Source organism: Vidua macroura, chromosome 14 (genome assembly GCF_024509145.1).
Source record: "Vidua macroura isolate BioBank_ID:100142 chromosome 14, ASM2450914v1, whole genome shotgun sequence".
NCBI classification, from domain to species: domain Eukaryota; kingdom Metazoa; phylum Chordata; class Aves; order Passeriformes; family Viduidae; genus Vidua; species Vidua macroura.
Genome location: NC_071584.1, coordinates 15,144,772 through 15,263,829, shown reverse-complemented (window position 1 = coordinate 15,263,829; position 119,058 = coordinate 15,144,772). Strand labels below are relative to the sequence as shown.

The 119,058-nt window shown below is 52.3% G+C and overlaps 3 protein-coding genes across 4 annotated transcripts; 1 reads left to right on the top strand and 2 right to left on the bottom strand.

Moving 5' to 3' along the window:
• Positions 1 to 4,304: 4,304 nt before the first annotated feature.
• Positions 4,305 to 10,694, bottom strand: YIPF6 (Yip1 domain family member 6). The gene is made up of 7 exons (XM_053990397.1): positions 10,609 to 10,694; positions 9,692 to 9,820; positions 9,075 to 9,153; positions 8,684 to 8,726; positions 7,872 to 7,997; positions 7,613 to 7,770; positions 4,305 to 6,964 (listed from the first exon to the last, which is right to left on the bottom strand). Exons 1-7 carry the CDS (start codon positions 10,645 to 10,647, stop codon positions 6,846 to 6,848), a joined length of 693 nt encoding a protein of 230 aa, XP_053846372.1. The 5' UTR covers positions 10,648 to 10,694; the 3' UTR covers positions 4,305 to 6,845.
• A 403-nt stretch (positions 10,695 to 11,097) lies between these two features.
• On the top strand, positions 11,098 to 62,598 carry OPHN1 (oligophrenin 1). Of its 2 annotated transcripts, none has more exons than XM_053990451.1 (24): positions 11,098 to 11,309; positions 25,897 to 25,992; positions 29,676 to 29,737; positions 31,182 to 31,253; positions 37,958 to 38,059; positions 38,979 to 39,089; positions 39,728 to 39,832; positions 40,790 to 40,919; positions 42,233 to 42,333; positions 43,899 to 43,990; positions 44,112 to 44,190; positions 44,823 to 44,856; positions 46,173 to 46,235; positions 47,176 to 47,250; positions 48,902 to 48,986; positions 49,314 to 49,372; positions 50,746 to 50,851; positions 51,531 to 51,690; positions 55,613 to 55,760; positions 57,119 to 57,412; positions 58,101 to 58,266; positions 59,340 to 59,390; positions 60,102 to 60,152; positions 60,305 to 62,598. In XM_053990451.1, the coding sequence occupies exons 1-23, from the start codon at positions 11,156 to 11,158 to the stop codon at positions 60,142 to 60,144; spliced, it is 2,388 nt and encodes a 795-aa protein (XP_053846426.1). In that variant the 5' UTR covers positions 11,098 to 11,155; the 3' UTR covers positions 60,145 to 60,152; positions 60,305 to 62,598. The 2 variants fall into 2 exon arrangements, with proteins under 2 accessions (XP_053846426.1, XP_053846425.1); XM_053990450.1 differs by having other exon boundaries at positions 57,116 to 57,412.
• A 6,461-nt stretch (positions 62,599 to 69,059) lies between these two features.
• Positions 69,060 to 107,575, bottom strand: AR (androgen receptor). The gene is made up of 8 exons (XM_053990452.1): positions 106,595 to 107,575; positions 89,185 to 89,336; positions 82,138 to 82,254; positions 76,561 to 76,848; positions 74,328 to 74,472; positions 73,429 to 73,559; positions 73,072 to 73,229; positions 69,060 to 72,804 (listed from the first exon to the last, which is right to left on the bottom strand). The coding sequence occupies exons 1-8, from the start codon at positions 107,500 to 107,502 to the stop codon at positions 72,649 to 72,651; spliced, it is 2,055 nt and encodes a 684-aa protein (XP_053846427.1). The 5' UTR covers positions 107,503 to 107,575; the 3' UTR covers positions 69,060 to 72,648.
• Between the last annotated feature and the right edge of the window lie 11,483 nt (positions 107,576 to 119,058).

Here is a 119,058-nt window from a genome sequence, read left to right as displayed (position 1 = left end):
GGACAAGAGCCATGTGCCACTGCCAGCCTTCTTTGGGGACACCAGGAAAGGCTCTGAGGCAGCTTCAGAAAACCCTTTATGCCAACCCCCCCCACAAACAAAGCCTCATTATGTGACGGTGAATTCCTTTCACCCCCCGTGGCCACAGGGGCTGCCAGGCTGGTCCTGGAGAGGGATCCTGCTCCCAGCCCCGTGCTTCCCCACCCCAAAGGGAGCCAAGAGGTAGAAGAGGTTTTTTGGGGACAGGTCCTGGCTGCAGGCAGGGTGCAGAGCAGGTTGTCCTCACACCCTGTGCTGGGCTGTCTCGGGCTTCTGTTCCTGCTGCTGGGAAGAATTCCAAAGCTCTGAGAAAGAAGAGGCAGCAGCCCCAGCCCAGACCTCAGCCCCGTGGGTTTTGCTAAGGGAGGGCTGAGTTATGGGGAGAGGAAGGATTTAAATCAGTGCCCAGGATAAATAATTGCATGTTCTGTTTATGATCCTGAGACAGTGACACAAAACACCAGAAAAAGATTTGAAAAGAACCAGAAAACACAATCCTGGTGAATTCCAGCAGTTCTTGCTGAGCTCTGAAATTCGCCCTTTGCCTTTCTCCTGTAGATATCAATGAGCTTATCAGGCTCCTGCCTTGCAGCAGCAGCTCTGGGAATCACGAGAACAGAGATAGGGATGAGGAAGGAGAACAGTCATGGGGACAAGGCTGCTCCAATGGCTCCACTGGCCCCCACAGCTACTCTGCTCCAGGGCTCTGGAGCCTGGAGTTCTCTGCAACCCAAATAACCAGGACCAGATGTCTTGAGGGCCACTAGGCTCAGAGAAGTGAGCTTCTTGTAAGCACAGGGACTCAAAGGGATACAGAGATGTCACTGGAACCTGAGAGAAAAACAGGAGCACAAGGAGCACAGACACTGCAGTGAGGGAGCCCAGCCAGGAGCCTGTAGGCCCATAGGCACAGGAGGAGCTGAGAGAAAAGCCCACAGTGCCCAGACCAAACGTAGAGGAAAACAGCCAGTGCCAATTCCCCTGGCCAGGGAGGCTTCTCCTCCTGGCAGGGCCTTGGGGGAACACATTCTGCCCTCAAGCCCTGACACACTCCCTGCTCTGCTTGACCACCACCCCAGGAGGAACAGAAACCCAGTTCCTGTTTGGGTAGAAACCCTTCAGGGTACGAAGACCAACTGTTAAAGGATACAAAGGCAGCTTAACACACTGGATTTGAACTGCACATCACCAGCCTAAAGCAGGAGTTCAGAGGAAAAGAGAAGACAAAGCATCCGTGTCTGCCAGAGCATCCCAACCTCAGGATCAGCTGGACACCTCTAGGGAGCAGGGAATGGAGCACAGGGAACAGGCACCCACAGCCACCATGTGGAACACTTACCAGCTATCCTGGACATCTTCACTTCCCCAGGAGACACAGAGAAGGCATTAACCTCATCTTCCTTGCAATCCAGGGCATTGTGGGCTCTCCCTGTGTCTGCCCTGAGCAGCCCCACCTGCTCTGTTTTGTTGTGCCTGAGCATGTGCCCAGGCTTTGTCTGGGAATGTTCATCAAAGGCCAACACTTCACTGCTGCTGAAAAATTTATTGTGGCCTGTAGCATCCCCGCTGTGCCCTGCAGGTCCCTGCAGGGGGCTGATAAATCTTGATTGGTGCCTCCTGGTTCTCCTGGGAAAAGATCCCCAGAGGGACAGCAAGGATTTGTCATGGATCAGCTCATAAACAGGCTCATGCTCAGGACTGCACTTGCTGCTCCTTGGACAGAGGAAGCCATAGACACCTTCCTCGTCTTCGGCTGATGAGGGAGAGCGTGGGCTCGGGGGCTCATCCTGCTGGCCTGGAGACGCCTGTGGCTTTGCTTGGTGCTCAGCACTCCTTGGCTCCATCGTCCCTGGATGGAGCCCTCACTGCCACTGGCAAAGCTGGCAATGCAAAACCAAAATTCATTAGCAAGAACCACACAGGAGACTGTGTTTATTTTGCTTTTCCTCATTTTGCTTTCCATTCTATTTGATTATGGAGGGTGTTATGCCCTCGCTCTAGGAACCTCCATGCTCTCCTCACCAGAACATGCAGACCCACAGCTAGAACTCGAAACAAACAGCTGGGTTTGTATTCTTCATTTCTCTCTTAAAATACCAAACTCCTCCTATGCTTTCAGAGGAGGGTGTGCTTCCCATCATGCCCTTTTCACTGTTGGCGAGGCAGCACTGGGGGAAGAACGGGGGGGGGTTTAGAGGGGGCTCGTTGGGATGGATTTCAGGCTATCTGAGGTGTGTTTCAGGATCCTGGGAGGAGCTGGGGCCACGATTTCTGCACAGGCAGGGGAAGTTTGGCTGAGGCAGGGAATCACTCCATCTTTTCCCACCTGGGCATAGCTGGGAAGAACAGAGTTCCCAGGTGGGAGGACCCTGCCTGCCCACGTGCCCACTGTCCCCAGGGCTCTGATGATGCTCCCTTGTTTTCATCAGCAGCACGAGCAGCAGCTGCTCAGACACAGAGGGCTCAGAGCACAGCTGTGATGAGGTGCCAGGCATGAGGAAGCCATGGCACTCCAGAAACCTTGCCCTGCTCCCTTCCCTGAAACGGCAGAGAGGACAAGGTTCAGGTAACTGGGTAGAAACTGGGTAACTGGGGCAGAAACACCAAACCCGTCCTTCCCACATCAGGAAGTGCATTATTGGTTTTTATTCCAACTAGGATTCTGAATAAATAGAGCAAACCTTCACTCTCATCTCCCAGAGACCCTGAGCCCCCCAGCACAGGCATTGCCCCCTGACAAGGGGACAGCAGAGCAATGCAGTGACCCTTGTGTCTGTCCCAGCAGCTGCCCCCGTGCTGGGCTGTCACATCTGCCCTCAGTGATGCTCCCCTCAACACCTCCACTGAGGAACCCTCCATGCTGGACACAGCCTGTCCCATCCCACTGTCACTGCCTCGCATTCAGTACCTGCAATGTGGAGATTCAGCAGCCTCGGGCCTGACTTCCAGCTCCTGCAGCCATGTCACCTGGCTTCCCTGCCAGAAAAGCCAAAGGTCAGGAATCAGGTTCACAGTCCCAGCTGTCAACAGCTGCACTCTATGGGTTACTTCCTGATTTTACTGGGAAAGTCCGTCCTTCCACTAGCCCCTGCCCCATTCAGTGTGCAGAGTATTTGCCTTAAAAGATTTACGTAGGGCAGAAAGATGCTAAATTCGAGCTTTATCCAAACAAGGTGTAACTACAAAGCCCAGAGCTGAACTTGGGAACACCTCTTTTGAGCAGAACAGGTACATTTCCAGGACTGGGAAATAGTCTTAAAAAAAACCCAACCAAACAAACAAACAAAAAAACCACAAAACAAAACAAAAAAAAAAAAAAAAACAACCCACTCCTTGCTGAATGAAAGTGTCTTCTTGCCCATCACTGAGCAGGCAGAAACCCTGCAGCAGGGCCAGGTGAGGCACCATCGAGCTGAGGCTGGCTGCTCACAAGTCACCTCCCGGGGCTGCCTGCGGGACCGAGCACCGCGGCTCTGCTCCCCGGAGCTCCCGGGGGCGACGGAAACCACGCGGAGGTGACAGCTAAGCTGCAAAAGGCTGCCGGAGACAGCGCGGTCCTGCCGCCCTCTGGTGACCACTGGCCCACGGTGGCCGTCCCCACCCCCGCAGCCCGCGCTCGGCACAGGGGCAGCGTGTCCCTGCTGCCACCAGCTCCGGGCCAAGGCTCCCTGGCCAGGGTCGTGTCATGGATGTCCTCCTTGTCAGCGAGAGCATGGACAAAGCCCTGGGCACTGCCTCAAATCCCGGCGTGGCTCAGGGATGGGTTTAATTGCCATTGGTTCATCAGCCAGTCAGGGATGGGCTTTAATGCCATTCACCCTTCCTAGTTTCTGCTCCCCCATCGCCCCTCGTTCAGCCCCCGGTGGTCCCTGGCCAGCACCGCTGAGGCACACGCAGGTTCCTTGGGTGGCTCCTGAGACCTCCTGGCCCTGAAGCCACTGGAACCCCGATTTTGGGGTACACCAGCACCACTGCTCCTTCCCTGAGCAGTCTGTGAGCACCAGCAGGATCCCAGGCTGGCCAGGGCAATGTCCCGGCTCAGCCTCAGGGGCTCTGGCACGTGTGGCACTCGTGTCCTGCTCTCCCTGTGTGGCCAGGGGACACGAGGAAAGGGACTGGGGAGCTTTCCCCCTCCTGCCCCAGCCAGGCCAGGGGAGCTCCTGGTACTGCTGGTGCCACAGGTACAGAGAGCACAGAGCTTCCATCCGCACCTCACATTGCCCACGTGACTTTCAGCCTGTTTGAATTTTTCAAGTTAAAACAAATAAATTCTTTTCCTTTTTATTGGTATTAAATAGATCAAAATTAAACATATATAACAACTTCTACTGATAAACAGTATTTAAAAAATCCTAGTAGGAAAGAAAGCCTGGTTTGTGCATTGGAAGTCAGCCATTTCTCTGCAGAGCAGTTCAAACACTCCATTATAGGCAACACAGCTGCTTCTCCTTGTCGCCCATCCCCAGCAGCTTTAAACAAGAAGGAAAAGCCTTTCCCCTTGGAAAGCACAACAGTTCTTATCACAGCCATTTCCAGCACAAATTAAACCTCTCTGCTGTGGGGACAGGGATCACTCCCCTGCAGGGCCCTTGGGAGGGATGTGCTGCACACCTGGCTGGATAGGATGAGGGACATTCAGGGAGCACTCAGCACTCAAAGGTGACACCAGCATTTTAAAGGACTATCAATTAAAGTTGCATTAATTCCAGCATCTGCAAATATCAAACAAGCTCGTGGCATTTTTTTCCCTGAACCAAAATGGTTTGGTTGTGTTTAATGTGCCCAGGTGGCTCTGTCACAGCAGAGGCTCTGCAGGACCTGCAGGGGTGGCTGAGGAGCAAACCCCAGTTTGGGCTTTTTGACTTTCTGAAGTCATGTAAATAACATTTCAAAATATTACTGGATCAATTAAATGTCACTCCAATTATCCTTTAGACAGAAGAGCAGCTCAAGTCACAAGACCCAGACAGAATCCAAGGATTTCTTTCAAAGTGTGGTTAAATTCTCGTTGGACAGAAAGATTTGGCTCAAGGAATCCCACCATAACCATCAACAGCATGACCATCCATTTCCCCTGAATACTTCTTTTCAGCTTCAAAAAGCTGAACTAACATTTAATTGAATGAAAAACTGCACACTTAAAAGAAAAACCACATTCCATACCAGCAATAATTTAATGGAAGCTTAAAAATTCCCCTTTCCATGGTTCCCATGTCTGTGAACCACCACAGCTCCCCTCCAGCCCCCTGGTGCCATAGCCAGGCCCTGCCACACACAGCAGCTCATTATCCACAAATGCAAAAATGCACTTTTAATCTGAAATTCAGCAATTTCCATCCCAACTCCCACCCAGCACCAGTGTTTACAGCACAGACTACTCTTGCACATGTAACTAGAAATTAGGCACATTCACGTCTCAGCAGAACCCACAGACCTCAGTTTCAGTCTGTCTGCACAAATGTAGGAAAAAAGACATTTTACAGCAGCTTTTTCACCCCAGATATTTCATGGATTGCTGACTGAGAACAACAGACAACAGGAATAATTTCTGTGGTTTCCAAAAGTAAGTCCCAGCTCCCAATGTCTGTGCCAAAATACACCTGACTCTTGCACACCTGTACCCAGGAGAGGTACACAATGAACCTGCAGTGACTGGTGGAGCCCCCTCCCTTTTATTAAAGTATTAAGCAAAATTAAAACCCTACAAAACAACCCACAGAACAAGTGTCTGACATCTCGTGGGAAGTACAAGAGAACAAAATGCACATTTGCACACATTTCTTTGCTGTCCCCATGAACAACCAAAGGAACAGTCACACAGAGGCAGGTGAGAGCAGAATTCACATCCTGCTTCAGAGCAACCAACACTTCTAGTACCATTCACTTCCCTTCCTTCAAGCTGTTGTAACACTTCGGGGCCCAAGCCCTGGTATGGTTTTTCAGACCCAAATAGCCTGTGCAGCAAAACCTCAACTTTTCTGCACAGAACCCATTGTTTTGATCAGACATACACATTCATGGTACTTTCCAAGGAATTTTCACTTCCCAAATGCAGAGTGAGAGCCCAGTCTCTGCTACAGAGCAGTCTCAGCATTTCTGCAGGACTCTGAGCTGTGCTCCCTCTGGTCACACGTCTGCAACTTGCAGTGAGTCCGCAGTCCCCTCACGGAGGCAGTGCTGAAGGCACCAAGCTGGAACCCTCTTTCCTGCCACATGAAGGGATGGACACACACAACACCAGGATATGGGCAAAAGCAACTCCCTGCCACCAGCTCCAATTCCCTGCAAAGGGACCCAACTGAGTTTGGGAAAGCCCCAGTCCCACGATGCCCTGGGTGCACATCCCACCACTCTAGAAGGGAATGAAAAGGAGTCAGACACATCTCTTTCCTCTCCAGACATCACTGCAGTGAAGTTCTATGGTTTGATAAGGCATTTTTATCTTCAGTGAGAATCCAAGCACGGGCAGGAAATCTGCCAAGTCGTGCAAAAACTTCATCTCCCAGCAGCTTGAAAATCCAGGATTTCCCATTCTCTCCTCAGATGGAACAATCCCTGTCCCAGTGGGCATTGTTTATTTAACACCAGTACAGACCAGGGCTAAATAAACCCCTCAGCAGCTGGACCTCAGCATCTTTCACAAAGAGGGACACACAAATGAGCACTTTTTGCAGCTCTCTGGCTTTATCCCACAACCTGCCTTTTTACAATATCCCTATATATAAATTAGAAAGAGATAAAGCCAAGGGTTCACTGCAGCGTCCATGACAAAGTCCAGTGTGTGTAGCAGTCCCTCGGGATGGTGCTCACTGGGGGGTGAAGGTCAGGATCATCCAGCTGATGACGAAGTAGAAGAGGAAGATGGGGTACACGACGAGGGCCTTGCGGTTGGGGGGCTGGCTGTCTGCCAGGAACGCCGTGGATGCTGCAGAGACACAAAACCTGTGAAGCAGGAGCAGCACAACCCTCACAGCCCCCTCTGCACTGCAGCTGTGTTGAAAATAAAACCACTGCTCAAACCAACGGGCTGTAACCACCAAGTGCAACTTCCTCTGTCATGCACAATGACAAGTCATAGAATCATGGAATCACAGCATGGTTTGGCTTGGAAGGGATATCCAGTTCCACCCCCTGCCACAGGCAGGGACACCTTCCACTAGCCCAGGTTGCTCCAAGCCCCGACCAGCCTGGCCATAAATTCTGATTAGCACTGTACAGTGAAGGAGCCAGACTTACAGATAAAGAACAGAAGAAATTGTGCAAATGTATCTCTATAAAATTGGCATTTTTTAATAGTATTTATAACTTAAGCATAGAATAAACCACCAAAAAATCTCACAGAGTTTAATACTAAATCATCATCCTGCTGCCCAAGGCAATTTGTGTAAGACCACGGAAATCACCAGGAGCAGAGACAGAGGCTGAACCTCTGCAAGCTCAAGGATTGGAAGAACTATTTCTACAGCCCTTCAGCAGCCCAGGGCCACCTTAGACTAGAGCACCCCTTGTTTCTGCCTCAGGGAATGCACACGGATCCAGCTCCCCAAGCACAGGGCACACGTGAGGGACTCACCCAAGGTGGACCAGCCGAACATGGCCCCCACCACGATGAGGCGGATGACGAAGCTGACGGTGCCCGCGCCCGCCAGCAGCACCAGCCTGCACACCAGCATGGCCACGGTCAGCGGCATCACGCAGTACCCCAGCACACACAGGCTCTGGAAGAAGGAGCTGCACAGGGAGACAGCAACAGGGAAAGAGCAGTCAGGCCAGGCAGGGCAGAACTCGGTGCGCAGGAGTGAGCGAACCTCCACGGAACCAACCGCACTCACATGGTGCCTCCCAGGAGCTTCGAGTTGAGCGTGATGACAACGGCCCCAAACCAGATGATGACAAAGACCTCGGCAAACTGGGGCCCTCCGTCATCCTTGCTGTCTGCAGAGCCACCCTGCAGCATCCTGGAGTGGGGAACAGGGAGAAACAGCTGCAGTGGGGAACAGACAGATGGAGGCATCAGCATTGATGGAGTTTTCCCAGACTGGAGCAGGTGCCAGAGCAGGAGCCCCAACACTGATCCCCAGTTATGCTGCAGGCCCATAGTTTTTCATCCATGTAATGTTTTCATTATATCCACAGTTTTGCACAGGAAAGGAAAATGGTTGTGGCTCAACTGAGGTGATTTCAGTCAGTTTCCCTGTTTTGAGGGCTGTGAAAGCACTCAGAAGGGAATCAAGCCATGGACAACAGGCTGAGATGGAAATTAAAGTACCAAAGTTTTGGTACCTCTCAAAGCAGCAGAGTAGTGTGTGATTGAACAAACCAGCCTCAGAGATTCCCTGGAATAACTACGGGATGCAGGCACCACAGCTGAACCAGGACACCTCAAAACACCTTCAGTAAAACCATTCCTAGGCCAAGGGACCAGGAAGAATTCATCCTTAAATCCTAAATTTAGGGACAGGAGGTGCTAATGGGCTTGAAGTGTCACAAACACATTTTATCAGAGAACTCAACCAAGCAGTGCTTGCACAAGACAGAGAGGGATCAGATGAAATTGATCTTAACACATTAATTAGTAATTTTTAACGTCTCATTTCTCTCATGCACCGGGCTACAAAACCCCAAATTCCCCTGGAATACTCACAGAGCCAGGGAGACACACAGCACCAATGGGCCCCAGAGATCCCCTGCAGGGAGAGGGAAAACACATCACAAAAGTCACAGAACCATCTCAGTTCCCCTCTCCTGGGAGTGACAGAGCCCCTTGCCCAACTCCCAGGGTGCCATTTGCCACATCTCACTGCTTTACAATTTTCTTATTCAGCACCTTACACCATGATCTATGATAAAATTCATTCACAACCCAGCAGCTGCTACAGCTCCCAGTTCCACCCATCCTGGCCCACACCACCCTGCACAGAGCCCGGGTGAGAGCCCAGCTGCCAGCTCTGCTGCTCAGGATGTTCAGCCCTCCTGAATCCCCATGCCCTGGATTCTGCCTCTCCCCTGGAGGTCAGGAAGGCCCCAGCACTTACAGTCCCTGAGGAGGGCACTGCTCTTCCTGGGATACATGACATGGACAAACTTCTTCCCAACAGCTTTCAGGTCCCTCATCTGAAACAAACACAAAACACTTTCATTTATTCCCTCACTAGACTTACAGCTCCCAGCTAAAGCAAAGAGGCAGAAGTAAAGGAACATGGATGGCAAATCAGGAGAGGATCCAACCCAACAAGCTCTGTAGCACCCTCTGCAACAAACAATGCTTTTCCTACACTCCTTAACAACCACAGCACCACATCCTTTTCTTTAACAACCACAATATTGTATCTTTTAGGAACACCAGAATACAACCAACAACTTGTCTGCTCCTCTAGGAAAAGAGAATAAATGAAAAATACCTTCAGTCAGCAGAGTTTCTCACAAGCTCCCACTGAGGCCTCTGCCCTCACATTGACTTCAGGATCACAGAGAAACTTTGGGCCACAATTCAGACACTTTTTGACCCATTTTGTTTAATGTGATGAGTTCTAAAACAATCCCCACTGAAGCACAGGTTGAGCAGAGCTGTGCAAAAACACAGGTTTTGCACAACAGCTGCCAAAACCACCAGAAAACCTGAGTTTTACCCCAGCCACGGGCTCAGACTCACAATTGTGTCCTTGACTGGCTCATCCAGTGTGGAGTAATCCTCATCAGGAGAGTGAGATCCCACAGGGACAGTGATCTCCCCTTCCACTGGAATATCCTGGGATATCGACACGTCTGCCAGACCTGGGAACTGCATGGGCACAAAGCTTTAGGAACAAACACAAACATGCTCGTGTGCACTTCAGAAGGGCTGGGGCTGGACAGAGCTGCTCAGAATTCAGGGATACGACGGATAAATGTTCCGCAGCAGGGCCAGGCTGTGGCTGCCCAATGTGAGCAGGAGATGGCCTGTCCCCTGCCACCCCCAGAACCCGCCCTCTGTGCTCTGCTCCGCCAGCAGCAACTGAAATAAGTAAAAAGCCGTGCTTTAAGGGAGGTGATGCCCGAGGGCTGCACAGCCGCACCACCCCCGAGTACCCGCATTTAAAATTCACATTAACATTTAACACCAACAGCCCCGGGGAGCTGCACGGACAGCCCCGGCACACACCGAGGCTGCTCAGGGACCAGGCTTAACCGGGCGGATGCCCTCCCCGGCTGCGGGCGAGGAAAGCTCTCGGGTGCCCGGAGGCGAAGGCAAACAGGGCACAGCCCGACCGGTTCTACGGCAAACGCCGGGCAGGCGGGGCACGGCGGGAGGCCAGCGCCCCCCCGGCCCTTTCCCCTTTCCTGTCGCCTTCCTCGCCCCTCTCCTCGGCCCCCTTCCCCTTCCCCGTCCGCGCCCTTCGGACGAGCCGCCGCCCGCCCAGGCCTCCAGACCCCGCTGCGCCTTTGCCCGGCACCTGACCGACTGCCTGGCCCTGCTCAGGGAAAGCGGAGGCCCGCCCGCCCCCGGCCCACAGTCCGGCCTCCCCGGGGCTCGGGGCTCTGGCCTTCCCGGGGCTCCGGCTCCCCCCGGGCCCCCCCGGCCGCACTCACCAGGGTCCCCCCGGCCCCGCTGCCCTCCGCCGCCGCCATCTTGGCCGCCCCGGCGACGTGGAGGCCGCTTTGACGTCACCACCGCGCGCCGCCGTCGCGTCAGGCGCCGCCGCCGGGGCGTCCATGGCAACGCGCGCGGGCGGCACCGCCCCCGCCCCGCCGGCAGGGGGCGCGCTGGGAGCGGCCGGCGGGGCGGCGGCAGCGCCCGGCGCGGATCGGCCGGAGCGGAGCGGAGCGCGCGCCCCGCACCGCGCGGAGCGGCCGGGCCGGGCCGGGCCGGGCCGGGCCGGGCTGGGCTGGGCCGGGCCGCGCGGGAGGTCCATCCCGGACTACACCTCCCGGCGGCAGCGGCGCGGCCGGAAGCGCGGCGGGAGGGCGGGGGTCGCTCGGCCGAGGCGCGGCAGCGGGAGCGGGCGGGGAGCGGCGGGCGGGGCCCGGCGGGCGGGGCGGGCCCGCGGGATGCCGGCGGCGCGGGGCGCCCGGGGCGGCGGTGGCGGTGGCAGCGCTCCGTAGGCGCAGCGCGGCGGAGCCGGGCCGAGCCGCGGCCATGGGGCACCCGCCGCTGGAGTTCAGCGACTGCTACCTGGACAGCCCCGACTTCCGAGAGCGCCTCAAGTGCTACGAGCAGGAGCTGGAGCGGACCAACAAGTTCATCAAGGAGGTGATCAAGGACGGCAACGCGCTCATCGCCGCCATCCGCGGTGAGCGGGCCGGGGCGGGGGTCCGGGCAGGGCTCGGCCGGTCACCGGGGCGTGTCCCGTTCCCGGGGGCATCGCCCGCAGCCCCGCGCTGGAGCCGCTTTGGGCCCGCGCCCTGCAGCGCTCCGGGGAAGGGCCGGCGTTCCCCGGGCGGCGGCCGCCACCCCCGGCGTGTCGCGGTCCCTGTCCCTGCGCTGCCACCCCCGGGGCCACCCGCAGCTGTCCCCACGCAGGGACGGGCCGGATCCCCCGTCCCGCTGGGTTGGCACCGGCGGCGGGACCGGCCGAGCCTTGCCAGCATCAATCCGCTCGCCTGGGGACAGTGCCCCCCGCTCGGGGAAGGTGCTCCGTTATTCCGCATCTCCCGGGGCGGGTTCGTCCTTGGCCGTCCCGTCACCCCGGGGGAGCACCGTGAGCGGGGCCGTGCAGCGCCCTGCTGGAAGTCCTCCTTTTGTTGTCGGTGTTCTGTCATTCTTCAAGTCACGGTGAGCATTTTTCACAGTGAAATGTGGATTTCAGTGTTGACTTTGCGGGAGTCGCCTGTTGAGAAGTGCTGACAGATCACCAGAGCACCTGGGCCAGGTTGTGTCACCTGAAACCACCAAGTCCCACGTGTTTGACACTGACCTTCTGACTGCTTAGATTTGTTTTCCCTCCCCACAGCTGTGGATACACCTCCATCCACACCTTCCCCGTGTCATCTCCCATGCCTTCCTGGACTCCATGGTCTTAAAGGTCTTTTCCAATCCAGATGATTCCATGATTCTCTGCTGTTACTGATGCAGTAGAGTCCAGGCCCAGGCCAACAGAGGGCCATGAGGGCAGTGGAGGGACGCAGACAATCCACGCTGGTCACACACGATTTTCCTGCCAGCTGGTTGTTTTCAGTTGGTGTTAATAGGTTTAGCTGCTGCCCTTTTGTTCAGAATAATTCAGAGCTTCCTTGTTATCGAGGCCGTGGCTGGAATAGCCCGTGTTTGCCCATCTGGAAGCAGCAGAGACAAAAGCTGGTGTGACTGAAACTGCCAGCGTCACAGGGCTGTGAGACCTAACGTGGGTACAAAAACCCACATCTCTGCACAGTCCAGGGCAAAAAAAGAAAAAACAAACAAAAAAAACAAAATGGAAATCAGAGGGATTAAAACAAACCTGCTGGCTAATGGAAATGCTTTTCTTCATCACTTTGTTCAAAACCATTTCCCTTTTCAGTGTTTGTAGTGCACAGGGATGTGAGGGATTTTGCTTGGTCAGCAGACCCGGCCCAGGGAGACTGGCCAGGGAGGAAGGGCAGAAGCAGAAGAAAGCCGAGCACACCCAGACAACACTGAGAACCCCCAGGGCTGAGGATTTCTTGTCTGAAATGCTGTGGGGTGTTTTTGTAGCTGATCCAGCAGGCTGCCAGGGAGGTGCTGGGGCTAATCCTGCCTGGGCTTCCATCAGCTCCCTGTGTTTAGTTAACAGATAACTTAAAAACATAGATACACCTTTGAATCCTGTCCATGTGGAGCTGTGGGTGGGAATGTGGGGCACTCACTGGCCATGGCCTCACCATGGCCAGCTGGCAGATCCCAGTGTCCACTCGGACAGCCATGGCTGACAGTCCCTCTGTGCCCCTTGACAGGGTGGGGTGGAGGTGCCCTCAGCTGCTGGGAGGCAAAAGTGGTGGTGGTCCCATCAGGAGAGTCAGATCCAATGAGGATAGAGGGTGAAGTACCTGAAGGGGCTCGCAAGAAAGGTGGAGAGAGACTTTGGATAAGGGATGGAGTGACAGGACAATGGGGAATGGCTTCAAACTGAAAGAGAGCAGAGTTAGGTGGGATAATGGGGAGGAATTTGTCCCTGTGAGGGTGGTGAGGCCTTGGCAGAGAGTGCCCAGAGAAGCTGTGGCTGCCCCATCCATGGAAGTGTTCAAGGCCAGGTTACCTGAATGAGGGGGGTGCTTTAGGGGGCTTTAAACTCCTTTGGCCTTTCATGGATTAAGGGAAACCGTTCCATTCCCTCCACCCAACTGATGTTTCACCAGCTGGAACAAATAAAATTCCAGGGGTGAAGCTCTTCCAGGGGCCTGCAGCCCACCATATCCCGGGGAGGATCCTCCTGCAGCCACAGCCCTACCAGTGCAGCCTTTGAGTGTGGTACTTTCTCTTGTCAACTGACACCCCCCAACAGCTGAGTAGCCACAACTACATGGGACACCACAAGGGGACAAAGTATTCGGTCCTGCCAAGTGGGGAATTAAACTGACTAAAGCAGAGAATGATATTGTTCATTTGTAACAGTCTTGGGTGTGAAAGCCAATAATAGAAAATAATACTTTGAGTCGGAAATGGAAATTATTTTTGCTGTAAGGTTGGCTGTGTCCCTTGTTTCTCGTGCCAGCAGCATGGAGAGTCACTGGCAGTGCCAAGTGACAATGCTGGTCCCACACGTTGTACTGGCAGTGCTGAGACCACCATGGCCTGTCCCTGGTCAGGCAGGGAGAAGGACTGGGAGGTGTCTGTCCCTTCATGCCCATCCCCTTGGGCTGGCCAGGATCAGGACCTGATGTAGGCACTGATGTGGGCAGCTTGTCCATGCCCAGAGCTCGCCATGGCCAGCACTGGTGTGACAGAGGAGCTCACTCAGGGCACATGCTGTAGTCCACTGGGGTGTCACAAGTTGTGACTCCATGGCATCACTGTGGCTCTAAGAATGGCTGCTTTACTGCAGTTTTCTTTCTGTGCTTCAGCGTGGGTTTCTTTCATCTCTCCTGCTCACTATGCTATGCTGTGTGTATAATAATGCAAAACCACCTATTTCCCCTGGTCTTTGATCTTCTCTCTCAATTAAATATCAAATGGAGTTGGAGAAATGTCAGAGGAAGGCTTTTCTCATTAGTACCTCTGAGTGCTGTGATGGTGAAAATTGTCCTTTGAAGCTCAAAGAGCTGTGAGTTCTCATGCAAATGTTGTGTATGTGGTTTTGCACTTGATTTCTGTCCAGCGTGGAGCTCTGCAGAGTGCCTGGGACTGTGCTGGCAGTTCCCAGCCTCCCCAGGTACTGTGAGCACTTCATCCTGAAGGATGACGTGACAAAGGAATGTGTAGGGACTGTGTGAGCTTTTCCTCACAAAAGGGGTTCCTTGGACACCCAGGAAAGGTCCCACCATCGTCATCATCATCCCTGCAGGTCCTGCAGCACTGTGTGTGGGAACTGGCGTGTCCCCTCGGGGAACTCTTGTGTCCCCCAGCATGGCAGACCTGTTCTGGACAGGTTTCTGTGCTGTCGTTGGATGTGGTGCCTGGGTTTAATGCTGTGGTGTGTGGGAAGCAGCGTGGCATTGGAACAGGTTATTTTAATGGGATTGAAGCCACCCAGAGCGGCCTGTCTGCCCAGTTCCCCAGAACCCCATGTCCTGGTTCATGGGAAGGCTGTGGGGACAATGGAATCTGTTCCTGCAGTATGTTACAGCCAGATCCTGGGGACTGTGTCCAAAGAACCCTAAAGCTCCTCGAGAAACTGGGGAAGAAGGATTCTATCCCAAACCAGGAGAAGCTGCAGCTCTCTAGGCCAGCATCAGTTTTGCTGGGAGGCAAAGCTCCCACAAAGACAGCTTAGCCAAGAGACAATATGGAGCAGGGGGGAATGACCTGCTGGAAAATACATCACTCTCCTCCAGCAATAATGTGATCTCTTGTACTTGTTGGCTCCTTGCTGGTCTTCCCCATCCTTGCTGTGGATGTCAGTCAGTAAGGGCACCAGTTAGTGCTGGTAAGTTGTAGAATTGTCTCCTGACTGCCCAGCTCTGTCTCAAAAGACATCACAGCCATAGCCAGAGCCCAGCTCTCCCTGGGAGCATCTGTGCCCTGCAGGCATCCTCAGCACAGCTGGGCACAGGGGCTCTCTGCAGCAACAGCTGCTGCTGAAGCAGCTCCCGCTCCTGGGCTCCGAGCTCTGAGCACAGGACTAGGGCCCCAGTTGGTGCAAATCTAAACCAGACATGCTTTAACCAGACACTAAAACACAATAGCAGAAAAAACCCCCAAAACCCTCCCAAAAGCCAGCTCACTCCCAGCGCCAGAGCCGTATCCTCAGAGAGACGAGGGGCCGGCACAGGATCTACCAGATCCAGCTGCAAGGCAGATCCCAGCCCATGTTCTGGGGCTCTGGGGTGTGTTTGCTGGGTTCTGCTGCCCCTGGAGCAGCTCTCTGGCTGGGCAAGTTGTCGCTGTTGGGTTTGCTTTGCCGGTGGCTGAGGTGCCAGGCTGGGCACAGGATGGTTTGGCCGTGCCGTGATGTCCCCAGGCCTGGCTCCTTGTCCCTCACTCCCTCCCTGCTGAGGTCCTGAGCTCCCCAGCCTCCCCCCTGGGAACCACTGGCTCCTGCTGGTTACAGCTGCTCCATCCATGCCCAGGAGTGCCCAGGCCTTGGATTGTTTTAGGAAGCCCAGGGCAGGAATGTGGGCAGGGGTGGCTGGCTACAGCAGCAAGCAGCCCTGTCCCTGCCAGCTCGGGGGCTGGTGGGAGGGCTCTGGACCAGCCCTGGACCAGCTTAAACAAACCAATGAGCAATATTCTGTGATGGTTTTTCCAGCGAGATATGCTTCCCCAGGACTCGCCTGCATACAGCAGCACAAGGGGCCAGGAGAAGAGGCAAAATCGTTTTCATGTGTTTAAGGATATTTTTTTCTTGTGCTGCACATGAGGCATTCAGGGAGCTTTTCATCCATCTTCTACTGCGTTTTCTGGCTCCTTCCCTGGGAGGATGTGGGTGTTATCCATGTTCTGTGTGCCTCACAGCCCACGGCTCACAGCAGCACTACTGCTGACCTAAGAGTTTCCTCTTGAGTCACTGTATGAAGACTCAGCTTTTCTGGCTTTTTACTTGAGGTATTGTTGGAATATTTTATTCCCAATGCTGTTGGTGGCACACTGGTAACTACAGATGTGGCATCCCATGCTTGCCCCCAGGCTTTTCTGTCCTGCTGGGTGCCAGCCTGGCTCTGTGGAGTGACAGACACCTGTGGCACATCCTGGCCACACTGCATCCTCCAGCCCACACAACGTGGCTCTGGCACTGATCCCTGGCTGCCCAGCCATGGATCTGGGCTGCAGGGAGGGCCTGCAGTGCCAGGTTGGGCCATTCTCCAGGGCCAAAGGGGCAGGTGCTGCTGTGGGGACTGCACTGCACTGCCTGGCAGGAACACAGAGGTTTGGAGAACTGTGGGTTCATAGGAAAAAACTCTGGTGAACAATCAGCACTATTTACAGGTACTGAGCGCCAAAATGCAGCAGCTTTGGAACTGCTGGAGAAGTTCAGGAGGCAGCAGTTATTTTTCCTTACTCAGCATTAAATTAATCTTCCAAACACATAAAGCTTCTGTCTGAGGACCTGACACGTGTGAATGAGAAACCCTGTTGTTTCTGTTCTGGGGATGGTGCATTGTCCACACTGGCCTGTGTTGTGTCTCGCAGCCTCTTCAGTGCCGCTGGCTGAGCTGCTGCCCTGGGAGCAGTGATTCCAGGCCGTGCTGGCTGTTTTCTTCTGGGACACATTCAAACATGGGCTCTCTGCCCTGTGTCCTTTCTTGTCACTGAATTCTCCATGCAGGTGAACGTGGGGACATGAGTTGTTCAAGTGATGATAAGAGCAGCAGAATAGCCTGAGATAAAGTCTATAAATATAAGTACAGCCCAGAAGTCAGTTGCTCTCTCAGTCTGATCTCGCTCCTTTTTAGCCTTTTGCCCCAGCCAAGCCTGATTTTGAAGAGCCTGGGGATGTTTAAAACAGGAATAGATTTATTTATGTTACTAAACCTTGTAGCTGTGAGAATGGAGAACAAGGGACACAATCTGTTCCTGTTCCATCACAGGATGAACTGGAGACTTGCAGAGCATCGGGGACCCTTTGATGTGGAAGCACAAAGCCAGACCCCAGGTCCTTGCAGAGGTGCCCAGAGTGGGGGTAGCTCTTGGCAAAGCCCCCTGAGTGTGCTCCACAGGTCAGGCTGCCCCAGTGCCCGTCAGGTTGACGGTGCCAAGGAGTCTCCCTGGAGATGCCAGCTGCTGCGGGGCAGGCCGTGTCCACATCATCTCCCAGCCTGGATCCGGAGGGATGCGCATTCCTGGCCGCACCGAAGCACTTGGGATCGCTGCTAAGCCGCCGGCGATCCCTCCCTGGCGTGCTGTGTGACTCAGCTGGCCCCTGCCCAGCCCCGCTGCGCCCTTATCGAAGGAAACTCTGAAATCATCGGTGCTTGGAGCGAGCGCGGCTCCCTCGCCCGTCGGAACCTGCCCTGCCTGCGAAGGGGGGCTGCAGGGAGATGCATGTGAGGGCTCTGCAGATCATGAGACGTCTCCGTGGGGATTGCTCGTGCTCTGCCCCGGATAAAAGTCCGTTGTTTTCATGTTTGTTTTCCCTGTGTCCGTCCTGCCTGTGCAGCGGGGAGCCGCGGATCTTGGAGCACACCCTCTCCTGCCGCTCACGCCAGAGCAGCGTGCCAGGAGCCTGCTCGGCTGCTCTCAGAGCCCTGCTCTCGGGGGCTCTGGGTGGCCTGGAGCACTGCAGGGATTTCTGCAGCTCTGCCCTCGCCCTCCTGATGCCCCTGGGAAAGCAGCTGTTGCCCCTCCCTGACAGCTCACTCCTCCCAAGGGAGGGCAAAATCCATTTGTTTTCCATGGCTCCGCTTTGTGTATTTTTGTTTTTCAAAGAGCCTGTCCTTTGTTCCCCAGCCCGAGGACCTGTCTCCAGGCTGGTATTCTGAAGGTGGTGACTGCCTTCTGTGGGACAGTGATGGAAACAGGTGTATAAATAGGTGCAGCAGCCAGAGCAACTTGCCAGCCTCACCCTGCTTCCAGCTGGCTGCCTGCTTGGCTTCCAGCCCCAAAGTGTCACCCGGCTGCCACAGCTCACCCGGCGCTGCCATCCCCAGGGCTCACCTGGCAGCACCATCACCACGACTCACCTGGCCATCCCTGCTGCAGGGGAGGCATCCAGCAGCCTCTGTGTTGGGAGTTCTCAGGAAAGCAGCTGAGTGCTGCCGCCCTTGGAGCCTCCCGTGCAGGGTTTGGGAGCCACTGACTGCCCAGCACAGGAGCTGCCCAGCACTTCCAGCAGCAGCACCAGTGCCCACGGAGCCAGGCACTGAGCCCCAGCTGTGGCTGTCCCTCCTATGCCCGGGTTCATTGCGCTCCAGAGCAGTGCTGAGCAATTCCCTGCTGTGCTGATGGTCAGATTGGGGCACCAGCTGCTCTGGAATTCCTGCAGGTGTGGCAGCACCAGCCCCGTGGTTGGACTTGGTCTGTGGTGAACCAAAGAACTGTGATGGTGTTTCATCCTTTGTGATTCTTCTCTGCCTCTGCGACCCCAGGAGCATTTGTTTAAAAACCAGTTGCATTATTTCTAACTGCGCATTTCACCACTTTTGCTGATTTCTGAGGCAGCTCATCTTTTCTTAACTTCCATCTCAGTTGGCCATGTGTTCTGGGCTGGCTGCCCTGTGTCTCTTTCCAGTTTTGCTGAAGCAACTCCTCCAGCTTTGCAGGGCTGCAAGGTTGATTTGAAAGGCCAGAAAAATGGCAAAGGGGAAAAAACTAATCTCTGAGCAGTTCAGGCTTCCAAAGTGCAGTTTTACCCATGGCTCATCCTGAGGAGCACTAAGGGAAGTGCTGATGCCAGCAGGAGTTTTGCTGCTGTGGGAAGAGCAGGGGTGCCTTGGCTGAGCTGGGCCAGGCAGGAGGCTGTGCTGCAGCATCCTGTGCTGCCCTTGTCTTGCAGAAGCAAAAATCATTAAAATAATTAATCCAACACACCGTCCCTTATAAAAATATTAGACATGCAGCCTGAAGTGTTGCTCTCTAGGAAACCAGTACAAGCCAGTGAGTGTCACTGGGAGAATGGTGTGCTCCATGTCCTTGCTTTGAAGTGTGGCTGTGCTGCACAATTCTCTTCCTGACCAATGGATCTGTCACTGTGGAGGTCTTGGGAAGAAGATGCTGGATAACTTAATCCAGGGGAGGGTGAGAATGCATCCTTCTCCCAGAAGCTGTATCCCACATCACTCACTCTCAGTTTTCTCCAAAACAGACCAATACACCCCAAAACTTTGTTGTCCTTCCAGTCTTGCTTGGTTGCTTTGTGTTTTGGTTGGGGTTTAGGGCTGATATGTTGCCAAACTTCCAAGCTGTTGATGAGGAGACCCATGATCTCCTTGTGCTCCAGGCATCCAGGAAAGAGCCCCTCTGTGTGTTTAACTGCCTTGAGCTTCAAAGTGCAGCCTCGTAACCTTTGCCAGCTCATCTGGAGCACGGCAGGTTCGGCAGAGCCGGTTTCCTTCAGGCAATGAGGGAGATAAAGCAGGCGTGAGAATTTTATGATGAGTGTGAACCCTTGCTGTCTGGGTCCTTGGGTATTTAATTTAATAGTAAATAAGAAAATAAGCCTGTCAAGCTCGTTTGGGCACTCCCCACAAGGCTGGCTGGGCAAGGAGAAGAATTCATGAGAATAAAAATTGAAGTTTAGGACAGGAAACAAACTGTGGAGGGTGGGGGGAGAGTGGGAGGGGGATGTGTGAGTGGAGGTGATGGTCCAGAGGGCAGGTAACCAGCTTGCAGAGTAAAAAGTCACTGGTTAGGGAGAGGTACTGAGAAATGTCTTTTTACTGGGAGCACAGCCCTCCTCTTCTGCCTGGAGCCTGGGCTGGACTGGCTGTGAAAGAGAAGCAGCAGCTTATGAACAACTCAGTCAATGAAGGGCTGATTAGGAGAGGTAAACGTGTGACAGAGTGTGAGACATCCAGTAAATTCCTTCACAAGAGATTTGTAAAGCACAGCTAAATATAGCAAGTTATTTTTAGCAGTTCATGCTAGCCACTTACTCCTGGCAAGTGGAAAACCCGTGTCAGTGTGGGAAAAATGGCCTTTGTCCAATGTGTCAGGATTTCTGAGTCCCCACAGAGCCTTCAGGGGCACTTGTGAACGGCTTGCCCTGGGGCAATGCCAGGCACTGCCTGTCCTGGGCTCTGTAATTCCCTAGTGGTGAGCATCTCTCCTCTGTGCAGCACTGAGAGGGCTCCATTCCTTGCAGGATCCTGTGTGGATTTGGGACTACCTAGAAGGCTAACTGGAAGGTTATATTTTTATCCTCATCTCAGAAAATAAACATGTTTCTGTGTTTGAGCAGCTGTAGAGTATTTGGGAGTGTTCCATGAGTCAGGGCTCATTACTCCTGATCCTGATGGCACATCTGGGCTCATCAGAGGGAGCTCATGGCTTTCCAGGGTGAGATATTTTTGTGGGATGGAGACTGAGGACTTCATGCAGGTAGTACACACAGTGTAAATCCAACACCTTGGAGCAGAGTCTGGCCCCTTGGCCACTTACTTTGTGTGCTGGCTCCTAAAACTCTGCTGCAAGGAGAGAGAATTCCCGGGAAGCAGTGGGTCAGGTACTGTGTCCAGAACCTCCTCCTCAGGGTGGTGATGGTGATCAGCTCCATCTCCTTAGTGATGCAACTCCCTGGGGAATTCTTTGGCGGGAGTTGGTAACAATGGGGACATTATTTTCCCCTTAGGAATCACAGCCCTCTCTCTGCATGCTGGGAAAAGTTGAATTTCTCATGCTGAATGTATGTTGTGCACAGCTCTCCACCAGGGAGGAGAAAATCATCCATAGGGACCATTGGTAGGAAATGTAGGTGTGTCCTCAGCTGCTGTGTGTCAGGGTCTTGCAACACTTCCCTGACAAAAACGGATTTCCAGGGTTGAGATCCCAACCCGACAATCTCCATGTCTTAAAATCCCTTGTTTAAGGGCAGAGTGAACTTTTATTGTCTTTTGTTTGCTTATTTGAAAGAAAAGCATGTGGCCGGCTTTGATAGTTCTGTTTTCAAGCTGGAGAAGAAGAAAGCAAAATGCAAAGATGGAGCTCCTGCTTAGCTTTGCTCTGGTTATTTGCACTGCCACGATCAAACCCGGGCTGTGTTTTCCCTGTTGATTCCTTATGGGTTTTATTCATGGGTTGCTGAAGCCGTGACTGAGTTGCTCTGGCACTGCAATCTGTGGGTCGGGTGGATTCAGAACCTCAGGAATTGCTTTTTCCCCCATGGAAATCTCTGCTGGCTGCTCTTCCCCGAGCTGCCCATGCGTAGATGCAGGCAGGGAGACCAGTGAAAGTCACTTCCCACCTTCCATGGTGGGCTGGGACATCCTGTCCCTTCCCAGGAACAGGGCAGGGATGCAGCAGCCCCATCACTGCTCAGCTATTCATGCTTTCAGCTGGATCAGATTAAACTCAGGACTGCCTTTGCACTGAAAGTGTCACTGGCCAATGATTGCAAAGATGATGAGGTTGAGGGGCGGTATTTTTATTTTGTTTTTTCCTCTTTAATTTGTTCCCTGGGAGCAGTGTGTGATGGGGATTAGCCAAAGGGCTGCTGAACCCACTGCTTGCTCTGCCCCTTAGCTTCTGGAGGAGCAGCAATTCCCACCTTGCTGTTTCCTAGGAAAAAGCAGCACGGTGCTGTGTATACCAGCTGCTGCAGAGCCAAGGAGTGTCATGTAAACGAGGGCAATTTGGGTGTGGATAACGGGGGTGAGGCAGCCTGGCCCTGACCAATGTGATGTGTACCCTCCACACCTACTCTCCTGCACAGCTGGGGATGTTCTGTTGGTTTTCAAAGTGTTTATTTCTAAAAATCAGGCTGTTTTTTCCACCTGTGTAACACCTAATGTCCCATTGTGTCCCTGTGGTGTTAAATGAGGCAGCCCAGGCAGGGCCCTCCTGTCCTGGCTCAGAGATCCTGCTGGTCCCCATAGCTGTCACTGCTTGGTTGTCACAGCCACTTCTACTTCCGTGTGCTCAGGGGCATGGTTTCCTCTCCTGGGAACAGAGGACCATTGCAGTCACACAGACTGTGACCTCTGGGTTGCAATTAGTAAAGCTAATTAAGGACGTGCACCTGTGACACCTCGAGTGTTGCAGACCCTCAAGCAGCACCTCTGTGCCCCATTCTCTGTCTGCGTCTGCTCGCCCTGTTCCCCCATGGTTCTCTTCTGTGGTGATGGTTTCCTTCTGGTTTAAATTCTAAGCACTGGAGGAAAAAGCAGCAACACAGCCTGGTTTGAGGCTCTGTGTTTGTGTTTTGTCAGAGACCTGTGGCTTTTGCAGCGGTAGCAGCACTTTTTTGTTTGTGGTTTTTGGTTACCTGTGGTTGCTTTCAAAGGTTGAAGTGAGAATCATAGGTCCTCACTGAGCAAGCTGTGAGGCACATCCTTCCAGAGCTGCTGGTTCTGGAGCTGTGTTTATCTACACATAAATTCAGCCCAGAGTTCTCTGTGTGCCTCCTGAGGCTGGCACAGCTGGCATTGGTGCTCCCTGCTCCTGCCCTGCAGCCTGCCTGGGACCACTCTGCGCAGGGATGGAACTTCATTTTGACTACTAAATTATTGTAACCACAAATGGTGAAATTTGGCATTGCTTCCTGATGCTGGAAGGGAGAGGAGTCCTTCAGGACTCCTGATCAAGTTCATTTTGGTGTGTTTCCATGGAAACAGGCTGAGCAGGCAGGGTCCTTGGGTTAGTGCTGAGCCTTGGTGTGCTGTTCGCAGGGATATTCCAGCTTGGAGCACGGCAAAATTCCTTGATCCTTGGGTCCTGGTGCTGGGGGAGCAGGACAGCCCTGCAGCTGCCTCTCCCTCCTGCCAGGCTCTGGGGGTGCAGAGCAGCAGCCTTTGCCACCGAGTGTTTGTATCGGGGGGGAAAACATTTCCGACGGTTAAAACAAGGGAGAATACAGACTTATCTCTCCCAGCGTGGGATGGAGCCTCGTTTTTCCACAGCAAATCTTTTCCTGCTGGCTCCTTCCTGTGGTCAAGCTTCTTTCCTGTGGCCATGGCTTATCCCTTTCTCCCCAGCCCCCCTGCCCTGCCTGATGGGGTGTCACCACTGTCACCACTGCCATTTGGGTGCCACCGAGGGAAGGGGCAACATTCCACTGAGTGTCTCTGAGCACTGACACCAACTCTCTGCCTCAGGGCCTGGAGCTGGGCCCTGCAGGGACACAGCCCCCGAGTGGGGACATCGTCTGTTCCCATGGTGCCAGCAGTCAGTGATCCCTGTGCTGTGTCCCAGTAACACTCCAGAGCTGTCCCACAGTGCCAGCAGTCAGTGAGCCCCGTGCTGTGTCCCTGTCACACCCCAGAGCTGTCCCGCAGTGCCAGCAGTCAGTGAGCCCCGTGCTGTGTCTCTGTCACACCCCAGAGCTGTTCCACAGTGCCAGCAGTCAGTGACCCCCGTGCTGTGTCCCTGTCACACCCCAGGGCTGTGGTAGTGCTGCAGCAGCAGCGATGCTGTCCTGTGCATGCACACAGGAGCTCTGTCAGGAGCCGATGTTCAGCCAAGGCTGGCTACGTGTGGGAGTCGAGTTGTGTTGGTCTGGAGAAGCCTGGTTTCCATTAAGAGCTCCTCCAGAGCCTGCCAAGCACGTGTGGTACGGGCTCACACCCCCCTCCCTCTCTCCTCCTTCTCCCCTGGGCTGACAGGGACACAAAACACATGGAGACCCTCTATCCCTGGCAGGTACCACCCATGGGACCTGCGTGTGCTGCTGTGCTCCCAGCTCATGGGTGCACTGGAGCCGTGGTGCCTTGTCACCTGCCCCCAGCCAGCACCCATGGAGGGGACAGATGGACAGATGGAGAGATGGATGCTGGTTGGGGGTGCTGCTGCTTTCAGACAGGCTCAAGGTCTGGGCTGGGAGGGGTGTTTGGAGGGAGGGATTGAAAATCACCTGCAACCAGCGGCAGGGGAGGGGCTGGATGGGGCCACAGCAGCGTCAGGGACGGTGATGGTGACACAGTGACGGGGATTTGCAGGGGATGAACAAAGATTCCCCTGAGCGAGGGCTGAATGAGCCTCCGGCCTGGCCTGAGCGAGCACTGGGGGACTGAGGGGGAATTATTTGCTGAGGTTTTCCATCAAGTCAATGACATCGTTCTGTGCGAGAGTTCACCCATTTACGTGCTCCAGCCCCTGGCAGCTGGGGCTAAATAGCGACATTCAGGCCTGAATCTGCCCATTCAGGAGCAAAGGTTTGACCCATGGGAGGGAGCTGCTGAACGAGGCTTTTGAGGGAGAAGCAGGGACTGCACTTTAAAGCCTGCACAGGGAACCCAGCAGTCCTCCCACCCCTGCCTGCCCAGGGACCTTGGGGAGGGTCAGGAGCTCCTGACCTGGGGACAGGAAAAGCAGGGCAGTCTGAGGACCTGCCAGTACCGCACACTTGATTTATTTTCCCCAGCATTCAATTTGTCTCTCCCCTTCACAGCAGCGTTTCAGAACATCCCATGATTGCCACCACAGTAGTAAGTTTTATTTTCAAATCAAAAAACCCCATCCATGTACACCAAGTTCCTGTATACAACAATCATGATGCTGGTTTGGCTAAGCAGTGGTGGGAGTTGGTTGTCCATAAGGTCTGTGCCATCCCATCTTTCCCATTTGTAATTTTATTAATTTCTAAAAGTGCCATCTCTGTGCACCACCACAAAGGAGTCCAGCCTGGTACTGTGCCCATAGCTGGAGTCCCAAATTAGGCAAAGTAGCAATGTAAATCAGAGTCTAACATTATTCCTTTGCTTTTCTTTTTGTCACCTACATCCTACTCTCTGAGGTCAGGCAAGTGCAGCCTCCTTCTGTTTGTATCTCAAGAACTGTTGTAGTTTTGTGCAGGGTAATGTGGTCAATCCAGTGAGTGTGCTGGCCCTGCTGGCCCTGGGTTGGGCTCTGTAGTGGTGTCACTGTCACGTCCCAGGGCCCCTCTGCCAATGCCAGCAGACGCCATCCAGACACGTCCTGCAGCCACACAGGGTGCAAACACACAAAGCATCCTTTGGGCCAGAAACGTCTCTGGAAGGTCCAAAAATAATTTGGACTGAGCCACAGGAAACATCAGGCAATTTCTTTGCTTCCAGCCCAGACTGTTCCTCACCAGCGGGAGCAGCAGGTCCCAGGGCCATCTGTGGGTGCCCAGGCAAGCCCAGCTGAGCCCCTGGCTCAGCTGTGTGCTCTGTGGCACTGTCCTTCCCTCAGGGCCTGTCTGTGCCCATGACCCCACAGAGGGACAGTTATTTTTAGTCCTGCCTTTCCCCTCACATTTATTTTCTGACTCTACAGATTTTTCTCCCATATTATGAAACAATTCCTGTGAACAGTGGCCAGCCTGTCTGACAGCCCCTGAGCTCCAAGGAGCTGTGCTGGTGCACACAGAGCCCTGGAGTATCTCCTGAATGTTTTCCTGCAGGGAAGTGTGTCAGTGTCCCTTCCTGTCTGTGGCTGGACACAAGGCCATCGATCAGTTGTTGTACCGTGTGGTGCATCCATTAGTGCTGCAGAAGCTTTTTCAGAGAGAGGAAAAGCCCAAATCCAATGCTCTCTGCAGCCTCTGAGGGTTATTAATGTTGCAGCATTTTTTGCAATCCTGAATTTCCCAATGCCTATGGATTTTAATAACTACCTTATTATGGTCTTTTTCCATTCAGGATAAATTCGTAGGACATGCAGCTTCTGTAGAACAATTGCAGAAACCCACAGCTGATTGCTCTGTCCTTTTCCAGGATACTCCTCAGCAGTGCAGAAGTTCTCCCAGACTCTGCAGTCCTTCCAGTTTGACTTCATTGGTGACACACTAACAGATGATGAGATCAATATTGGTGAGTTCTCTGCTTTTTGAAGCTGACTTCACTTCCAGTAATTGGAACAGTCTCCCTCTCTAGGAATTAGCCTGCCTGATGGTTTTTAAGCAGCCTCAGGAGCCGGGTTCCAGGCAGCTCTTCCACAGCTTATTTTATGAAGTTGAACAGTCACGGGTCAAGTTTCACATTCCCAATTCAGCGGATAATTTGCAGAGGTTTTCCATGGCTCCAGGCCTGCTCCGTGCTGCCAGGTGCTGGGGAGGAGGCGGCGTGGTGCTGACCTCCCAGCCAGCCCCTCTTCCCAGAGCTGCAGTGGAGCCCAGCTCTGGCTGCTGCTCCCAGAGCTGCCTTTGCTGCACTGGAAAAGCCTCGCAGGAACAAACTGCCCCACGCTGCCCTGCAAAGGCACCAGGCTGCAAACTGCTGGGAAAAAGGGTTCCTGGATGTGTCTCAAATGGAAAACAATGGCCATCTGTGCCCTGGGCAGCCTTGCAGGGCTGCTCCCTGCACATCTGCTTGGGGATTAGCGATCCTGGAGCTGTGTTACATCCCTGCCCTCCCCCAGCACAGCTCTGGGAGTCACTCAGCATCCACGGCCCAGCCTTAATGCCCCAAACCCTGCACTTTTCACATGAATCTGCTCTTGGCTTAGCGAGGTGAGTGGACCCTGCAGGGGTGAAAGGGGGCTGCAGGAGGGACAACAGGGCATCCTCAGCCCCCGAGGTTCTGACCCTGCCCCATCAGACAAAACCCTTGGGCCACCTGCCTGGGCTGAGGAGCTGGGGCTGCCCATAGGCTCACAGGGCATTCTCCAGGCAGGAGCACAGGGCATTCATGGGGTGGGGCACAAGGCACGGGGTCTTTTCCAGGCTGCTCCTGAGGGCTGCACATGGAGGAAAAAAATAAAACCAGCTCTTGTCAGGCAGCGGTTGGAGAGTGGCAGCAGTGTGACATTGCTGGTGTCAGGTCTCTCAGCCACTGTCAGAAGGGGAAGGAAGTAGAGCCTGCTCCTTGGGCTGTTGTATTTAAAGCCACGTGAAGCAGACTGCAGCCTGTCCCTCCAAAGCTTGTTTCCTTTATGGAAAGTCTCTGGGTGAAACCCGCTGGAAATGAGTCAGCCTCCAAATCTAATGGCAGCAGAGGTGCTGAGCTTCCAAACACATATGGGTCAGGGAGGGGAGAGCTCTGCCATCTAAATGCCCCTCCTGGGAGCTGAGGGGTCTGAGGCAAACAGCCATGCAAGGAAAGGAATGTCCCTCCTCTTGGCTGGAAGGGACAAAGCTCCAATGACCAAGCAAGGCTGCTGGGAGTGACAGAGGTTGAATAAAGGGAGTGTGGGATGAGGGGAGAGCAAGAGAGCAGATGTAAAACCCGCCATGGTGAAAGGAGCGTGTTTCCCTTCAGTTTTGCTAGGGAGTATTTGTTTTGCTTTTTCAAGAAGAGGTCCCCAGCTTCCCTGTGAAGAAGCCTGGGCTGTGTTCCTCCTCCCACCCAGGCCCTGGTGTGCCTGCAGGGGTTGAGGCTTCCTTATTCCTGACACAGCAGTGGGGCGTTGACGTCTCCGTAGCAGCTTCCATCAGCCAGGGTGCCAGGGATCTGCGTGGGAGTGCAGAGTTCATTTGATGTGCAGGATATGGGAGTGAAGCAGAACACTTACAGGCACTTCTTATGTGCTGCAAGAGAACGTGTTTGGGTTGTAAATAGAGCTTAAGTCACACTGCTCTCTCGTTGTGTGGGCACAGAACAGCCTGGCACCCAAGCGGGTGGCAGCGGGGACACTGCAGGTGCCACTCAGGACACCGGGTTGATGTTGTCTGTCGTGAGCAGCACTTTCCCCTGGGGACGTGAAAGGTCATGCATGCACCCGTGTTACCCCACAGCTGCAGCCCCTCCTGTGCTCCCTCCTGCAGCTCCTCCACTGTCACCTCATGGGACCCAAATCAGCAGCTCCTCCAGAGATGAAGGGGGCAGTGAAATGGGGTGGCATGTTCTTCCCTCCCAGGCACGGGAACCTGGAATCCTCTGGCTGTAAGGACCTTCCTGGAATGTTTCTGCCTGCCCAGCAGAGTCACTGTGGCGTTTCCAGGTGTCAGTTCCCAGGTGTGGCTGCTGCTGCTGGTGGCCTCCTGCTCCACACTGCCCTGCATGGGCTGGCAAACTCTGACCCAGGCCAGTAGCATAGATCCAAGATCCCCAGGCACTGCTGGGCTGGCAGCAGGATCTGAGCCTTGTGCGTGTTGCAGGGTCAAACTCAGTGGACTGTTCTGTGACTGGAGCCAGGAAACATGTTCCTGGGCTCTTCCTGTAGAGAGAAGGGAAAAAACGGCTAGGGAACATTTTATGCACTGACATATTCCCTGTAAGTTTGGGACTGGATTGTTTCTCCCAGTGATAATTCTTTTCCTGGCTCAGGCCCCTGGTGTCCATGCACTCCATCATCCTGAGGAGCCACAGTGATGGCCACGTGTGGCCCTGGGTGTGAGCACCATGAGCTGTAGGGCCATTGCATTGCTGGGTGCTGGAGCCCTCACTGGAGGAGAGCTCAGAAGCTCCTGACTCATCAGGAAGCCACTCTGGGATGTTCCCACCAGGGCAAGAGGGAGTCTGGGACCCACCAAACCTGTCCCATGCTGTGCTGAGCAGGCTGGAGCTGTGGGAAACTTTCCCAGGTAACTCCCAGGTAGTTCCCAGGTACACTGGGGTGATCAGGTTGTTCCCCCGAGCATCCAGCATACAGCCACTCTACTTGCACAGGCGGGTGTTTGCCCAGCCTTGCCTTGCAGCCCAGAGAGATGGGAGTTTGGTTTGGCACTGTCAATGCTCTGCTGCTGAGAGGTTTTCTCCCCTAGGACAAATTCAGCCCCTTCCCAAGTTCTCCTTCGATGGGCAGGGAGAGGGACTGCATGTTCCCCCTTGGTGTGGGGTCAGCTGCTCCCACCTAGTCTTTTATTTCCCCAGGCTAAATTATTCTTAGTTCAGTTTGTTAAATGAAAGGTTTCGTGCTATTTTTATTGTAGCTGGACTCCAGCTGCTTATCAATGAGATCTTTTTGTTTCACTTCTAACATATTGGGGAGTGGTGTCAGTGTCTGTGACCATGTCTACACCTGCTGCCTTTCCTTTCCTTCTGCACAAGGACTTTGTGCCTCCTGGTGCTGCATGTGATCTTTGTCATTCCAGGCCATTTTCATTTGACACACTTGTCCTGGTCCTGGCAAGCACCTGCAGCTCTTCCTGGGACAGAGGTGCCAGGCCCATCCTGGTGCTGCTGGCAGCTGTCCAGGCAGGCCAGGCACCTCTGTCCTGCCCAAAGTGGCAGGGCCTGGGGATGACAGCTCCCCTTCCCCCTCTTTGGCCTTTTTCTGCATTTGCCTCTCCTCTGCCACCCATATTGCCATCTCTGTAACACAATTCCTGATAAAAGCCAATTAACATCCTCTTACTTTCCCAGGGCCTTCACTCCTTCATTGCCTGGGTAGGAGACCCTCCTCTCTGTTGCATAAATAAATACCCCTCAAGGCCAGCCTGCACCTGGCATTGCCTCATGCAGTTCCTGCCAAAAGGAGCCACCTCTTCTTGTTTTCTTTGCCAGCCTTTAGACAGCCATGCTGGGGGTGCAGCCTCACTGGGGTGTCCTGACACGTGTCACACACTCCAGTGCCACGTCCCAGCTCCACTGACCAGCCTCTTCTTTTCTTACAGCCGAGTCCTTTAAGGAGTTTGCAGAGCTGCTGCACGAAGTGGAGCTGGAGAGGTCCATGATGGTAAGGAGATGGGAACTGGGCTCTGTCATTCCTGACATGGCTAAATGCCAAATCACAGCCACAGCACCACGTGCCTCGGTGTGAGGCTTCTTGGCAGAGGGAAGCTGGGAGCACCAGGAATGTGTTCTGTACTCATCTGGTCCATGGTCCATGGCCGTGGGCCCTGAGCATGGGGCAGGCACAGCAGTAGGTGTGGGGGGCTGTGGCTCTCCCAGGCAGCACAGGCAGGCACAGAGCCCCAGGCCCTGCAGCTGGAGGAGCTCACCAGCTGCTTCTGTGGTGAAACCAAGGGTTAAAGAATAAGAAGTGTTTTCACTCAGTTTTCGCTGGGGGCAGGAAGGCAGGTGTCCCTGAGCCCATCTGTGCTGGTCCAGCTCCTGCAGTACAATGCACTGCCATCAGCTTCCTGCTGCCATGTGCCCTCAGCTCTCCAGGACTCCTCCAGAGCCAGTGCTGGCTTCCCATCTCACTCCTCATTCCAGGAAAAACATGAAAGTTAGGCTCGGTGAAGAGCTTACAGCATGCCAGGAATGTTCTGCTTGGCTCTGCCTTCCCCTGCCTCGTGCAGCAGCAGGAGCTCCTGCCAGGCTGGGCCAGAGGGTCCATGGGCAGGCAAGGAACAGCAGGAAACCAGGAAAGCACTGGGATACTTCTTTATTATGAATTACATCCCAGGTATAGTAGCTCCTTTGGCAGTGGGGGAGCAGTGGAAGGTATTGTTTCAGGAGTTATGGGCACTGTCCAATTTTCAAAGTTGGGTTTTTTTGCCCTCTACTTGTAGGACCAGTTCTGTTTTACAGCAGCTCCCTCAGGAGGTTTCACTCACCATGTTCATCAGCCTTAAATTACCTGAGGGGCTGTGCTGTGTGGTGTCCTGTCCCCTTCTCTTCCCCTCTCCCTTCTCTGGAGCGTGGGACAGAGCCTGTCAGGGAAGTGGGGATGGGAGGAGACAGCAGGTTGGTCCCAGAGCCAGGCTGGAGCTGGAGCCACTGATACAAACTGGGATGAGCTTTCCTGTGGATTCATGGTAAAGGTGTGCAGAGCACCATCCAGAAAAGCATCTTGCAGACATGAGACAGGAGTGGAAGAGACACAGGCAGGCTTTCCCTTTTCCCTAGCTGTTCCTGTCACAGATAACCTTCTGGCTGAATCTCAAGACAAGAGAAGTCCATCCTTTATTTGAGAGCAGCCTTGTTAGATGGGGATGGGGGACACCCACAGGATGCCCCCAAAGCCTCCTGGGATTGGTTGGGGTTTGTTGTTTGTCACCCATGGGGAAGAGCAGGTACAGACTGTTTAAGTGAATTCACCTACAGACAGAGAAGTTGCTTCCAGTCAAAAACATTAAAATAGCAAGTTCTTGGCTTCTAGCCCTGTTCAGCCTCTGCTTAGAAGAAAATTTATCAGCATCCTGCAATTAAAATGCTTTTTCTTTGCACTGTAGGTGCAGAATGCGAGTGATTTGCTGATCAAACCTTTGGAAAACTTCCGGAAGGAGCAGATAGGGTTCACCAAGGTAAGGCTTGTTTGTTTGTTCTCAGTGTATACAGATTTGTTTTCTGTTAGTGTGTTTTTTTCCTCCTGTTGTTTTTAACAAGCAGACAGTTGCTCTACTGCATTCTGACTTCAGGCACTCAGAAACTCCCTGTTCAATGCTGGCTTTCAGCTGCTGGCATGAGGGTTTGTGCTGTGACTTTTAGTCTGATTTTTCAATCTTAAGAGTCTCCAAAATCTTTTTGTGAATTCTTTGGGTTCTCTCCTGGCCTGATTCCAGCACTGCCACTGCCCTGAGCAAGGAGTGTTTGTTTCAACCAGGAGATCCTCCTTGCTGCTTTATCTCCTCTCCCCTTTGTTCAGAGAATAAAATACTTTCTGCAGAGAAGTGTGTGGTGGAGTGGGAGGGAGGAAGGGAAGGAGGGAAAAAGGGAAGGAGGGAAAGCAGGAGAGGCCAGCAGGCAGAACCTGATTATAGTCATAGGGCTTTTGTTATGAAATATTTACATAAAGCGTCTAATGAGTCTTTCAGATGGACCAAACTTTTAAAGAAACAAGCTATAAAAAGCAAATTCTGCACATGTGGAGCACAAAAGATCATTTTTCCCTTGTCTGCTATCAAGTCCAGGTTCCATGTTACTCAGCAGCAGCTTAAAATGGGGCTGGCTCTGACCCAGCTCTGAAATGGAGATGTTTTGGAGAACACTTGAGGCTTGGATTCAGCCCAGCCCATCTGGAGGCTTTGACGTTTAATAAATACAGGGTTTGAGAAGAGATACTCAATGGCCCTCCTGCCCTTTGCCATGCCCTGAGGGCTGGTGTGTGGAACCCTCTGAAGAGCTGCAGCTATGAGCATGGCATGGGTGCTGCCCACAGCACCTTCAGGCTGTTTTAGTCCCAGAGAGCCCTTAAGGTGTGTAAGGGCCACTTTGCCCACATCCCAGAGCATGCTGTGCCCCGAGAGCTGAGCTGGCTGCACCCCCAGGCTGTGTGCCCGTGTCCTGCTCCCTTCCCTGACGGGCAGGCACAGGTCTCAGCAGGGCTGGTGCCACAGCCCCAGCACTGGCATGGATTCACCTGGCAGCCTGCAGCCCTTCCTCGGTCCCTGTGGATGGGCAGGGCGCTCCAGGGTGGTGACAGTGGCAGGACACTGCTCAGAGCAGCTGGAGAGGTGGCAGAGGGCAGGGGGTTGTTGCAGGTGGCTCAGCCATTGTAGTTTGGTTTGGGATTTTGTTTTTTGTGAGGAACATGAGCTGCAGAGGTGCCAGGGCACTGCGTTGGGAAGAGAGCTGTGCTGTGGCTCAGCACAAGTGCTCCGTGCAGGAGCTCACAGGGCAGCACCTTGCACCGTGCCAGGATCCAGGTGTGCCCATGGTGACAGGGCAGCACAGGGAGGTACCACTGTCCCCAGTGCCACTCCACACTGACAGGGCAGCACAGGGAGGTACCACTGTCCCCAGTGCCACCCCGTGCTGACAGGGCAGCACAGGGAGGTACCACTGTCCCCAGTGCCACTCCACACTGACAGGGCAGCACAGGGAGGTACCACTGTCCCCAGTGCCACCCCGTGCTGACAGGGCAGCACAGGGAGGTACCACTGTCCCCAGTGCCACTCCATGCTGACAGGGCAGCACAGGGAGGTACCACTGTCCCCAGTGCCACTCCACGCTGACAGGGCAGCACAGGGAGGTACCACTGTCCCCAGTGCCACTCCAAAGCCTTGAGAGGGTGCGAGTTTGGGAGCAAGCCCCAGCCACTCCAGCCCCTTGTCCTCAGCTCAGACACTTCCCTGACAGGAGCCTATGCCACACTGCTGGTGGGCTGCACCCTCAGGTGTCACCTCGGGCACAGAGCCCTCCTTCACCTGCCAGCCTCCAAAGCATCTCCGGGTCATCCCCAGCCGGCAGCAGGAGGTGTGAAGTACAAATGAGGCTCCTCACAGCGGTGCTCTGTCAGTGTGGGTTCCTCCCATCGCTGCTGGGCCTGGCATCGCCCCGTGGACCCTTCCTGGTCTGCACCAGGGGCAGAGGCCGGGCTGGGGAACAGCCTGGAGACATGACACAGGGAATTTGTGCCCTCTGCTTGGTTTCCGTATTTTGGCAGCATCGCCTTCTGTGAGATGTTTTCTGTTCCCTTTGCGAGCTGCTGGAGCCAAATAGGAAGAGCCCTTGAATCGGGGCTTTGTGATGCCTCTGGCTGGAGCGCAGCCAGTCTGACCAACACATCTGAGTCTGCATTCAGCCATTCTCCCCGGAGGAATGGAGTCTCCTCGGGAGGGTGTGCTCCCACACGGGGCAGCCCTGGCTGTCACCGGGGCCCCCTCCCGCCACAGCCCCGTGGGGTCCCTGCTCTTCCTGTGACTTGCTCAGGGTGAGTCACTTGCCACATCAGAGATAAATGGGAGGATCTGGGACCCCCTGAGCTGACCCATTTCCCAGCTCTGGCACTCATGGCAGGGGGCGAGTGTGGGAAGGAGCTGGCGCAAATGGAGACCCCATCCCTCCCTCTCCATAGCCCCCCACGCTGTGGGGCTGGGACCCTTTGGGAAGAACCTGGCCACACTTACTGAGCCGAGCAAGATTTGAATAGAAAAGTTTAATTCCAGTTTCACTTGGAAGGAGACAGCTTTTTTTTAAAAAAACACAAAGCCAACCAAAAAAAATCAGAGGGAAAAGCTTGTTGGGGTGTACTGTAAGGGCAAGAGGAATGCTGAATAGCTGCAGTGTTTGTCAACATTTTTTCCATAGGAGATAACATATTCCTAAATGGTCTTAGTTAATTCTGTTATTAAGTTCATTAATTATAATTTTAAAAGAAAGGGAGGTTCATACCTTCTACTTGCTTTCATCTCTGGGGGAGCAGGGCCTAAGGATCTTTTGAGAGAAAGCAGTGGGTGAGGGAAAAACACCAGGATGAACTGAATGTGCTTTAATAGAACTGCTTTTTCTACACCCCTTGACATTTTAGAAATCTGTTTTTGAATTAACTGCTGATGCCTGATAAAAATGAGCTACGATGATCCTGCTTCCTCTGCTCTTGCACCCAGATCCCTCAGGTGTGCACGGAGGTGGGGGCTCCCAGCAGGAAAAGTGTGTTTAATTCCTTATGGAGAGGAGAAGTGGCCCATGAGCTGGGCTTCTCACTTGCCACTCACTCCACCTCCCCAAAAATGGGAATTTCAGAGGATCCTAGCTAGCAGCTAATGCTTAAGGGGGAGTTTTGGCAAGTCTGTTTGCCCTTTTCCCCCCGATGAGCTGGACCCAAAGCTGCCGAGGGGCTCCAGTGTCACCCCAGTGCTGGTGGCAGTTGGGGAATGGGCAGGACCTGGCACACACAGAGCAGCCAGAGCTGCTGCTGCATCACCTGCCACAGCAGGCAGTGCTGTCCACAGGCTCCTGCCACTCCTGGGCACAGCAATGCCTGTCAGAGCTCCCAGCACAGGGTGTTTGCAGAGCACCCTCCTGCCTGCACTCTCTGGGATCTGCTCGGTTGCTCCCAGTGAGCAATAAATGGAAGGTGGGTGGTGGCTCTTGGACTTGGCAAACCTTAATGGAAATGTGGTGCTGCCCTTTGCTGAATATTCATGAGGAATTAATTTGTGCTCATGTTTCCAGATTGTGCTTCAGTCTGGGTGATTTTTTTGTGTTGTCTTTTTTTTTTTTTTTGCCTTGGCTTGCTCTGGTCAGCAGCCAACTCAGAAGGATTTGTAGGTCATCCTTCTGCTGTTCAGTTATATGCTAATAAGCCAGAGTGGGAATGATTGGCAAGCTCCCTCTTAGTGGCCCAAAATGCCACACTGCACTGCGGTCCTGTCGCACATGGGTCCATCTTGGACATCATTCCCAGTCCCTTCAATCCCCAGAAGGAGCTCAGTGCTCCCTGCCCCCAGTGCAGCCGTGTGTCCCTGCCTGCCTGGGGTGCTGGCAGAGGAGGAGACACTCCCCAAAGGAGTTACTGTCTGGCTTCCCAGCTCCTGCTGCAGAAGGAGCTCCACTGCTCTCCCAGGCTCTTCCTTTCTCTTCACCAGTCTTTCCTTGAGCAGAGGTGACCCCTCTGCCTCAGAACCCACCATGTCTTCCCACAGGGAGCTGCCCACAAGCTGGTGACAAAGCTGCTGCCTGGTGGTTTGTGGTCTCCCTGTGGCTGCAGGCTGTGGCCTCCTGTGGCCATCTGTGTGGCCACCACAGCCACACACAGCTCATGGCCTCCTCCATGGGTTCTTGTTCTTGTGGCCATGTGTACGGGCACCACAGCCTCCCACAGCAATGTCCCCTCTCCTGGGGACAAGCCAGGAGCCATGTGCTCCCAGGCTGCTGCATCCAGAGGCACATCCCCCTGCCCATCCTATCCTGCTCCCTGCCCATGGGCTCTGCCGTGCCTGGCCAAGGTAGCACCAGGCTCTGCTGGGCAGCTGTTCCTTGCCCTGTGCTTTCCCACAGCTCCTGGCGCAGGTGAGCAGCCTCCCAGCTGGAGAGCAGGAGAGGCTGGTCCCAGCTCTGGCCTGCAGTGTGGCTGTCTTCCCTGGTGGCCTCTCCACAGGGTGGGGACAGCTGAGTCACCCTACGAGTGCTGCTTGCTGGTGGTGAGAGGCGAGGGAGAACTCCTGGAGTGGGCTTCAGCCCCATTCCTGCTGCTCACCCACAGCTCTGCTGAGGAACAGGGATGGCACCCTCCCTGTGCTGCCACCACCACCTCTGCACGCCACCTTGGTGGAGACAGTGGAGCTCTTGGTTGGGTTTGGAGCTAGCTTTCCATGGCAGCACCTGCTTTTCTGTCTCAGGACCTGCTGCAGGCACAGCCATCTCCTCTGAGATGTGAGGAGGTTGCCACAGGAGCTCTGTGCCTGCAGCCCCACTGCTCTGCTTCCCTGCACTTCTGTGGCCTTGGGGCTTGGAGGCTCCTCATTAAGGAAATGGAAATTAGGCAAGTTCCTGGCTGCGTTAGACAGGGCATTAATGGCACAGACAGCCCAGGATTTGACCTTACAGACACAGGAACTGCTGCTCCACAAACGCTTTCGCTGCACTGGGTTTGGGTTTGCTGATCAGGGCCTTAGTCACGAGGGTGGTGGTTTGTTTTGATCGTCCTTCCTGGCCTCAGCCCCGCAGTTGCTGCGCTGCTTAAATTAGGATTCACCCTTGGAGGACTCTCTCTTCCTCCGGATTTGATGTAGATCTCTCTGTTCTGATGTGTGAGGCTGCTAACACGGAGTCACAGTACCTGATATTGCAGGGGGTGCTTCCAGAGGATGCACTTCCCTTTGGGTGTCCTGTAATTCCAGGGTCTGCACAGCAGGATATGCAATTGCTGAGATGAAAAGGTTTGCTGGGCTAAGCCTGCCCTGCTCCAGACACTTACACATAAGCAGGGGTAGTCAGGTTGGTGCCACTTCCTCATGGTAATTGTGCTTTCACTACAGCCATGTCAGGACTCTTGTGGGGAGAGAATCCTCTTCCCTGGAAGGCAGCTGGTAGGAAGGCTTGTTACTATTATTGGGAGCCACCTGTGCTGAGCCCAGGGGTCTGGGGAGCCCCCAGGCATCCTGCTGCAGGGCATCCTGACAGACAGATGGAATAGTCTGTGCAACTGGAACGGGGAAGCAAAACTTCAGCCAGGGGAAGCTGCGGTCACTACTGAATTCATGAGGAAAGTTCCTGATACCCAGCAGTCTGGCAGAGTCCATCTGCTCTGGCTTGTGGTGGCACTGGTGTATGCTTGTTTATCCATGCATTTCTGAGTGGGAGCAAGAGAACAGGATTTCAGGGCTTTCAGATAGATGTTGAAAGATGCCAGTAATTCCCCAGGACGCTGGAACTGCTTTCCACTTTCTTGAGCTTTCAAAAGCCAGACAGAAGACCTGAGCATCCAACACATACCTGCTCTGTGTGTACACCAGCTCTCAATTGCTTGGACCTGGCACTGAGGCTGCTGCCAGGCTGGAATTTCCTGATTTCAGTAATTTAGTTGCCTCCCAGGAATCCCTGATATGTCAGATACCATGTGAAGTGGTTATTTGTCAACCTGGCCCCTACTCTGGTTGTTTTGTGATTGCCAATGTCACAGTCAGTGCAAGGCAGGAGCCAACAGCCTGGTGCTCACTTCTGCTGCTCCCTGCCTGCTCTTGGGAGTTCCTTCTTGAGTGTCTCTCTTTGCTGCTCTTGTTCATTTGTGCTCTCTTTGCACCACTGCTGATGGGCAGATGAGGATTTCCTGCCTGCCTGTTGACCTGCCAGGCTTCTGCTTTCTTTCTGGTACTCTTCAGAAAGAAATTATAAACTCTTCAGAACAGAAAGTTGCCAAAATCTAATGAACCTTGATGTGTCTCTGACATTGCAGTGTTTGCCCAGTTGTTTCTGGGCTGTGTGAACAGCATGTCAGGAGATGGTGAACAGGTTTTTGATGTATGAGCACATCTTCAGTTTACTGGATATTGAAGAGATTGAGAGAGGGAACAGCACCGCATCAGTGGGGCTTTTGCCATGATGGTGGCATGAAACAAATACTTCTTGTGCCACAGAGTATTGCTAGACTGGGTCTTGAGGTGTAATTGGTAGGCAAGGGGCTGTGAAAGCAGAGCAAATGAGAAGTGGCCTTCTGTTCTCTGGCTGGGTTAAGCAAAATTTATCCATGGGAATACAGAATTGCACAAAGAATCTTGGTGTTTATGCGTTTTCTTGTCTGGAAAATGCCAATAATTGGTTCTGCTTCAACCTCTTGCATCTACAGGAAAGAAAGAAAAAGTTTGAGAAGGATGGTGAGAAGTTTTACTCCATGCTGGATCGTCACTTGCATTTGTCTTCCAAAAAGAAGGAATCTCAGTTACAGGAGGTGTGTATGGAATTGTTCTCAGAGTTAGGTCCAGAAGCAACAGCACCTGCTGCTCTAGGTCTTAAAAAAAGGGAGAGGAATCATCCCTTCCAGTAACTAGTTGAAACTGATAATCAATTAAATCTACCCAAAGCCTGGATTCTCTGTGAGACCAGGGAGATCAAGCTCATAGTTCTGTGTCTGTTGGATGCTGGTAGTGGCTTCAGACATTGTCATTGCTTGTTGTCACCTTGATGGTGAAGGGCAGTGACCAGTGGCACTGGCACAGCTGGGGACTGGCCACCCTTTCACCTGGGGAAGTGCTCTGGCTGAAAAGTAACCAGTTATTATTCCTTTGGCTGGCCTGGTGTCCTGCCTTGCTGCTGGTGCTTTTGGGTGGGGGCAGGCAGAGGAGGGGGGTTCCTTCCAGCTGGTGCTGCTGCAGGCATGTTGCAGCAAACCCAGATGTTCCAGCCCACACCAGAGCAGCTGGATCTGCTCAGATCTGTCAGACCAGTTGTCAGATCAGCCTGCGAGCATCTCTGCAAGGCAGACTGTGTGTGAGCTCTGGGAGCATTGTGTGCTCCTGCCACTGCTGCAGCTCCAGAATTGCTGGTTCTGGGACACAGATGGAGCCAGGCAAGAGGGTGCTGAGGGTGGCCTTGTCAGGAGAAGAGGTTTGTGCTAAAGTAATAAATGAGCTTTGGGAAAGCCTGTTCCTTGCAGAGTGAGAAGAGGTTTTGGATCCTTGAATGAAAGGGAGCCAGAAATGGGGGGACTTAAAAGAATATCCAATGTTCCAGCTCACAGATGGGCTGGACACCAGGCAGGTTTTCAGTGAGGACAGAACTATGTGTGGGCTGACAGACAAAAGTGAGTCAAATATTTTCAAACTACATGTGATGTATTTTCTTTTTCCACTTTTCCCTCTTTCTTCTAGGCTGACCTTCAGGTGGACAAAGAGAGACACAATTTCTTTGAGTCCTCCCTAGAGTATGTGTACCAGATCCAGGAAGTACAAGAAAGCAAGAAATTCAGTATTGTGGAGCCGGTAGGAGCTTCCTTTTCTCTCAGTCTCATTGGTTGATGCTCAGATGTGCTGGCAATGGCAGGAAGGGATGAGTTGCCAGGTTGGATTAGGTCCTGTGGGGCAGGAGCACTGTGAAGCCCCAGCCCTGTTTCTTCTGGATGTCTGTGGATTCTGAGGAACAGGTTGGACACTGTACAGAGCTACAGGTCTTGTTATGGCTTATCTTGGCCCCCTGGGTTTGGTGAGTGCTGTCTGTCTGCAGAGGGACAGAGGTGTTACCTGCCCTGCTCACCTGTCCCAGCCTGGCCTGCAGGGTCCCAGACTTTGGCTGAGTGCAGAGACCCTGCCCTGGGTGGTGGCTCTGCCCCAGTGCCAGCTGCAGTGGAGTGTGGGATCCTGTGGATCTTGTGGATGGTCTCTGCAGATCTGCTCTGGGTCTCCCTGCAGGGCCTTTCATTCTGGGTGTTCTACTCAGACAGATGTGTGGGTGGTAGCTTGGGCTTTAGGGACACTGTTGTGGATAAGCCATAGCAAGGCTGGCATTCCAAAGTTGTGAGGAAAAAATAATTGCATATGTAATTTCTGAAACCCCACACTCTGTCCATCTTTCCTTCCATTCTAAACACAGAAGTTCAGTGTGTCCCTTCCCTCCATTGCAGGTGCTGGCATTTCTCCACAGCCTCTTCACTTACAATAACCTGACAGTGGAGCTGACACAGGATTTCCTCCCATACAAGCAGCAGCTCCAGCTCAGCCTGCAGAACGTGAGTCCCTGCCCAGCTGAAGGACTTTTCTGTGTGATTTCTGTTCTCATTTGTATTTACACACCTCTGATGGCAAGGTCTTTCCACCCAAGCAGTCTGGCCATGTTTGCATTGTTGCAGATACAGTTATTTCCTTCTCAGTTCGCATGGGTTTTCCCCTCTCTCGCATGGGACAGTTTACAGGTCTATGAAATTGTTTTCTCTGGAAGGGGCTACTGCAGTTGCATAATTTAACCTGGTGCATAAACAAGCCTGAGATTTTCTTTCAGTTTCACGAGATTGAAAGTGTACTCTAAGGCCTCTAACCTTGATCTTGATGGCTTCCTGCAGGCTTGCTACATGCTTTAGTAAGCTCCTCTGTTGGCCAAGTGTGCTCATGGGGTAGAATATCTGAGTCCTGTTTTCTTTATCCTCAGTCTTTCCTGACTGGCCTTCATTTCTGTGAAACAACAGCCATAAATCCGAGCCAAGATGGTTTTGCTGCTGGCTCATTAATTGGTCCAAGTATTATTCCATCAAAATGCCTGGATTTTGTACCCCCTGTTGATGTGACTCTTTCATGCTAAGCACTGTAGCATGATCCTTTGGGAATCAACACCTTTGGGAGGAGAATACACCTGTTACCCAAGCAATGGTGTGAACGGGAGCTCAGGTGCTGCCTCTGCTCCAGCCAGCCTTGAAATGTGCTGAAGTTCCTTAATTAAGGGAACAAGTGGCCTCCCAGCTGTGGCACTCCAGCACCATCTCTGCACATGATGTGTGTCTTCAGTCATCCCTTAGAGCTCAGTGGCTCTTATAGCCAGTTTCCATGTGGATTTGTAGAGTGGTTTCCATGTTTTGTACCTTGGGAGCCGATTCCTTTCTGCTACAGCACCTCAGATTTATCTAGGAATAAATAACCTGCAGCTCACTTCTTGCTCATGTTCAAATGTGCTTCTGTTTGTTTTCTGTTACCAGACGAGGAATCACTTTTCCAGCACGCGGGAGGAGCTGGAAGATCTGAAGAAGAGGATGAAGGAAGCACCCCTAACCTGCAAGCTGCCTGGGCAGCCAACCATCGAGGGCTACCTGTACACTCAGGAGAAATGTAATGGCTTTGGGATGCAGCTGGATGCAATAGGGAACAGGCCTGCCCTGACATAGCCCAGCTGTGGGCTGTACTCAGCTGCTGTGCCCAGGCCAGCCCTGCTGCACTGGGTGTCACCTTCTGCCAGTGCCTGAGGTGCCCGGGGTGGCATGGCCTGCAGTGCCTGGGGAAGCACCAGCAGCCTCAGCTGGCAGCACTGTCAGCAGTGGCACAGAGCTCTGCCCAAGTGACATATCTGTGACAGCACAGGGCTAATTGCCCTGCGCTCCGATGAGATGGGATTTACGACTGCAGAGCCTGGAGCTCTGGCAGGCTCTGCCTTGGCTGTATTTTACCAGGATGAATCTGGTGTCCTGCCCAGCTTCCCTCTGGCAGCCTCTGCGAGCAGCTGAGCACAGCCAAGGTGGAACCAGTGCTGAGTTAAGCTGCTGAGAGCAAAATTTGTAATTCTGAGCAGAATCAAATCAGACCAAATGCAGCCTTTTCCAAACCCTGGCTGCAGCTCTCCATGGCTGTGCTGCAGGAATGCTCAGAGGACGTAAGTCTTTGCAAAACTGTGACCTCTGAGTCTGTTTATATTGCTTTTAAAAGAAAGCACACTCAGTAATTTTAGACCCTAAATGTGGCATGTTCCTGCAGGCCAGTGGCTATTTTCTGCCTCTGTTTATGCTTCCCTGTAAATCAAGTATGAAAAGTTGTTCTTCCTGAAAACTGCAACTTAAAAACAAATTACAGAAATGATACCAGTTGAACTATTGCCTATAAAGGGGTTCAGTTAAGAAAACAGAGAAAAGTTACAATGAATCCAGAAATAGGAACTTCAGAGTATTTTAAAGCTGCTGAATATCTCAAATTATTGAGTTTTCACCCACAGGAGAAAGTAGTGGGGTTTGTGAAACAGACATTCAGGACATGTAGGATCCTGCCAGTGCAGGTCTTGGCTGGGCTTGGCCAAACCAGCCTGGCTTGTGGTCAGAGTCCCACAAACGCCCTTTCACCAGCTGTGAGTTGGGAGGGTGCTGGAGGCAGCTGCTGCCCTGTGCTCCTCTCCTCTCCCTCTCTCCTCATCCCCTCCTCCTGTTTCTCCTCTCCTTCTGGCTCTCTCTTCATCTCCTCCCCTTTCTCTCTTCCTCCTCCTGACTCTTCTCCTCCTGACTCTTGCCCATGGAGACACCTACAAGGTTGACATCCCCCAGGGCTGTCAGTGTCCATCCCCAGGGAAGGGAGGACATTTGGGCAGCACTGGCCATGCCTTGCTGGCTGCATCCAGCTACAGCCCTGTCCCTGATTCCAGCCTCTCCTGTGTTCTGCAGGGGCGCTGGGCATCTCCTGGGTGAAGTATTACTGCCAGTATGAAAAAGAGGCAAAAACCTTGCGGATGACACCCATAGACCAGAAGCCTGGAGCTAAGCAGGTGAGTTGGATGTCTGCAAACATTGGCCCAACCACTGGGCCCACCTTCCACCCATGTATGGCCTCCCTTCCCGTGACAGCTGACCCTGCAGGTGCCACAGAGCAGAGGGGTGGGCTCTGTCCCCTCCCTGCCCCACAGGGCAGTTTGGTGTCACCTGGAAGAGGCACCCTTGTGAGGAGAGGTCTCACTCCACTGTGTCCCTGGGAGCCCAGGTCCTGCAAGGTTTGGCAGCAAACGTGGGTGGTGTGACATGAGAGATACCAGACAGTGCTGGCCCATGAGTTCAGTCTGGGGTGAAACTTGTGCTTCTCTGGGCCAGCTGATGTTGATCCTTCCCCGTGCACAGGGGCTGGAAGCCACAAGAACTGTGGCAGCCACTGAAGTGACTGAATGACTCAAGTTGTTACAGGAATTACTGCTTCCAAATGCAGCATTTCCTCACAGCACTGCGTGCTCACAGCACTGGTTTGTGGTTTGATTTCTGCTCTCAGCACTGGTTCTGTGGGACTGGGACAGTGTGGGGAGAGGAGAGGGCAACAGTGCAGCTCCAAACTGCACTAAGGCAGCAATTTGGGTAACCACTTCTTTCACCAAAGTGCTTTGGTTTACCAAAGTCTGGGAGTTCCCTCAGTCTCTCCGTGTGACAGGGGAGGGGTGGGAGGATGGAGCACAGCCAGTGCCTCCAGCTGAGGCCCCCGCCCTCCTCTGCCATGGAGCGGGTCCCCAGGGCCTTCCCAGCCAGGCATGTGTGCTCCAGTGTGTGAGCTCATGGTCTGCTTTTGGCAGGGCTCTGCACACTGCAGCAGGAAAATAAAATAGATGTTTTGCAACCCCTTGGCAGAGAGCTGGGCAAAGAAATATCCAAACTATTGTATGGAGAGATTTGTTGTCATCTATGCCATAAGCATGTCTAGTAAGGCCCATCACTGCAGGTAGGGGCTCAGAAAACTTAATGCCTTTCCCAAACACTGGCAGTCTGGTATCCTGCACCATCAGGTCACAGCTGGCCACAAACCCACAATCAAATTATGAATTAACTCTGCTGCGGAGCACAGGGGCACAAACACCCAGGGCCAGAGCTGAACCTCTCCAGAGCATGTCTGCTCTGTCTGGGGTGAGGAAATGTACATCCCTTTGCCACACACTGTTTGTGTAAAGCCATTTGGTTCATTGGTGGTGTGGGTAATTGGTACTGGTGACCAGCCCTGGTAAAAATTAGAGCCCAGCTATGTCTGAGCACGGGTGAGCGTGATCCTGGCCTCAGAGACAGGGAGTGCCTCTCAGGGTTGGTTGGAGCAGTGTTCCAGCACTGTAGGGGCAGAGTGCTGCTGTGTGGGGTACTGCTGTTGAGTCCAGAACATTCTCTGGCTGAGAGCAAGCCTGGAACTCAGAGCCTCTGATGTCTGCCTGTGATGGTGGTGGGAGGAGCACCTGTGCTCCTGGTACCGATGCCATCGGAATGTCAGGGCAGGCACCGTGGGCAGTGCTGGGCTGGGCTGCAGCTGAGGGGCCCAAAATCTCCCATGTTTCTCTCCTCTCACCTTGGCTTTCATGTTCTCTCCTAGGGCACCTTGGACCTGACCCTGAAATCCTGTGTAAGGAGAAAGACTGACTCCATAGACAAAAGGTTTTGTTTTGACATTGAAACTAATGAAAGGTGAGAGGCTTCGTGTCTGGTGGCCCCAAACCCCATGGGCCTGCAGCAAATCCCTCTTTGCTGTCTATTAAAAACAACTTTTCTTCCTTTCCCTGCCTCTCCCTGGGGGAATTCCGCACAGGTCTGGGACCATCACGCTGCAGGCACTCTCAGAAGCCAACCGAAGGCTGTGGATGGAGGCCATGGACGGGAAGGAGCCGGTGAGTGTTCCTGGAGCTGTTCCCAGCTGGAATGTGCTGCCCAGCAGTGTCCTCTGCCGGCGGGTGCTGCTCGGGATCAGTGCTGCACGATCACCACGGGCTCCCTGCCGTTCCCTCAGCTCCCACTGGGGATTTTGGGTTTCCCCCCTAAATCTCAGGATGTTTCCTGCTGTGCCAGACCCCAGCCTTTCTGGGGCTGGCTCGCTCCTGCTCCTCACTGCCTGCTGGAGATGATGTTTTGTCTGTCTGTGCTCTTAGCCACCTTTTGAAAGGTGTCACTGCCCACCCTGCACCTGTGTTCTCCCACCTTTCTGTGCCTACTGGTGTTCCCTTCCTTCAGTGTGAGCAGAGCTCAGAGCCCTGTGGTTTGCCTACAGAACAGAGAATTCCCCTAGCAATAGGTGCCCCACTGAAATACAGGGAGGCAGCAGAAACTCCTTGATTGTGCAGATAATGGGTTCTTGCCTAATTATAAAATGAGAGTTCTATGGGACACTGTCTTTTTGGCTGTGTTTGCCTCTGGATAATCTGGGGGTGATTTATGGGATGCTGCATTTTCTTTTAGAAATAAATACCAAATCATGCTGATGATATTTTTGCTTCTCCCTCCCCCATTCCTGCCCTTTTTTCAGATTTATCACAGTCCCATCACGAAGCAGGAAGAAAGTGAGTCACTTCTGTTGCTGCTCTTTGGGCTCTCACAGCCTCGAGGCCAGGCAGGATTTTCCTTGCAGATACACTCATCCTCAATTCCTGCTGACTAGCACTGTCCCTGCTCCGTGACAGCAGTGTCACTTCTGTTCTTACACCACAGTGTCTGGCACCGAGCCCAGATAAGAATGAGTTGCACAGAACTGCAGTGAGCAGTTTTTATTTAGCCAGGAGTAGTGGGATGTGAGGTTCAGTTTGCACCTCCAAACCCCAGTGAGAGATTCTGAGATTCTGAGGACGTGTCCCTTAACAAAGGTTGTAAGAGGGCAATAAAGGTGGCATTGAGTTCCCTGGATCTCTCACCCACCACCATGTCCCGTGTCCCCTGGCTCAGCAGTGGAGTGTACCCTGCAGAGCCCTGGGACACAGACACACTGCAGAGCCCTGGAACCCCTCTGGGGCTCTGTTAGCTGAGTGGAACCTGCATTCTGTCTCAGAGCTCACTTTATCAGCACTGTAACTAGCTGGTTCTAATGAGCATGGGGGGAGCATTCCCAGAAGCATGAGCACAAACCTGCTGTGTAGCTGTGTTCACATCACATGCTGGGAGGAATGTGAATTAGAGTTTCGTTGAATAAACATTCTCTATTTGTCATAGATTAAAGCTGGTAAGAATTCCAGTGGTATTATAGCCCTCAGTATCAAGCACCAGGTGGGTCTGTGCTTATTCCTGGGACAGGGCTAAGAGAAGTCTGAGCTTGATGTTATTGCTGAGAGCAGACAGGATCAGTATAAACAACCTGCTGAAAATGCAGGGATCCCATAGGATTGCCCAGCTCAGTGGAGCAAGCCCTGTGCTCAGCTTTCCTCATCACATCAAGCTGGATTGGTTTTGCTTTTTAATCCTAGTGATGTAGATAAGCAGAAATTACATAGTCCCATGATGAGGAATAGCTTCAACTGCAGATTTTGCTCTGGAAATTATTATTTAAGTCTTTATCAGACACAATCCAAATCATTTACACTATTATTATTATTAAATACCTTATTATTAAAGACAGAGAGGGGGTAGGGAGCAGTGCTGCAACTCAAAATAAATTTAAGGGAAAATGGGAGAACATGTGGAACTAATAACTCCTTGTCAGGATGTCCAGAACAGCAGTGTTTCCTGAGGGGGTGGGGGATGTGGGTGCAGGTGTGAACACTGTGCTGGGGCACTGTGGCTCTGGGTGCCAAGAAAGGCTGGGGCTGGGGTTGGAGGTGGGGCTGGGGGGTCCCAGGGGTCTCCAGGAGTGCTCAGGCAGCTAACACAGCTTCCTTGTCCAAAACAGTGGAGCTGAACGAGGTGGGCTTCAAGTTTGTTCGGAAGTGCATCAATGCAGTGGAGACCAAAGGTGAGGAGCTCAGCCGGCCTGGCCGTGCTGCCCATGGCCTCGAGTTACACTCTGCTAAGCTGCAGGGTTAGCCACTGACACAGGACTTCAGCTTTTAGCTGAGGAATGTGTGTCCTTCAGTTAAATGCATGCTCTTCAGGAGCAGAAATCCCATGTGGTTTGGAATGTTGTGCCAAGGCGGTTGGGGTTGAACTTCCACCTTTATGCTGTTTTCACTCGGGGTTTTCTCAGTTTTGGCCCTGAGCACACCCAGTGTTGGGCAGGAGAACAGCTCTGGCAGCAGGGGTGGCTACAGGCTGCTTCAGCCCCAGTCTGTGAAGCAGCAAAAGCAGGTGGAAGGGTGGCAGCTCATCCTCTGGGCTGTCACATATCATCCAGCCTGCACCAGTGAACATCACCAGTGTGGGACAGGGGTCTGGATTCATCTCCAGGTGTGGGGTTGGGGCTGCTGGGGCTGTGGCAGCCAAAGCCCACTGGAGTGGGGAGCAGCAGGGGCACAAAGACCTTGCTGGCAGAGCTTGGAGAGACAGTGATTCTGCCTGTCCCAGCACCAGCCAGTGTTTTCAGATTCTACTTCAATGTGTTTGTCTTCTGTGGGGGTTTGAGCAAATGTGTGATAAAGCAGCACCCCACAGAAATGGGGTGTGAGGGTTGGTGTGTCCCACACCCTGGCCATGCTCACCTGGCCATGACATGGTGACCACAGTGGTGCTGGTGGCCTCAGCTGCTGGGGTGAGTGGAGCCCCTACCTGCAGAGCCTGGAGAGTGGGACAGGGTTTGGGACATGGGACAGAACCCGGGTAGTGGAACAAGACCCAGATATGGGACAGAGCCCGGGGCGTGGGACGGAGCCCAGCAGCAGGAGAACATTTCCACTAGATGGGGCTTGTGGACCACCAGCGGGAAACCTCGGCTAACGCTCTTGGCTTTGTTCTCTTAGGAATCACTACGGAGGGCGTGTACCGGACTGTTGGCAGCAATATCCAGGTGCAGAAGTTACTGAATGCCTTTTTTGGTAAGAATTGATTATTCTGTGCAATTCTGTTCTTGAATTGTTTGTGAGGGACAGAGAGGATTGGGTTCCACAGTGAGAAATGTCCAGCATGGGTTGTGGTCCCTGTGACCCCTCTGAGGCTCATCTTGCCCTTCTTTCCTGGGATAACACGGTGAGCTGGACTGGGAAGGTGGCCTTTGCAGGGAGCTCTCCACCCTAGTATAAGGTTTTTCTCTGGAAGGATGGGGACACCTCGCTGTGTGCAGTGTGTACCACAAGAAGCCAATGTACATGTTAAGAATGCAGTGGATGCATTCCTGCTGTGAGCCTTCCTGTGGCTGGATCTGTCTGTCATACAAGCTTGGCCACTGAGGAAGTGTTTACAGTCTTGGCAGGTTGAGGGGTTCAGCAGTGCTTTGTGCCAGGACAGGCCCTTCTGGGCTGGGCCCTGGCTGAGGCCATCGTAGCCTCACCTCATGCTCACCTGTGAGCCTCTCGGGGAACTCTGGGGTTGATCCCCACCTACCAAGTCCAAGCCTTTCTCCCCAGCCCTGCCTGGGGCCGGAGCACAGGGCAGAGATTGCGTTCACCTCTCCGCCTGCGTGCCTCGGGCTCATGCCAGCTCAGACATCTGAGATTAATGCAGCTTTCAAAGGCTTTGGCTGTTTCCTATTGCTCCTACTCTGGATGTTGTTTATTAAAGCCCTGGTTTGTACTGATGTCTGGCTATGCCCAGTTCTCACAGAGCCATGACTTTGGGCATCTGCCCAGCTCTGCTGGCCTATGACTCATTGCTAAACCTCAGGTTCTATTGCTGCTTGATTCTCACCCTCCCTGTGAGCAGCTCTGTGGTTTTCTCCTCTGAATCCCACCAGTGAGTGGCTTTTTGTTTTGTTTATCTGCATGGGTCTGGGTAACCACTTGCCACCCCATTGCATATGAAAGCATAATGGAAAGTCCAACACCACAGAAATAACTGCTGCAGCAGGATTTAATCTTTAACCACAACAGATAATTTAATTTAAAGGAGATTCATAGGAGATCACTTAATTTTTTTTTTAGTCTCTAGTCCTATTTATTTTCAAAAATAAATCCTGCTGTTTATTTCTGTAGTCCAGCTTCCCCCTCTCCTACAACTACATCCTTCATTTTGTGGCGCCACAGACACGATGTGGTTTATCGGGGGGGTAGGAAGGAGCAAATTGTACTTCCATGCTGCTGGGCCTCCCCTGAGCTCCCTCCTCTCTGTGAAGCAAGAGGGAATGCTTCCAGAACAGCCTTCAGGGTAGTAGCTGCAAATGAGAGATTTGAGCTGACATCCAGATTACTTTGGATGTCAGAAAGCTTGTCTTGGACCTGTTGAAATCCGTTGTTTCTGCCAGCCATGTGAAAAACTAAACTATAGAGAATATGCTCTCAGTGACTCGTCAGCACTGCTTAAATTTTACCTTGTGCTTCCCTCTTTGTCCCTCATTAGCACCACTCCCCAGCCTCTCCAAAACCCTGACACTGGTGCTGTTTTTCTGCTTTTCCCAGCCATGGGAATTAGGAGCTCTCGTTGTGTGCTGCTATGGCTTTGTGTGTCTCGAGGTGAATCCCCCACCCCAAGCAGACTGTTTATGAGCAACCTCTGAATGAACTTTATTTTAAAACCTTTTCATTCTTCTTCCAGATCCAAAATGCCCTGGGGATGTGGATCTCCAGAGTGGGGACTGGGACATCAAGACCATTACCAGCTCACTGAAGTTCTATCTCAGGTAGCACTGCAGGTCACACCTGCCCCAAGGAGGCAGAGGGGACTGGGGCTGATCCAGATGAAAGGTGAAATGAGCTGCCAGATATTCACATCTGGCTGTTGAAAAGGGCAAAGTGACAAAGGCTTTGGGAAGAAGAATTATAAATATGGGTGTTGCAGAATCTCTCAGTCCCATGGGCAGGGCTCTTTCACTGATATTGACTGCAGAGGGAAATGCCACTGGGACTTGGTGGCACTGAGGGATGAGCCAGTTTGCCCATTGGTCCACTGTGTCACAAGTGGGTCACAATTGCCCTACAGAGCTGAGTTTTCTTTCTGGTTGTTGCAGGAACCTGTCTGAACCCGTCATGACGTACAAGCTCCACAAAGAGCTGGTCCTGGCTGCTAGTAAGTCCCACATGATGGTCCCTGGCCCTGCTCTCCCCAGCCAGGGTCCATCAAAATCACTTGGCAGAGCTCTGCCAGCCCAGCTCTGTGGTGTCCAGCTGCTTCACCTGTAGAGAGAGCAGTGGCTCCCTTCTCCAAGTGCTTACCTGTGCAGGGGATGTGGTGCTGGATGTTCCCTTCCCTCCTTTGCTCCTGCAGTGCCCTTCCCTCAGACAGGGTCTTGTGGTCTCGGGGGGGTCTGGAGAGCCAGAGGATGTCACTCACTTGAAAGCAGCCACAAGAATTGTTTTCCCCTAGTACTGATATATTTATTTTAAAACCTGTGAGGGAATGGGATGTGCTGTTGCCATCCAGATAAGTAGTTGTTCCCTTTAGGTTGTGAAATTTGTCCTGGGATGTTGAAAACAGTCCATGGAAGACATTTCTCTGCTGTAGCTGTTGGAATTGAGTCTCAGTTGGGACTAACAGAGGTCAGAGGTCAGCCAAGAAGCTGCTCCTTGGCTGTCACCTCATTGTGGCCATTGCAGATAAGCTGTGACAGCTGTGAACCAGTGCCTGAACCAGCTGTGGACCAGTGGCCTGTGAGGGAGACAGGGATGCAGAGAGCATGATGAGGGTCATCACCCTCAGCATGGGAGTGCTGGCATTTGGAAATGTGTGGGATTAGAGCATCCCTCATCCCACTGTGCCTCCAGAAGTCACAGGGAGGCTGGGAGGGTGTCCACTTCTTCATGTGTCCCTCTGGAGAATGAATAACACCCATTCTTTCTTGGAAAGGGAAATGTTCCACCTCTTGCTGAAGGTAGTCAAGCCCAGGATTTATTAGTTTCAGAGCTGGTTAAGCCCATGATGGCTGGGTGTGGGCAGGACATTTATCCCTTCCCTGCTCTCCCTCAGAAACTTGCACCATTGAGCTTCCCAGCCATCCAGACCCCACACTATTCTTTTCACACAGAGTATTTTATTGTTTCCTGATTATTTATTCTTCTAATGGTGACCTCTTTGGGTCAGAGACTCAGGTTTTTTTCCCTGCAGGATATTTTTAGGTGTTGTTCAGTGTCAGAGCTCTCTGGGCTCATAGACTCCCAGGTGTGTGGAACAAGCGTGTGAAAGGGAGGACCTGCCCATGCCCAGCCTCTTTTGGAGGGTGTCCTTGGGCTCCCTTTCAAGCTCCATTTCTTCCTCTTTCCACTTCATATTGTTTCTCACAGTGTTCACCCTGTTGCTGTGAAATCTCACTTCCCTCTGCTCCCTTTTGCTCCCATGCTGCACAGGGAATAGCTTCCACAGGTTTCCTTTGGCTTTATATTTCCCTGGTGTATTTAGTTTGAAAGTGTGGGGTGTAAATTCTTCTTTGTGTTGCTGCTTTCCAGAGTCTGAGAACCTGGATTACAGGCTGGGAGCCATTCATGCACTGGTGTATAAATTGCCTGACAAGAACAGGGAGATGTTAGAACTCCTCATCCAGCACCTTGTCAAGTAAGCAGACGTTTTCCTCTAAAACTAAAGAAAGGGGAGTAATGGAACCTGCAGGCCAAGACTTTTTGGGAGGTCAGGTTTGCAAAATTTTACCCACCGTAGTCCCCTTGGGAATTTCCTCGTGGATTGCACAAATGGGGTGACTATCCTTGCTGCCCTCTGCATGAACTGATGCTTCTCTTTCTGGTGGTTCCTTCCATCTCCTTTCCTGCACAGAGCAGGAAATGATTTAAAAATGAAAATACTCTCTGAGAGCAGGGTTCTCTTCCTTCAGAGGGAAAGAAAATTAAAGCCAGAAGTCAGTTCTGGAGAAAAAGGATATAGGATTTAAATTATTCCTTTTGTGCATATGTTGTGCAGATAATTTTTGATTGCAGAGTTAAAGAGGAGCTGGGAGTGGGAAGAGATCAAATAAAGATGCTCTCAGCACATTGCTCTCTCCAGCATCTGTTCGAGCCGAATGTGTGTATCAGAGCTAGAGCCATGTTTGTCACAGCTGGGAAACAAATTCTGAAACACAATGAGGAAAATTGAATTACTGATTCATAGTGTATCCTGGGTTTTGGGGTTTGTTTTTTTTTTTTTGTTTTTTGTTTTTTTTTTTTTCCTTGGAATAAGATCTGTTTGGGAAAAAACAAACCAAACCAAACTCTATTCCTCCTTCCCCTGCCCTCTGCAGCGTCTGTGAGCACAGCCGGGAGAATCTGATGTCACCGTCCAACATGGGGGTGATCTTTGGGCCCACCCTCATGCGAGCACAGGAGGACACTGTGGCAGCCATGATGAACATCAAGTTCCAAAACATCGTGGTGGAGATCCTGATAGAGCACTTTGGGAAGGTACGGGGCTGCTCCAGCCTGCTCCTGCAGACGGTTGCTGTGGCAACATGGCAGCACTCGGGCTCCTTCTGGAGTCTCCTTGGGCTGGCTTTATATAACACTCTGCTCTGAAAGGCTTCAGGAGGAAGCAAAGGGTAGCAGGTGTGTTCCTCAATGTTGCTGTTATCTGGTACCAGAGGAAACAGCGAGTCTGGGCATTTTGGCCTTATTTTTTTAAACAAGGGGAAGCTTTATTGGAAAAAAACCCTATTGTATGACCAGACATTACAGGGCTTCACTCTTTCCTTTGCTGGACAGGAGCTAGGCCAGAGGAGAATTGGTTTTCATGGGCACAGTCCTAGATAAGACACTGCACAGCTGTTAAATCAGTGGAAAAAACCTAGAGCAGACAAGTGTTGAATGGTTGATGAAAGTAATTCAGCTGTGGTTGCATTCAGAAACAGACACAGGGATGGCGTGGAGATGGTATGGAGAGCCTGAGGGAGGTGCTCCCTGGACTGAGGAGGAGTCTGAGGGAGCTGCTGCCTGGGGTGGGGCCTTCAGAGGAGCTGAGGCTGGTGCCCATGTCCCTGGGCCATGCTCTTATAGGACAGAGAGCCCTGGAGAGCCTCCAGTCTCATCTGCCTTCCATGGATCTGTGCTGGGTATTCATATTTCAGCCTGAGCATCATCCGTGTGCCCAGCCAGGGTCTGGTTGCTGGGGTGGTGCAGAAAACGCACGTGCAGACAGCAGCTTTGTCAGGTGGAGTTCTGCCTTTGGAGAGCAGAATGTTCCACTGTGTGTGTGCTCACACTTGCTCTCAGATACCCGACACCGGCTCAGGGGTGTCGGGTGGCTGGGGGATGACAAGAGCTGGGTGTTAATATTGAAAGCTGGAGCAGCCTTTGCATCCAGAGCAGCAGATCCCGAGCAGGGAGCAGATTACTGCCCTGGTAACAGCCCTGGGTTCCAAGGAGCAACTTGGGTCCTCCAGCTTTTCACAGCAGAGTACACAGTGTCCAAACCTCTCTCATGGAGCTGTTCATTCAGGGATGCTGTTTGCTGTGAGGGGGCTGGGGCAGCTCCCAGCATACAGGGCAGCACATGGGCAGGGGCAAAGCTCCCTTTGGAAAGGGAAGAGGCAGCCAAAGCTGGAACAGCAAGGTTCTTGCCAACAGGGATGTGGAGCCAGAGCAACCAGGTGGGGACAACATAGGGGTATGGGACCAGATGAGTGGCTGGGAGTCTGCTGTGATACCAAGGATTGAAACGGGATGAAAGAGCTCAGAAAGGCTTCTGAGTACCCAGAGCAGAAGCTCATGGAAACACCAGCCAATTCCTTTATAGGTCTCTATGAACACTTGTAATATGTTCCCACATAAAAACAGGGACTAGTTTGTGTCTGGGATCTCACACACTCACTCCAGAGATGAGGTTCTGTGCTCCCCTCCTTACAGCCTGCAGCACAGTCTGAATCAACATACCCTGCCACCTCTGAGATCTGGCATGACAGCTTTAATTAAACCAGATGTCTTTTTGCTTGCTTTTAATTTCTCCAGCAATAAGATTAAGTTAGTCACATTTATTGGATTGAGTTTTTAAGTTCGGCATTGGGACTGAAAGAGTCTTCAGTTCACACATGAGCAAACAACTCAGATGAGACTTGGAGGAAGAGGGGATGTGGGTTATATGGTGCAATCCGAAGACTCTGAGGACAGAGTAACTATTCATGAAGTGTTTGTGGATAATTGCTGTTTCCACAGCTCATGTTTCAATGCCTTCGTTAAATTAAATAGGTTGATTGTTCTGGAAACACCTTCTTCCCTGTACAAACCTCCTTAAGGTGAGGGTCTGTCAATATCTTTGTACCTTTATGTTATTTGACTTGATTTTCAATTAGAAGTAAATCAGAGCCTGCAGCCACCTCTTAAACACAGTCATTTGTGGTTGGTTTAGATTGGGTTTCAGGTGTTGAAAGCAGTATTCTTTGGTACCTGTATAAGTGTCCATGGGGAGCTTAATGTTTCTTTTAAAAGCAGGATTGGATTCTGCTCAGGATAGAGGGGTGAGGTTGATATTTCCAAAAAATTTCCCTCCTCCAGGCAATCCTTTACTGTTTTATTAATACACGAGCTGCTGCTTTTAATTCATGTGCTGCTATGTCACAGCATGAGAGTACTCCAGTACTCCAGACCTTGTGTTTTGGACTGGGGAATGTGTCTTGCCCCTGCCCAGGGCAGAGCCCAGTGAGCCAGCACCTGCCCTGTGTCACCAAACCCTGAGTATGGTTTTGTTTTTTTTTTTTTTCCAGAGTGGGTGTGTAATCTTCCCTCACTGGAGATATTCCAGAACTGTCTGGACACAATCCTGTGCCATTTGCTCCTTAGGGAAACCCTGCTTGAGCAGGGAGGATGGACCAGATGACCCACTGCAGGCCCTTTCAGACTGAACCATCTGTGTTGTTTCTCCTCTCCTCATGCATATTGGGACAGGCTGTTGGGAGCAAAGCCTGGTCCTGACACATGGATTTATCCAAAGCCAGCCCAGGCTGGGCCAGAGCAGCCTGACCATGGGGAGCCGTCTGCCACTGCCCGCCCTCCCCAGGCACACAATGGGACCAAGGAGTTTTAACTAGGGACATATTTTCCTCTCCCATCCCCCATCTTGGTCTCCTAGCCCTGCTTTTTGGCCCAGAGAAGAAGAAATATACTTTTGGTTTGAATTACCAAAATGAGTCGCTTAAATCAGAATGTTACATTTCTTCATGGTCAGATTTTTCTGGGTGATGCAATTAAGCTGTTTTTCCATATTGAAGTGTAGCTCAAGGGTGTGGTGACCCAGCATGCCAGTGAGGCTGGCACAGCTCTCCTCCTCTGGGCTGGAGCCAGGAAAGGTCCAGCTCCACATCTCCCAGGACAGGCAGTGCAGCCTTTGGGCTCAGCAGCTTGGGCCACCTCTCCATAGTAACTCAGGCTTTAAAGCCTGATAAAACTTCAATTAACATCCCTGGGAAGAACACAGGAGCAGCTGCTTTGGGCCTTAATAGGGTGTTTCAGCTCTTCAGATGTATTTCGTTTTCAGCTCTTAAAAAAGCCCTGACATAAATGAGAACCTCTCAATCCCAACTAAATAGGTGCCACATGACCAGTGAGAAAAGGAGATAAAACTTCTCAGTAGTATTGCTTTTATGCCAGTATTTTATCCCAGGTAATTTCCTGGTGCCAAATGTGTCATTGTAAACCAAGAGCTGAAGGGTTTTAGTGTTAGATCTGGAACAATGCAGGGTTGGTTTGGATGATTCAGGGATTGTGTCTCTGTGACGATGGGAATCTTGATGTTGGTCAGGAGCTGTCAGCTCCAAAGTCTCCCTCATCTGCTCCAGGGGAATTTGTTTCTACAAATTGTCTGTGTTTGTGATCTTCCTGCTGAGCTGCAGGGACAGTGTCAGTGGTGGGGATAGTGCCGTGGTGGGGTGTAAGTGGTGAGGACAGTGTCAGTGGTGAGGACAGTGTCAGTAATGGGGACAGTGTCAGTGGTGGGGACAGTGTCAGTAATGGGGACAGTGTCAGTGGTGGGGACAGTGTCAGTGATGGGGACAGTGTCAGTGGTGGGGACAGTGTCAGTGGTGAGGACAGTGTCAGTGGTGGGGACAGTGTCAGTGGTGGGGACAGTGTCAGTGGTGAGGACAGTGTCAGTAATGGGGACAGTGTCAGTGGTGAGGACAGTGTCAGTGGTGGGGACAGTGTCAGTAATGGGGACAGTGTCAGTGATGGGGACAGTGTCAGTGGTGAGGACAGTGTCAGTGGTGAGGACAGTGTCAGTGGTGAGGACAGTGTCAGTGGTGGTCACCATCACCCTCTGTGCTGGGCAGGGGCACCTGCAGCGGGTGGTGAGGCAGCGGCCCCTTTGTGTCGGGTCACCTGAACGTGTCTCCCTTTACAGATCTACTCTGGCCCCCCCGAAGACACCACAGCCCCCCCGGTGCCCCCACCCAGGGTGGCTGCCCGGCGGCACAAACCCATCACCATCTCCAAGCGTCCCCTGAGGGAAAGACCTGTCTTCTTTGGTGCCTCTGTGGAGGAGAGTGGAGGTCAGTCTGGCTGTTCCCTGATGCCTCACCTGCTTCTCACCCCTCCTGCTTCCTGTAAACCTTTCCAGGAGCAATGGAGGTAACAGCAGCAGGGCTGCACTTTCCAGGTCCTGGACATGGCAGGCAGTGAGGGCTGCTCAGAGAGAAAGGAAAGCCAAAAACACTCATACATTGGTTGCATCATGTCACAAGTCAGACTTTGTGGGATTTGGGTTTTTCTGCTACTTGCTGCATTCACATTAGCTAAACTACGGCTGTTTCTTAGCACAGGAGAGGCCCAGAGGCAAAAAACTGCATGGAGTGTTGGTGGGATGGTAGCCAGGGAGGGCTGTGCTGCAGGAGGCCCAAGGAGGTCTCAAGCTGGCTCAGCTGCTGGCAATTCCACATCCAGAGCAAGAACTCCAAACAACTTTTTCAGGAAGCAGTAAAGGTATTTTCTAGACCAGGTTCTACTCTGACATTATCATAACTGCTTCACCATTTCTTTACAGTCAGCTGGATTAACAGCAAAGGGCACATCACCTTAAAATCATGTTTCTGCACCTGATTTGCTCTAGTTGTCACTGCAGGCTGTGCCCTGATTCCACAGTCACCAAAGAGATAGAAAATCTCTTTCTCCATTAGTTTTCAGAGCTCTGATGATGTTTAGGTATAAAGTACACTTTGTGACACAGGCAAAACATGATTGATTCACATTGCTCTGTAAAACCTGCAGACTGCTAATGGAGTTAGGGCTGGCCTTGCATTTCAATGCTTCCTTGACCTGGGAGCAGAAGCATTTGTTCACTTTGGACAGCCCTGAGGCTGCAGGGAGCAGTAGGGTTCATAGCAGAGCTCCTGCTTGCTCCTATGTCTGTAGCACAGCAAGAGGGGTGGGATGAGTGGCTTTTGGAGGCACACCAAGTGTGGTACATGTTGTAGATGTCGGCGAACCCAATGGGAAGAATGATGATGTCTAACTCCATTTCAGAAGGCTGAATGATTGCTTTATTATAATTATGTTATAATACATTAATATGCTATATAAAAGAGGATACTAAATACTACATGCTACTTTCTCTAACTATCATATCTAACTAACTCACAACTCATGACCCTGTTCTCCAGAGTCCAGACACAGGTGGATCCGATTGGCTCTCAGGCCCAAACAATCCACCACGATCCAACCAAGTGCTCACTCTGGGTAAACAATTCTCCAAACACATTCCACAAGAGAAAAACAAGGAGCAGGAATAGAAATTGTTTTCTCTTTCATTTCTCTCTGTGCACCTCAATAAAAAATCCTGAGAGAGATAAATGTGCTTGCCACAGGTACACACCTAACCCCACGGCTCTCTGCCCTCTTGTCTCCACAGCAGAGAGGCTCGGCCAGACCCCCAACGGTGGCGGCGTGGAGGCCCCCAAGCCCCTGCACCGCAGCCGCCTGCCCGCGCCCCGGCCAGGCGGGGACGAGCCGGGGCGTCCCCCCGCTGAGAGCCGGCCCCAGCCGCGCGCTGAGCCCGAGCTGGGGAAGCCGGGGAACAGGCTGCAGGATGGAGGGGCGAAGCCAGCTGCCAGGGCGGCCAACGGGGTGGTGACCAGCCCTGCCCTGAGGACCGCCACGCTGCAGGCCAGGAGACCGGCGCCCCGGCCGGGCATCTGTGGCAGAGAGGGTGAGTGTGTGCCAGGGGCCTGGCCAGAGCCAGGCAGGGCAAGCCCGAGGTGCCCGAATCAGCCCTCCCTGGGCCAGGTGGTGGCCTCTCCCCTTGAGTCCTCTCAGTATAGTTCAGCGGGAGTGGCTGGGAGACCAGAACAGCCTAAGGTGTGGGCACGGATAAAGTCTGACACTCATTCCTTGTTGACTTGACTCTTAAAGACTTTGAAGGGTTAAGTGAATAGTAAGGTTGCCTGAATCTTGGGGAAGAAAGGAAGCCGAGGAGAGAACAGGTAGTGTCACTGTCCAGGATGAAAGCTCAGCTGCAGGAACCACCAGTTTGTGCTGTTCCTCTCCCTTTCATAGGGAGGGGATTGGGTTAAGAACACCACACAGGGTTGGGTTAAGAACACTTGTCATTCCCAGGAAGTATCAGCTTCACAGTCAGCAACTGCATTGAGTTTGTCCTTGCAGGTCCAGCTCCAGCCCCTGTTCCCAGTGCCAGGAAAGCTTTTCTGGGACAGGTAGTGTGGGAACTTCCTTTTCCTGGACTCTGTCCCTCTATTCTGTCTATTGGCCACTGTCAGTGAGAGAGTGTTGAGGCAGAGGGACAGAATTAAACCCATGGACCTGTTTAGTGCCCCTTCATAAATATCTGCCCTCTGCCAGAGCTTCCTGCTCAGTGTTTGTCATCTCCATCCCTGCAGGTGACTGTGATGGTGTCCCTAAGCCACGTTCCCATGGTGATAAGCCTGTGATAACGCGTCCCCCTGTGAGACCTCCAGATCCACCGTGCCGGACTCCCATCCCTCCAAAGCTGGAGCAGAGGCCAGATCTGATAGCAGGGACAGCAGAGGAGATGCCCTCGTCTGTGTAAGCCAGCAGCCTGTGGCAGGTGCTTGGTGCTGGCAGGGACACTTGGGGGCTCAGTGGCTGGAGCCTCTGGATGTCCCCTTGGCACTGGCACACGTGCAGGTTTGAGTGTCACCTAGAAAGCTGAGAAGATGGCACGGCCAGGGAGGGGAGTGGGGCCACAGCAAAGGCAAACATGAAGCTTTGGAGCTGCTCAAGCACAGCCCCAGGGCTGAGCCTTGCCCCATCCCCTTCCCTGCTGTTCTGGGTCGGTGGAGCTGAGCCCCTTCCTGCCTGCCTCCAGCAAACCCCTCAAACCAGGCACTTTCTGGGGCAGGACAAGATCCAGCTTGGATCTTCTTAAGGAAACTGGATGGAGTTCAGCTTCATCTCATCATCAGATTTCTTTCAGTTTTTAAAAGAGTCAGAAACCCTTCTGTCTTTAGTGAGAATTAACCTAAAGAAAACAAAAGGTGCCATGAGGGTCAGCTCTGTGCCAGAACTGCCTTAATTCCTTCTCTGGGCTAATTTAACTTCTCTTTCTTGAGTACATAAACGCTGAAGGAAAGACCATAAAGGGGATGGATGCACACAGGATTATAGGCAAGAGCATGGAAATAATTACTGGATGTGGCACTTGGTGCTATGTTTTAGTTGGTGTGGTGGTGTTTGGTCAAAGGCTAGACTCCATGATCTTGGAGATCTTTCCCAGCCTGAATGATTCCATGGTTCCATGGTTCTATAAACAGCCCAGCCAAAGTGCTGGCGGGTGGTGTGGGGGTAGAGCGAGCACAGAAGGAGCCCGGCTATGCCTTGGCACAAGAATTGTCAATTGAAGGTGATCTCTGCAGTTCTGCCAATGCTGCAGCTCATTCCCCTGGCACAGAGCAGATCTCATTAGCAAATTGCCAGGTCGAGTCAGAAGAGCACCCCCTTGTGCAAGGCCCGGCTGTGCCTTGGCACAAGAACTGTCAATTGAAGGTGATCTCTGCAGTTCTGCCAATGCTGCATCTCATTCCCCTGGTGCAAAGCAGATCTCATTAGCGAATTTCCAGGTCGAGTCAGAAGATAAACTTCTCCTGTTTTCTTTGCAGGGTGGCCTCTAGGACCAAGTTTTTTGAGACGGCGTCCCGAAGAACAGGCAGGTAAGGCTGGCATGGAGAAGGTTGCATGTGGAGAGCAGCAGCCCTGCAGCACAGGGTGCTCCCTCTGAGGCAGAGCCAGCACAGACAGCCCCAGCCCCAGACCTGCCTTGTCTTGTACTCACGAACAGCAGATGGGGCTCAGCTAAAATGCTGAAACTAAACAAAGAGCACAAAGCTTAAAATGTGAGTCCAGATAGAGACTTGATAAGTTAAATGCACCAAGCGAGAAATATCCCTGTGGATCCCTGTTACCATGTGTGTGGGTCTGTGTGATGCAGTGCCTGTTGTACTCAGGCTTTGTGGGAAGATGAGGTCATGGGTGAGGTGATGAGGGCTGGTTGGGTCCCAGCAGCTGCCGAGAGAGCATGGCTGGGTCCAGCACAGGGGGTGTGCAGACAGGGAGCTAGGGGCTTATGGGGACACATCATGGGCAAAGCCCTGGGCTCTGAGTGGCAGCAGGTGCCATTTGTGATAATATTTGCCCAAATAAGTCTCAGCTTCCTGCTCTGAAAAGCTGCCAATCTCTGCCCAAGAGAGCAGGTTTGTGTGTAAGTAGCTGCTGCTGCTGGTAGTGAGAGAGAAAACATTTGTGCTATTGCAAAACAGACCCCTCCCTGCCCATTACCCAGCCTCGAGGAGCTTGTGGAGCTGAGTTGGAGCTTGCTCCTTGCACTCATTTTTTTCTCTATTCTTCTACTTCCTTTTATCCAGTTCTTCATCACCACAAGGCAGGATCCCAAGTGATGAGAGCTGAGGCTAAAGGTATGTGTTTATGACAACAAATCGAATAATAAACTGAAAACAGACATGTAAGACAAATCAGCATTTATGGGGTTGTGGGGTTCCAGTGGTTCTGCCATTACTGGTGGATTTGCACTGCTGCACAGAACATGGAGCTTGTTTTCTTCTTCCAGGCTTTGTAAGCACACTTCAGCCCAGCTGGACCCAGGAGACTTTCTGTGCTTGTGACCCAGGAGTCAGAGCTGAGCCTTGCCAGCCCCAGTGCCCTGGAGAGCCGCTATCTTACTGGACGATGATTCACGAGCCACAAGTGGGCTCGGAGAACCACAAAGAAATTAAGAGAGGGAGACTACAATGGAGGGCAGGTCCTGCCTACACATCTGTGTTGAACTTTTCCGTGCCCTCCCACCTCTCCTCTCTCTCCTCTCCCGTGTGTGCCCGTGCAGGTGACGGCAGCATGGGCAGGGCTGGGGGACACAGACCGCCTGTGGAAGGGACATGGAGCCCCTGTTCACCTGCTCACTTTCAGGAAACACGCCTTGAAAAGCGTGTATGGACAGCACAAGGGCTGAGTCCCTGTGTTTGGATGCAAGGGCAAAACAGCTGCAGTCTCCCCTTGCCCTGCTTGCCCTAAGAAGCCCCTTCCTTTGTGCTTGGTGAGTGTCAGTGTGTGGGACAGCTGTGCCTGGTAACACTGCCCATGGTGACACAGGTTGGGCAGGGATGGGGGAATCACTGTACTCAGCCCTATGGAATGTCTCCTCATCTCCTCCTGGACATCCCTTGCCTGGGATCAGCTCTCAGGCAGCACCCTCGGGTCAGCAGCCTCCAAGGGTGCAGTTGGGGGAAGGGAGCAGCAGGTGCTCCTCCTCTTCCTCTTCCTCCACTGCCTCCTCTTCCATATGAGCCACACTCCCACCAGATCCACTTCTCACAGGCCCACCAAGAAGTCTCCATCCTGGGTGATTGTGGTGGCCAGCACAGAGGTGCTGAGGATCTGAAACTCACTGTTTGTGGGTCAAACCCATTGTTTTGGTTTTTTTTTAAGAACTGCCCAGTTTCTTGTTTGCTTGTTTATTCATTTCCAGTGCAAGATGCCCAGCCTGTCCCTCAGCCATGGCCCTGTGGATGATGCCCATTGACCCAAGAGGTGTCCCTGGCCAGGACCTCTGTAGCAGTAGAGGCTTGTCTGTTGCTCCAGCTGCCACCAGCGCCCAGCTCCAGGGCTGTGCATGGCAGAGAGCTGCTAGCCTGCTTCCTCCACCCACCCAAAGATGACTCCCTCCTTTTGAATGGTTTTCTTTAGGTGCTAAGAGCATTTGCAAACCAGTGGCCAAACATTCCCACAGCTGCTTCCCAGGTGCTCCATTCCCTCGAGCATGGTGTCCTGCCAGGCGCAGGCCCTTCCCACCTCCTGGCACTTTCCCTCTGTGTGACCTCGTGTCTCTTATTGCTGAATGGCACACACTGGAGCTCACGTGTGTCATGTCCATGGTGCTCGCCCTCCCTTGGCTTCAGCAGTGCCCCAGCTGCTCCCTCCTTTAGGCCTGGCACATGAAAGTGGCTTTAAAACCAAACCAGCCCTGTGCTGTGGCAGTTGAGGCTGTGCCACGTGCACTGGCAGCACCTGGGGCTGTGCTGGGCCCCTCCTGCTGCAGCCCTTCACCAGGGGCTCAAGGACAACGCACAGTGGTTCTGATCAGGGATCTCTGAACAGGTAGGATGGACCTGAAGCTGGAGCCAGCTGCTCTGACCAGCCTGGCACTGGGGCCACGTGCCTGCAGCACATCACCCCTGGCCCTGTTAGGGTGTTGGGCCTGTGGCTCCCACACAAAAGGCCAGCATTTCCCTACTGTCTTTCTTTGGGCTGCTGTTTGGGGACCCCTCGAGCCTGTCAGTCTGGGAAGCTCCTTGGGTTGTGCAGATGCATGTGGCTCTGGAAGTGACATTCTGAGGGAGCAGTGGCTTGTCACATCCTCCTCCTGCTCGTGCCCACTGCCCAGCACAGACCCCCAGGACAGAGCCTGGCTCCATGGGTAGGGAGAATCCAAGGGTGGTTGGGTTTCCGTCTGACAGTGTGAGCAGTGGGGAGAGGCAGCTTCTTGCAGACTATTTCATGGTGTCCTTTTAAAGTTGTCACTTGTATGTCTGTGCTGATTTTTTCCTGCACCTCTGGGTGCAGCTGAACACTGGGGACCAGCAGTTGGAGTGGTGGGGGATGCTGGTTGTGCTGGCAGGGGGCTGTGGGGTCCAATTCCTGCTGCCATGAGGCACAGTCCCTGCTGCTGTGGGGCCCAATCCCTGCTGCTGTGAGCACAGTCCCTGCTGCCAGTGGCCCAGGAGTGACAGCTGGGAATGTGAGATCGCCCTGTGCAGCATGGCAGCCCCCAGCATCACCCCTGGAGCCATTGTGATGTGTACAAGCTTAGGTTACTGCAAGTGTTTATAAAGTTTCCATGATGTGAAACAGCCATCTCGGTGTGTTTTGTTCTGCTTCACGCCGGGCCCAAGCGCTGCCCCCACTGCCGCCCCCTCTGCAGGCAGGCCCTGCTGTGGGCCAGCTCTGTGCCCCGGGGAGGCCACACAGGGCTGTGTCCATGGGATTGGGAGTGCCCTGGGCTCTGCCATAGCCCCACTCTGGGTTTGCAGTCCCCAAAGCTGGTTTTCTACATTTTGCTAACTGGAGAAGCTGCCCTGCCAAGGCTGAATATTCCTGTGCTGCTGCAGTGCCCGGATAGCATCGTGTGCCGTGGGTCACTGAGACTGCAGTTTTCCTGTGACCACCAATGGCTTCTTTCCATCTATCCAGCACTCTTTCCCCCTCCTCACATCTGTTCCCCCCCATTTTGACTCTGACATTGTGCACCAGTGTTTGCTTTTCAGGCCTCTTGCTTTTCTTTAACAGCAAGCCCTTTCCCAGGAGAGAACAGCTTCTCTCTCTGACACAGGGATCTTGCAGCCAGCTTTGGAGCCCGGATTTCTGGAGAAGCCTGACGGAGGTGACCGCTCCAGAAGGTGTTCCTGGGGGCCCAGGGACAGCCAAGCTGCCTCCACAGCCACAAGGGTCCCCAGCTGGAGAAGGGGAGCACTCCCACCACACCCTGCTCAGGGCTGGTCGGTGTTTTCGGGGTCCTCCTGCAATTATTTTGAGCGGGCCTGGCCCCCACCCGCGGTCTCTTGGCGCAGCACCAGCCAGGTTTGCCAGCTCTGAGAGGTCTGTGCTGTGCCCTGGCTCCAGGCCCAAGCAGCTGGAGCACTCCCGGGGCGGGCATGGACACAATGCAACAGGAGCAGCAGCTGAAGGGTTTTCTGCTTGTTTTTTTCTGGCTTCTTGTTTCTCTCAAAAGTTTCTTTGTGGGGCTGTAACTTTTCCAGGGCTGGATGTGCTCAAAACAGCAGCATTTGGGGAACTAAACTGTTTCCCTTTCCTCACTAGGCCTTGTATGAAGTGATTGTGAACTGGAAGGAGCATTGAGGCACTGCCCCAACAATCCTTGTCTCCCAACCCACAGGTGCCTGGCTTGCTTTCTTACAGAAAACATTTGGATTCAATATGAGCAAGAAAATTATTTTCCAGCACAAGTAAAACCTTTCAGTTTTTTATAGAGAGAAGATAACAAGCAGTTCCAAAGCTTGAGCCTGAGCCTCAGTGAGTTCTTCCCAGAGGAAGAATTTGAAGAGGCCAAAGACTCTAAAGCAGACACATCTGTGTGATAAATTTAGAATTGAAATATACTTAGTGGAGCACTGACATCTGAAATTTATGTGCTACACAGAGACCCATGAAGGTGCCAGAATCCACCCACGTGGCACTCCTTGGAGGATCAGAGCCGTAGTGTTCAGCTCTGTCATTCTCCCTGACCCATCCCACTACATCATTACCCATGTGGATGCTCCAAGCTGGGAGCAACTCCCTGCCCTGGGCGGGTTCCTGGCAGCCCTTAGCAGGTTTCTTGGCCCGTACACATGGCTGTAAATCAGGTCGGGCCTCCAAAAAATCCTGTGATGGGTTTAAACAATCAGGAGACGCTTTGAACCACTGAAGGCCGTAATGTTTTCCACTTTCTGTGTTTTCAGAAGTTTAAGAAGCGCTTTAATAGCCTCTGCCAGTGTCTCTAAGAGCTCCCACAAGGCAGAACTTACGAAGATTTTTGAAATCCTGCATAAAATGGGCCATGCCCATGAAGGCTCAGAGAGGCAAGTCCCCATGAGTTCCATCCTCCCAGAGCTCCATCCTTTCTCACCCTGTGTCCTGCACACCCTGGCTCCCTTCAGTGCCTTGGCCCCACAGGCTCTCCTGGTGGCCACCACACCATGCTACCACACCGTGTCACTGCGGCCACCCTGCTCCTATGGGATGGGACACGGGGCGTGCCTGGCAGGCCCTGTTTGCCCTCCCCTTGGCACCTGCCCACCGCTGGCAGAGGGAGGCAGCAGCAGTTTCGGGGAAGGAGCAAACACCAGCGTTGGCTGATGTCCCTCGTGTCAGGGTGCTCGAGTCAGCGTGACCTCGCTGAGGTCTGCGGCTGCCACTGACTCATCCTGGGAGCACAGGCACAGCCCTGACACCATGGCTGGCACACAGGGCTGGCTGCCAGCACAGCACAGTGCTGGCACTCCCAGACCCCCAGGGAGGGGAACCAATGCTGAAAGGACTATTTGACACAACTCGTCAGTATTTTAGGAAATAGAATTTCTGTCTGTTTAAAAATATCCCACTTTCTGCTATGAGGATAAGAACAAATAAATGACCTTAAAGCATGGGGCCATTTTGGAGTTTTCATGATGTTTCCATGTTTTCAGTTGACTTCTTCTTCATGGTAACTGGACTTTTTCCTGTGAGCTTGGTGTGCCATTCTGCTGGGGAGGTAAGGCATCTCTAAGGCCAGCTCTGGAGCCCGCTGGCATGTGGCTCATCCCCAGTGCTGGCATGGTGGCTGTCACCCTGCTGACCTCCCCACAGCTACAGCAGTTAGGAATGGCCAGGGAGGTCAGCAGCTTCCCTGTGACCTGTAGGTCCTGCTGAGCTGTGCAGGGAGGATGCAGGGTGTAGGATGTGGGGTGCAGGATGTGCAGCAGAGGTGGCTGGAGCATAGCAAGGCAGAAGGAGCTGAGTGAGGTGAATTTGTCCTTCAGCCTCAAATTTGTCCTGAATTTGTAGTTCAAGCCACACGAGTTTGGGGCCATCAGAGACTGAGGCCAGTGTAAGCCCAGGATGTGTAGCCACTGAGGGATCAAGTCCAGCATCCAATGAGGCACTGGACCAGTGGCTCCTGAATGTCCCTGGGGACACTGGTGTCCAAGTGGCCATTTGGCAGGTGACACTGGGGCTGACATGCTGGCAGGTACCCAATCTGCCACATCAGCCCTGAGGAGCTGAGGCCTGCTCAGTGTCCATTAAGAGTGATTTTTAAAATAACATAATAATTTTTCACTGTGACTCAGAGCTAGGGATGGGATCAGGTTCCTTGCAGATGACAAACCCAAGGGTTTTTGTTCTCTTGGCACACTGTTCTTCAGATCACAGGGCACGGTGTGTGGACTGCTGCTGTGCAATTACACACCAGGCATTGCCAGCTATTTGTGGCCCAAGGAGCTTTCCTTCCCCCCCCCTGCCCCCCCCCCCCCCCCCCAGCTCTTTGCTTTGTCTCAGTCAATCAAATCTTGGTCCTGGGCAGGATTCACATCTGTGCCTTGAATTAACAAGTGGCTGATAAGCATCTTCTTTATTGCTTGGAGAGCATAGGTCAATTTTATAAAGACGTTGCAGAAGAATGGATTTACAACTGTTCATAAAGATACCAAAAAAAAAGACAAGAGCAGGAGGACACTGGCCTTTATTAGCTCCTTGCTTTAAGAAATACATTAATCAACTGAAGTTCAATTTAAAAGACCCAAAGAGAAATATATGAAAGGATTAGCCAATTGATATGTAATTGAATTACGAGTTCAGATGTGATTAATAGTGAAATCTGAGTGTGAAAGAAAGCCTGCAATGATCCAATGTACAGCCTCATCTACTGGCAAATGACCCACTGGTTCCCAGTGCCTTTGTTTGCTGGCAGCCATCACACCCACAGGGATTTCATGCACAAAATCGACACAAAAGTCAAATGCAGGCAGAGGGTAGAGCTCCAGCAAACCAGATTCTGCATTTATTGGACTCAGAACAACAGCGGATTTTCAGGTTACAAAAGGAACTGAACACTAAGCATGAGGGGCCACCCTGTGGCATGGCTGGGGGCTCACGTGGGCCCCAGGCATGGTTGAAAGAGAAAGGAGAATTTTCATTTACCCCCAGCACAGTATCATCATTTTCTTTACCTGGGTGCCAGGCAGGCCCCTCTCTTTGGTTATTCAAATAAACGTCCTTCAGTCACACTTGGGGACTTGTGAGTTGCAGTTGTCCCCAGGGTATCCTGCACTGCACCCCATTGGCCCCAGAAGCATCTGTCATCACAGTCCAGCCCATGGCACCAAAACACTCTGGGGCTCTCTCTTCCTTATCCAATGCATTCAGTTCCAATTAAAAAGAAAAAAAAAAAAAAAAAAAAAAAAAAAAAAAAACCAAAAAAAAAAAAAAAAAAAAAAAACAAAAAACAAAAAAAAAAAAAAAAAAACAAAAAAAAAAAAAACACAGAAAAACCAGCTGTGTCAACAATCCACATAATTCCTTTCCTGGGATAATTTACTCTCATGTAATGCTATAATTTGGGCAAAGCACTGCGATTCCAAACTGGGCCAGACCAGGCTGTGTGTGCTGCACCTGCATCACGTGGTTTGTGGGGTCTCCAGGGTCACAGTCCCACTGAAATGGGGACAAGGCATGCCCAGTATCATGCTCAGCCATCCCCTTGGAGCCAGGCCCCAGGAAAGAACCAGCATCATACCCCAAAGTCTCTCTGCCATTCCAAGGCTTCTGGCTCTTTTTCTTCTGGCAATACTGTGGCATTGGCTCCTCTCTTTCCCTCAGCTCTGGTGGAAGGAGCAGTTGCAGACTGGCCTTTGTTACTCCCAGGAACACAGCTGTGGGCTGGGAGCCGCCCCCCCCCCCCCCCCAGCAAAAAGGCACCAGCAATGAGCTTTTTGGCTTATTACAAAGAAAGTAAAATATATGAAATAGAGAACTCTTACTATTACAGAGACATGTTAACAAAGAGAAACAGCATAAAATTGCCACAGAACACCAAATATCCGACACAGAGAGCAGCTTTTATCCACTTGCTAAGGGTTAATGTGGGCGCAGAGATTAACTCTGTGAGTCACAAGCACAGCGTCCCTTTGCTGCCGAAGGGAAGGAGCGCAGGGAGCAGGCGCCGCTGGGCAGGGGAGGCTCTGACCCACCCGAAGGGGCTGGGACACCCTGCCTGCCCACGGCCACCCCCAGTGCCCACAGCCAGCCCTGGGCCTGCAAACAGGTGGGACACAGCCACGCTGTAAGCCCAGCACTCTGCCCAAATGTGTGAGGACACTTTGTCAAAGAGGGAAGAAGCAAGGGACACTCTGTTCTCCAAATGCAAACTGTCCCTGTCTAACCTCAAGAAGTCACAGGAAGGCTGGAGAAGCTGATGCCAACCCCAGCCTATGCCAGAGTGTGCTCTGTGCATGCCACAAAAGGGGAGACCTTTGCAAACTGGGCAGCACCGAGCCGGAAAAATAATTAAAAGTCTCCATTAAATTGGCACATTCTGACTCATCTCCTGCAGAGCATCCAGCACCTCAGTGTGCAACCAGAGACGACTCTTAGAGCACGTCACTAAATAGATATCTTTAGCAATAGAAAATGGGCCATGCCTTTATTTTATACAGAGATAGATAATTTTAGCATACATTATGTTATTGAAGCATCCAGGGCAAGAGCTCAGCAAGGGGAAGGACACCACAGGGACTGCAGGGCTGGCCGGTGGTGGGAGGTGGCTGAGGACAGCAGCTCTCGGGCTGGCTGGGAGGCAGGTGACACCTCGGGTACCCCTCAGCATTCCCTGCAGGCCACAGGGACAACCCCACAGCCTAGAGCAGGGAGTGGTGCTGCAGGGAGGGTCCTGCCCCAGCTTCACCTCCCTCACCGACCACCCTGTTCCCTGAGCCAAGCACAAAGGGCCTCTTGGACATTATGGCAGTGGCACGTGGATGCTGCTGGTTCTCCAGTCTCAACCACAGCCTCTCCAAGCAGACAGCTGCTGTCCTGGCTCTTGTTCCTGCTGAGCTGAGCTCCCTGCTGAGGCAGGGGGTGCTGGCAGGAGCCTGTCAGGCTCAGGTGGGCACAGGTCGGTGATACCTGCCCTGGGAATGCTGCATGCCATTGCAGCATTTGATCTGTCTCGCTGCTTCTGGCATGACACAGGGCTGAGGAAGCGTCCCTCTTGCCCTCACTAAAAGCAGCATCCTTTATCCCACACCCTCTGTTATGGAATGGTGCCCATCCATGCACAAACACTGCCCCCAGGGAGATGTCAACGTCTGTATCCCTTGTCCTCCATCTGCTGCCTTGGGCAGGAGCTGATGGGCTGAGCCATGACCCAGGCTGAGACAGCTCAGAACCCACCACACCTCTGAGATGAAGCCAGAGCAGAGTCAGGGAATCCACAGGGGAACATGGAGATGGTTGGCTCTCAGCTGTGACACCCAGGGGGTCCCAACTCCAGGGCTCAGCCAGCCCGAGGAGAGCCTCAGGGACAGCTTCTTTGGGACTGTGAACATGGTGAAATTCTCCTTGCTTTATTAAAGCAAAAATAGACAAGAAAAGCATAAAAATAAATGGCAGGAGTTAGACTTTGGTATTTCGTAAAGCCTCTTCTTCCCCAGTTGCTGCAGCAGCTCATGAAAAATCCACATGGAAACAGCATTAATTCCCCCAGCAAATACACACACAGGTGCTGCAAGTCCTGGCTCCCACATTTCCTGGTAATTACATTGTAGAAACCCAAGTTTTGAATTAACAAGTTGCAGAAGTTTACTGTGATACTGAAGAGACAGAGAGCATGACCTCAGTGCCCCTGACTGCCCCTCTGTCCTGGGCTGGGGGTGCTCCCCGTGAGCTCCTGCCCCGCTCAGCACTCACTGTCCAAAGCAGCTTCACACCAGGTGACACACACTGGGCAGGTGATACATGGGCAGAATCCTTCCCCTGCTCCCCTGCTTCTCATTCACATGGTGCTCCCACCAGGAAAGCAGCGTGGGCAAATCCCTGTGAGGTTTGGCCTCTTTCCAGTCTCCCAGCAGATGAACACCCAGCAGGACATAGCCACACTCATTAACCAACCAAACCTTCACTGACATGAGCCTGTGTGAAGCACAAAGCTCTCCCAAACTGATGTTCCAACTGCTTGGAGCCATCCTGAGCTGATACCAGGGACTGGGTATCACCACTCATCTGCTCACTGAGCTCTGATGTGAAAAGCCAGGGAAATTTCCAGAAGACAGGGATGCACCAGCTGGAATTTTTTACTGGTTCATTTGCAAATATCTGTAGCTCACACCAGCACTGAAAATGCCAGCAGCCCCCTGGCATGAGGGAGCCTCTGAGAGCAGCAACCTGATGGCTGCCAACCAGAAGGGTCACCTATGGGTTCTGTTGCTGCCTGCATGAGAGGATTTCAGGAGGAGGAGCAGGATCAGAGCCATATCTAGCAGAGGAAGAAAAACCATTGCAAAGAAAGATCCTCCACTTCCACAGGGGCTTTTCCTCCACTCCTTCTTATAATGAAAATCCCATCAAAAGTTTGGAAAGTATCAGGGAAATTGTTTGTGTTACTCCAAGTATGTAAAGGAGCAGCTGCACCATGATGGCATTTCCTGGACAGCTGAGCTGGGCTCTGGGTGGGCACAGGGGTCTGTGTGGGCACAGCGCTCTGAGTGTGCTCACTGCCCTGGGAGGGTGCAGAGTTTGCTGTTTGTCTGTGCCAGCACAAGAATCCCTCACAGATGTCTGGGTTGGTGATGCCAGGCCATGTCACAGCCCACGATGGCATGTGTGACCCTGGCACCAGCCTGTGTGTGTGCGGTCACTGACAGCCTGTCCGGGTCCGGGCACGTGGTTTTGATGTACTCAGATGTGCAGGAAGAGGGGAACTAAAACACCACAGGGCACGTAGTCCTGACCTCTGTGTGTGTGCTGGGGACAGGCTGGGTGTGTGGGGTGATGCACATGGGATGGGGTATGGGGCAGTGTGTAAAAGATGGTGTGTGTGTGGTGTGTAAGGGATGGGGTGTGTGGTGTGTAAGGGATGGTGTGTGTGTGGTGTGTAAGGGATGGTGTGTGGTGTGTAAGGGATGGGGTGTGTGGTGTGTAAAGGATGGTGTGTGTGTGTGGTGTGTAAGGGATGGTGTGTGGTGTGCAAGGGATGGTGTGTGTGTGGTGTGTAAGGGAGGGTGTGTGTGGTGTGCAAGGGATGGGGTGTGTGTGGTGTGTAAGGGAGGGTGTGTGTGGTGTGTAAGGGATGGGGTGTGTGTGGTGTGTAAGGGATGGGGTGTGTGTGGTGTGTAAGGGATGGTGTGTGTATGGTGTGTAAGGGATGGTGTGTGGTGTGTAAGGGATGGGGGATGTGGTGTGTAAGGGATGGTGTGTGGTGTGTAAGGGATGGGGTGTGTGGTGTGTAAGGGATGGGGTGTGTAAGGGATGGGGTGTGTGTGGTGTGTAAGGGATGGTGTGTGTATGGTGTGTAAGGGATGGTGTGTGTATGGTGTGTAAGGGATGGTGTGTGTGTGGTGTGTAAGGGATGGTGTGTGGTGTGTAAGGGATGGGGTGTGTGTGGTGTGTAAGGGATGGTGTGTGGTGTGCAAGGGATGGTGTGTGTGTGGTGTGTAAGGGAGGGTGTGTGTGGTGTGCAAGGGATGGGGTGTGTGTGGTGTGTAAGGGAGGGTGTGTGTGGTGTGTAAGGGATGGGGTGTGTGTGGTGTGTAAGGGATGGGGTGTGTGTGGTGTGTAAGGGATGGTGTGTGTATGGTGTGTAAGGGATGGTGTGTGGTGTGTAAGGGATGGGGGATGTGGTGTGTAAGGGATGGTGTGTGGTGTGTAAGGGATGGGGTGTGTGGTGTGTAAGGGATGGGGTGTGTAAGGGATGGGGTGTGTGTGGTGTGTAAGGGATGGTGTGTGTATGGTGTGTAAGGGATGGTGTGTGTATGGTGTGTAAGGGATGGTGTGTGTGTGGTGTGTAAGGGATGGTGTGTGGTGTGTAAGGGATGGGGTGTGTGTGGTGTGTAAGGGATGGGGTGTGTGTGGTGTACAAGGGATGGGGTGTGTGGCAGTGTACTTGGGATGGTGTGTGTGGGTGGTGTTGTGCATACAGGACCACGTACATGGGGCAGTGAGTGCACAATGGTGTCCTCCTGGGCTGCAATCAGCCACTGCCATCAGCAGCAGCTCTGTGTGCTGCTTCCAAGAGCAGGGGGTCTCTTGGTGCTTCCCTTGCAGCCCCCCAAAGCACCGTGGTGGCAGCAGCCAGTTCCCACAGCCACCTCCCCATGGATAGGGTTCAGAGAGGAGTTCCACGGTCCCACAAGTCCTACAGACCCTGGCATTGGTCTTGGCTCCAGAGCACTCATCTGCTGGTACTCGAAAAAAATAGTTGGGACAAAATATGTGGGACAAATGAAGAGAAAGAGCATAGCTGGAATCCCAGGTCTGCAGAGCCATGACAGGAGCAGAGCAGGTGTGGGGGCAGGGGCTGCAGGTGCCCAGGGGAGCCAGGCAGGTGTGAGGTCCGAGGGCATCAGGCACTTTCAGAGGTGGGTTCAGCTTTGTCAGGGAGCAGCAGCTGGCAAGGACAGGAATGTGACTGCTGAGCACCCAGGGGTCTGCAGGGCAGACCAAGACCCAGCTGGACAGGCCATAGGAAGAACATCACAGGTGGAAAACAGGAGCCAAGCGTTGTTGGGGCATTTCCAAGGTGATCTTCCTTGGCAGGCCTTCCAGTGCAGCCTGTCCGCTCCGTCGCTCGTGTCTCAGCAGTGCAGGCGGGTCCCAGGGCTGAGCTGACCGGAGCAGATCCCACAGTGGCTGCAGGTCCCGTGAACTCCTCAGCCACAAATGTGCCTTGTCCCCCAGCTCTGCTCTGCTTCTCTTCGGCAGTGTTTGAACTTATCTGCTTCCCAGCACCATAATGCAAACAAAACATCCGGAAGGAGGCTGGCGACATAACCCACACCCAAATGCGGAGCTGCAACCTGCTTAGTGTTGTGTTCTTTTTATAAAAATCACCCCAAACCCATCAACCACTGGCACTTCTCCTTCTGTCCCGCGGCCCTGGGCTGCTGGAGTCACAGTGACAAACAGAGGAGAACATTCAGACACTGCCACCGTGAGCAGCTGGAGCCAGGCAGAGGCCGGCACCAGGGGTTCAGTTCAGAGGTACCTCAGGAAAATAGTAATCTCAGGAATCCCAGCAGTCTGCCACTGCCTGTCCCCTTGGCCACCACCACAGAGGGATTCCCCAAGGCACTGCAGGACAGTAGTACAGAAGTAACAGGCAGGAGATGGCTGGAATGGGGGTGGCAGCACGGGGGTCCCTCTGAAAGATCACTGTGCGTGGAAGTAGATAGGCTTGACTTTTCCAGACAGGATCTTGGGAACCTGCACAGAGATGATCTCAGCCATCATTTCTGGGTAGTCCACGCTCACCATGTGTGCCTTGATTAGGAGATCAAATGTAAACTGGTGCAGGTCCTTGGCAATCTGGGAAAGAAAGAGAGCTGGTTAAACAAGTCCCTGGGCAGTGCTTTCTCGGAAGATACATGACAGAGGTCCCACCTTCCCTGGAAAAGGGAAACTGGGTGAGACGATCCAGTGCTCTCTCCAATTGCATCTGAACTCCTCCCATGATGGGGAGGTTGCTCCAGGGAATGATCATTCTCACTGTGAAAAGTTTCTTTTTTATATTTTTTCTTATGCATTTAGATGGACATTATGTGTACAGATGGACATTTCCCTGTCCTCTCTTACCGGATGCACAGAGTCCAGGACCTTGGTGAGCTGATAAAACCTCCGGGAGCAGGAGGTGGGGTTCTTCCTCTTGCAGGCAATGATACGGTCAAGTTCCTTAATGTAATTCATGCGGAGCTCATCAAAGAGCTTCTGGTTCTTCAGGCCATCCACTGGAACTGGGTGGGATGGGAAGGAAACAGTGAGAGGAACCCAGAGAGTGACAACAACAGGAGAGCAGGAGGAAGGTTGAAGCAGGGGACATCCCCAGCCTCCTCCAGGGAAGTGAAAGTCCAGGCACAGGGAAAGCACCAGATACCTCAGGCGATGCAGCAGCAGGTGCTGGAGCACTGGGGAGGGAAGGGTGTGGACACTTACTAATACTGAAGAAGAGGAGAGCCTTCATACAGAGGAACTCCTGGGGTGTGATCTGAAGCCACCCAAATTCCTGGGAGAGGTGCCTCATCCTGATGCACTGGCTGTACATCCTGGATTTGTGCATGCGGTACCTGGCAGGGTGAGACGGGGACAGATGGCACGGAGCCCAAAGTGCACGTGTGTGATGGGGAGGACACTCCCTGCCCCAGCAAACCCCCCTTGCCTGGCACACCCCTCTGCCAAGGGCCCGAGCTCTGTCCCGGGGGTGCCACATGCAGGAGTGGAGCATTTTCCAGAACGCCTGTCTGTGGTCCTCACTGGACACACATGGCTACAAGGGACTTGCAGTGTTTGTCTGAAGAGTGACTGCAGTGATTTCCCAAACATTTCTGTCTGTAAGGGATATGAGGCCGAGTTGGAGCTCCCAGGCAGGTGGGGGTTTGCCTGCTGCTGTGCTTGGTTATTGGGTTCATGCTCTTCTATCCGAGTGCCAGCAAACCCTCCCCAGTTCTAAGCTGATGGCACATCAAGGAGAGCCCATCAGGACCTTACAGTACATTTTGTCTCTATCTCTGCTTGCCCCAGCTGCCCAACAGAGCTGGAATTCAAACCCCATAGCAGAAAGGCAGAAATGGAGCAGCCCCTCACCCCACACCAGCTGCTGCTGCTGCCCCAGTGCGTGTCAGCCCACGGCAAGGCTGAAGGAGTGGGCAGAAGGACCTGGAGAGGCATCACAGTGCCCTCACTGCTCCTGGAGGTCACCAAGGGTGGTGGCAGTGGGGAGCAGGCTGGGCTGGGCTGGGCTGGGCTGGGTGGCTCAGTGTAACTGCTCCAAGTGTAGCTTGTCACCTGGGCTGACCCAAAGCCCAGCATGAGGCTGCTGTTTTTTTCACACTTACTCATTGAAGACCAGGTCTGGAGCGAAGTAAAGCATCCTGGAATTGACGTTGGTGAAGGATCTCCACCCCATAGCAAACACCATCAGGCCCATCCAAGAGTACTGGATTATTGACATCTGGTCATCCACATGCAGGTTGCGAAATCCTAATAAATAATGAGGGAGGGATGTTACAAATTACTGCTGGCTTCCTGCAGTTTCCAGGGCTGGTTCCAGGCAGACTCCTGCAGTGCTCCTCTTAGGACAAGGTGGTCAGTCCACAGCCCAAGCTCAGCATGTCCCAGGACATGAGTCATGACATGGAGCTCCCATCTTGACTAGAAATCAAGGATAGAGAAGCACAAACCTGCCCCTGGAAGGGAAGAAAGGGGACTTCAGACACAAAGAGGGGAGAAAGTCCCATTAGGACTTCACTAAATTTAAGTAACTGGATTTTAATGTGATGCTCAGAGCCAGCAGGCAGCCCCTAGGCCTCCCACCATGGTTACAGGTGCTCTGGTTTCTGCCCCATACACCCTGCATGGATTTACTGACTGTGGGAATGAACATAGAAACCTCAGCTACATTGCAAGAGAAACAAAAATAGCAGCTAAACTCAAATTACCATTCCCAGATGGCAGCCCAGCGTTAAACCCCAGGCATGCTTACACCACCTCCAAGGCTGTTTTTTTCAGCATACTTGTAAATAGGCAAATATAATTGAGTTTCAAGGCAATCATGCATTATTTCAATCAAATATTAAAGCAATTTAACAGCTCCAGTGTATAATTACAACCCATTGAGGCAAGGATCTCTGTGCTTTGGAGAGGTCTTTAAGGCAAACAAGCTGAAGAATGAACCTTGCCCAGATGCCACCCTGGCACAGTCGGTGTTGGCCCTGGGGGGCAGCAGGGCAGCAGCTGACACTGCTACACACTGAGGGGTCAGGCATCAGGTGCAGTTCAGGAGAGTAAAACCCTCTGATAAAGGGGTGGTTATGATAGAAAACATTTTCCAAATCACTCTCCCTTTCCATCAGCACTACTGCAGTGGTAGAGCCTCAGCCCTGGTGGCTTTGGTGGTTTCTCTGTGGATCTTGATGTCTGGTGTAGACAAGCCAAAGAGGAAGCAGGATTTGTCCCTGGTTTTACAAGCCAAGTGACTCAAGAATAGCAAAAACAGAATGGGCTACTCTGCATTTAAGGGTATGCAGACCAATATCCCATTGGGATCACCAGTCTAGGGGGCTGCTAAACTCCTGGGAACGTCAGACACCTGACCACAATTCATCACCAGGGTCTGTCAGAAGGTAGCAAACTTACTGTGCCTCAGTCTCCTCCTCTGGCTGTATCACCCCACACATACAAGGAGTGGGGTTCCTCTTTTCTCTGGTGTCCCCTGAGGAGTGGGGCCAGAATGGAGAAGGCAGCAGGAACTGGCCCCATGCCCCAGCCTCCAGGACGCTGGGAGGTGAGCTGGGTGCTGCTGTGCCCAGACTGAGCTCAGCCCTCTGCAATCCCACACACTCAGTTCCAGGATTACAACGTGGAACAGGCAGCATGTCACCAACCTTGCAGAGACACCTTGCAAATCCAGCTCAGTGAACACATCATTCACGGGGATGCTCCATTTTCTGCACCTGCTGACCAGCATCTGGAAAATTCCTGACCCCTATTACCTCTCTGAAGGCATCACAAATATACCACACCAGGCTATCTATCACATGGGCAACCTGAATGACTGCCAGGAAGAGCCCTTTAGGATTCTGCATTGCTTTTCTGTCATGTTGCTATTTACCCTTTTCATCACTTCAGGTTGGTCCTGGGACAGGACCAGTCCTGGTCTAGAGGGCAGTTCTGCAGGGCTGGCAGATACGGCCTGGAAGTGGAGCAAAACCTCCATGGAAAGAGGGGGAGAAGAGCAGGACCCTGAGCCCAGACCAGCTGCAGCCCTGCCATGGGGGGAAGTGCCCTGTGCCCACATGGTATCGCTGACCAGGGGCTATCAACCCAGAGTATAAATTCCAACACATTCCACCACCCCTCAGTTCCTTCTCCCATCATCAGCCCCTCTAGAGACAAGTCCCATGCTGCTACAGGCTGCTTCCCAACAGGGGACACACACACTGCCCATGGAGATGGTCCCCCAGGAGCTGTGTGATGGGACACAGGCTGCAGACACCCCCTTTGCACCTGCCCCCAGCAGTGCAGATGAGCTTTGGAACTGAGAGGGGATTTGTTTGCTGTCCTTCTCACCTGGCAGGGCCTTTGCCCATTTGACCACGTAGACCAGCTGCCGCTCCCCAAGCTCATTCAGGCTGGTCAGCAGGTTGGAGAAGGAGTCAGGCTGGCTGTTGTCGTGGCCAGCACACACCACACCAGGCTCGATGGCCTCCAGCACGTTGAGGAAGATGGGCTGGCACTCGTAGCCGTCAATGCGTGTCATCACCAGCTTGGGAGCTTGCTCCTCCGTTGGGCTGGACGAGCTGGCTCCCTCCATGTCGTCCTGTGCCTTCATGTTACCCAGTTTCTTCAGCTTGCGGGCTGTGGGAAAGATACACTTTAGTGTGATACTTAAAAATATATTAAAAAAAAAGTCAGGGCTTCTTGGCTCCATCATTGTAGTAAGGAGGAAAGGAAAAATGATGACCAGCAGCAGCTCCTCCCTCAGTGGGCACTGCCCAAGGAGTGCCTCTGGCATTGCAGTTCTCACCTAAGGGCAAGAGGAGAACACACTGTGTGACAAAATCCACTATCTTGTTAATCTGACGTGGAAAAGAGCCAACATAATCATCCTCAGCAATGACTGATCTCTAACTCCCACTTAAAAACAGAGAGGAAGATCCAGGGAAGAGAAAGAAGAGATTTTGACTTGACTCAAGCTACTGCTCATATGCAATCAAAAAGAGGAGCAGCACAAGATGATAAACTCAATACACAGCCATGTTCCAGGGAGAAAAAACATTGCACTTGGATGCCCAAGTGGGATTGTTCCATCCCAGGCCAGGGTAGAAGCAGGATGCATCTGAGATAAAATCCTTCTCCCTGCAATGCCCGCTGCCCCACAGCCAGGCTCTCCCAAGCACACTGCACACATATTGCAGAAAACACATCTCAGAAGCCAGCAGGTGGTTCCAGGGCTGTTTCCCTGGACCCGAGCCGGGTGGCCTCACTCTGCTCTGCAGCCTCAGGAGCCCCATCAGCAGAGCAGGCAGCTTGCAGGGGGACCAGAGAAGGCAGTGACTGTGCCTGTGCCCAGCACAAAAAGGTGTTTTCCACACACACCTGGCTCTTAAACACAGCTGCTGGTCTGCCTGCAAGGCACACCAGCCCTCCAGAGGTGTTGTGTCAGAGGTCTTGAGGAGTCTGTGTTCCCCTCATTGATGCCAGCATGACATTGCTCAGCACAGGTGGCCTGCCACTGCCACCTCTCATCAAATCCAAACCCCAACTAATTAGAGAACAAAAGCCCGTGGCTTCAGCAGGTAATACAACATCAAACCAGTTGTCCTTGGGGTTTCGGCTGCTTCAGTATATGATACTTATCTCAAATTTCCTTTCAGCTGTAATTAGAAAAATAAGCAGCAAAACATAAAAATGTCAAGTCAAAGGGCAGCTCTGTAAATTACCTCCAAATGTTGATTTTAAGCCTTGTACTCTGTATGATCTGCTGTATGGGCAATGAAGACAAGCTTCTCCATAAAAAGGGAGGAGAAAGGATTAATAAAAATAAAGGAGAGCAAGAGGAAAACAGTGCTGGAGCACAGTGTGATGGTCTCTGGCCATCAGCCACTCATTTGATACGGCCTCCTCTCCCTCACCTCCATAGTCACAGCTCTGCCAAGGCCACCACTAACCCACATCCCCAGGTGCCACAGCCACCCATGGGTTAAATCCCCCCAGGGATGGTGACTCCACCACTGCCTTGGGCAGCCTGTGACAGAGTTTGGATTTAGAAATAGCCACTGCCCCAGGTCATCTGTGTGAGTGACACCAAACCCAAATGTACAAAACACACATAAGGTTTGGTTTAAACGCTTGGTGTGTTTTCCTTACTATTTAATTATCTAGTATTAAAAGAGTCCAAGTGAAGTGAGAAGATAGCAAGTACCTACTGCATTGGTTCTGAAACCACAGCCACAAACCAGACTCCTCTGTGACAATAACTGCATTATCAGACGGGCCTTGGGTTTGTGCATTCCAGGAGCTGCTGTCCCACAGGTCACTGAAATACCGACATTACCAGGTGGAGAAAACCTTCAGAGGTAAAGACTGGCTTCTACTCATTCACCTGTGCCAAACCCCTTTGTGGTGGTGGCTCCTGCTCAGTAGGTAATATAAACAAAAATGTAAAAATTGGAATTAAAGACATCTGTAATGTTTTTACTCTAGGATGAGCTAAGCTGGGTAGAAGTCTACACTGCACTTCTTCAAACCAAGGTGGGAGGAACCTTAGGACACGTGACCAATATTGGGATGTTCCTGCTTGGCTGTCAGAAGGGACAAGGAGCCCAGGGAGCCTCCAGGTTCAGCTGCAGCACAGCACTGCCCCAAGCCCTGCAAGCTGACCTGGGGGTCTCTGGGGAACTACTGGATAGATTTGGAAAAAAGCTTAAAGGACACAATTATATATCACAATAAAATAGTCACCAGAGCAAGAACCCCCAGGAGCACACTCAGAGTGACAGCCAAAGTGATGCACATTTTAAGCATCTCCCCTACAGGCACTTCTAAAGCTCTGAGGAAGGAGCACTCTGGGCTCCAGCACCAATTTGCATGATGCCAGGACTTAGGGAAGTTATGGAAGTAGGGAAGTTATGGAAGAATCTGTTCTCACACTGGATATGATGGAGAGATCCTGCAGCACATGTCGAGCTCAGCTGCCAGTGGGACACTGAGGAGCTGAACAGGACTTGATTTATATCCTGCTGCCCTTTGCAGTTTTTATGAACTTCATACCAGGCTTGTCAAAACCTGAACCTGTCAAGCTATCAATTTTGTCTGGCCTAACCATTTCAGTTGATAATAACATTACTGGTTGTGGCAGACACATTTAAGAGATCTGAGTCAGTCAGGTCCACATTAATGAAAAGCACTTGAGGAATGTAATAGTAGATAGTGTTGCTGAGTGATTGCAAACCGCCAGTGATACATCTCAAAGGCCACTGTAAGTGTTAAAACAACACCAGGCAGGTTTGTTTCTTACAAGGGTGGCTCATTGCTACATTCACCCCAAAATCAGACTTAACCATTTTTACTCGACCAGCCCGTATGGCAACGAATGGATGGGAAAATAGGGATGAACATTAAGGATGATCACTGAAGAGATGGACTGAGGTCAGCACACAAGGGCTGATAGGTGTTGGCAAACTGCAGAAGCCACGAGGACACCAAAGATTTGACATCATGTCTTGGAGCAAGGAGGAAAGGAATGTCACTTGGGTGGCTGTGTAGGAGGCAAAAGGGTTATTGAGTCAAAGGTGACAAATACACTGTGGGGACAGAAAATCAATAAAAACAGGGTTTTTAATCAAGCAAACCAAGTTGTAATATAGATCAATTGCTGTAAGTCAAGGGCAGACCAAATGAAAAATCAGGTACATCCAGCATAATATAACTGATTACAACTACTGCAATGGCTCTGCAAAAATTGTGTTGGATTCCCCCTGGCTGGAATCAATCCCCACTGTGTTGGTGAGACATGGGCTCTGCTCTGCCCCCAGCAGCTGAACCTGAACTAGGACTAAACACACCTGAGCCTCAAGCCCAGGCTTCCACAAGCTTTTGGCTGTTACTACAGGAGATTTCTAGCTCTACTATAAACAAAATGAAAGGAATTACATGTGTTTTGAGATTTTGCTCCAGCCAGGACCCACATGGTTGCAGCTCGAGTGGCTGCCAGCTCTGGCTGTGGGCACAGGAGCTTGGAGTTCCTCACAGGAATAGCCCCTGGCACCTCTTATGCTCCCTGGGTTCAGGGCTGGCAGAATCCCTGCAGCTGTGCCCGTACCAGGACATTTCCTGGGCTCAGGGCAGACAGGATCCGTGCAGCATCTTCCCCAGCACCAGACACAACTGCAGTGGGATAGTGGGCACAGGCCAGCACACCAGTAGGACCCAACACACTAAAACAGCATTATCACTGTTTTTTTGCTCCTTTTTTTTTTTTTTCCTTTTCCCTCTCTACAGTGCCTTTTCCCTCTCTATAGAGAGAAAATCTTGCTTAGTGGATACCAGCTTTCAGGTCACTGTGATCTCAATCAATAATGAAGTGCTTCAACACATTGCCATCCTGTTCCAGAGCAGAGCCTGCAGAAGGCATTCAGTGTGTTACCTCCCCCTTCTCCTCCTCCTCCTTCTTCTCCTCCTCCTCCTCCTCCCCTCCCAGGAGAGCTGCAGGGTTGCCGGGGATGTACCCCATCAGTGACTGTAATTAACCATCAGTTAAAAACAACTGGCTGGAACTTGGGAGTGATTTCAAACGCCCTGCCTCTGCTGTGGGAGAGGTTACTGTGAGCAACCACAAGCTTGCCTGTTTGTAACAATTGCCTTTACACCGACATCCAAACCAAATGTAAAATAGACCAGGCAGAACAGGTCAGGGTGACCCAAAGAGCTGAAGAAAAAAGAAGGGAGTGGGGTATCCGTATTAGCATTAATTTTGTCAGCGTGTCCTGCAGAAGAGGGTTACACTGATGTATGTCTTTTTCTACTTATGGAAACTTCACCAGAAAAAAGCACTTAAAAATAAGCTAAGAAAAGGGAGTGAGGACTGCACTGCATTTGGGACCTTTGGGGAGAAATCAAACTAAACCCTCTCCTCCTTGGTGAGTCACAAATCAGAGCCACTTCAGTAACAAGTCCTTCAAAACAGTGTTGTTGCAGCCCAGCAGCTCTGGAGGCTCAGCCCATCCCAGCAAGGGGGTCAGGATTTAACCCAAAATGCTGACACACCCCAGCAGTATGGGCTGCCTCTGTGCCCCATGCTGTGCCTGGCATTGCTGGGGCTCCTCTCTGCAGCCCCAGAAGCCCCCTCAATCCAGGGCTTCCCAGCAGGGGCAGGTCTGGCAGCCTCCTTTTCCAGGATATTTTCCTCCTCACTGTAACATCACAGAATCACAGCATGGTTTGGGTTGGAAGGAACCTTAAAGATCACCCAGTTCCACCCCCTGCCATGGGCAGGGACACCTTCCACAGGTTGCTCCAAACCCTGTCCAAGTTTCCAAGGCCTTGGAAACTTCCAGGGATGGGGCAGCCACAGCTTCTCACAGACCCCGTACCACGGCCTCACCACACAGGGAAGAATTTCATCAAATGAACTCAACAAGGAGACACCCAGCAACCAACACTACCTGATAGACTATGAGCAGAAAACCTCAGATTTTGGATTTTGGCACCCTGTCAGTTTTGGAGGGCTACAGGTTTGGGAACAGAGACAAATTGTAACAAGGACCCTCACCAGAGACACAGGAGCAGCTTCCATCCCGCAAAAAAAAAACCACTGAGGTTGTGATTTCACCAAGAAATTGCTATTTTCTGCTGTGGAATAAGCCCATCAAAAGAGGGGAGTGCTCTGCTCTGAGGCTCCAGGAGCCAGAACCAACTGACCCCGCTGTTTATATTTTTTTTTAATTCCCAAGGTTTGAAATCAGGGAAAAGTCTGTTTCCTGGAACACAAGCAAAAGCTATTGAAATTCACCATTTTTATAGCAGAGCCCTGAAAATGTTTCCTGAGCGTTTGATCACCCTCCATCAGCCTCATTTTCCAGCCACTTACTGACAGTTCATCCACCAAGTGACATGCAGGGACCCAGGAGGGGACCCCGGCCGTACCTCCGAGAGTCATCCCGGCCTCGTAGCACTTCCGCAGGCGGCAGGAGGGGCAGTTTTTCCGTCGGAACTTGTCGATGGTGCAGTCATTCCTGCTGGCACAGAGGTACTTCTGTTTACCTAAAACACCAGAGAAACAGAGCATGGGTGCTGGGTACCAATGGAGACGTGGGCTGGGCTCTTTTGGGACCACCAAAGGCAGCCTGGAGAGTTTGGTTCTTGGTTTTTAAATGTCATCCATCTATTGCATGGCCTTTGGTGGTTTTCTCCCAGACCACCAAACCCCACAGTTTGATCCTTTTGCCACAATACTCACCTATCACTCAGTACTCACCATGTTGCTGTACACACCTTTTTGGGACTGAGCTGTTTTTTGTGCAACCCATAGATACCACTTGGGTCTGTTGTCTCCAGGTTACAGATATGGGAGTTGGGGAGCTGCTGCTCCACAGGTGAGTCTGATGCCACCCTGTCCCCTGGGACATATCTGCAGTCAGCCAGGAGGGAACTGGGACCAGCAACTCCCTGTAGGGGGGACCTTGTGCAGCCGTGGGTTTTGGGGAGGTGCAGAAATGGTCAGAGACACTCATACCTCAGACTCAGCCTGCACTAGCTCAGAGTGCAGCTCGTGCAGCTCCAGGCCACAGCTTTTTTTCACTGCCCCATTTGCCAGACAAGCCAAGAATCATCACTTTTCTTGTCAAGTTTGAACACGTTTACTGGATCAGGATTTATCTGATGTTCTTTAGGCTGCTCCAAACCAAACTGGACTCAGCACACAACAGAGCTGCAGCTTATAGACCCACATGGGAAACCAGCCCATGGCCTTTATTTATCATCCTGCAAGGGGTTACTTTCTGCATTCCTATAGGAATAACCCTTTGGAGTCATCAGATATCTGTGAACAATCCCTTAATGTGCCAGTTTTGACATGAGATGCACCAATTTTGGTGCACATATTTTACAACCCCCACACCTCCCCCATTGCTGCCCTCGCTGCCACTGCCTGAAGCTTTCACAGTTCCCTCCTTGGTCCCCCCAGCTCATGCCTGGCCACAGTTTTGGCAGGACCAGCTGCCACTATCACCCCCACAGATCCCCCTGGCAGGGCTCAGCACCCAGCCCACTCCTCCCACGGTGCCTAGGGGCTGCACAAACACCCCATGTTTGACCTTCTCAGAACTGTCCTCTTCAAAGTGGATCATCACCCACCCCTGTGCCTCAGCCCCCACCTGCATTACTCACCACATCTCACACCTGTTAAATCATTTTAATACTGTCCTCAGAACAGCTCTTCTCACCTTCTCCCTGGCTCATTTCCCATGAGAAGGATACTCATGCAAGCCTTGATGACACCTCAATCCCTAAGGACCCTAAAGGGAGTACAAATACCATCCTCCCTTTCAGCAGCTCATTGAGGAGGAAGATGAGTAACAAAGAACTTCAGCTGAAGTTACTTGGAGTTATTTTTGCACTGAGTGCTGAGGCCACACTCCCTCCACTCAACCTTCTTAGGTACTCACAAACGGGTGCCCTACTTTCTGGGGAACGGAGAGCTGGAAGGAGATTTGGCTGCCTGAGCCCCCCAAGGGTGTTCCAGGATCAGACACAGCTGTGTCAGGAGCAGCACCCACAGCCCCAGTTCCCTGCTCATCCCCAGGATCTGGACAGATCCCAACACGTGGGCTCATCTCCACCCTGCTCTGTCCCCGTTAGGCACCCGCGAGAGGGAGCATGGAAGAGGTTGGTAGTGGAGTCTGAGCCTTGCTCAATGAGGCCACCGTGCTGTTTCCCATCTGCTCCTCAGCAGCACCTCCCAGCTCCAGAGCTGCAGAGAAGGGACACGGAGAAGGAGCCTTTCCCACAAGCCAGGAGCAGGTGGAGGGGCCCAGAGACAAACAGGAGGAGGCTGCAGGATGGCCACAGCACAGGCTGTGAGCTGCAACCAACAGCTCTCCCCACGGTCACGGTACAGTGGCATTGCTGAGATGGCCAGGACAGCCTTATGGTTCATGGACAGGCTCTTTGGGGCAGGAACCTGTTCTCTGTTGCCTCAGCCTGCCCAAGTGAGCCCTGTTTGCTTTATGCTGTTCACCAGTAACAAAAAGAGAACCAAACAGCCACAGCTGGTCCTGGTGCTGCTGCTGCTGGGTGTGAGAATGAGCCGAGCTCACCTCATCATAACTCCTGGGGATGCAGAGATTTCCCCTTAACCACCAGGAAAGGAACCACCAGCTCTAAAAGGCAGGTGAACAGGGAAGGGTGGCTGGAATGTGCATGGGTTCCTTCCCTCTGAAGTGAAGTTCCTTCCCTTCTCACACACAGAGACCTGTTTCTAATTTCAGGGTAATTCACTCTCTTCATTTCAGAGCAAGGTGAGACATTTGCAACCATCTGTTCTTTATTCAAAGATAAGTGTGCTGTTTTTTTCTTCTCTAGAGTTTAGCATTGAAACTACTTATTTGTTTTCCTTTTCTCCCCTGCAAACAACAGAGGTGTTTTCTTGTGTCACTCCAAGGCAGAGGCTCTTGCTTTGCAAACCTGTACATAAAGGTCCAAACCTCACACCCACTCCCGCGTGTTCCCCAGTGGTCCTGCTCTGTGCAAGGCCCATCACCCAGCCTGTCCCTCCCCCACAGACCACTGCCCAGCTGAGGACACTGCAGATGTCACCCAGAGAAGCCCCACCTCCTCCCCTGCCACCCGCGTCCTGTTTGACACGTGCACAGGTGAGGGGGGAAGTCACACCCAGCACCTTCTGCTTTCCAGACCAGCACAGGCACCCCAAGAGAGCATCTTTGCAGCAGCCCCCACCATGAACACACTGCAGTGCCCGTGTCCCCTCTGCTGGGAACATCCTCCCCACCTTGGGCCCCTCCTGGGCCCCCTCACACCAGGCAGAAAGACTCTTCCACCACCTCCGAGCCCTCCCACTCGTCTCCTGGGACCACAGCACACGCTGGGAGCAAAGGGGAAGAACTGCTCTCCAGTTCTTCTTGACTAAAAATAATGATTTATGGAGGTGAGTTGCTCAATCCAGAGGGATCATCTAATAGCCTGTTGCCATACGAGCTGCTGTGCCCAGACTAACTTTCTCCTCCAGACAACAAAGTAATCTCTGCAAACATCTGGAGCTAGATATATGACTGTAAATGTGAAAGACCAGCAAATGCCTTTTGGAAGACAGAGATCCTCATATTTCAGGGCATAAACTGAATTTTAACAGCTGGGGGATAAGGCCAAGCTTTCTGCGAAAGCAACTCCCCTGGGTCTCATGTAAGCATGCAGGCTCCAGAGCTCCCCTGGAAAGCCTCTGGTCCTTGGGGCTGTCACAGGCAGGGCCATGCCCAGAGCTGAGCCTGTGGGTTTGGTGGTGGCACCCTTCCCATGTGATGCTCCTACTAATACCTCAAGAGGGCTCAGCCACAAGGCTCCCAGGAGCCAGCACTGAGCCACTGCTGAGGAGCCTTTGCAAAGTCATTTTCTGAACAGCCCTCTGTATTTACCAGATGGTTGCAGTGAGCACTCAGAGCTTTCCCTATACTCTGGCTGTCCTACCTTTTGCTCTCCCCATGACATTTTAAGGCAAATAACACCCAAAGAGTCGTGAGAAACCCACCACTGGAGCATCGTGGTGCTGTAGCACCATCAAATCTTCTGCAGACTCAATTTCTTTGTGTGTCATATCAGTCTGGGAAGGAGGAGAGAGATTTTGACAAGATGGCAAGGATCTTTGCTAACGTTCACTTTAACTTGGTGTCATCTTGAAATCTGGCAAGAAACTGTTGAGTTGGCCCAGAGACATCTCTCTGGTGTAAGGCTAATCCTCAGCAGGTCAGAACATAGAACACTAATCCATATGGAGAATGATGGATGCACTCAGAGCAGCCTGCACAGCAGCCTGGCTGGGTGCCGGCTAGGAAAAGTGCCAAATACTGAGTTATTATTTTTCATTTAGCTCTCTGCTATTTAAAGAGAGCCCCATCAGGAGCACAGCCCAAAGCATCCCAGTCCTACACTGCCAGGAATGCTGTGTGGAGGCAGCTCTGGGCTGGCTAAGGTCGCCACCAGATCTCAGAAACCACAGAGGGACAAGGAAGGTCTGCTTCTCTCCAGGGATATATGCAGAGACACGATGATCTCCCTCCTGGACAGAATGGGAGAGCAGGAACCCCTGGGCTGCAGGAGCTGCCTTGTTTGAAGCATTTTTCTGTTTCAGGGACAAGGGTGACATCACAAGGACTGAATTCCCATGTCTTCAACCCACCCCAGCCATGCTCACTACACCCAGAGGTGTCCTGCCTACTCATGCAGGGAAAAACAACACCTGTGCTGAGCTGGATGAGCTTTTTGCTCACCAGATGAGGAAGGGGAGCCCTCCTTTGTGGGCAGCAGCCCTGGTGGCAGGGCAGCCACCCAGCCCTCTGGACTCTCCCTGCTGGGACCCCGGGGCAGGTGACTGCAAGGGAGGGCTGGGCTTGGTCACCAAAGGAGGGTGGTGACCCTACAGGTGGGGCAATCCCCACCAATCTGTGGGGTGTGCTTCAGGGCTGGACACAGCCTGGATATCTTGAGAGAGTCTGCGAATCACGAGAACTGGCAAAACGAGACAGGACAGCATTCCTGTCTTTTCTATTAACTCTTCTACCAGCTGAACCTAAACTTGTGAAATCCCTCAAATCTGTCAAATATTTCATCAAAGCAGGGGTGGCCTGCTCCTGCCCATAAACCCCTCAGTTTGTCCAAAGGGAAGAAAAATCAGTGTCACAACTTTTTTTTTGTTCATCTTTTGTCTTTCTCACCCTTTAGAAGCCAGTGCAGGTCTATAAAACCTCCTTAAATATCCATGAATCCCTGCCAGATAAGTTCACTATTATCTCAGAAGAATATAATAAAAAGGAAATGATGTGCCCAGCTATTTCCCTCCCCTCCAAGATGCTGTTTGTGCTGCTCTAGTCACAGCCCTCTGCTGCTCCCTCCGCTGAAGGCTTGTGGCTTGACACCAGCACCAGGAAGGTAACAGGCTTCTTTTCTCATGGGGAAGCATTTTGTTCTACTGCTGTAACATCTCCAAGGGCGACCTAAGGTTTTCTGAGAGGCATTTTATGGACTTTAAAACATGAGAACACGCTGAAATATCAGCTTTCAGTAATGCTCCTCAGCTTTAAGAAGGAAGAGATGTGTCTGGAAACTCACCAAAAGTTAGAACAGAAATCACCACCTGCCATCTCTGCATTCAGTACCTATAAAGGAGCATAATTTACTGTCACTTCCCTAAATTAAAACTTAGCCATGTGCCTCAGGGTAGCATAAGATGAAACCTCACAATTTGGCAGCCCCCCTGCCTCTCCCTGCACACACATATGGCTCCTCGGGAAAGACAAAAGGCTGCTGCCCAATCCCAACACAACCAAACACTCCCAACCCTCTGCCACACTGCGAGGCTGAAGAGCCAGGAAGAGACATAAATGCCATTTAAATTAATGATATAGCACAACCCAGAGAGGGAACAGCTCCACAGCACGTGCCTCGGAGCACCCTGGGCTGCCCCTCTGCCCATGGGCACCTCCAGTCCCTGTCAGCCACAGCACAGAGCCCACCCTGGTGCCAGGGGAGCACAGCTCCAAACCCAGCAGACACAGGCACTCCAGCAGCCGTGCATCTGACTGAGAGCCAAGACTCCACTTACTATAAATCAACAATAACTTGCTGACTTAGACAAGCATCTGTTATTTACTCTGGCGGCACAAGCTAACCCACTTGGCTTGACACAGAGCTGGTGCTCAGCAGAGACAGATCTGCAAATTATTTACTTGGGAGAAATATGCAAAAATTCATTAACTATTATTTTACTGCCCTTTTGGCAACACTGATGTCCCCTGTGGCATAGCCCCTATTCTTCCCTGAACCAGCACTGACAAGTTGGCTCCTGGCACAGAGGAATGAGGGAAACATGACTCCAAAAAGAGGCAGGATAATGATAATTGATCTAATTGATGTAGAAGCAGCATTCTGACAACAGCAGGTGAGCACCCCTAGCCTGGGACCTCTGCTGATAGACGGGAGAGGTTGAGCACAGGGGAAGGTCATGGTGAGACAGAAGCTCCATCCTCTTTTTGCTGCCAGCCCTCTCCTGAGGACACCCCGGCCAGGACACCAGCTGCCAGCGGCGTGCCCGCATAAACTGTGTTAGCAACAAGGAAAAAGGATGGCTTGTATTGATTCCTCTCTCCTGACAGCAAGCCTGATCAGTGACTACAGGCACGTTACACTGCTGGGCAGTTCATCTTCCACACCAGAGGTTCTCACTGCTGCCCAAGAACCACGACTCTGAACTGCAGGTAGAAACCAGCCATTGCTGAGGCACAGCCTAAGGAAACAGCTGGGCTGGGTGCTTCTGCTTGCTCATTCCCCAGGAAAGGGACCTTGCTGTTGAGAGAGAACATTTGGGTTCACACTTATCCCTGACACTACGGAGATGGACATGAAGGAGAAGTTGCTTTCTCACGGGCTGGGGAGAAGGATCACGGATCCCAAGGTCAGAGCATGGCTCCTGATGGACAGAGGGTTGTGCTGTTTCATGGGCAGTCACAGAAGGGACCCTCTGGAAGGGGTGCAGGAGAGAAAAAGCCTCCCCTGAACACCAGCTGTGCATCTGAGACTGCAGGTGGGCTGATGCAAGCTTAAATCACTCTGGAGAGTCAAGAAGAGAAGCAGGAACTGACTGCTCCAGGGTCTCACCAGGTCACTAAGATAATCATGGAATCACAGAAACATTTGGGTTGGAAGGGACCTTAAAGACCATCTTGGTCCACACCCTTGGGGTGTGGGACACCTTCTAAGAGACAAGGTTGCTCAATGCCACTGGAAAGAAGTGTATTTTGGCAAACTGGTTTGGCTACTTTTTGAGAGCAATCTGCAAAATGAAATGACAAATGCAGGAGAGAAATAAATCAACTTATCTTTGATTTTTCTCCCTTCCTGGTTTAAGAAATCTTAGAATGCCACCACAGTGGGGCAGTGACCTTCTCTCTCCTCTGTCCCCATTACCTTCAGCTGCCCGTTTGAAGAACACTTTGCAGCTCCCACATGTGAGGGCTCCGTAGTGGCACCCGGACGCTTCATCCCCACAGATCAGACAGGTCTTCTGAGGTGGGAAGTAATAGTCAATGGGCAGGACATGGTCACGGCCAGTCTCCAACCTGCAGCATAAAACAGAGAGAGCAGGAGAGGGGTCAGCAAATGCGGTCAGGACAAGCTGTGGGGAGCACGGTCATGGCAATCCCAGAGCTGCAGTGATGGATCAGCCAAGCACTGAGCAGCAAGAGGGTGAGCAACAACTGAGCCAAGCCTGGCCCTGACCATGCAGAGACCCTGCTGGGTGCCCCTCCTGACACTGCCCACTGCGTGCAGTGTGTGACAAAGTGTGACAAAGTACAGTGACAGTGACACACAGTGACAGCACAGCCTAGGGACAGAAGGCGACTGAGACTGGCTGCTGCAGTGCTCATGGAATTTTGGCTTCAATAATGAAGCTCATGCACCAAACAAGGCAGAGCACGGCGCTGCCACCCACTTGACGCCACATTAACCACCATGCCAAGATGTCCCAGCACCTGACTCCCCTTCTCCAACACCTCACTATTCCACACACCCAGATTCTCCTCTCTCAGCTGGTACTGTCCCCTCCCCAACCTGGTCTGATCTGTTTGGTCAGATCCATGGAGAAACTGCTTTTCCAGAGGGGATGGCAGGAGGAGAGGGGCTTATCCAAATCAGGAGCCAATATGTCCAGGCAGTTTGGGAAGCACCAGCAGTTAATTAATTGAGTTAATTACCAGAACTTATTTATCTGCAACCACTGGATGAGGCAATTAGCTTTTAACAGTCTGCAAGTCACGGGAACTTTTGGGTAAAATTAGATCTCCTTTCATTTTTGGCATTGTTTATTGCTTGCAGGTGAGCTCTGAGAAATCAGGTTACATCAACAGCGAGTGTGACAAAGATGGGATTTCTTGAAAAAACCTTTATACCTAGCAAAGCCCCACTGTCCTCGACTGTCCCTCACCTGGGAGCTGTGCAGATCCCACCTCATTTTCAGGTCAGTAACTGGAGCAGCAATTTCATCCTCAGTTCTTATGGTGGAAACTTTCTGAGTGATTTCTCATTTCTTTAACAGGAGCAATCAGTGACTGATCTGTAGATGCAGCTCAACCACCCTTCCCCAACCATTTTCATTTCCAAGGCTTTTCTGGAATTACTGATTAAATGGAGGAGACACAGTTGGCTGCACCGTGCCTGCCATAGTCAAGTCCTGTTGCAACCAGCGTGTTCCTTTCTTGGCTGACGTGGCATCCCACCTGTCCTCCTAGTGTGATCCCACCATCCATCTCAGGATACTGCCACATCCCCCCAGCCATGTGCTCCAGAGCCCTGGCACTGGGTGAGAGGGGCTGCTGGAGAGCAGACCCTGCTGAGGAATACCAGCAGCACACAGAAAAGCCTGGCTAAAAATGTCTTATTTATCCAGTGTGTTTTAGATGCACACACAACAGGCCTTCCTGCTAACGACCCAACACCTCTTTCTCCTCTCTGTGCAGTCAGAAATCCAAGAGTGCTCATTTCCCCGTTTCCATAAGGCTTCCCCTCTGTCTCCCCCTGGAGAGAGATCTCACAGATGCTCAGCACTGTGTGCCGTGAGCAGCAGGGCCTCTCACAGCAGGCGTCGTGACAAGAGACACGGGACTCCCAGAGGACGCTGGGTTGTTTCTGAGGATCAGTTGTCTGAAACTGCAAAGCAGGTTTGCAATTGAGTGGCTTCTGAAACAGCTTTTAAAGTGCTGTTCATGTGTGGAGAGATTTGTGGAAGTACAAAAACACCTTCCAGCAGGTGTGCATCAAGAGTACCCCATACACGTGTCCCTGCCAGGGACGGGGCTGGGCAGGGCTCCCTGCACACCCCTCCATGCTCAGCCACCCTTGTCCCCACTGCCACCAACAGATGGAAAGTGGGGGACACTGGCTGACATGGAAGGTGATTCCTGGCCGTGGGATAGGCTCCTCCTGGGGTAAGGCTTGGCTTGAGTGTAAGGCTTGGCTTAAGGGAGCGCACAGCCCCAGCACCCCAAGGGGCAGGAGATGGTGTTTAGGCAGATGGGGAGTTGTTCTACCACAGGCCCTGCAGCACCAATGTGGTTCCCTGCCAGCAGCCACTGCCCAGAGCTGAAGCATCTGCCCAGGAATGCCCTTGACTTTAAAACAACGCCAGTTTGCCTTTTTTATTTTCAGAGAGAGAATTACAAGAAAAACATAATGTGAAAATGTTCTAGCAACTCAGAATGAGCTATGTTAATGGTTCCCTTAATGATCCATTTTCCAGTTTCCAAGGGACATTCACAGGGTGTTCTCAAAACGTGCAGGTAATACATAACACAGGCCAATGGGCCAAAGAGCTGCCTGGAGAAGCTGCAGGGCTGCGGGGGTGGCAGCGCTCTGGGCAGAGCCCCAGGTGCCACTTGCCCCAAAGTGCCACAGCCCCTCGCCCCCGCTGAGGGCACAGGAGGGACACGACGGGTGGCACAGCGGCCAGCTCACCCCCCGGCGGCTCCGAAGCTTTCCTCTGGCTGGAAGTTTGTGCTCCGTGGGGCTGTGCTGGCCCACAGAGCAGGAGTGCTCAGGTCAGGCCAAAACAACTGCGGGGGGCTCGCAGTTGGTGCAATGTGTGGCAAGTGTCAGCCCCGCTGCAGAGCCCAAAGCGGGGCGATAGCGGCCGGGGCAGACACAACTGGGGCGCGGCGACGGCGGCGCCGATGCCAGAGCCGGCGCACGCCCCCAAGGCCAAGGTCGTGGTTGTCACAAAGGAGCTTGGTGGCTTTCGGGGGCAGGGAAAAAACAACCTCGGTATCTCTTCTACAGCTCTAGGGTGAGTTTTACTCTCATTGCAGGAGGGTTCTGTAAGGAAATGGAGGGTTTGCTGAGCTCCCCTCACACGCAAATATTTCTGGGGATAGAAACTGTCACGTGATGAAGCATTTGTTGTCATTAGTTAAATTTCACCAAATAGCCACATTTCACAACACCCCCAGAAAGCCAAGAGCAAGCGCTGGTAAAAGAGGAGCCAACCACTTCTCCCGACCCACAAAGGAAGTTTCCATCTCAGCAACAGCCGGCACAGGCTGCTCGAAAGGAGCTGTGGCACAACTGCCCCCTTGCCCATGACTTCCCACCCCTAAGCCAGATCAGGACAAAATGATGGCAGCTGCCACACACCCCCAGCTCATCCCACACAGGAACCCCAGAGCAGAGTGCCCTGGTCCCATACTCCCCGAGGAAAGGGGGTTTGCACCTTCACCGTGCTGTGTCCAAAACCTGCACATCTGTGATGCTCAGGAGGGTGTTGAGACCAGAACTGAACCAGCACTCACTCTCAGGTGCTCAGGAGGATGCTGAGCTCAGAACTGAGCCAGCACTCACACATGAAGTCAGCTGACACAGAACCCTATCCAGTCATTTCAAGCACTGTCATTTCTGAGACACTCTGATGTTATCAGGGGGAATCTCTGCCTTTAAAACAGCATCACCTGTGCATGACATTCTCCAATGCAATATTAAATTTAATTGGCTTCCCCTCAGTGCAGCTGTGGTGCTCCTGCCTGGATGACATTCTGTGACTCCCATCAAGAGGCCAGACCCATGCTCAGCAAAGGGTATGACTGCTCACTTTGGCCACATCCTTGTGTCCCCTTGCACTGTCATTTGGCTGCTGCTGGCTCCAGCCAGAGCTGAGCCAAGCCTGCACGCACAGCCACCACATCATGCTCGTCCAGATAAAAAGGCCTGCACAGAAAGTTTGAAGCATTCATCTGTTAAAATGCTTTCAGCCATTTAATCTATAAACATGCAGCTTTGTACACTGAATTAATGTCCTTTCTGCTAAATAGCCTTGAGTATGTTTCCAATCTGCCCATGCCTTGTTTTTGTGTGCGATGGCAGCAGAGGCACAACAGCATCTGAGAGCAGAGCAGGGTGCAGCATGAGCCCCAGGCCTGGTAAACACACATAGGAACAGGATCCTCAGCGGATTTAAATAAATATTAGCACATGACAATGGGTTTTCCAAGCATCCCAGCAGTGCAGGCTGCCAGGAAGAGCGCACTTCAGAGAAAGCAAATGCCCCCCCACTAGCAACTGACAGGAGCAGGCTTGGCTCTCCAGCCCTGTCATTGCCTCCCAGCCCAAGGGACACAAATAGCTTCCACAGGCCCAGCTGCACAAATCCCTTCTCAAAACCCCAAATTAAATTCGGGTTTTTTTTTTGTTCTCAAACACTCTGTTTACTTATTTTGACAGTTTATTTTGCACACAGCGCATCCCCACTGCAGCTGAAGCCCCACCACTCCCAGCCCCTTTCTCTCCTGTGCTCCTCTGCGGTGCATGAAGGCTGCTCCAGGCCTGGAGCTGCATGGACCCAGCCACTGCTTGTCCCTGCACTCAGGGGACAGCCCCAACGTGCCACCTGACTGGCTGAGGCAGTGCACATAACCCAGCCTGCCAGGAGTCCCCTCATTTAATCCTGGGCTCCCACCTTCCAATCTTCCATAAGGAAGAAGCAGAAAATGAGCTTACAAAGGTGAAAGGTGGCAGGTTTGCTACACATGGAATGCAAAGCCTGGAAGAAGCCACCCTGCAGCCTCTGCACCTCACTGATGGCCACAGCAGAGGCTGCTGCCTGCATTTGGTACAGCTCACACCAAAACTTCTGCCTCAGAGCCTGGTGTCCATCCAGAGGCTCCGTAGCTGCTTAAATAAATCAGCTCAGAGAAGATGGAACACTTGATCTCCCAGATGGAGCAGGTACCCACAAAAAGAGATGGCACAAGGACATTGCAAGGCCCCTTCAGATGGGAACTCACCTGATTACGAAGCACAAAGGGGACAAAAAAGCAAACAAGGAGCAGCAAGGCTGCAGGCAGGCTGCAGCCCTGAGGAGCACTCCCGAGGTCATCAGAGCCCTACACTGTATCCTCCTGGTGACTGCAGAGTCACCTGGAGTCACCAAGGACAGGACCTTGGCATCCTTGTTGCATGGACAACCCTACTTATTTTCCAAGGAAACACTCTGTCCTCACTGATATTTATGCAGTTAGTTTAAGCCACACCATAATCCATTTTCAAATCCATCTCCTCTGCTCACCAAAAGAAAATGTGCCTGTAAAGAAATTCACAAATAATGAGACACTTGAGACATATATTTCATGCTCCAAAAGACACTGCCATCATGCCAGATGAAGGTACAGGCTTACAGCTGCCAGGAAAGCATCCAGGGTACAGACTTGTGGTGCCACATACCAACATCTTCACCTGCAGCAGAGCTTTTACCTTTCCCTCTTCCAAAATCAAGTGCAGTGATACTTACAAAATGCTCTGGAAGAGGGGGTGCGAGTTCTCAGTGCCTTTTCTCACAGCTGGTGTGCCAGGCAGATCTCCAGAGGAACAGAGCACTGTACCAGTGTCCAGCCATGGGGCACAGCACCTCAGGTGAACTGGCCATGTGGCCCCCAAAGGCCACCATGGTGCCCCAGCACCCCCAGCTAAGCACAGCATCTGGTACAGGGCTACCAAGAGAAACCCAAGGCAGAACGATCCCAATCAGTGTCTCACAGAACTCCAAATGTATTTGGAATTTAATTTGGCAACAAGGATCAAGTTGTGCTGATGGCCAGAGGTCAGTGGTCAGCTCCCAACAGGGCTGCTGAAGGAGATGCCAGGATTCATTCCCAGACTCAGATATTTAAAACACAAAATATTTTCCCCTCTTCCTTTGGCAGTGGAATTATTGCTAAGGAAACCAATGCTGCAAATTCTGCATTTTTATTTCTCCACTGGAGGATGCACAAGGCAAAAACAGTCAGCAACAAAGGCGGGACCCGGCATGGAAACATGAGACCGCAAATACCACAAATTTGGCACCAAGCTGGGGCGGCACATGGCCCAAGCCAGCACCCTCCCTGTGGCACAGCACGGAGCCCTGGGGATGGACGGGCATGGGAGCAAGAAGCAGAGCCCTCCATCTCCTCCCACCCCTCTTGCAGTGGGGGATCACTGCAGCGGCACTGCAGCGCTGGTCCCACAGCTTGCCAGCAGAACTGGGTTATTTTTAGGCACGTTTCTATCAAGACCAAACCTTTGCAGAGACCAGCTGCAGGGGCATAAAAATCATTTGCCTTATTATGTCTAGGAGTGGATACAAGCTCTATCTGCAGAACTTCCTTTCAGCTCTGCTGGCAAAGCACTGAGTTTCTAGAGGAGACTTCACGACTTGTACAACACTATCATCTTCCTGCTGCGTCCTCCGAGTGGATCGTGCTGTGACTCATCCCCGACATAAACACACTAATTATAACGAAGGTTTCACATATTTAGTGCCAGGTCACCCTGCAACTCTTAGCCCCAGTCTCAGCAGAACAGGCAACATAGAAGCAAATCCCCCAGCAACTCACAGCCATCGGCTGACACCCACCAATCCCTCCTGCTCCCCGGCCCGGCCTTCCTGGCGTGCCTGCGGCTCACAGCTGCCCACACCTGCCAGCTGCACACAAATTGGGACAGGAGCAGGGCAGGACTGGGACACGAGCAGGGCAGGACTGGCCCCTTAGCAGGGCTTGGATGGTGGGGATGGATGGACGAATGGATGGATGGATGGATGGATGGATGGATGGATGGATGGATGCATGGTTGGATGGCAGCTGCACCAGTACCAACTCCAGTGGCACAACCAGGGTATTCCAGACAGGCATGAGCTGGGAAACAGTGCTTTGATGCCAGTTTGCACTTTTAGTGACATATGGCAGGGACAGCCAGACCTGCTGTTTTGGGGGCTGAGAGCATTCCCAGGAAAACACGGAGAGCAGAGCCCTGCAGCCCTGCACCCATCTGCCTCCAGGGACCTGTGGGCATGGGTGGTCCTCCAGTTATCACAAACCCACGATGGAGCTTTGACTGGCCCTGCTGAGCAGCCGTGTCCAGAGAGAGCCGTGGCACACCGGGGATCAAAGCCCTGCCCACTACCCCTTGCCCATGCTCTTCCAAGCGGGCGAGGAATGAAAGCAGCCAAGAATCATTTTCTTTCAAGCCTGCCTGCAAACCAAAACACAGATGCTACATCTAATTTTAGGCCTCCCAGCCTTGAGAGTGTTCTCCCGAGTCTCTGTGAGTGAGCAGTGAGATAGTCATCTCAGGACACGCCGCAGCCGCAGTGGCTGCGCACCCGCCTTGACCCCAGCTCTGGATAGGAGGGCAAGGGTACAGCAGGAGGGCACAGCAGGGCCAGGAGTTAACAGATCCCCGTGGATCTCAGGGGATCCTGCAGGGCACACTGAGCCCCCTGCACTAACTGCAATCGAGGGCAGAGGGGCTGGCCAGCCACCCTGCTAACCCCAGGCTGCCACCTTCCTCCTGCTGGACATGACAACTGCTTCAGCTCAGGCCACTATCCAAGGTTTTAAGCACCCACATGGCAAAAGGGAAGGTGAACTGAACAAGAAGAGAACAGCTACCCCCCGGAACTTTAGGTCCCATCTCAGCTCAGTTCTGCCCAACCCTCAGCACAGCCCCAGTGGGATGTTCTGTCCTGCAGGCTTCCTAGCACTGTGCTCTGCTCCCTCTTCAAACCACCCCCAACAAAGCCCAGAATCAAGGACCTGGCACTTGGCACAGGCTGTGCTGTAAACAAGAAAGCAGAAAAGACCCTGTCCTGCTATTGTTTTTCTAACCATTTAAAGATGCTCCAGGGAACTGAGGAGCAGACTGGGAAGTAATAGATTTCTTTGTAAGGGGAAGATCCTATTCTCGAGGAAAAGACTTTTTGACCACAGGGAACACGTGAAAACAAAGCCAATTACAGAGAACTAGAAAAACGAAATCCATGTGAACAGGCTGAGTTCATTGGGACGATGTCACATGTTCTGGAGCACAGGAGCATGCACAGGGACAAAGCCAGAGCCAGCCCAGGGGATTACAGCCCACACTGGACCCACAGCTCCAGACACATGTCCCCCAGCCCTGCCCTGCTCACAGAGCGCTGCCAGACAGCAGGAGAGGGAGTGGGGGTGAGTTTGGGGCTGGTTCTCAGTGTCTGAGCAGGAAGAAGCAGCAGTGCCAATCCCACACCAGCCCTGTGCTGCCTGCAGAGGCTCACAGAGCTCCAGCCACTTCTCCTCCCTGTGGGCAGCACATGGCACAGTGCCTGCCCTCCAGGGACATGTGTGCAGAGAGAACACTGCAGGCCCCAGGGTGAGGGGTGGGGATGTTCCTCATACAGCAGAGAACATACACATAATCTATATGTGGTGCTCATGGGAAGATGATGAACATCTACAATGTGCACAGGCACACACACGATTCAATAGAAACAGTAAATCATCCACGCTCTCTTTGCAGGGGGATTTCATTTTCCAGTTGATTCACCCCATTGCTTCCCAGATGTAAGCTATCAACCCAATCAGCACAAGAATTCCTTCCCTGTATTTCTCTTTCAAGAGGAAAGTGGAGCTGTCGAGATATCCCGTTCCAGCCCTCCCAAGAGCAGGTCAGGAGATGTGTGGACGCTGCTCTGCTGATTGGCGCGAGGGGGAGGAGGCAGGAGCCTTCATGAGGAAATCTGTGATACAGAAACTTGTGCTTGGGCTCTGTTCTCAGCACACAGGCCAAGGTCAATGCGTTTTTTTCTGCCATTTCTAACCGGCAAAGAAGTAAACACAGCTAAAATCTGTAACAACAGCCAAAATGCTGGTAAAAACACCAGAGAAAGAAGGTTGTGTGATTTTGGGAGACACAAGAAGCTCCCTCCATTCACCTCCAGGCAGAGAGAGCACAAGGGGGAGGAAGCAAACCACAGGGTTTTCCCACCTCATCCCAGAGACTGAACACATCCTCTGTAAAATGTATTCTGGAGATCTGCAGCCTCCCCTCTGGCATTTGTAGGGATTGCTTCTCCTGGCAGCAATTCCAGAAGCGCTCAGCGGGATGGGGGTCTGGAAGGTGAAAATGCTGCTGTGACACAGAAGGAACTGCCCCGAGGCTCTTCCCAAAGCCACTGGCTACAGCCAGCCCATGTCCAGTCCCTGCTGGAGTATATTGGTGCAGAAGGAGAGGTCACCCACCAGAATGCACCACCCATCCTTAGGTGACACAGCCAGGCAGGACACGGCTCAGAGCAGCACGGTCTAGTGGGAGGTGTCCCTGCCCACAGAGGGGAGCGCAGTGAAATGGGCTTTAATGCCCCTTCCAAGAAAAAAAAACATTCTCTATGACCAGACTCCCCAGGCTCCAGCAAGAGCTAGATCAGGCAGCCAGCACCCAGGACATCCCCCCAGCAGTGCCTGTCACAAACACCTGGCTACAGACATGAAAGGTAAATCCTCATGACTGCTGCCATGCCCAGTGCATGAGGGCCGGCTGGGTCTCTGCATGGAGCTCTCAAACAGCTCTCCTGCCCTCACAGCCCAAGCAGGGCTCTGCCAGCCCAGACACACCCCAAAAGTGTCCTAGGAGCACCCAGATCCCAGGGCAGACACACCAAATGGTAAATGTGCCTGTGCCCGGCTGCTTGCCCTGGCTAAGGCTGCCCACAGTGCTCCCTCCCCACACTAAGGGTGTCCAGGGCCAGCACTGTCAGTGTCCCAGCATTGGTGGCTCTGCACTGACTCTCCCATCCTGACTTAAGCCATCTCTTTTGCCCCTAGAGCTGTTTGGGAAGTGACAACTGCCTCGCCTGTCACGAGGTGCACAGCATGGTCCACCCAGCCCCCAGCCAGGCAACACGACAGACTGGCCCCCTCAGCAGAAACAGGGGCTCATCCCAGGAATCATTATTTGCTCATTAGGATGGGCTCTCTTCTCCTTTGGATGGCACAGGGAAGCCACCAGGACACCAGTGGAAAGCACGGGTGTAATCCAGCCCTGTGGACACCCGAGCTGCCTGGGGCCGGGTGGCCTGGGAAAAGGGCAGAAGCTATAAATACCTGGGGAACTGGTAATGGAACTGGAACTGGCATATACTTTTAAGATTATTTCTATTAGTGCAAATCACTTAATCTGTGTCCCTACAGACCAATCCCACCACTCCTGAGGACGGACGTGTCAGCACCTGACTTCGCTGTCACTATTTGCAGAGGCGTCCCCGGGCGGGGGCTGGAGAGCTCCGAGGCAGGGCGGAGCGGGTGACCTTGCTCTTTCTGGCCTCTGTTCACGCTGCGCCAAGCGGGGAGCAAGCGGCACCACGAGAGCAGCCGAGCCAAGGCAGACCGAGCCTGCCCTGCGCTCCCGTCCCGCACAGGTCCCCGGGGAGCGGCGGCTCCTGCGCGATGCCGAGGCGCGATGCTGCACTCCCGAAACCCCCGGCCTGCAAACACCGTCCCGGCGGCTGGACAGGGCATGCGGCCAGTGGAGGCGAACGGGGCAATGGATGGGGTGCAAAGTCCAGCACGCTGCTGCAGGACGGTCCCCAGCAGCCGGCACAAAGCCAGCGCGGCCCCCCGGGACCCCAGCGCTGAGCCAGGGCTGCGGCCACTCACACACCGAGGGGCTGCTGTCAGACCTCAGCCTGCAGAAAAGGGACAATTGCTATTTCCACAGCTGCCTGGAGGCTGAACGAATCGCTGCTCCTGAGCGCTTCAGCAGTAAAGTACTACTGCTGGGAGTGTTTTTATTACTGTTAGAGGATACTTTGAATCTCACTTAAAAACGCTGGCAAGAAGAATCAGGGTGGCAATGGCTGGATTTAGAGCAGAACAAAGCACAGGCACACGCCGCAGTACCCACGAGCGCTGCCCACTGCAGGTACCCGGCCAGGGTGAGCTGGGCTCCCCCCGCAAGGAGGTCTCCCCAGGGAGGCTCATCCCTCCCTCTGCCCCTCATGGGAGCAGGCAGGGGGATTAAGTGTGGTTGGACATGGATGAGTGGCACTGGCAGATCAGGGAAGGCAGGCAGCAGTGCTAAGAGCAGGAGAATATGGATGGAGAACCTCCGTCACAAGTCTTTGCCATGACAACTGGGCCAGTTCCTTTTCATTTCAATGAGCTCCTTCATACCACTGCTAACAAACAGGTCTGGCTCTGGTCCCCACAGTGTGCAGCATCGGTCGATACCAGGGCCACCAGCCACTGCCAAGGCCACCGCTGGGCATGCCTGCACTGCCACCCACTAAGGGGTGATGTGACCGTATCTGCCTCTTGTTTACCAGGCATAAAAGCTCTGCTACAACAGGAGATGGGACATCTGCCTCCTGTGCATGCTGCAAGCTGGATCTCTGGAGGAAAAGAAAGAGCTGGAAAGGATCCAGCACCACCACAGGAAGTGTTTCCATTGCTATTTTCCTGTGAACATGGTGTAGATGTAGAGCTGGGCTCATCCAAGGTGAGAGCAGATCATTCTGGTCAATGCTCACCCAGTGATGACCCCAACAGGAGGTGCCTGTGCCCTCTGTGCCACATCACTACATGCACATGGTGGCCCCAAGCCACCCTCCCCAGCTGGCCCAGGCTGTCCATGATGGCTTTGTGCACTTGTTTTGCATCAGTCTGAGGTGCAGACGTGCCTTCTGCAGAAAAATCTTCCAAAAAGAAAATTAACTTGCACAAAGTAATGAGGCTGAGGAGCTGTGCAAGGAGGAATCTTCACTTTTCCTATATATTTCCAATGTTCCAGAGCCATCCACAGCTGCACAGATCTCCAGAATCTACCAGGGAAGGTCTCAGAAACAAACAGTTTTTACTAGAAGTCATAGAAAGTCTCCCACTGAATAGTTTTCTTTCAATAAACACTAATTTGATAAATTTTAAATGTTCCATGGGATGATAAAATAAATACAATTTCTTTCTTTTGTAATTTTCGTCCACAATCACTAGCAGAAAGTATCCACTGCAAACACCAACCCAGCAGGCTCCAGTGAGTGCTCCAAGTCTAGACAGCAACTGGCAATGGAGAACTGGCAAATTGGGACAGCCACCTTCAAGGAAGCAATTTATAAAATATGAATGAAGGTCTGTGCCAAGAGTGGAATTCAAGGGAATGACAGAAAAACACAAAGAACTGAGCTACTGCTCTCTACTACAAATTGTTAACCCTGTGTAATGAAACTGTTTTCATCACACGAAAACATGACTGTGAGATTTCCAATATTTTGGGGAATTTTGTGATTTCTTCCTGCAATACAAGGCAGTGTTTCCAGCTTTCCTCCCAGCTCAGGAGCATGCCATCCTCGCCATGCAGAGACTGACTTCTGATCTGCTCCAGTTTCCTCTGCGCCTGTTCCTCCCACTGCCCACCCACAATCTGCTCCCATGGGGACCCAGAGGTGACCCCTGGCACGGACACAGAGCGGGCTCTTGTCTCTGCTGGAGCCCAGCGTGGCCTTGGAGGGTCCTGGTGCGGGGGCGTGGGGAGCTGGCATCGCCCCTGGGATGCTGCTCACATTGGCTGCCTCGCTACAGTGTTTCTGCTTTCATCCTTCCCGGGACTGTCCCACACCTTCCTCGCTCTGAGAAAGGGGACAGAGGCAGCGACTCCCAGGAACTGTGGGCTCTGTGCCTCAGGGACATGATCCCAACTCCAGCACCCACTGATGCCCATCCCCAGGGGCTGGTACCTGTGCCCATGGTAGGGATCTTGTCCCGGGGGAAAAACCCATCTCTGCAGTGGGAATCCTGACCTGGGAGTGACTCCTGTCCCCTGGGCTACAAAACACACTCTTTTGTTCCAAATCAGTATTTTGACACGCTCTTCGGTCCTCAGAAGCAGCACCAAAGCACTTCCCATTGTTAACTGGCTCTCAGTCTGGAATGAAGTTCCCCTAGGAGGAAAACCCATGGTTATGCCATACTGGCTGCAGGGAGTGGTGCTCATCTGTTCAATGGATAAACACCTGTGCAATAGGGAATCTGTAAACAGCAGGAAGAATGTAAAAACAGCATGAGCAGGAGAAGAGCTGCCATGAGCAGATCCTGTGCAGCCTTGAAGCCTCGGGAAAACACACAAAATAGCTGTGTGACTCCAACACACCAACACTCTGAAAGCTTTTTGTGGATTGCCTCTTTGGCAAAACTTTCTTATTTGCAGCTGCTGCTTCCAATACCAAGTGCCACATGAAGCCTGTTTTCCACTGCAACCAGCACTTGAGAGGAGCCAGGGTAGAATACTCACTGCCAATACCAAGCATAAGACTGTGGAAACAGCTTTCAGAGGGTGTAAGAGCTCAAAAATTCAAGACATTTGGAAAATAGGATGGGAAAGCCTAGAGGAGGATGGGGCAAAGTCTGCCTTTGAGCAGGGAAGAGGCAATGAGACACTGTGTACCCTTAGAGCAGCTGGGTAGGTCCCACAGGGACACCCCAAATATCTGCCCTCCAACCCCTGACAGGGATCCATCTCCTCTTCCCAGCAGTAAGGGAGAGCTGGAGCACAGGAGAGCAGGGAAGAGAGGGAGGGACAGACAGAGGAGGGAGGGGAAACTGAGGAGGCCATTTTATGAGATTTGATATATGCTCAGCAGTGAGGAAAAGGAGACACCAGTGCCATGCTCTGGAGTGAGGAAAAGGAGACACCAGTGCCGTGCTCCAGCGCAGCACCGCTTGGCTGCTCCCCCAGTCCTGACGGGTTCTCCTTGCTGAGCACAGTTCCAACATCCCTGCAGCTCCAGTTACCCGGCCTCAGTGTATCACTTGTTTCACAGCCTCAGCTCCAGCCATGACAAACATGCACCCTGCCACTGCCTGCTATCATGCCAGCTCACATTCAGCCAAGCCCTGAGTTCTCTATTCCATCTCCAGCTGGATTATCGTAGTCATCCTGTGTCTCTGAGCAAGGAAAGGGTAAGAGGTGCTGAGGAAGAAATTTGTTTATCTTTTCTCCATTTATCAGGAAGTGACAACAAGCTTTAGCACATCCCCAGCTCCCCTGGCCACCAGAGGCTCCCTGTCCGCGTGTCCGTAGGGGCCGAAGGGACCGGCTGCCCACACGACGTTCTGCCCTGCTCCTCTTGTCTTCAAAGAAATATTTACATCCTATGGCCAATTGCCAGAGCAAAAAGGTCACACTGACAACAGCAGACAGGAGGGTCAGCCCCTTCCCAAGGGCTTTGGAGTTCTGCCAGTGCAGTGCTGGGGGTCCCCAGAGCCCTCCTGGGACTGGGATGCCAGAGCAGCTGCTGCTGGGCACAGACTGGGAGTGAGAGCAACCCTGAGAACGACCTCCTGCCTCATTCCATCTCTCAGTGTAACAGCTGCCCTTCACTCCTTCATCTCTTTGCCAGTCTTATCTCCTCCTTCCATAGGAAGGAATTACTGCAGGTTTTATCTGTAAGCCTATCACAATTACGGAGCAGAAACGATTACAGAGCCATCAAGCCAGGTGATGAATTAACACGTGGCACTGGCCCAAACTGACCACAGCCAGACTAGGGAAGGGAACCAAAGGCAGGTGTAACCAGCAAACACCGGAATTCCAACCAGTATCAGCACCAGGTAACAGCAGTGATAGCAAATGCCACTTAAAAACGTCTGGAGCTACATGGACAGCAGATTTCCCTGAGCCAAAAGCCCCTTAAATCCTTTTCTCCCCTTTGATTCCATTGTTTCAGCAACAGCTCCTTCTCTGATTCCATTTCATTCTAAACCAGAGGCCACCCCCCACCATTCCACCACTGTAATTTGTCTTCTGATGGCAGAAGCTTGGATTTATTTTGACAGTGCTCCATCTTGCTCCTGAAGCAGGTTATTTTGTTACCTCAAATAGTGCTGGTAGTAATGATGCAACAACCAGAGCACAAAGATAAACAGCTCCATGACCAGAGTAACAAAACATCCAATTAATTTGCTAATTACATGCAAGCCTGACTGGTGCAGTTAGGGACACTCTATCAAAAGCTTTAAATTAAACCAAATTGTGTTAATAATCACAGTGTTTCTGAGATGTGCCAGCACTTCTTAACCATGACACTTCCCCAAATATTAAAAACTGCTCATGCTTTAGTGTCATATGAAGGGTGTTTAACTCAAAAAATACCTTCCCACACCCAGTCCCATCTGCAGCAGAGTAGAACTGGGGCTTGAGAGAACTCCATCTGTGAGGGATCATCCAGAGAGTAAAGAAAGTAGGAGCAGCACACCTTGAAATGCTCCTTATTCTCCAAAGCAAGGGGGCCTGTGTGTGCCTCTGCTCCCAGCAGCACCCCGAGAGACAGGGCTCTGAGGTGCCCATTGCCCCGGGCTTATACAGCCCCAGAAGTGCCCCTCACTGTCCTCACAGAACACTGAGGTTGCATCTTCTGAGGCTACGATGGGAAAGCTTTATGTGCAAGGTCAAGTAGGGCAGGAGGTCAGACCTAGCACCAGACAGCACAGGGGTGCAGGTCCAAAAGTCATCCTTCCATCAGGGAAATTTACCACAGAACCTCTCAGCTGCCACAAACCTTTCTTCCCACCATCTGCCTGGGGTGCTGGTACACCATCCGCCGCTCCAGGAGCAGCAGAGGCTGTTCCTGTGCTGGCACCCACAGATCCAGGAGAAAATGCAAAGCTGCAGGAACGGGCCAGCAGCATGCTGTAAAGCTAATGGAGACTCTGGTAGGATGAAATGTAAACCTGGCAGTGATTAACACATGTGGCTTGAGCCAGACCACGATGAGTGTTGCGCTTTCCTTACGGTGCTTGGAAATTACATCTAAACACAGAGAGACGATGTCCCTGCTTTACACCTTTGCAGCAGCAGGGTAGTGATGTACAAGCCTTGGAGTTCAAAGGACAAGAAGACACTGGTGTTGTAAAGGTTGCTGTGTCAGCTCCAACCCTGCTGGTCCCACAGAAGTCTGCTAGGGGAAGTAGGCACAGCACACACAACAGAGCTGCAAGGAAAAGGAGTATACAGCATTTCCCACAGGAATGACAGAGATGTCGCTCATCTCTAAAGTAAGACCTGGGCAAAATGTACCTGCTGCTGTCTAGTCCAGCCTCCAAGACTGCCTGCAGACCTCCATGGGAGCCCACACCTGCTCTCCTCAGCGTGACATTCCCTGTCTGTGTGGGACCCCACTGCACAGCTCCGCTGGCAGAACAGCACGGAACAAACCTGCAGCACCATCACTGGCATCCAAACGCTGAACTTTTCCAACTTGATTCCTCCCTGCCCCCTCTGCGCTGATTCCAGCAGAGATTTATCCAGACTCCAGAGACACACCCAGAGCTTGCATAGCTCCTGCCACGCACGAAGCTCACAGCTGGATGATGCTCACAGCTGCACTCTTTCTGACCTGTCATTACTTTTATTCTTTTTTCTTTTGCCAAGCCCTTGACATCTCTGTACAATCCCCCAGTAAATCACTGTGTGAATGGAAATTGCCCCAGTACTCAAATAAAGCTGTGAGCATTTAAAACAGAAACCAGCCCAGAGGCAGTGCACTTGCCTGGTGCTAATTTAGAGGTAAAATCTAATTGTTCATTTCAGCCTTTGCTCTCAGCATCCCAAGCATCACGGGGTGAGTGTGTGGATGCAGGACTCCCACGATGCAAACCCCAGCTGAGGTCTCACATACTCCTGGATGGGGCTGCCTCTGAGCCAGCAGAAAATCCCTTGGGCAGCTCTTTCTCCCTGACATTTCCATCAGCTCGGCCACTTTCTGCCGTGCTACAGGTGAGAATGCAGGTGCACTGCTTTAAATGCTGTACAGGTATTTCACAGAGATGGCTCATCTCCTTTTTTTGAAGTTAATCCACCAGGAAAAAATTATTCTTGATTGAATCCTACTTCTCAAAAAAATCTCCCCTCCCCTGGTTCATTCCCAAAACCTGTTTTAGCTCTACTTTAAAACACATTTTCTACCTGTACTTAAAACAGCCCCAAAGCACAGTGATGTTTCTGTCACTACGTTCGGGGTTTCCTGCTCTGCACAGTGCATTCCCGGCAGGCAGCTCTCAGCGGGACAAGTTGCTGGGAGGATTTTAACTCGATGTCAGCATCCGTCCGTGCTTCGGGGCTCAGCGTCCCGGTCTCGCCCGCTCCCAGCGGCCGGGAGCAGCGGGATAACAGATGCGTGAGGAAACGAGATAAACACAAGGACCTCACAGGACGGCGGGGATACCAGGCGTGCACCGCGGTATTCCTGGCACGATCTCGCCTAGTCAGTCCCAAATGAGAGCATCGCGGCAAAAGGGAAGATTCGGCAGCGGAGACGTGCACCAAAGCGGGAACAGCCAGGACACAGCGGGGTTGGACCCGCGGTGAGCGCGGGGCACCGGCGGCAGGCGGCGGGGAGGCTGGGGATGGTGCGGGGTGCCGGTGGGATGCGGGGTGCAGAAGGTGGCATGAGGGATGCGGGCACAGGATGCCGGTACTGGCGGGATGCAGGATGCCGGAGGGAAGCACAGCGCAGGGTGCGCTTGCCGGTGGGCTGCGGGACGCGGGTACTCACCGGAGGTCGCCGTAAGCGCCGGCGTAGCCCTCGACCCAGGGCTCCAGCTCGCTCTTGATGCCGGGGGCGGGGACGGCGAAAGGCGCCCGGCCCGGTGGGTACCAGGCATCGGCAGGGCAGTCGGCGGGCCCGGCGGGCGGCTCGGGACACGGCCCGTAGAGCTGCCCCTCCTCGGCAAAGAAGGTGGGCCAGGGGGGCGCGGGGCCCGGCGGGACCAGTTCGGCCCCGAAGCGACACGGGCCGCCCCAGCCGCCGCCCGTGGCCGGCCCCGCTGCGCTCTCCAGCTTGACGCGCCCGAAGCCGCGGGGCAGCCCCGGCCCGGCGGGCGGCTCGGCGGCCAGGGCGGCCTCGAAGGCGGGCGAGGGGTCGCGGGCGGGCGGGCGCGGGGCGCGGGGCGGCCCGGCGGGCACGGCGAACATGCAGTCCTCGCGGGGCAGCTGCTCGGCCGGAGTCTCCAGCGCCTCCAGCGCCAGCCCCATGGAGGCGGACACGGCGCGGCACAGCTGCCGGGCACTGTCGCCCAGCGGATCTTCCTTGTCCGCCGGCTCGGTCTCGGGCGGCGGCAGCATCGGAATCGCAGCCGCCTCGCCCAGTAGCTCCCTCAGCTCTCCGGCGCAGGGAAAGGACGAGCCCATGGCGGGGCCGGCGGCCGGCAGCGCCTTACCGGCGGCGCGGGGCCCGGGGGACGGCAGGCAGCCCGGCGCGGGCAGCAGGCAGGCGGGGGAGTCCGGCGGCGCTCGGGGACTCGGCGGGCAGGGCGCGCTTGGCGGCGGCTGCCCGGCACCCGGTTCCTCTCGCGGCGGCTGGAAAGCGTCGCAGACGCTCTGGAAGAAGCTCTGAAAAGCCCCGCGGAAGGTCCTGCCCGCCGGTCGCGGGTAGACGCGACCGACCCCCAGCTGCACCTCCATGCTCGCCGAGCGCGGGGCAGCGATCGCTGCGGCGGCGGCGGAGCGAGGCGAGGGCGGAGAGCCTTGGCAGCGCTCCCGGCCCGACCCCCGCGGGCCGCCTACCCGTGGCGCTGCTCCGCGGCGCCCATGGCAGTGCCCGCCGGGCACGAAGCTCGGTGCGCGCAACAGGCGGGGAAAGTTGTCGGCGGGGGCGCGGGCAGGTGCGGCGGCGGAGCGAGGGGCGGGCGCGGGCGGCTGCGGGGAGGGAGGCGCGGCGGGGAGACCGCCCCGCGCCGGGGCTCCGCCGCGATTAACTCTCTCTGTGACGGCCGCGGCGGCAGCGGCGCCCGGCTGGCCCCGGGCTCGGCGCGGCCCCAGCGGCGACCCTGGAGCAGCGCGGACGCGGAGCCGCAGCCCCGCCGCAGTGTCCGGGCTTGGCGCCTCAGCGGGCGGGTCGGAGCAGGATGAGGCTGCCCGGCCCGGCTCGCTGGGGACATCGCCCGTCACCGCGGCCTCTGGGTGAGCGCCCGACCGGCCCCCGCGTCCCGGCTGGGCGGAACGGGGCGGGATGGGGGCGCGGCGGCGGCTGCCCGGGTTCCCAACCGGGCCGCTGATGGAGCGGGTGCGTGCGGGCTACCCGCCCCGGACCGGCTCGGCTGCTCCCCCGCTCTCCCCCCGGCTGGCAGCTGGCGCAGCTGGGCGGACTTGGTCAGGAGAATGCTCCTTTTCGCGCTGGCGTGTCGGCGCTCAGCAGCTCCCCACCCCCGGCTGGCTCCGAGGCGACCCCCGCACCTCTTGGCTCGCCTCCTGCCTGAAGACCGGCCGCCCGCTTCCACCTCCCACTGCCCCGCGTCGTGCCACAGCCCCCGCCTGCCAAAGCACGAACCATCCCGTGGGCATCCCCGCCCGGGTCACGCACTGGGATGAAAAACACCTCGCTAGCAGAAAGAATTAGTGCGGGACCTACCGTAAACAAGGCTTGAGCTCCCCTTGCTGGTCCTGGAATAACAATCCTAAAGCAACTTCTGGGAGACACCATCCCCAGGCAACCTGTGAATAGAGTAATTTTATTCGAGGGAGCTTAAAACAAGCCCATTACTTTGAGTCCCTTTGAAGACAAAGGGAAAAAAGTCATAAATAAGCGGAGCCCGTGGGGAAAACAGAGAGGCATATCCCATCTTTTAAAAGCCTTTTTACAAGCTGTAGAAGATAAAAATAAAAATCGAAGTCCAGCCAAGCAAAATTTGGCAATGTCCTCCATCCTGCCTGCGGGATCAGAGCAGCTGGGGGAGGGGGAGGAGGGCTGGTGCGCCGGTGGGGAACGGGATCACTGCCGCTGGCTGCTGCAGCCTAGCACGGGGGCTGCCACCCCCCGGGCCGTGGTGGGCCCAGGACTGTGCCCAGTTCTCCCTGGCCACCAGTGAGGAAGAGCATTTGCAGAGAAACCTCATCAGCTCTCGCATGTGAAACACCAAGTTGGGCTCTAATGCCAAGTCCCATAGCCCCTAAAGCACTGAAGGCAGCTCAGCTAAATGCCTGAGATGGTGAAAACCAGGGGAGATGCTGTAAGATATCTGCTGCCCAGTGGATGTTTCCATGTGTGTTCCAGTGTGTTTGCTGTTCCAGCCTCTCAGAGCTGACAGGATTCTGGAGTGAAATATACAGACTGTGGAAAACATCTAGGGGAGGATTCTCACTGTCAGCCTCAAGAGCTGTATTGAGAAGGGCTGGGGGCTGGGGCTGCAGCATGGTATTGCTGCAGGAGCAAGGGCCTCTATGCCTCAAATGAGACATGGGTTGTGACCAGAGAGCTTTGCTTGACCCCACTGTTCCCACAAGGAGGAAACAACCTCAGCTTGTACACCCTGAAACACCACAACATGCAAAGACCTCAGCACAGTTCAGATTTTTGATGTTCAAACAACCATCCCATCTGCGATAGGACCTGTTGGGGCCTCAGCTCCTAGCTCTGGAGCTTTGGCTTTGGTGCTGTTCGTGTTGCCTTGCCCTTTCCCCTCTCTGCAGCATCAACAGAGCCCTGGATTTTCTTGTCTCAGTGTTGCTGTGGGGTTTTTGGAATGTTGATCACTGCAGAGGTGCAGAAAGCAAGACTGAAAAATGGTTTTTCTACTTCAGCCTGCAGAGCCAACACTTCAGTTCTGACTGATGATCTGTGGTAAAGATGTTTTTAATTTATTTCTTGAACAGGCATCTTCCAAGGTTGGTTTTTTTTAACTTGGTCCTCATGTTTCATTTAAAATTGATTAAATGTTAGTGGATTTTCTGGCTGTATATGTGCACAACTGCATATGCTAGGCTTAAAGGCTCTGTGAATTTTAATCTTTATACTTGGTTGCTGAAGTCATCACACAATGTTCTAGAGATGTCCTTTTCTCAGCTTGCATTTGATATGGATTTCAATTATACTTTCGCATTCTCCCAGCAACATACATTCAGATAATTTATATCTGTAAATGGTTATTAAAGTGTGAATTTAACATCCCATACAGGTATTTATAAGACTTTCTCCACAGGCTGAGGTCTGAGCTGTGTATGTCACCAACAGTTTGGTCTTTCAGTTCAAAGTCAATTTAAATGCATGAGGAGTTAAAAAAATTGAAGATGGTGGAGTGGACTTGACTGTGCATCACAGAACAGGCACTTTGCCTGGCCTCATAAAAGCAGAGTGAGCTCCATTTTGGGCAGGGGGAGATGCTGAGGACACCTAATCCAGCAAAACACTTCAACACATCTTCATCTTGAAGTGTATAAATAGGCCCACTGAAATCTAGGAAATACGCCTGTGCTTAAGGTTAAGGATTCCCTTAAGTGCTTTGCTGGATCAGTACCAAGGTGATTATTTACCAAGCGCTGTCAAAAACATTGGACACCAAGAAAAAACTTCTTCTGACAAAATCCTTTGGCTCAGAATGTCCGGTGTGACTGCTCAGAACTGCAGCAAACAACATTTTTCAGAGATAGGGGCCATTCCATGAAAAAATTTCCCTCTAGACTCAAGAGTAACAGGTGGTCCTTTGTTTTGTTGCCCGAAAAAGCATTTAAAACCAGGTGATCTCTAAGAGCTCAAATCTACAGCCACAGAGAGCTCAAATGTTATCAGGACAGTTCCACAGAACTTGCCAGGAACAGAATCAATCATTTTTCACCATTAATCTTTAGTAAAATGAGGCCAGTAACACAGAGTCTGACAGTTTTGCTTCCTTGAAGCCAGTTGCAAGGCATAACCCTTTAGCCATCACTTACTCTTACTGAATTACTCAGATTACACTCCTCCTTTTGTTCCATCCCAGCTGTGAGGAGATGTCAATAGCTGTGAACCTGTCTCTGAGCCTGCCCTGCCAACAGCCCCTAAATGGTGAACTCACAGAATTTTTTCCAGCTGCATGAGAAAAAGAAGAATAGTTTCTGTGGAGCATTGAAAATTATGGCAAAGATTCAGGAAGAATCTCTCACAAGTGCTGTACCCCACTCCCTGCCAGGGCAGAGGCAGCTGGATGAGCCAGAGGCGCTTTGGGCCTCAGTGGTGCCTGTGCAGGTTGGGATGTGCCTCTGCTCTCACCTAATTGCCACTCAGCAAGGAAGACAAGGTAATTTAGGGGAAAGCAGCATGCACATAGGCGAGGGAGACTGGTTTGTACTCTCCTGGATGCTGTGGCCAGGGTGGGAGCCCATTAGGGCTGGAGGAGCAGCCAGCCCAGCCTTTCCACCACCCACACCTGTGGACAGCAACCAGGCAGGAGCCTGCAGAACACTAGGCTCATTAATGCTGCCTCCTACAGCTTTTCCTCATTATTCTGTGCACTCTATTATTCTTAGGCTGTCCAGAGCTACACAACAATACAGTTTTCTTAAGATTTTAAGTATTTTAATCATTTGTGTCAATCCTGGACTGCTGACTGCCTTGTCTCATCAGACAGGTATGTGAGTTCACATGGGTGGGTTAATAGTCTTTAAAATTTGCCCTTGCAGGAAGGTGCAGACAATGTTTTCACTTTCATCTATTTTAATTCTGAACATTAATAATGTCTCACATCTCTCATAGCTTGTACCTTTCTGATTTAGGGGACAGGTTGCTTAACTCTTCCTTGCACCTCTCCTTAGTGGCCAACACTGATGCTGCTTTTACCCAAGAAAGCCCAAAGCTCAGTTGTCCCTGGGGCAGGACTCATCTGTCCCTCACTGCTGCCCTCAGCAAGTTTTGATCAAGCATTTGGGACAGAGCAGTGAGAGGATCCTGCTGTGCTGTGCTCATGTCACCCTACAAGCCTTCTCTCAGGAAGGGGGGATTGATTGAACATTGTTACCTCTCAAAATCCAGAAGAAGAAGAGTTTGACAAAGACCTGGCTCGCAGCAGGACTCCCTGGCTGGACCCTGCCCAGGGGTGGCATCAGCCCAGCAGCATCAGAGGGAGGCAGATCTGCACAGTGCCTCTCAAATGCCTTTATTCACATCTTGGAACAAATCCTGCTTTAAATACAGGGCTAAGCGATGTCTTAGGTAATACTTCTGGAACAGTTACAATCACCTGAAGTGTTTTTCTTCTCTTTGCCCAAATTCATCCCTGTCACCTCCACAGAATCACTAGCATGTTTTCCTTCTCTGACAGCTTGGAGGCCAATTTTCAGAACAGCCTGTTCATGCACCTTAGTGAGATGACTGAAGTGCTTGGTCCAGTTGATCAATCCTTGCAGTGCTGAGAACAACACAAATCTTCACTCCTAATGAAACACACATTTGAACCATTTCCCATATCTTACACAATTGCCTTTTGGGCAGAGTTTGGAGATTCTCAGGAGCCAGGGAGGTGATACACAAGTTTGTGATGAGTTCCAGTATGAAATCTGGTCCAAGGCAACAGCACTGGCAGATCCATTTTCCCAGCCTGCAGCTGGGAGAAGGCTGGGATAAGCCCACTTCCATTGCTCAGCAGGGATGCCCACCTAAAGTGAGATGCCAGAGGCTGATGAAGGTTCAGTGGCTTCATTGAAGCCCGTGGGCACTTTGGGCTGCCTTCAGCAGGCCAGGACTCATCCAAGCTTCAGTGTGGAGTTGTGTATGGTTATTGCTGTGTGTTTGAATACCCTAAGGACTTAAAGAAGTGTCAGAATGTTTTCCTTTATCTATAGTTTCAAATTCTGCTGTGCTCAGCAGGCACAGCTCTTCCCCAGCACACCTCAGAGGTCATTGTATGCCCCAATTTCCAACACTGCTGTTTAAAGACCCTGTAACACCTCTAAAGAATATCAGAGAGGAAAGGTGTGTGTCAGGGCTCAGCTGAGACTGACTGAGAGGATGAGGTTGTGTTGATCAAATGTAAGAGCTGCTGTGGGAAGAAAATTGCCCATTGGAAACTTCAATAGAACACACCTCTTTCATGTTGTTACAGCACAGCTCACAAAAACTCTGATGCAATGTCCTAGAGGTGAAAGAGTGCATCATTTACTTCACAGGCATATTTTTACTGGTACTTGGATTCTGAGGTGTCCATTCTTTCATCAGGAAAACCTCCCATGCCCTTTTAAGTCATTCTTCTTGTACTCTGACTTCTGTCTCCCCACCTGCTGACTCTGAACTCCTTTCCTCCCTTCACTGCATGGGCTGGTGTGACAAGCACTTTTTGTGCCTTTAGAGCCAAGCTTCTGAAGGGGAGGGTTTCCATCTCTTGTGTTCTCCTCTCCATGTGGTTCCTTTGCTGCATAACACACACTCTGGGCACTCACTTGGAGGCAGGTCCTGAGATGCTGCCCCTGCATTCCACACTGCAGGCTGCACAGCATCCCAGGATAAAGGCAAGGTGGCTCAGGGGTGTCCTTGGGCTCGCCCCTGGAGAGGTAAATCCAGGCCTGGCTGGTGTTCACTGCTTCTTGCACTTTCTGATGCACTTCCCTGCCCCTCTGGTATAAGGAGGAAGTGTGCTTGGTAGTAAATTAAAGGAAAAACTAGAATAGTGCATCCCCAAGGGAGACAGTAGAAGTGAAAAGTATTCATCACAGCATGCCTCACTTAGATGACCTGGAAAAAAGACATAAATATGGGTAGTGTAGTGTCTCCAAAGTGCCTCCAGTGAATCAAAACAAATAAACCTTTAAGCACAGGAGTCTGAAGTCACCAGGACTGCTACAACACAGAGGTGAGAATAATTTACAGAGAACCCAGATAGGCCAAATGGGTTTGTGTTCCCCACATGTTCTCCTGCAGCACAAAAGTAACCTGCTGGTAGAACAGGTTTTCAGTGATTAAGCTCCTGCTGCCTTTCAATTAGTATTGAAAATTTTTGACTTACAGTGTAAAAACTTGTTAGTGACATGATTCCAGGGCAGTAAATCCTGGCATAAGGAGGCCACAGAGACTCCCAGGCCTCTGCACCTTGGGCAGAGGTGTAATTTCTGTAATGCTGCTGCTGTGGGCAGTGATATGGGGTGTTCATTCCTTAGGCTTTGTCTTTCTGCTCCAATTCTAGCCCCAGCAGCACACACAAGGGTGTGCACACACAGAGACAGACACCTCAGTCTGGTCCCATACTGGGAACAGAGGTTACACCAGGGTTGCAGCCCTTCTCTGACACTTCAGAGCACTGGCCAGAGACCAGACTGAGTGTTGGTCTGGGCCTTTCTCAACCAATAACTGACATTTATTGACTTTAAGAATTTAATTTGTATCTGGAACCATACTGCCCCAAGTCTCCTTTGTAGAGCTCACTATTGTTTCTCATGTGATACTCTCTGGGTACTTCCATAAAATGTTGTTGCGCGTTTGGGAAGTCTCCATGGTTGTAAATCATCAGCAGATGTCTCATTTTTCTGAAACATCAAGAAACTGGCAGCTTTACTAACAGAAAAATAAGGGAGAACATCTTTCTTGTTACGTGGCTGCAGTTCCCACGCGTATTTGTATTTTGTTGTTGAGTCTTGCCCCCAAGGAATCCATCCCTCTGATATCCAGCCCTATTTTGAAACAGACACTAGAAATGCCATTTCTGTGCTGTCAGGTTTTGCAGTCCTGACAGTTCCCCGGGCTAGCCTGGTGTCCACGCTGCCCAGAAAGCCCAGCTCATTACCAGGGTCACTAATTGTCCCCCGCTGCTCTGCTGTCCCTCTCTCTGCAGATGCAGAGAGCTGCTGGCTCCTTCCTGCCTGAGGAGGCCTGAGGGATGGCTGCATGTGCCTCTGCAGCTGGAAGCCAAGCACCACATCTCATTCCTGGTCTCCTCTCTTCCTAAGCTTGAGACCACATCAGCCACAGCTGGCAGGAAGAGGCGGGGAGTTAAGCCATGCCTCAGTTAGTTCCTGCAGAGCTTTATTTTGCTTGTTTTGATGAATTTTGTTTCTTTTTTTTTTCTTTTTTTTTAAATTCCATTTAGACACAGTTGTAACCCTGCAAAAACAGTCTGGTACAGCATCACGTTCTAACCCAGAGCCAGCCCAAAGCACCAATTTTCTGGGCTTGTTGGCACCAAACAGGCACTGAAAATATATACCACTGTTGGATGGTGCTCCTTGCTGCAGCACAGCCCAGGTGTATTACAGAGCTGGTCCAGCATATCAACACACACACAGCAGGCTGGCACATTCTGTGATCCCTTAAGGACACGCTCTGCAGTGCCCATCACTTCTGCAAAGAGAAGAGGCTTTTGGCTGTGTTAAAATGTGAGCCATCTCCCTGGATTTAGAAAAGGGAGGAGGATTTCTCTCCTGTCTGCTGGGGGATGAACCTTGTGTTTGTAAATCTGCAGCAAAACCTGGGCAAAACATTTGTATTAGAGAGAACACAGCCTGAAAGGAAAATGGCATTCCCCTGCATCGCAGTCTCTGTGAGGTGGCTGCCAACCTTGTTTTTCCTATTTTCTGGCAAGCAAAGAGTTTCAACCAATTATTTAGTGCTTTCTTCCTCTTTACTAGTGCTGCTCACACCAACTCATAGCAGCTCATCATTTCTGTGCTGTTAGACAAAGTCCTGTTTCGTGTTACCAAAATAAAGGGAAACAAAGCATGAGCATTTAAATCCACTGCCACTGCTCAGCTCCTGCCTCACAACAGATCTTTGAACACCTTAAATCCATTCTGTCTGCTGAACAGGACCTGAACTGAGCTGCTTTTCACCTGAAAAACCACCACCACCACAACAACAATAACAACAACAACAACCCAGCCAAAATGTTTTTAGCCTTTTCAGCCCAAGAAAAACAAGTTTAGAAGGAATGCAAAACGTGCATGTCCCAAAGACCACAGTATAGCCAAGAAATAATTTGCCCATTGATATCCATGAATTTACCACAGGGCAAGGGAAAGGCAAAGGCTGTATAATTTTTGGCAGCTAAAGAACAGTGACTTTGACCAGCAGGAAAAGCTTCTTTGCCTCTTTCTTTTAGGGGCAGTTGGTCCTTCCTTTCCCTTTTTGATCTTCCTACAGCACTGCAATAGGACAGGAAACCCTCAATGCCTTTGTGTTTTTTTTAAGCCAAATGAGTCCTGCAGAGCTCTCCTGGGGCCAGCAGCCCAGCTGCTGTCCCTGTGCTCACACGTGGCAGATGCCTTTGTCCCCAGCCACAGGCATGCATCATCCTGTGCCGTGTCCAGTGGGGCTTGGAAGATCCTCCAGTCCTGGAACTGAGTTGTCATGGAACAACAATGCAATGAGAAAACTGATTCGAACAAAAAAGAATTGGTCTGGTTTATGTAGAAATAATTCTGTTAGACCTGGAACACACACACTTTGAGCACTGGGTCAATAAGCCATGAGACAAACAGCAAGGAAATGTGAATTTGCTGTTTCACACCTCAGTGCAACCAATACTCAGAAAGGCCACAGAGGCCAGGGAGAGGATCTAAGAATGAGATTTCTGCATGCCCTTGAGTATCCACAAACTTTTGGGCCCTGATGTTAATGTAGAATCCAAACTATTTGCAGTTTTTGGTGGAATCTAACAAAGCATGAGGAATTCCAGAAGAATCGGAGCCCTGATTCAAAGAAGGAGAGATCAGTCTGTGTTGTAAAGCTGCAGAGAAGGTTGGAGTCTTATTCGTAATCTTGGAAAAAAAGCTTTAAGAATTTAGAAAAACAGTAACATGAAATGAATCAGTCATTTTTACCAGTGCAAGAGCAAATATTTAAAGTTCCGTTGAAAAGCCCCAGAGTGTCTCAGGGGTGTGGAGTGGGCCAATTGACTGTATTTCCAAGTTGTCCTTTTCTCTGCAGAGAAAGAGTCTTTTCAACAGATTATCTGCTCTTGTTCCAATCCTCAGTAATAACAGTGCAAACCCATATGAACTGCCCTTTGGGTAACTGGGATGTGCTGCCTCTGTGCTGCCTAATCTGCCTGTCCATCTGCAAGAGGGTGCCAGGTCCTGCCTTGTGTTTACTGAGTGATTGCTGCCTTCATTGTGTTGACTAATTTGGCAAAGTGAACTACAATTCTTTATCCAGCTCTATCTTCTTCTCAGCTGTGAAAGAAGGTTTTGCATGCAATCAGTTTCATGGAATGCTTCCAGTCACTTTAAGGGTGGGACCTTACTGCCTTTGGGAGAAATTGTAAATTTTGAGGGGAAAATGGAGGACCAATAGCTGCACAGGCTACTATATAATGGTAAATAAAGTAAAAAGATGTTGAGGAAAGAATAATCTTTCATGTAATCTCTCCCTTTCCTTAGAATGGTTACGGGGCAGCTATATTGGAAAAGCTGTTTTTCAAGGAGAAAGAAATCTCCATTTCCTCTGTGTAAGGCTCCTGGCATGAAAGAGAGAATTCCATCTGTGAATCTGTCCCTCTGAGTGGGCCAGCCCTTCTGCCTCTGTGCACAGCCTTTCCCCATACCTCAGCTTTGTTCAGTGCTGCTTTATATATTTGTTTATTCTTTTACTCGTCCAATCACTTCTGCTTCTGCTGCTGCTGGAACTAGAGGGCATCCATGGCTCTCCTTGCTCATCCATTTCCCATTCCCCACGTGTGGGAGCAGCTCACAGCCCGCGTGCACCCATGGTGAGGATGTGAGATATATTTTTGCAGATTGTGTTCAATAAAAACACCCCCAAACACATCTGTTGGGTCTGTTGGGTTCCCTGAAAGAGAAGGTTTGAAAAGCCACATATGAACTGATCTCCCAGGAAGGAAGTATTGGGAATGGCAAAGGGGCATATTAAGGTTAATCATAATTAGGAGCTGGGTGTAAAGCAAGAATGATGCTCTTAGGGCACACAGGTAAGCAAAAGGTCCAAGGTAAACCAGTATAGTCTCCAATTCCTTCCAGTGTTTTGGCATAATTACAACTCACCTGTGAGAGGTGCAGAGTCTGCTGGACCCTCCTGTGCTGCTGCAGGGACCCAGCACAGTTCTTGGTCAGAAGGACCCTCAGCATGGTCCCAGGCAGGTCTGTAGCCCTGCACAACCTTTAGGCCACTGCAAGCAGCTTGCATTGATGGAGTAAAGGAATCTGAGTGTGATGTACATGGGAAAGGGAAAAGGACAGGACTCCTCTGTTTCCTCCACCCTCTGATCTCCATCAAGGATCACAGCTTAGGAACCTGATAGCATCTGAGCTACCTCTTGTTTCAGAAGAATTCCAGGAAGGGTTTGCATAAACCAGCCGAGGAGTTCCTCATTCTGTATGTGACTCTGTGACTCCAGTATCTATCCTGTGCCACTGTGTATGAAGTTACTTTCATTACCCAGTTTGTTTTCTTCTCACCCAAACATCTATTCAGTGACTATTTCCAAGGACCGCTAGATTGTCGTCAGTCCTATTTCCATCTTTGACTCCTCCCTGAGGCATAATTAAGGTCATTCCCTACTGCTCAATTTTAATCCAGATTCCAGTATTGGGCAGTGGCTGCCCAGTGTCCTTGAGAGTCCATTTGGTAATTGCCTGTCACCCTTAGGAATTCTTGCTCTCAGAGAGAGTTTCTCTGGTGAAAGTGGGTCAAGGCTGTCACTCCTCGACAGCCTCCTGGCCTGAGAGATGGTATTTTGTTGTTTTTTTACATCATTCCCATTCCTTTCTGTATCTGAACCATTCCTGTTGCTCCCACTGAATTTGTAACAAACGTTTTAAAGCATTCTCAGTTTATCTGTGGTAGTTTGTAAATGTTATCAGGTGTATGTCCTGGCACCTTTCACATGCAGAGCACTAGGAAATACATCCTAATTAACTGCCAAACCTCCTTGTGAGGTGGGTGAGCTTTCTGATCCTCCATCCATGCTGAAGTTCTCTGGTTTTTCCAAGCTCATAAAGCAGTCAATGTCAGAACCGAGGTTAAACGCAGAAATCCTCAGCTCCGGTTGCTGGGATCTGACCTTGCTGCTCCCACGGAAACCTCCCCATTCGGTTTGCAACTGGCACATTGCACATTGCAATCCATCCCTGCTCACATCAGCACTGCCAGGAGATTTTAACCCCTTCCTGCCCCCACCACATCGGGAAAGGCTGCAGGTATGTGCAGGGATGTGTACAGACAGGTTCTCCTGCCTGAGAACAGTTCAGGGAGTTTTCCTCAAAGGACAAAGGGAGCCTTTCAGCTTAGTGTGAGATGTCCATGTTCAATTTTACATGCCCTGGATTGGG

What these genes read in the sequence shown, in the direction of transcription:
- YIPF6 (XM_053990397.1), bottom strand. Translation starts at nt 10,647, where the DNA reads ATGGCGGCGGCGGAGGGCAGCGGGGCCGGGGGGACCCTG. An exon ending in AGCCAGTCAAGGACACAATT is followed by an intron (nt 9,154 to 9,691) that starts GTGAGTCTGAGC and finishes TGTTTGTTTCAG; the next exon opens with ATGAGGGACCTGAAAGCTGT. An exon ending in CAGTGCCCTCCTCAGGGACT is followed by an intron (nt 8,727 to 9,074) that starts GTAAGTGCTGGG and finishes CTCTCCCTGCAG; the next exon opens with GGGATCTCTGGGGCCCATTG.
- OPHN1 (XM_053990450.1), top strand. Translation starts at nt 11,156, where the DNA reads ATGGGGCACCCGCCGCTGGAGTTCAGCGACTGCTACCTGGACAGCCCC. An exon ending in AGCTGGAGAGGTCCATGATG is followed by an intron (nt 29,738 to 31,181) that starts GTAAGGAGATGG and finishes TTTGCACTGTAG; the next exon opens with GTGCAGAATGCGAGTGATTT. An exon ending in GGGCATCTGTGGCAGAGAGG is followed by an intron (nt 57,413 to 58,100) that starts GTGAGTGTGTGC and finishes CCATCCCTGCAG; the next exon opens with GTGACTGTGATGGTGTCCCT.
- AR (XM_053990452.1), bottom strand. Translation starts at nt 107,502, where the DNA reads ATGGAGGTGCAGCTGGGGGTCGGTCGCGTCTACCCGCGACCGGCGGGC. An exon ending in GGCGCTTACGGCGACCTCCG is followed by an intron (nt 89,337 to 106,594) that starts GTGAGTACCCGC and finishes TTTATGCTGCAG; the next exon opens with GTTGGAGACTGGCCGTGACC. An exon ending in ATGGGCAAAGGCCCTGCCAG is followed by an intron (nt 74,473 to 76,560) that starts GTGAGAAGGACA and finishes ATTATTTATTAG; the next exon opens with GATTTCGCAACCTGCATGTG.